Raw genomic sequence first — 144,179 nt, 5'->3', positions numbered from 1 at the left:
TTTGAACACTGTGGTTTCACCAGTCCTGCCCATTCCCGAACCCCCCCCAAGCCCCACCCCCTCACCAGTTAGGCTAAGTATTTGGCCTCGTTCAATCCAAAAAAACATTTCCGGAGACTGATACAGAAGCCTGCTTTTGCTAGCGTCAGGAGGACAGCATAAACCTGCAATACATGCTCCTGCCAGGTGCTGGAATAAATGACCACATCATTGAGGTAGGTGGCACAGTAGGACTGGTGTGGCTTTAGTACTCGGTTTACCAGATGCTGAAAGGTCGCTGGCGCCCCCCATTGCAGTCCAAATGGGAGAACCTGGTATTGCAAATGTCCGCTAGGGGTACTGAACGCTCTTTTCTCTTGCGGATGCCGTTAAGGGGAAATTAATATGGATTCCATGATCATCAGAAGTGACCTATAAATACCTGGGAGTGCAGCTGGATGATAAATTGGACTGGACTGCCAATACTGATGCTCTGTGCAAGAGAGGACAGAGCCGACTATGCTTCCTTAGAAGGCTGGCGTCCTTCAACATCTGCAATAAGATGCTGCAGATGTGCTATCAGACGGTTGTGGAGAGTACCCTCTTCTACGCGGTGGCGTGCTGGAAAGGCAGCATAAAGAAGAAGAATGCCTCACGCCTGGAGAAACTGGTGAGGAAGGCAGGCTCTATTGTAGGCACGGAGCTGGACAGTTTGACATCCATGGTGACGGGCGCTGAGCAGGCTCCTGTCAATCATGGAGAATCCACTGCATCCACTAAACAGTATCATCACCAGACAGAGGAGCAGCTTCAGCGACAGACTGCTATCACTGCCCTGCTCCACTGACAGACTGAGGAGATTGTTCCTCCCCCACACTATGCGACTCTTCAATTTCACCGGGGGGGTGGGGTAGGGGGGTTAAACGTTAACATTATACAAAGTTATTGTCTGATATACCTGCATTTTTATCAATCTTTAATTTAATATTGTTTTTTTATCAGTATGCTGCTGCTAGAGTATGTGAATGTCCCCTTGGGATTAATAAAGTATCTATCTATCTATCTATCTATCTATCTATCTATCTATCTATCTATCTATCTATCTATCTATCTATCTATCTATCTATCTATCTATCTATCTATCTATCTATCTATCTATCTATCTATCTATCGAGTAGTCAAATAACGTGCCTTCCCCAGGCACTCAAGAAGCTCTTCCACACAGGGCATTGGGTAGGCATCATATTTGGAGACTTGATTAAGATGCCAAACGTCATTACAAAATCTCAAAGAGCCATCTGGCTTAGAAACGAGGACGATGGGATTGGACCACGGGCTGTGACTCTCTTACATAATGTCCTTGTTCAACATCCTTTGGACTTCCAGCTCCACCTCTGCACGTTTTGCTTCCGGGAGGCGATAGGGCTGTTCCCTGACTACCACACCGGGGTCCATCATGATGTCGTGCTCAATCAGCGAGATGCGGCCTGGTGCCTCACTGACCACTTCCGGGATAGACAGGATCACACTTTCCAGCACCTGTCGCTGGTGGGAAGTCAAATTGGGGCCCAAGGTTAAGGTCTGATTTTTTCAAGAAAAGGGAGAGGGTTGGGCCGGTGAGAGGGCAGTCTTCCCTATCCCTTCACGGTTTCAACAAGTTAACGTGATATACCCTCTCGCTCGGTCGATGGTTCGGTTGTTTCACCAAATAGTCGACGAGTCCTTTTCTCTGTTTAACCTTGTAAGGACCCTGCCAATCCTTCTATATAAAAGCAGTCGGGATTGTCCTTCCGTCCCATGAGTGCTACGCAGGTGTGGAGTTTCAGTCCATTTTGTGTGGGGAGTATTCCAGGTAAAGATGATTTTCACAGACTGTGCGAGTAGCATGGAGTTTCACACGCCCGTCCATTTTGCAATGCACGATGGGATTTGTAGTTTCGTTATTCCAGGTAAAAGATGATTTTCTACTCCAGACTGTGCGATATCTTCTTCTTCTTTCTTATTATATAAAAGCGGTCGGGATTGTCCTTCCGTCCCGTGAGTGGAAAGCGTAGCGGTATTCCATTTATCACAGACTTCCTACTTGCAGCTTGCGGTACGAAGCGACATGATGTGAGCAGAATTCTGGTGCTCCCATCGTTCCCTTGCTTTTGTGCGTGATGCGCTGGAAAAATAGACAAAATTATGTCTCTGGAAATAATTAATGTTGATGGAGTACAAATGCCTCACCGTGTAGTAAATATCAGGGGGGTTCAAAAGGGCGACCAATTAATTTTGAATGGGAAGTGGGCACAAGTACTTTCACTTGGATCCCCGGCTGGACCTCCCAGGGAGAGGTGATCCTATTATAATTCTGTGCCTGTGCCACTTGAGCTTGGAACATGTGTTCCTTTAGGAGGGGTCAGATTTTATCCAATCTATCGCGGAATTGTGCGATGTATTCCAAAACGTTGGTGGAGGGAAGAGCCTCCCCTTCCCAACCTTCTTTGAGGATATCCAAAATACCCCAGGGTTAGCGCCCATATAAGAGTTCAAAAGGGGAGAAACCTGTGGAGGCTTGTGGCACCCCCGATAAGCAAAAAGCATTAAGGCTAAAAGTTGGTCCCAGTTAAATCTTTCTACCAACCCATCTGTCTGAGGATGGTAAACAGATGTTTTAAGATGCTTAATACGGAGAAACTTGGCAACCTCCCTGAACATATCCGTAGTAAAGGGTGTACCTTGATCCATAAAGACTTCTTTACGTATACCCACTCGAGAAAAAATCCCTACCAATTCCCGTGCAATATTTTTTGTATTAGTGGAGCACAGGGGAACTGCTTCTGGGTATCAAGTCGTGTAATCAACCATACCTAAAATATATTTATGGCCGTGAGTTGAGGGTTCTAGAGGGCCTAGAAGATCGACTCCGATCCTTTCAAAGGAAACATCGATGAGCGGAATCGTAACGAGAGGAGCACGGTCCTTCCTAGGAATCTGACGTAGCTGACACTCCGGGCAGGATTGACAGAAATGTCGGACCTCCTCGTTAATTCTGGGCCAATAGAAACAAAGTTTTATTCTCTCCAGGGTTTTCTCTGCCCCGAGATGAGGTAGGTGTGAGCCAGTTCGCAGACCTCCCGCCGGTAGGTCCGTGGTACTAGCAACAACTTCCATACCTCACCTTCGTGTTCCGCCACTCAATACAACAGATCATCCTCTAAAACAAATTAGGGTCCTAGGAACTGTCTGGCGAATTGCTGTCAAAGGAAATGATGGCATTCCTGGCAAACTTCAGTGAATCATCATTCCACTTTTCTGTTTTAAAAGAAGCCAGCGTAGATCGAAACTGAGAATCTATGCCAACGAGAGGATCTTGTAGTGGCACCAGGTTAGCGGCTATCTGACCCAGATCCTCATCCGTTTGTACTTCCGGGTCAAGGTCTGTCGCCAGAGAGTCTTCCTCCAGGTTGTCCACGTCATCACTAGTCACCGAGGTGCACGCCGTGGAAGCCGCTGGGATGGTGCCTTGTCCATCAATAATCAGACCCAATTTAGCTTTAGGAGAGGTACTTCAGCTACCACATTTACTTTCCGACCAGTCTTGTCCTAAAATAACCGGAAAGGGGGGCTCAGGCAGTACAGCGACAAGCAGTTGGTTTGGTTTACCCTTCCAGGTTAAAAAACATTACGCAGACCTATATGATCTGGTCTTCCCATGCACACAGGTTACGCTCATTTGTTGAGCTACCCACTGTCGTGGTAGGACATAACGGCGAGCAAAAATAGTAATGTTACTCCAGGAGTCAAATAACACCATAACTGAGTGCCCATTTACCAACACCACTCCCATATTTGGGACAGCCAGAGGATTAGACAGAGCACAGTACCTCTCTCCTTTTGTCCACGTGCAGTCTATTGGCTCCAGGTTTAAGGGACAGGCGGTGAGGATATGCCTGACCTCGCCGCACTTAAAACAGCGTGGTGGGGCCGGCACTTTCTCCTTACATTTAACCGGAGCCTCTGCAGTGCGACACATCCCTGTCGGACCTCGCAGCAGACTTCTCCGACTCTTCGACTCAGTTCACTGCTAGTTGGTGCTCCAGAACCTCCAGAAGGCCTCTTATGTTTTTATGAGGATGCCTCTGGACCTGCTGGGCGAGGTATTCTGGCATGGCGTTTACGAACCCCTCACATACCACCTGCTCCACCACCTAGCGTGCCTGGTTGATGTCCGGCCTTAGTCAGCACCCCATTTTGCCCCAGAATTCGAATGCCTGGGCCCTAGCAGGGTGATCGGGTCAAATTTCCAATGCCGGCATTCCCTCGTCTGCTGGCCTGATGTTACGCCATAGCAATTTAAAATTTTGACCCTCAGGAGGTCATAATCAGGGGCTTCCTCCTCGGGGAGGTCATGATAGGCCCGCTGTGCTATGCCCTTCAAGTACGGCGCCAGTATGGTTGCCCGTTCCTCCCTCGGCCACTGATTCAGAGTGGCAGTCCTCTCAAAGAGCATTAAATAAGACTCTATATTATCCGGCTCAGAGAGTAGAACAATTAGAGGAGTTGGAGGCTGTGCAGGCTCCGGTTTTACCACATCTGCTGCCGCCAGCCGCGTCTTGGTCTCCGCCAGCTTCCGTTTCATGGCTGTCTGCTCCAGCTTCATAGCCTGGCTATGCCACTGTAAAATAAAGCACAGACAAGCATAAAGGTTTGTGGTTTTCCGGCTCTGTATACTGCAAGGTTCAAGGTCAGTGTTCACTTGGAAGAGTTACAACAGACAATGATGGTACGTGTAGTGGAACAATTTATGGGGTGAGACCGGAAACAGGCAGAGAGAACGCTGGGAAGGAACCATGGTGGTGGATGGGATTCATAACATCATCAAAAAGGGACCAGAGGGAAGGAAGGAATGCGGTAGGGTCTGCGTGCTGTTATGGAATCCGGGTGAATTCAAGGCAGTGGTGCTTCGTTCTTTCTGTGGAAATAAAGAAAAAGAGGTTTGTCCCCTGGCATGGTATTCTATATTGCTCTTTGGGTCCTTAAGCGGCTCCCTATGCGCATTTGCGTGACAAGTGGCAGACTGAAAGCCAGCTAGTGGACAGAGTTTGGATGGTGTCACAGTATTTTTTTTTTAATCTGGGTAGGCAGATTTTGTACTATGGAGGACACAGACACTAACCCATGTAGCATCCATAACCATGTCTTCCTGTATTTCCTCTACTTTAATTCCTGTAATAATTCCTGTAGAGCAGAATGGTTCATACACATCACATAATAATGTTCATGCTGCCAATCATCTTCATAATGTAAAAGAATGCTCTCTTTCACCTGTATTATGCCAGTGAAGCACAGAGAGTGTATGCAAGCCCTTCACCCCAGTCGCCATGGATGATATTATAGGGTGAATGAAACATACAGTACAACTTGGCACAGGTTGGGTGGTCTAGCATACTGCTGGGGGAAGGAGCGGACAGCAGAAGTTACAAAGATATAGAAACCAACTGGCATAGAGAAAGAACTAGAGAGTGTGAGAGAGGTAAGATACAGGGACAGCCAGCTCATTTAGGAGAGCAGACCCAGGGATCATGTACGCTTGTGGCAGTGCCTTGTGTGATCCTTACTGTAGAAGTGGTTTAGATAATGGAAAGGAACTTTTAAAAAATGCTTATTTACCTTCCTGTCAAAATACAACATTCATGACCTTCATTATTTTGCTTGCCACAGTATTATTCATATTTCCCTGGAATGATATCTGTTGTGAAAGGCACTATGTACATGAGATATTAAGTTACACTATTTAAAGTCTAACTCTACTTTATAAGGCACACTTATCTTGATCTGTAAATATATACAAAAAAATCTCCTTAATTGATATTATATTACGTCATAACTCATGTATTTATGATATTGCATGAACCCAGGACGGAATTGTGGCCAGAAGTAATAAATAAAACAGCAGAGTTTCGTTATGCATATAGTTTGCAAGATTACCGCTAAAATGTGTTTAGTTTGCAATTTTGCAATTGAAAAACTAAAATGGTTTGTGGATGTTTCAAGTTTGAGGTGGAAAGCAAAGAATATTGCATAAATATCCCACACCAAAGACAGTATATACTGTAAATATTGTATGGTTTAGAAATTACAAAAATTAAAACAAAGTGACAGAAGAAGTGGAGGAGTCCATACCTATAAAGGCAGCTATTGAAACTTGTGTGTTTAGTGGTTAGAGGGTGGGTGTACATGATGGACAATACTTAGTTTGCTGCAATACATAGCTACAGATGAAAATAGGCTTATGTTTTGCAATCATATTGATGTAAATGTTTTTTTCTTGTGCTGCTAGCTTACCATTTTGTAAGTATGCAATGTCTGCTGGGAAATGTGTGTCACTGATAAAAGGAGAACACAGCAAGAAAAATAAAACATTCGGTACATTGTGGCTTGAGTCCATTAAAGTCTGTATGTTGTGAGGAACTGAGCTAAAACCCCCAGGGTTGCACTGAGACATCACACTCCTGATATCCAATCTATATGCCATGTAATGTGTTTGACTGTACACATCACCCTCGCCCCAGCTTTGATTTTATGTAGTGAGGGATGATAATCTTGGCAAATTCACAGAGTATGTCAGGAATCGAAGTTATAGTTGTAGTTTCCATTGAGAACCCTTATTCAGAATTAAATATACAGTATATCAAACATTTTCTTTCTTACATTTACTTATTAGGCTGATGCCTTTATCTAAGGTGATTTACAACATTTATTATACAATTGGTTATATTTCTTTTGGTTTCCCAGTTGGAGCACAGGCAGGTCAAGTGACTTGCTCATGGTCACACAGTGCCAGTAGTCTGCGACGGGCACTAAGCAAACTCCTGTCAATCATGAAGAATCCACTGCATCCACTTAACAGTGTCATCTCCAGACAGAGGAGTAGCTTCAGTGACAGACTTTTGTTACCATCCTGCTCCACTGACAGACTAAAGAGATCGTTCCTCCCCCACACTATGCGACTCTTCAATTCCACCCGGGGGAGTAAATGCGAACATTAATTTTATTTTAATTCTTTTCATTTTTATTACTATTTAATTTAATATTGTTTCTTTGTATCAGTATACTGCTGCTGGATTATGTGAATTTCCCCTTGGGATTAATAAAGTATCTATCTATCTATCTATCTATCTATCTATCTATCTATCTATCTATCTATCTATCTATCTATCTATCTATCTATCTATCTATCTATCTATCTATCTATCTATCTATCTAGTGGGATTTGAACCCACATTTATCTGATGGTTGGTAACGAGGACTTAACACTTCCCTTTATCTTCTACCTTTCCTTCTGCTTCTCCCCATTTTTTCAATGCTGACCATTGTTTTATACCATCAACCCAAATTCTTCTTTGTTTTCCTTTATCTCTGGTTGTATGTATTTTTCATTCTATTATCAATTGCCCCATTTTCTCACTTGACCCCCTCAACATATATCCCATGAATCTCATCTTTCTTCTCAGCATTTCTACTGTTCTCTTTTCTATATTAATAATAATAATAATAATACATTTTATTTATAGGCGCCTTTCAAACACTCAAGGACACCGTACATTATACACAGCAACCGACAAACAATACAGTACAATGTTTACATAGAGAAGGCATGATTAAAAGATGAGTTTTAACTGAAGACTTAAACAGAGAAAGTGAATTAATGTTTCTAATCTCAGGAGGCAGTGCATTCCAAAGTCGGGGGGCAGAACGACTGAAAGCTCTGTTCCCCATTGTAGAAAGACGAGCAGAAGGAACAGTCAATTTAATTGAGGATGATGATCTAAGAGTACAGGAAGGGGTGACAATGTGGAGAAGGTCAGACAGATATGGAGGGGCTAAATCATGAATAGCTTTAAAGGTTAGCAGAAGGACTTTAAACTCAATGCGGAACTTGATAGGGAGCCAGTGAAGATAATGCAGAACAGAAGTGATCTGGTGAGTGGAAGGAGATCGCGTAATAATACGGGCAGCTGAGTTCTGGACTAGTTGAAGTTTGTGAAGAGTTTTTTGAGGGAGACCAAAAAGAAGAGAGTTACAATAGTCCAAGCGAGAGGTGACAAGGCAGAGTGTGGGGTGAGAGAGGAACGGAGACGGTTGATATTGCATAGGTGGAAGTAAGCAGATTGTGTAATAGTATTGATGTGTGAAAGAAAGGAGAGATTATTATCCAAGATGACACCAAGATTTTTGGCCTGAGAGGATGGAGATAGCGTACAGTTATCAATTATAAAGGGGAAGTTGTGGAATTTGGATAATGTGGATTTTGTACCAATGAGAAGGATCTCTGTTTTATCAGTGTTGAGTTTAAGAAAATTAAATGTAAACCAGTTTTTGATTTCGGCCAAACAGTCAGTAAGGGCGGTAGGTGGGAGGGTAATTGTAGGTGAAGTTGAAAAGTAAAGCTGGGTGTCATCTGCATAACAGTGAAAATGAATATTATATTTCCTGAAGATATTGCCCAGAGGAAGGAGATAGATAGTGAACAGAAGGGGGCCCAGGACAGAGCCTTGAGGCACGCCTGTAGTAACGGATACAGAGTGAGATGAAAATGATTTGAGCTGTATGAATTGAGAGCGGCCAGAAAGGTAGGATACGAACCAATTATAGACATTATGGGTGACACCAATGGAAGATAGTCTATTGAGAAGAATGGAATGAGAAATGGAGTCAAAAGCCGCACTCAAATCAAGTAAAATGAGAATAGAGAGTAAGCCGCAGTCTGCTGCCATTAGAAGATCATTAGTTATTTTGATTAATGCAGTTTCAGTACTATGGAGGGGGCGGAAACCAGACTGGAATTGTCACTCTGCTGATATTCATCCTCTTCATCACTCATTTGTCCCCTACTCTTTCCAGATAATTTTTCAGTGTCCTTTAATAGCACCACATCTCCAAGCCTCTTTGTAGTTGTTATCTCATACAGTGAATTCAGAAAGTATTCAGACCCCTTCATTTTCTACACACTTTATTGTGCTGTAAATTTAATTTTAAATGGATACATTTGCCATTTTTGTCCATCAACGTTTTAAACCTCAATAACCTATAATGGAAAAGAGAAAACATATTTTTAGAAGGATATGCAAATTTATTTAAATTTCAAAAACTGAAATTTCTTCTTCATGTAAATATTCAGGCCCTTAATTCAGCAGAGCAGAAATTACAACTTCAAGTTTCTTGGCTAAGTCTTTACATGCTTTGCACACCTCGATTTGAACAGTTTATCCCGTTCTCCTCTCAAGCTCAGTCAGACTGGATGGGGAGCATCTGTAAACTGCCATCTCAAAGTCTCTCCACAGATGTCCTAAGGGGTTTAAGTCTGGGCTTTGGCTCAGATCACCCCAGGGTAATCTGTTGTCATTAAGACACTCCAGCATTGTCTTGGCTATATGTTTTAGGCCATTGAAATGCTGAAAGTTGAACCGTCACACCAGTCTGAGGTTGCATACACTCTGGAGCAGGTCTTCTCCAAGGACCTATCTGTATTTATTTGTATTCATCATTCCCCCAGTTCTGGCCAGTCTCCCTGTATAGTCACTGAGAAGCACCCTAATAGCATGATGCTGCCACCACCATGCAGGGATGGTATTAGGTAGGTGATGAGTGGTATCTGGTCTTCACCAGACATAGTGATTGGAGTTCTGTCCAGAGATTTCAGTTTTTGTCTAATCAGGCCAGATAATCTTTTTCCTTATGTTCTCAGAGACCTTTAACTGTCATATATATGCCTTTTACACAAGAGCAGCTTCCATCGGGCCACTCTACTATAAACACCTCATTAATGGAATGCTGCTGAGATGGTTGGCCTTCTAACAGGCTCTTCCATCTAAGCAGAGGTCATCTGAAACTCTGTTAGAATGACCATTGGGTTCTTTGTCACCACCCTTACCAAGTTTCTTCTTGCCCAGTTACTTACTTTGGCCCAACTCTTGGGAAAGTCTTCCATTTCACAATTATTGAGGCTACTGAGCTCATGGGAACACTTGAACCTTTAAAAATGGCTTTATACTCTTGCCCTGATCTACACTACAGTTTTACCATGGATGTCTGCAGAGAGTTCCTTAGACTTCATGGCTTAGTTTTGTCCTAACAAATATTTAAAGTAGATAACAAAATTAAAAACCACAAACAACACACTGAAGGAGATGTACAAAAGTACATTGATCATAATTCAATAAAGTTAACATAGGTGAACGTAGTAGGTGGAAAAGTAAACAAAATAATAATAATAAATACTTTTATTCTAACATAAAGTGTAAATGGGTGGCACGGTGGCACAGTGGGTAGAGCTGCTACCTCGCAGTTAGGAGACCTGGGTTTGCTTCCCGGGTCCTCCCTGCGTGGAGTTTGCATGTTCTCCCTGTGTCTGCGTGGGTGTACACCGGTTTCCTCCCACAGTCCAAAGACATGCAGGTTAGGTGCATTGGTGCTTCTAAATTGTCCCTAGTGTGTGCTTGGTGGGTGTGTGCGCCCTGCGGTGGGCTGGAGCCCTGCCCGGGGTTTGTTTCCTGTCTTGTGTTGGCTGGGAATGGCTCCAGCAGACCCCCGTGAACACTGTAGTTAGGATATAGCGGGTTGGCTGATGGATGGATGGATGAAGTGTAAATTGTGTGACCTAATATACACATGTGTGTGCCAATCTAAACGATGTTCAATCAATTCAGTTTGCCACAGGTACAATCAAGTTCTAGACACATCTCAAGGAGCAGGATTCACCTGACCACAAATTAGTGTGCCACAGAAAAGGGTCTGAACACCTACATGAACAGGGGATTTCAGTTTTAGATTTTTACAAAATATGCAAACCTTTCTCATCATTATGGGTTATAAAGTGTAGATTGATGGACAAATGAAGCAATAGTATATATTTAAACTTAAATCTACAACACAATTGAGTGTGCAGAAAGTAAAGGATTCTGAATACTTTCCAAATCCACTGCATGTCCATCTATCACTACCATAACCTAACACTGGGAAGTTGTATGTTCTTAGTAATTTCAAGTAAGGTCAATGCCCAGACTCCTTTTCAGTCCCAAAAGATTTCATTTGCTTTAACTTTTCTTCTTTTTATCTTCCTCAAGCAATCCCCTTGCTTAGTTTTTGCTTTGTGTTTAAAAATTTAAATAATACTCAAAACCTTCATCTGACACTTAGTTTCCTGATAAGGAAATGATGTAGTAAATGTTAATCTTAATTTATCTTGCACTTACTTTCCTAATATGGAAATAATTTAGTAAATTTTGAACTTCGTTTTTCTGGCTCTTAGTTGTCAGATATGGAAATGATACAGTAGATTTTATTATGTAAAGAACTCTAACTAACACGGAAGCAATCGGAGTAACAGTAACCCAAAAAATAGCCACCTGGCCATAATCCATCACATTAGTTCTCAGGGCAAATGTTAGTATTATTAAGTTACGAGGTGTGACAATTAAATTCCCAAATTGAACCTGAAGAAAAGAATGTATGCACTAGTGGATACTGCCACTTTCAAAGTAATCTTCAGCATTTAGTTAGACAATGTAACCATGGCTGGAAACATACTCTGGAATTGTTTTTGGAATACCCTTGAGTTCCTTTGTCATGTTACACTGGATGTCAGAAAGGTCTGAAAATGTTCATCCTTTCATGATAGTTTTTATTTTTGGGAAAAGCTAGAAAGCCCAATGGGCTAATTCAGATTAATAGGGTAGTTGATCGATCTGGCAATTGATTTCTTAGCCAGGATGTCACAAACACTGGGCACATTATGGCTTGGGGCACTGACATGATGGATGATCCATTTCTAGCATTCTCATCTCATCATTCTTGAACCTCTTATGCCACTCAAAGACATTTGATTTCTTCATAGAATCCTAGCCATATACCACTTTTAACAGCTCCAACGTTTTGGTAGCGCTTTTACCAAGCTTCACACAAAATTTGATGTTAATGCCATGCTCTAAATTTCTGTCACTCATTTTTATGACAAAGCTCACACACAGACTTAAACTGCTTGTATTGCTTTCACAACTGCTTATTCAACAAATGACGCTACTGGTCTGGGGTTTACATATACATTACAAGAAACATGTTCAGACACACATCAGCACGTAAGTCTGCATGCATCACCACATAGGTGACACTACATGGCTGTCCCACAAATTAAATTGTCACACCTCATAATTATTATTATTAGTAATAATAGTATTTCAAAGTTTTTTCATAATATTTAAAGATATTATAAATAAAAATATTAAAAAAGAAACCAACATGAATAAAAGAAATAAATAGATTGGTTTTGATAAAACAAACTACTACAAATATTACAACCAATGCAAAAGGATCTGTGTAAAAAGAGAACTGATTAAGCCAGTTTTAAAAGCAGCAATTGTAGAATATTATCCAATGTAAAGACAGAGAAACTTTGATAACCTGGGAGAAGTGAAACTAAATTATTGGGGTTCTAATCAATGGATGTTCATGTGGGGAACAGCAATTAATTGGTCATTAAAACACTATAGATTGTGACAAGGAGTGCATTGAGTTAACATGGAAGGACAGAAAGAACTAGTAGAGAGAACTTAATATGTTCAGATCAGGTCAGGTCAAGTTAGGGAGCATGCATTGGTACAGCACGTTGCTGTACCCATCACATGAAGAAACAGCTCAGGATCCTGATTGGCAACCCCTTAGGCAAACAGGCGCTCCAGTCCCACCCTCTGGAAATAATCATCTATCTGCCGCTGCCAAATGTTACTTGGCTGTTCTCTTGGTCTGGTCCAGTTGCTTAGGTCTTCAACAACGAGGATCCTGCAAGCCGGATCACCAATGGGATTCGTGCCACATGGTGCAGTGAAGTAACTGACACTCCTTTACAATGCAATTAATATGCCTCAAGAACAAACGAGCAGTATCCAAGCATGCTCCGAAGAGACACAGTATTGAAGGAGCCCAGTCTTCATCTCAGGTCACTGGATAGCGTCTATGTCTTATATAGCAAAACAGGAAGCATTAGGACTTTAAAGAGTCCTAGTCTTTGTCCTTTCACATAGATACTAGGAGCACCACACATCCCTTTCCAGTAACCTCATGATCTCCCATACTCTCCTAATAGTTTATTTGCAGCCTTTGTCAATTTTCGTAAAGAGATCGAGCTGCCCTGTGGGACATCCTGAGACTTCACAGGATCGCCCTGAAGTTGCTGGATATCATGGCCACCCTGTACACTGATACTGTGAGTGCTGTGCAGAGTGGAGGCAGAACCTCTTTATTTTTCCCAGTTGATTAATATGAAGAGTAAATGAAAAAGTCTTTAAGAGATATGATATATAACTGGAAATCGATGTAAGTGTAAAGCAGTGATAAATTCCCAAAGTTTTGAGTTGATTCAACCTGGCTTTACAGTTTTGAAATAGTGTATTCCGTTTAGTACTTTGCTTGACTCACCAAAAATTGAATTACAATAATCTGGACGGGAAGTGACAAAAGCCTGAATGAGTGCTTCAGCAGTATGAGGTCTGAGTTGCGAAATAGCTAGCTAGATAGATAGATAGATAGATAGATAGATAGATAGATAGATAGATAGATAGATAGATAGATAGATAGATAAAAAACAATTAAATATATATAAATGGTACTATATATAAAAGAAAGAAATATAGATGAAAGGACCTATATTAAAACAGAATAAGTGAGAGGGAGAAGGAAAGGGACTATATAAGATAAATGGATAAAGTGTAGCAAATATATACTGTAAGATAGATAGTCCAAGTTGCAAGCACTAATGGCTTCTGAGCAGTTCCAAAGAGCTGCAGCTTTTTATTTTATTATTTTATTGGACATGCTTCATTGTATAGTTCTTTGTAGTATTCATTGTATAATTGTCATAGCTGAGGCTATCAACTTCTTTTCAGGAAACATTTCAAAACCTGGGTGGCATGGTGGCTCCGAGGTAGTGCTGCTGTCTTGCGGTAAGAAGGCCAGGGTTTGTGTCCCGGGTCCTCCCTGCTTGGAGTCTGCATTTTCTCCCGGTGTCTGCATGGGTTTCTTCCAGGTGCTCCAGTTTTCTCCCAAAGACATGCAGGTTATGTGAGCTGGTAATCTTAAATTGGCCCTAGTGTGTGGGGGTGTGTGTATGTTTGTCCTGTAATGGACTGGAACCCCGTCCAGGGCTTGTTCCTGCCTTATGCCCTCTTCTGGACTAAGCAGGTTAGCAAATGAGTGACTCATTTCAAAACCTTATATAATTTAAGAAGTTAAAATTGCTTAATAGTCTCTTCATTTTATGTCACAGTTGCATCTTAATGAGACATGCTACCCTCACTGGGTAACAAGAGGTCGGAAAACAAAATGTTGGGAAGTTTTGACAACACTTCCTCTTTTGTTGCACTGAAACTGAAAGTTCCTAAGGTCTGTCATGCCTTTGGATTGCATGAGTCTTGGGCAAAGTTGTAATGTGGGCAATTCAAATACCCTTATGAAGCTGTCTGTTTTTTTAATAATGAAAAAATAATAAGAATTTTAAAACAGCTTTAAAACCTCTTTTTGTGGCTTTTTTTTCCTATGGTGTTTTCAGTATAAGAATTTTGTATTTCTGGTTACATAAGTATTTATCTCGTATTCCTACTCTCTAGCACCAGTCCATTTTTTATCAAATCTTTGCTGATATATGTAGGAAAGCAAGTTGTTTTAGAAGAACCAAAAACAAGTTTTACAACAAATAAGATAACAACCATAAACATGAAGCCAACAACCTAACTCAAAATCAGCTCTCTAGAGATCAGAACTGGTCAGAGTAAAAAAAAAAGGGAATGTGCTTCCCTCGACTTTCTCGTATACTGAGATAGTGGAAAAGGTCACTTCCAGTTGTGCAATATTTCTCAAGTATCATATCTCTTTGTTTCTCATCATAACTAATTGATAATATCGATACACAATCATTTATCTCTATTTATAATCAAAGCTTTATTTTAAAATAATATTTTCGCACTTAGAGAGGTTGAAAACTGTGGTGGAATTTTTTCATGATTACATAGATTACATGGAAAGTAAAAAGAGTTAAAGTCATCTAAGAACATAGAAAAAGTGTTAGTATTATACAGTATTTGTTGCAATAAATTGCTATAGGTAAAACTGCGTCTAACTACATTCAATTGTGATAATGATGGCAAAAATTAAAGAATATATAAAATTAAATGTAATACCAGGAACATGACAGGGACATAGCAGCTTATTGTTCCCATTACATCTTTATATTTACATATTCAATATTTACATGTTATTGTTAAACTGATGATGTATAACTTAAAATAAAATTAATAACAGTTATTGAAAGAATATGTGTTACATTGAATACAGTTATATTTCCATGATACAAAAAAATTCATATCTATTTGCTTTTTATCATTATAAATATCTATACAAAATTTGAATAATCTATTTGTAATTAAAACCATAATTTATTTGAAAAATTGTGAAAATATTCAGTTAAATGACCATTTCTGGTTGCTGGAAGTGGCTCAAAAGTTGCCAGGATTCCTTATTTCAAAACGTTTTTGAGTTATTGTGTTTACACACAGACAGACATAATGTCAACAGTGGTATGTTTGGACTCAGGAAGGTCTAAAATGTCAAGATTCATCAAAACCTCAAGGTCGAATTTTTTCACGATAACTGTATTTTCTCTATACTATGTATACAAGAAAGTAGAAATGGTGCCTAAGTGGGCCAACAAATGAGGAGCAGCACAGCACCATCCCAGTCAAGGAGGTAAAATGTTAAGAACCAGGACTGTATTCAAGACCACCAGAACCCCCATGGGAGTTAAATATATCATATTTGACCAACAATCAATTCAGCGACTAGAAGCTCCATTGATCCTCAGACACTAGTCATTGAAACATTTTCTGATTTGGTTTTAAAATATGGGGAATCTGACTGCACCTTCATTTTTTAAAAATAACTAATTGTGAAATAGGAAGAATAGAAGAGAAAAGGGCTGGGCTCCAGGTGACTCACAGTTTAACGTTCAAGTAGAAAAGAAAAAAACAAAGTTGGTGCTAAACCACATTCAGGGTAGGTCTATAGCTCCTCACGCTATCAGGTTGCTCCACTGTGGAAAAAGTCATGTTTTCTTCGGAAACAACATCTAAAATGAATGGCCACTTTCTGTATGGAGACTAATGTTATAGCAGAGGAAGCAGGAGTGGAACTACATCCAGACTGCAAATGACACCAGAAATCCTCCACTCTAAAAGAAATGGAAACTATGTTAGTAGTGTCACATCCAAACCCTTCCCTCTATTCTAACCCAAATCAACACCTGTGAGACACCCCCAATGCTCACATGCGTGAGATTATGTTTATATCTATTGCTTCATTTTAGTGTTATGCTTCGGAATTTCTGTGACGCCTTTTTGGGTAGCAGTTGCCAGAACATGGGTCCTGGTTGCTAGGTCATAAGCCAGAAGTTGCAACAGTAGTGCGATGCTTTTTAAGCAGACGTCACGCTAGTCTGTCCAACATTACATCTCACACCCTACACTTTGCTTGTGCCTTGTATTGAATCTATGCTTTACGAATATTACACACTAGTTTCTGACTTTAAATTGTGTTTAGTGGCCGATCTTAGATTCATATTGCAAATGATTTCCTGGTTTTGAACCTTGCTTTGTTCCTTGTCTTTGTCTTTGTCACCTGATCTATCTCTTCATTTGAAACTACTTTCAGGATAGGAAGAACATTTGTCAGAGTTTAATGACTGACAGACAGTTTTATTAAATAAACAATATTTTGGGTTAATCTCTCAAATATTGTATCCTAAATAAATTACTTCAACTCATTGCATTAATTGCTGTAATTATTGTTTTTTTCCCAGTTTTTAATGTAGTAATATTACTTTTGGGACCATTTGACCACATTGTGATTAGTTTGAGACATGAAATTACTTTGGTGAATCAGTTATATTTTTTTGCCATCATTTTTGTTTTACTACAGTTGCAACCATTTTGAGAAGCTACAGACAGCCATTTTGTTGTTGGCAATGCATTCTCATTGCTATCACCTGATCTTAGGAGGAAGAAAAACAAGACTAGCAGGAGATTTAAGATGACAACATGCTCCTCCTGGCATTGAATTTTATGGATTCTCTAAAAATACAAATTTGTTGTTTGGTTCATTTTTTTTTTAAGTATTTTCAAGGCAGAGGAGTTTTCTCTTGTTCGTTTAGACTGTGTTTTGGGGGTATTCTGATTACCCGGTATTTCTAACCCTTGCTCTGTCCTTTGACCATTTGACCACAATGTTCGCCTCTGCCTTTTCTATCTGAGGTAGAACAATTGTACCAAGTGTGCAAATCTGTGGGCATCTTCCTATCTTCAGTTCAACAGCTTAGATTAAATACAGTAAAAGTTATTAATCCCATTGGGAAATAACAAGGCATACAGCAGCTGAAACATAAAAAAAGCAAGGATAGACTCACAGGACAAATAATACAGCTAATCAATCAATCACTAAATAGTGTTTAGATATTTAAAAATTAACTTAATTGGGAGAAGGATTAGGAAGTATTGAATTGCCTGATAGCAGTGAGAAGAAAAGATCCCCAGAGGTGGTTCTTAGCATACTGTGGTGGAATAAGCCTGTGGCTAAAAGTGCTGAAAGAGATATTTTCATGATGGCATCCATAATGGCAGGTAGACTGGGAAAAGCTGATAAAAACTAGCAGAAGGTTAATTATTATTGTGTGAGAAAAATACAGGAGAAAAAACAGTATGGGTTGTTTCACTGAAATTGTCACAGAATAAATTTGGTTCTACATGCTTGTATTATAATAATGATGAAGATGATGATGCACGTGTTATGGTACTGCTCAGGAAATGCTGTATCGTATGAGAAATCTTTGATTGAAAGTACTTAACTTGATTTTTGTTAAACGATTGCATTTCCATGTAGGTTGTAAAGTCAAAAAGTTGAGTCTACCTGGAAATAGATCTAAATCAGTCATCCTGTCACCGTTTAATGAGGAGAATAAAAATGCCTTTCATCTTCATTTGGGTTGCAAGAAGAAACTTAGCCACAATTACTGAAGACAGATGCAAGGAATTTTAACTGTAGTTGATATTCAAATCATGAGAAAGATAATGAGAAATCCCTCCCATCCTTTTAGCACACTGAGACTCACCCTTTCTAGTCCAGTTGTTATGCCTATTTATTTATCTCCTTGGTAATGGCACTGTATATATTTGCATACCAGTTGTGTTATCCAATCATTTTTATTATTTGAATTAAGTTAATGATTTTACAGAAAAGCAACATTTATCAGTTGTGGACTGGCACCTATTTGTATTTGGCCAACTAAAAACTTAAAATAGCTTGTTTATGCTTTTCTGTCACATTACAATAAGTAATAGAGGAAATGTGATAAACGCCATGCATGAGTGTAGGCTTGATCACTACCTATGTGGAGTTTGCATGTTCTCAACATTTTACAATGAATGGGCCACTAGAATGCACCCTGATAGATAGATAGATAGATAGATAGATTATATGGTTTCATTGTTAATAGGTGCATAAAATCAAGCACATAGCCATGCAATCTACTTTGACAGACATTGACAATACAGTTGTACTGAAGAATTCAGTGACTTTAAATCTGGCACTGTCATAGGATGCCACCTTTGCCACAAATCACTAAGTGAAACTTCTGCTCTGCTAGATCTGCACTGGTCAACTGTTAAGTGCAATTTTCACAAAGAAGAAGTATCTCGGAGCAACAACAGCTCCACCTCAAAGTGGCAGACCAGTAGATGACACAAACTAACACAGTAGGGCTGCTAAGTGTTAAAGCGCATAAAGTGTAAAAATCACATGTCCACTGTTGCATTACTCATGCCGGAGTTCCAAACTTTCTATACAAGCAACATTAGAATAAGAGTTATCTGTCAGAGCAGCGGCACACAAGTCCAAGATCACTGTGTGCAATTATGTGCTGCATAGAATGTTGCAAAGCACACTGCCATTGGACTCAAGAGCAGTGGAAACGTTCTCTGTAGTGAAGAGTCTTGCTTCACTATCTGCCAGGAGAACTCTACGTTCTGAGCTTCATAATGCCTACAATAATGATTGGCAGTGGATGGATAATGGTCTGGGACTGTTTCTGAGAGTTTGGGCATGGTTCCAGTGAAGAGTATTGTTAATTCTACAGCATTCAATGCACTTCCAACTCTATGGCAACAGTTTGAGTAAGACCTTTTTCTGCTCCAGCATGACTATGTCCCTCTGCACAAAGGCAGATCCATAATGAAATGGAGGAACTCAAGTGGCCTAAACTGAGTCCTGACTTCAACCCTACTAAAGACCACTGAGATGAAAAAAAAAAAAGTCAATTGTGAGCAATGTATTCTTGTACAATATTAATACCTGACCTCACAGATAGTCTTCTGTTTCATAGGGAACAAATTCCCATAAACACACTTTTAAATCTTATGGAAAACCTTCCCAAAATAAAGCACATTACAGCTGCAACATGGGAGCCAACACCATATTAATGCCCATTTCAGAATGAGATGTCTGTTCCTATTGGTGTGATAAACAAGTGTCAACAAACCTTTGGCCACATAGATAGATAGATAGATAGATAGATAGATAGATAGATAGATAGATAGATAGATAGATAGATAGATAGATAGATAGATAGATGGTCTTCATCATGTATAGTGCTTGGAGTTCTACCCGAAGAGTTCAATATTTCTCAGCAGACGAAAGAATATTTTTCCTTGTTCGCTCAGAGTCATACGCCGTTTACTTGAGAAAGGTTTCCACCTAGCCACACTACCATAAACGTCTAATTCATGGAGTGCTTCTGAGAGGTTTGTCCTTCTGATAGACTCTCCTATCTCAGCAGAGGACTTCTGCAGCTCTGTTTGAGTGACCACTGAGTTCTTGGTCACCTCCCTGAACAAGGCCCTTCTTGATGGGTTACTCAGTTTGTTAGCCAACTTTATGAAGAGACCTGGTGGTTTCAAACTTCTTCCATTTCACAGTTATTGAGACCACTGTGCTCCAAGGAACACTAAAAGGTTTAGAAATTGTTGAATACCTTTGCTCTGATCTATGCCTCACACAAGTGTAGTTTGTATATAAAGCAGTGGTTCTCAACCTGTGGGGCGGGCCCCCCTATCGGGAAGCGAAGTAACAAAAAGGGGGGCGCGAAGATGTGAAAAAAAGAAAACCAGAATCAAAAATATGAAAAAACATCTGTTGAAACCAAAACAAATTAACTTAAACTACATTCTGATACTAGAACAATAAATATAGAGTTAGATAAATGTTGATAAAAGTTAAGTAGGTTTAATAAAATATGCATCTACATTTCAAAAAAATGTTAGGTGGGGGCGCGATTAAAACTGTTATGAAAACTCGGGTCACAATTACTTAAAGGTTGAGAAATGCTGATACAGTGCATCCAGAAAGTATTCACAGCGCATCACTTTTTCCACATTTTGTTATGTTACAGCTTTATTCCAAAATGGATTAAATTCATTTTTTTCCTCAGAATTCTACACACAACACCTCATAATGACAACATGAAAAAAGTTTACTTGAGGTTTTTGCAAATTTATTAAAAATAAAAAAATTGAGAAATCACATGTACATAAGTATTCACAGCCTTTGCCATGAAGCTCAAAATTGAGCTTCAGTGCATCCTGTTTCCCCTGATCATCCTAGAGATGTTTCTGCAGCTTAATTGGAGTCCACCTGTGGTAAATTCAGTTGATTGGCCATGATTTGGAAAGGCACACACCTGTCTATATAAGGTCCCACAGTTGACAGTTCATGTCAGAGCACAAACCAAGCATGAAGTCAAAGGAATTGTCTGCAGACCTCCGAGACAGGATTGTCTCGAGGCACAAATCTGGGGAAGGTTACAGAAAAAATTCTGCTGCTTTGAAGGTCCCAATGAGCACAGTGGCCTCCATCATCCGTAAGTGGAAGTGGTGGTGGCAGCATCATGCTGTGGGGATGTTTTTCAGCGGCAGGAACTGGGAGACTAGTCAGGATAAAGAAAAAGATGACTGCAGCAATGTACAGAGACATCCTGGATGAAAACCTGCTCCAGAGCGCTCTTGACCTCAGACTGGGGCGACGGTTCATCTTTCAGCAGGACAACAACCCTAAGTACACAGCCAAGATATCAAAGGAGTGGCTTCAGGACAACTCTGTGAATGTCCTTGAGTGGCCCAGCCAGAGCCCAGACTTGAATCTGATTGAACAGCTCTGGAGAGATCTTAAAATGGCTGTGCACCGACGCTTCCCATCCAACCTGATGGAGCTTGAGAGGTGCTGCAAAGAGGAATGGGCTAAACTGGCCAAGGATAGGTGTGCCAAGCTTGTGGCATCATATTCAAAAAGACTTGAGGCTGTAATTGCTGCCAAAGGTGCATCAACAAAGTATTAAGAAAAGCCTGTGAATACTTATGTACATGTGCTTTCTCACTTTTTTTATTTTTAATAAATTTGCAAAAACCTCAAGTAAACTTTTTTCACGTTGTCATTATGGGGTGTTGTGTGTAGAATTCTGAGGAAAAAAATGAATTTAATCCATTTTGGAATAAGGCTGTAACATATCAAAATGTGGAAAAAGTGATGCGCTGTGAATACTATCCGGATGCACTGTATAAAGGGTTTCTTGGACTTCATGGTTCGGTTTCTGTCCTGACACACACTTGGTGTATGCCTGGACCTTGTATACACCAAGTGTATGCCTTTCTAAATGTCCAGTGAATTCAGTTTGACACAGTTGGTCTCCAGTCAATTTCTACACACATTTCAAGGATATTTAAAGCAAAAAGAATGCATCTGAGCACAGTTTGGAGTGCCACAAGCACCAGGTCTGAATGCTAATTATTGATGTCAGGTTTTGATTTTTGATATATTTGCAAATCTTTCTGAAAACATATTTTCACTTTGCTATTATGGGTTATTGAGTGTAGACTGATGGGCAAAAAATGATACATATCAAAGTATTTAAAAGTAAATCTGCAACACAATACAGTGTGCTGGAAGTGAAAGGTTCTGAATACATTCTGAATCCACTGAAATTTATTTTACTAAATGTTGGCACTTAAAAATAATCTTAATAGTTAGCCAGAAATAATATTCAGGCGCTATAAGCATGATACATTCTGCATCAAGCGCAAGACCTCGTTTAGGTCTAATTTGTTAGTTTGAAGAATATTTGTAAAGGGCTTTTTTTGTTGACTGTCAGACGTTAAATTAGGTTATGTGAGGTGTTGGCATGGTAAGGCAAAAATATGCACCGAAACCTAATTGAATGTCCGGCGGATGCGTGGTTCAGTTAACAACAGGGTAGCAGGCGAAAGAAAATGCCTGACAAAACTTGTCTTGCAACAGGCAGTGCAACGACTATATTTATTTTGATGTAAAGTCTCTGTAAAGCTGCATGCTTGGAGCCAGGCTCTGATACTGCAAACACAGTATCTCCCGAGTGCGCCCGCGCTGCTCAAGGAGTTGAAAAGACACCACAGATTGTCAGATGTCTCAAATGCTTCGATGACAGAGTTTAATCATAAACGTTTTCATAAGTTGACTACAACACAAATACAAAAGAGCGACGCTTTCTTATAATGCGTTTTTCTTTCTTTCTTTTTAAAAACATGTCATGTTGTATGTAAAAATGTGTTACGGCGCAGTGGTGGGCGGGGCGTGTTTTTTTTTAACTTGAAATAATCCCTGTAGGAACAAATTGGGACTAAAACTGCGGCAGTGGAAAATGCGAATGCGACCGCACTTTCAAACACTTTTAACAATTACTCTACCTCACGATTTTCGGTGAATTTTTTAAATGAACAATGGATGCTATTGGTGCAGGTGGATGATATTGATGATATTAAGAGTCCACCATTCGCCGCATAGATGCAGAATTTTCAAAGTATACAGATGTCAATTTAAGATCGCCATCGTATTCAGGTAGATGATTTAAAACCCTTCTTGTCTGACACTCACGGCAAAATGGCGCAGCTCGGAAGAACAAATCGTCTATACCTCATTTTTTTGCATGGTACACAAACCTTCACAAAACCGGCATACTAACACAGTTGGTAAAACTTCGCAAAATCAGTGGATGTTACAGTATGGGTTGCGAGGAGTGGAAGCAGACAGAAGCAGACATTCTGGATGACAGGCCTCAGCTAATTTTTCACCACGATAAGTGCATTTAACTTTGACACTGTCTTCCGTGAGAAAAATGTCCACTCACATTCCGGCTTGAAATATCGAGGAGAAGCTGATTACTATACAACGCCCCAATTGGTGTGAATGGGCGTTTTTCTAACTAGGGAACCTGTCTCGGGTTGGTCCACGATAAACTCTTTAAAATAAAGGTGCCAGAGTGGTTCTTCAGAAGGATGCGTAGAACTATTACTGGTTCCCAAAAGACCCATCCACATTAAGGTTCCGGAAAGAACCATTTATTTATTTAGATCGCAACAGGCTCTATACAGTGAATAACCATGAAGAGTGGGTCAAAGATTTGTGAAATACCAATAGCTCATTATTTTAAAATGGCTTTTGATAAATATGTCCATGCAGTAACAAGGGCTAAATTCGGGTTTTTTTAATCTGTTAGTGTCCTGCGGCCCACCATAGACGATTCGTTTTTTTCCACACACATTAGGAAGTTTTTCAAAGCACAAAGAACCAACATCACAAGTAAAGAACCCTTCCCAGGATGGAAATCTGCTTTGTCAAGCAATAGTTCTATGAGGAACCACACAATCTAGTAAAGAACCATTGCTATTAAATAACCATTATTTTAAGAGTGCATGTGTCCACTGCAGTCTGACCCAAAAATAACAAAATTTTGAATATATCGTCTGGGACATATATATATTGTAATGACCCGGCAGTCAGCGCTGGCGGCATGGTGCATTGTGGGTATTTCTGTAACGTTACTGTTTGTACTGGGCAAGCAAGGCAACTGATTTCCTGTTGTACTATAAATGTTATATGTGTTTGTGTTGCAGTTGCTTGGGTGGGCTTGGGTCATTTGCAGCCCAGGAGTGGTAAGTGGAACAGTTACCATCATGGAGAAGGATGTCTTTCTGAATGACCTTGGCAATGGCCTTGCAAGATGTTGAGCTTTGTTTCTGACTATCTGCTCTAATAAAAAGATACAAAAGGACAGAGTTGTGTGTTGCTAGATTCCATCTATGCAATTATGTACGGAGACACTCGGGGTCGTGCGGTGTATTGGACACGAGTGCTCGCTTGCTTAATGAGCTGGGTACAGCTGCGTGCATGGCGCTGGCATTCCGCTGGCCGACCAGCTTGGGGGAAGTGCGAGTGCGCAGTAGAGTTCGGCTCCGAGAACTTCAATACTCAATCACCGGTTGTTACGATATATAAGGGGATGCAAACGTGCGTACACCTGTTTGGCAGATACTGTATCATACACACATACATTATATATATATATATATATGTAATATTTGAATATTACAATGGTATATGTCTTAATCAAATAAATAATATCAGCAGATACTGCAGAACCATTTACTTCAAAATCAACAGAGAAAACAGAAGAAAAGTAAAAATACAAAAATACAAAGGATGAAAGAGTAAATCAAGGTTCAACCCAAACAATACAATGTGTCAATCATAGGCCCGGTATTCTAAAATGATATTAACCAATGTTTCAGAAACGATTTGGGCGTCTACTCTAAGACAATGAGTTTTTTTTTTCGTTTCTTTTTTGGGAAACCATAAAACATCTTCTACACACTGAGTTAAAGAAGGTGTATGGGGAATATTCAATTTAAACGAGAAAAGGTCTGCGTGATAGCGGTGTGGTATAGGATGTTATAATCGATTTATCCTATCTTAATATAATTCAACATTCTTTCAATATCTCCAAGCTTATTGCGGCGTATTAAAAAAAAAAAAATCTTCGGCTGACCCACTGAACTGAACTCTGTAAGGTGAGCTTTCTTTGTTGTTACATTCCTATACAGTACCTAGAATTCTTAGCTTCACAAATCGACAACTTGTGAAAACAGAAATACCATTTAAAACAATTTGGAGTGCTAGCGATACTTTATAGTTCGTCCCGCTCTGTTTGCGGGTGTGGGATTTACCAATGCATTTGACTGGTGTGTTCGTGAGGGACAGGGCAATATCATTTGGGATTTAACCAAGTGATCATACGCACGTGAAAATTAAAGCAGGCCAAGGATTAAACTCGTTCGTGTTCCAGTTAAATAGCGTAAATATAATATAACGGTGAATATAACTACAGTTGTGTACCGGCGTTAGCCCAGAGAAATGAAAAGTTAAGATAAAATCTGGAATGTTTTATTGAACATTAATTCGATTTAACTCTTGCAATATTTGACAAGTGTTCTTACTTAGTTCGGTGAAACTTGTTTGTCAGATGCAATGTAACATAGCAGTCTTTTTTGTTTCGAGCATTTTGAAATGTGTTCCAAACCGATTTAAACTTTCCAGTTTAACATCGTTTGTGCTATAATATAGTAGATGAGTTGGTTGCCTTCCAAAAATGTGAACATAAAAGTGACCCAATGCGAATTAGCTGTTTAATTGCCCCTTAAACATTGGTGTTAGTTGTTTACTGCTGAGTTGTGTGGTAACTTTGAAAATAAATCTGATTAGTATACCTGCATTGGGCGGGCAAAATCTTTATTTTTTTTTATTACTGGTCAATTTTTAAAGATACGAACCGATGTATGAACGCTTTCGACCTGTTTTCGTGTGATAAGCACAGATAATTTATGCTGATTGTAGGACTACTATTTTTTCTGCATGGAGTACAAACTTGCGATCTCGAGAGCTATAGCTTAAACAGACGGTAAAGAAAGCTTCAGGCTGGGTTTCTGTTTCATTACTGTTATAATCACTTGTCATTCCGATTTTGGGGCGAGGAAGTGCATTATAACAATGTCGAGCGCAGGGCAGGAAACTACCCCATAAAGGACACTCGTCAGTCTTAGGGCAAGCAACCAAACTGACACCTGTTTGTCTAAGTTAGACTCAACAAACCATGTAAATTATAGGTGTTTTCCTCGTGTGTCTGCTACACAAACTACATAGCTTTCTAGAATACCGGTAGAATAACAGAAGCTCACACATGTTCGGAGATTGGGGCTGATGTTGAACCATGGCAAACTCCTTTACCTAAGGTATCCGAATAGCACTTCTTATGATAATGACCGGCGCACACTAGCGTCTTTTCTGTAAAACTTGTGTTAAAAATATATAGAAAGCTGGGGGCTCGCTGGAGCAACCCGAAGTCAAACATGATGCATCATGGGAAATGTAGTCGCTACCGCGACACCACCTGTGATTTTTTGCAAAGCCGTATTTCTAAATGACTTGGCTCTTTTTTATATCATTTTTTTTTTTACCAGGTCTCAGTTGTACCGGGAGAGACCACCGCTACCGACAGTGCCTCGTCAGCTTTCTCTGTTTAACTTTTTGTGAAAGGGGAAATTGCTTTTAGTAGTTCCCGTTTGAAGACAGGAAATCCTAATGAAGCAATCCGCTTTTGTGCTCGCGCACACGTCATGGAATCTGGCGGTTCAGCTGAACGATAATAAGCCTTCAGCAACTGCAAAAAAAAAAAAAATGCCAGCATGTGGTTCTGTGGTAAGCGCCGATGGGTTCAAATCCCTTCCATGGAACTGCATTGACTTTGCACGTTCTCCCTGTGTATGTGTGTGGGTGGACATTACCGGATGTAACCTTACAACTCCAAACGCATGCGGGCTACGTTTAGGTAGACTGGCAGCCAAGGTCTGCCAGGTCATGCAAAAATTATAAGAAATAACCCAAATAACAAATGAAATGAAAGCAATAGAAGAAAACAAAGACGTACATAAAAATATATTCGATGAGTATATAAACACATTCAGAGTTCATTTAACACTGGGAACTTTATTAAATTGCATGGTGGACTGGGCAAAAGCCCCTGTCAACAACTTGCTCACTGCACATACACATTAAAATGTTATTCATTAAGCATAGCTGGAAACAATACGCGCCTAGAAGATTTTTTTTCCTGTATTCGATTTTTTTTAATGAACAATATAAAATACAGTCTGATGTTGGCAATTAGTCCTCCTTCTTTCTTATGTTCTTTCGTTTCCTTCTTTCTGATTTGGTCAGCTCTCGTACCTATCAGTATCACATCTAAACTGTTTCACGTTTTCTTTCTTGTGCGCTTGGTCGAACACGCATTATATTTTCTGCAGCATCTCGCCCCGCCCCCTCGCCTCTTTATCTAATTTGACCGCGCGCGCCAAACACACTCCGGCACAAGAGCAGGGCAGGCCGAAAGCCACGCCCACCCAGCGTTCTGTCTCCGCCGCAAGCCTTCACTCTGTTCTCCCAAATCCAAACTCAATTGCTAAAGCAGTCGACTTTGACATTTCATTTATTTGACATTGCATTTGTTTTAAATTTAACCGGCTGTGAACTATATTTATCATAGGGCAAAAATAAAGGAAAACCGCCTTTACCCGCCTACGTGTTTTCTAATTAGCCCAATCTGGATGAAAACCCACACATCAGGCAACCGTGCTGCCAGCTGCTGTGACGCGCATGGAGGAGCGTGCTATGGATAGATTGGCATCCCACCCAGAGATGGTTCCTGCCTTGCATTGGATACTGCTTACGATAGACTCCGGCTCCCAGTCACTGTTTGGGTTTCGAAAATGCATGGATTCCATGGCTTGGGTTATTACAGTAGAAAGTTCAATTAATATAACCATTAAAAGTCTAAACTGGTGCCATAAAGAAGCAGGATTCTTCTAATTTTGTAGATGGTAAACTGCTTTTCATTCCAGCCAAGCCTTCACTTATTGAAGACTACGCAGACAGCTTATTTAATTACATATTTTGTTTAGATTTTAGTCATGCCACAACACTGTACTCCGTACATGTAACAATAAACCAATTTTTTCACCATAGCTATGCACAACAACACACGCTTTGTTTCATGCATTTATTCATTTTCTTTTCTTGCCTGTCTCAAAACTAGCATTATGAAGATGTCAATATTATTGTAGCAAATCAGAAATCATTGGATGCCAGTCTATCAGAAAGCTCATTCACTCAGTGGCAGAGGTCGGTTTAGTCTAAACCAGAGAGACATGGCGAGGCCCTAAATTATGGGAAAAGTTAGAGGCTCTGTTTGTCAAAGCGCTAATAGAGAATAGGGCTACATAATAATGTAACTTAACAGGAATGCATAAGAAACCTGTCTAGGGATGGGGAGAACTTAACAATATTAAAGCAAACCTATAACAATTTGGATATACTTTTAGCCCCGGAGCAGCTTTAAATAAACAAATCTCATGAAACTACCAATTGTGGTACCAAAAGTGACGGCGCTGAGACAAGGGATCTGCATTTGCAATCGGAAGGTTGCCGGTTCGAATCCTGTAAACGTCAGAAGTGACTCTACTCTGTTAGGCCCCTAACCTGCAATTGCTTTGTCCTGGGTGTTACGTTACCGTGCACCAAGGTCCTCCAACTTACAGGGAAAACATGGGGGTTGGTGGCAGGACTGGTGCTCCAGCCACTGTTGAAATCCTTACACAGTTCCAGTGTGGTGCTGAGGTGTCACCTGCTGCACTCGGGTCCTAATCTAGGTGGTCTGTCATATGGTGGGTGTGGCAAAATGTTATCAGCCCATGCTCCCAACCTCCCTCTCTCTCTCTCCCAATTAATGCATTCAATTTTTATATTTAATGACATCCTCAAACCTGCTTAATCCAGTTTTGGGTCACTCGAGGTCAGTTCCTGGACACAAGGCAGAAACCAAACTTGGACTTTGCACCAGTTCATCACAAGACCACAAATGGACACAGTGTCTCACACAGAATCTCACACAGTGCCTAACTGAACCCTGCACGTCTCTGGGGATGAAGGAGTAAAACTGGAATATCTGGACAAAATCCATGTGGATGCAAGGACAACAAGGAAGCTTTAGACTATATGAAGCTCTAGTGTTTGCATTTAAACATGGGACAAAACTTAATGACAAATAAAATAATATTACATTTCAGAAGTTTAAATCAAAAATCTATTTGCTGTCCATTTGATTGATAGTCGGTGCCAATCACCTTATTAACCCGATGTCATCCAAGTCCATTTAAACAGATGACACTGCTTGTACACACTAGCTGGGCAATGTCAGCCATTTGTTTGCCTGTTATAAATAAGATAACAAATAGTAATAAGGTTAATAAATAACACACAGTTTGGTCATGCAGTAGGTAGTGCTACTACATCACTACAGCTTCTTCACAGCTTTTAAGACGTGGGTTTGATTTCTGGCCCAGCCACTATCTGTTAAAAGTTTCCATTATCTCCCTGTACCTTTTCTGGCTTCTCTAGTTTGCGCATCAAACCAAAGACATAACAGTTGAATTGTGCTGCAGTGAGTGTGGTTGGACGACTGCACATAACATTGGCATGTGATGGACGGTCATCCTGTCCAGGGCTGGTTCTGGTGTTTATGGCTGATTTATCTAAAGACTGGCTCCAGCATCTTGCATTTCCAGATTGGAGAATTCATTACATGGATATTTGTTATATTTATGGGAGTGAAGGACAAAGCAGAAGGCAGTTAAAGCTTACCACTTATCATCGGTCGGTCACCTTTATAACAACATCAGGCACAGTCATTATATGAGTGTTGGCACAAATAAAAGAGGAAGTTGCAGGCTTGCAGCACAAGGGACAGCTGTGAAAAAAAGCCCACATTTCCTTTCTTTCATACTTCAGACTGGACTGACATAGCAGTGTCAAAACAATGAGAAGTTTAATCAAGCAGCAAAATACAAATTGTTTTCAGTTTGCTGAGAAACAGTGAGCAAAAAGCTGCACTTTTTGTTGCTCTATAATTTACTGCCAGTTGTTTGTGAACTAAATGTATATGGAGTTGACTGAACTGGTCTGCAAAGCCTCAGGGTGCTACTGTTATTTCCACTTAAAAAGGAAAGAGAACAGAGAATAAAGTGTTTGGGAAAACATGATTTATATCACAATATGCTTTCCAAGTGCATTTATTCCTCATTTAATTAGTAAGTGCATGGGGAAGCAAATAAAGTAATAACTATTCAGATGAGATCTTAAAGTACACCTCACACAAACCTGTGCACAATTGTGGACTTGTCTCTAACTCGTTACTCATTTATTTTACATTTCCCTCTTAGGACAAATAAAGAACTGCCTGCCTGTCTATCTACGACGTACTTGTACTGGTTTGTGTAGTAAATGTGAAGTTAATGAGTCTTTGAATAGTCAAAATAGCCTTTTACCTATTCTGGCTGGGTTTGTAATAAAAAGTATCCTTTTTTGTCAGTTCTCCTCAGAACAGACCGTGCAAAGAGTGTAATACTCCTTACTGAGGAAATTTTGAAAACCCCAAGCAACTTGAGCACACAGACACTGCTTCATTGTGTGAGGGTGGTCTGTTAAAATTTATGGATCATTATTCCATGCTAGTGTCCTATCCAGAGCTGGTTCCTGTCTTGCATCCATTGCTGCTTGTAACTGTAATCAGAAATCTGATACCGACCTAGAGGGGAGGATACTCCTTCTAAAGGGTGTCACTTGTTACTTTTTCATAAGTAGGAGAAGAAACAACAGAGAAGACAGTAACCTCTATCACAATAAAGTCTACCAGCTGCTAGCACTCAATCCCAATTTTATTTTACTTACAAGAATATTCAACAGCAAGGCATAAGACAATACTGCTCGTCATAGGCTTGGGGTCCGCATTACTGGTTTAAATCATTTAGGGCTGATTTATTAGAGTGTCTGCAGACAGCAAGTTACAATGCAACATAATCAGCATTTTGAACTGTTAAAAAATAACAATCTATTATACAAAAAAATCCTGGGATAAGACGTGACTTTTTATCCTGGGACGAGAAGAGACATTTTCAGAGAGATTATTTCATGTCCCGCGAGACGAGTATTTGTGCCAAGAGATTTAACCACCGGAATTTAACCGGAGCCAGAAATAAAAGACAAAGAGTAGAAGACAAAGCAGAACATTGTAAAGAGGTTCAAAAACGGCACAATACACAGGCAGAGCAGGTTAGAGATAATGAAAATATTAAAATTCGAAAAGTTTCAAAAATCATAATAAAGGTCACATTAGCGCTAACAAACAGAGAAATAACGGAACAATGAAAAGAGATTGAATATATGGACATAGGTGATATGACAGAGGTAAGTAGGTATTGTTCGGCTTTAAACTTTAAGTCGCAGACTGGTAGAGTGTCTAATTCATGTTGCCATCAGGGAAATGTAGTGTTTCTTCTCAATGAAGAGGCCGTATCCACAAGAAATAAAAGTTTTGTTATTTGGTGAAAGTGAAATCCACAAACACTACAGGCAAAACATCTGAATCTACAATAATCTGCTCGCGTTCACATTATTCAAAGCTCAAAACATAGGATTTACAAGATTCAGAACCATATGCTATGAGAATTTGTGGTCCCACAACAATTAAAGCTACTACAAGTTTAATTTCAAAGAAACCACAATTTGGTCAGGTTTATCTATGATCACAGAGAAGTGATGCAACATAGAATCGAAAGAGTTAAACAATCGGACATACAGTATTAGAAATTCTACAGCCAATAATGGATACAAATCCATACGTCCAAAAGTATCGCACTTTACACAAAATTTATCTGAAAAACACAAAAGACGTTTTCTTGGATTTCAATATGAATCCGAAAGATCACACTTGCATGTATAATAAACCAACATGTGACGAATTGTCAGCAATAATAGTTTCAAAAGACGGACATATCAAAGACAGAGTAGATATTCGTGTTTATCCAAAGGCACAGCATGATTTGTCGCAAGCGGCAGATCCGGGAAATGACTAGCGTGTAGGTTGGCGAATGAAGTGAGCAGGGGGCAGAGCCCCCTAGTTTCATTCACTTTTGAAAAACAAATCCATACTCTTTAGACTGGCACAGTTTGACATTATTTATGCCTAGAGGAACATGCTGAAGTGCATACAGATCAGATTCATTATTCGAGCATTGTGAATGATAGATCAATTGTCTCACTCCTACCCATTTCAAGAAGCCTAAAAAAGGAGTTTTATAAACCTGTTTTATGAGTCTTTGGGCCTTGAAATCACCGTGATCTTACTCATTCTAAGGTTCTACATGACTCACTACATCATATGATGACCAACATGAACATTTATGTTATTCTCTCAACTAAGGGCAATCATTGCACATTTTTTTGTAGTCATACCATACAAGCAAGTACAGTCTTACAAACTACACAATCTTTCCATGAGCAAAAGTGTCTGATCCTGAAACTTTGCTATCTCAATAAATCACACGAGGGATACATGGTTCTTTTCACAAGACTTAGCTAAAATGGAGCCAGAACAGTCTGTTGTGATAATTTTTGGATAACATAGAACTGACATTTGTGCTGTTATCGGAGTTCCGTTACATTCTGCTCCATTTGCTAGGTCTGTGCAGGTTGTGAGGAGGCATACGTTAAAGTCATTTTCCATTTGTTCCTGCCTTATCCTTTTGGTTTCCTCTAACGTTCATCTCTACTCTCCACTTCTTGTAATGCTTACGTTATAAAAATTTGTACCAAATATTGTAAACATTCTTGAAATTGTCTGTGAGAAGTCAAATACTGGAGTTAGGATAGGACAGTGAACTGTTCATACTTCACAAACATTGCCGTGGACATCACAAACAACTTGGCTTTGATCTGGGGATTCTGTAACCCTATTACATTATGACAGGGTTAAATTTATGTAGCGTGAACCTACCTTAAAACTACTAATCATACTTGTCATTCTGACAACATGAGCCAACTGCTTTTATACTGTACTGATGTTTTGTGATTTAAACACTTTAATATTTCTATGGTGTTTAGTCACATTTTATAGCATTGTCCTGAAGTCTATTTTGACCATGCTAAATCAAAGCTTAGAGTCTGTACCAGTGAGGGGTGAAATGGCAAAATCTCTGTGCAGCATATTAAAAGTCAGGTTTTTCAGCAACACAAACTTCCTAGAAAGCCACGCCTGCTCACACTTCCATTGCTAGTGACAGTAATTATATTACAATTTTTTTTTTTCAAAAGCAGAGGTTATTTTGAAGATGGAGAACTTGAGACTTTGAAATCACCATTACACCACTGAGGGTGTGATCTAAAATTGTAAAATATGTTAACAAGGAAATGTCCAATTATGAGAAAGGAGAGATTTGTCAAGCACCGTTGCACTAATTTAAGAAGAATTTATGAATGTAAGAAGGATGGAGGTGGTGGCAAGTGCTGCTACTTCAATGCTTCAGTTCCCCACATCAATCCTGTGTTTGCATATGGTATTCTCCGGGCACACTCATTTTCTTTCCAAGCTAGCAGTGGTCCTGTGTTACTGTGGATAGTGGTGTATGAGGGGACATGACCTGCAGCAAGCTGGTGCCAGGGTGCCTGCATTTTATCCGAAGATGCTGAGATAGAGTAGAGTAAGTGGGTTTGATACATAGGTCTACAAAAAAATAAAAAAATAAAAATTTTCAGGTGCCAAGGTTTTTTGAATGGATTTAGGGTATTTTGAGGGTGCTGAATTCAAATATCCCATTACTTTTGCTGAATTGGTTCTAATTTTTGAGATGATGGACATCCATGAAAATAATGCATTCCCCCAATGCGACTTGTGTGTGATAACAAATGCAATAGCTTTTGGTCTGTCTTTTGACTCTTTAACAGCGTCTTACGTAATGAAATATCCCATATAATTATTTTGTATTTCAATTTGTAGGCATACAATGCTATAAAAGCGACTTTTTGAAGCCAGAATTCAACTGTAAATTTACAGAGGAAAGAAGTTGTCTAAAGTATAAGTTTGTCAACCCAGTCTTGGTTTATATTTGCTTCAAGTACATTTGTAGATCATTCCCAGGAATGAGCATGGAAAAAAGCTTTGATGGTCCTCAGATTCGTAAACTCATGAACGATTCCAATTTTACCAAATGCATGTATGACACTTAGACTTCAGCCTGGAAGAGTTTTGTCTCTGTTGTGAAGAACTACTTGGGTAATCACAGAGCAGACAATTATGAAGAACTGGTGCAAGATATGCTTGCTAACTTCAGAAATTTGGGAGTTAATATGAGCATAAAGATGCACTATCTCCATAGCCATTTAAACAGATTTCCAGATAACCTTGGAGACTTCAGCGAGGAACAAGGCGAGAGGTTCCACCAGGATATGAAGGTGATGGAGGAGAGATATCAAGGCATGGGACATACACATGATGGCAGACTACTGTTGGAATCTCCAACATGATTAACCTGATGAATCGCATAAACAGCGTTTTTTTGAAGCATTGACATTAATAACAATTAATAACTAATTAATATTGTATTAATTAATCAAATCATACATAACTTTTTTCCTGTCACTGTTAGATATTTTTCATTTCTTTTTTGTATGATGTTAGACTGTTTACTTACTAGTTGTAACTAAAATAAAAATATTCTTGCAATTCTGAACGCTTTTCAAACGTGTTGAGTTAATCAATTAATTAATTAATTAACTATTAAATATCTCAGAAACCAGAGCCAATCTGGCAAAACCAAAGTCATATTCTTAATCAGCACCATAAACTTAACAAAACCGTTCAGACATCGTTGGCACCAAAATCACTGTATACCAGTGATAAGTGGATGGAAGGATTTTAAAGTTGATGAGAAAAAAAAAATCACCCTTGAGGTGCTGTTATAAAACTGAAAATAACATTCCACATTATTTTTGCTTTGTGTTGTCCATTTTTATAACTTTGAAAGCTGTACTATACAAATACTCACGTTTTGTTTTCTGGATACACATTTGTAAACTGCTCTGGCACTGTAATTATGACAGACAATGGGAAACAAAGAATAATGAAAAAAAAATCACAGAAAAAAATTAAATTAGGCAGTAAGTACCAGGAAACAATGAAATCAATGAGATTTCAACAACTTTTAAAAACTACCAACTAAAAGATATTGGCAAAAACTGATATTGTATCGAAATTAGCCGCTGTGCAAGGGTCATTTCAGCATTTATAAAAAAAAAAAAGTGTTTAATCAAGTACAGTCAATGAGTTTAAAATAGGCACTTGGTAATATTTTTATGAGATACTATTTGATAAAAGCATTACAGGTTTATAAGACTAGACTTGAAATCATTTCTGAATTTTGATAAATGATCCACAAAGATGCACTATTTTTTGAATAGGGGTTTGATTCATAAACAGTTTTGTGAAATTGACACTAAAATTTGTTTTACAGGTAATGTTACAATTGCAAAACATGAAGCTGGCTAAAAATAGTTTTTTTGAAGGTTTTAAAGGTTTACTTGGAGTGGAAAACAAGGAAAACTATTCTATAAAGCCCCATTTACCTTCTGTGTTTACCTGTGTTATTTTCTGCAGCTCTTTAATGCGTATACTCGGTCTCATACCAGTAAAACTAATTCAACTTACTGTATGCTTGTCATTCACATCACCACAGAGGAGTGCAGTGCATTTAAGAAAATGTTTTTGCATATTTCCCACACAAAGACTCACCACATTTTCTCCAGAGGAAAATCTCGCTACATGGGATGTTGCTCCCCTCACTCCAGGTCTACCACACCACAGGCCAGAAATCTCCCTTTACTGTTTCCTGAAGAAGAGGATGATGATATGCACCTTCCAAGCAATGTGGAGCTTCTCTGATGCATTTTTAAGATTGTAATCACCAGGACTGCCATCATAATTAAAAAGGAAGCGAGGATTGTACTACCAGAACACATCTGGTGGCTCAACAAAATGTTTACACTTGACAGGAAATATGATGATTTTTTTTTCCTCACTAGAGATCTAAATATTAATTGCCAGGCAGAGATGTTCAGAATTAATGCATATATATATTTCCAGGCAGGAACTAAACATCTTTCATATTTTGTCAACGGCACAAATTTCTCTGGAGGCTAAACAACTATTTGTTTTGTGATTTTTGTTGTGAAATGAAACACCAAGTTTTGCTAAAAATGTAATTTGCATGCATCGTATCATTCATCAGTAATTACTAGGAACGTGTTACTAATTCATTTTTGACATTTTGTCTTGTTTTGATACTTGGTTAATTTTTTACTCTCATCGTTTCAAATTTTCATGTAGCTATTTTGAGTCTGAGTTTTTCTATGGACTTTTGTCAGAACTACACTATTAACTCTTTACACTTGCTACAAACGCTGTCCAACTAAATGTTTAGTTCATCCTTTTAATCACGTTAGATACGCAAGAAGTCGCTTTATATGGTACATGATGTCCCTGTTGTTCTGTGGTGTATTGCTGAAATACCTTCTCTTAAAAACTGTTGCTAAATCTTAATGGCTAATTGCTATAGGATTTGCCAATATCTGAGAATAAAAAACAACAAAAAAAAAAACGCTAACACTTTATTTATACTTGGTAGACTGTGCAGCCTACAGAATTAAAACTATTAAAGTACACACAGATGAAAATCGTAGTGGGCATCAGAACCAACTTGGCTTTGATCATGTTCGTGTTAAACTTTACATTTACAAGTACACAATTAATTAATTTACCACTGCATTGTGGAGCATTATGTTGCTGAATGACTTCACTTTAGAAGAGATGACTGCAGATTTTACCATTCTATTCAGTGTGTGGAGAAATATTTTGAAAGTTTGCAGGATTGCCCAGATAAAAAACAAAAACAAAACAAAACAAAAACAAATGACAAACAATGAACCATTTCCAGAAGTGGTAAACTATAACTCTGTCCTCTGATATCCTCCATTTCCAAACCAATGTTGTTGTCCAGCCTGTGTGTCATCCGGTGCACTTGTTGAACGCTCACTGGTTTTGTTTTAGTTTTATTGTCCATTTATAGTCAGTGAGTGATTTTGAAGCCTCTTTCCTTAAAAACCTCCCCACATTTAAAAGAGAGCACACTGAGACTGGCTAGACTACAGATCAACTGGAACAGTACTGCTGTGTCAAACAGCTTCATTTGCAACTATAAAACTTAACCATCTAATAACTATTTCTATCTTTCTTTCAATACTGTACACATGTGGCACAAATTTGTGTCCATTCAGCTATCCATCCAAGAAATTACGTGTTAAAAGTTCAACTGTAGCCGCTTAAATCAATGTGATACATAAATTCATCCAGCATTTAATCAGCTTTAATCATAACTGCTCAGAATTGTTCTCTCCCAGCCCAGCCTAAATACTTCCAAGATCTTCATATATAGAATCTGTACTCAAAGACCCGTCCATGGAGTTCTCAGACTCCTTTTTGGGTGGCTTGACTTTAATCACCTGGCCATAAATGTGAATGTTATTGGAATTGTTCAAGTTGGCGTGTGCCAATGGTTTTGGTAACTCCTTCTTAGGGATTGCAATTTTCTGAGGTTTTGGTGCTGGTAATGGTTTTGGTCCCTTTGGACGAGGTTGCTGCTTCCCACTTGATGGTACTGGGTAGTCATTGGTGCTGGAATTGTATGTAATCTCACTGCCTGTCTGCTCCTCCAAACCTTGCTTGATCCATGCATTACCTGTTATCCTTGCCTCATCGTATAGTGTGGATTCATGTGGGGTTGGAAGCTTGGCTCTACCTTCTGGTTCATCATAAATATGCTCTTCTGGATTAACAGTCACATTTCTGGGTATCACTTCAATTCTCAGCGCAGCTATCTTGCTTTCAACATCTACACTGACATTATCATAAATATCTGAGTAGAGAGGTTCACCTTTAGATGATGGTTTTCGTGGTTCCTCCTCTGTGGTGGGGATAACTTTAGTCCAAGTATTGATGCTGTCCACAGGAACTGAGTAGAAGGAATCTTCAAGATGCAGACACGGTTTCACAGAATCAACAGGTTCAGAGTATAAATTGGAATTGTCATTTGTTGATGGTTCAGCTGGAAGGTTTATGGATCTGGGCAATTTATTCTTGATCACAGGTTTTGATGACATGCCTGGAGGTTCAGGCAAAATTCGATTTTTTAACATTTTCTCCTTGTCCTCTGACTGAGAGCTGTCTTTCTTTATGAAGATACCGTCTGCTGAATTAGGCCTACTTCCTGATCCTGGGTTTCTGACTGAGTCTGCCTCAGGTTCTATGATCTGAGGTGCTCGCCCTGTTGCCCCTGCTCCTGTCATGGACTCTGCAATAGCATTGCGAATCTGCTGGATTGCAGATGAATCAGAATCCAAAGAGGAACACTGCCCATTGTCATCATACTGTGCTTTCTGCTGTTGGATCGCTTCATCCACAATTTGAAATATCTCACTGCCTTGCTTCGTCTCAAAGTTGAAGTTTCCTGGCCCTGAGTCACAACGCCGTCCTGCTTCAATGGAGAACATCACCTGAGATAAATGTAGAAGGGTGTTAGAAGTTAGTGCATGGTAAACTCTGGAAACAATAACAATGGTATTAAAATTTAAATACAAAAAAATTAGCAATTATCAGTATTAAATATTTTTATATTTATCATCAAATATGGATAATGATGCAGAATGTATAATAAATACATGGCAGTTAGCTCTAGTCTTAATATAATGCATTAAATCATAATTGAAAGACCTGAAACAATCAGCTGCTGAAGTCTAAAATCTTGACTCTTCATTAGCATCTAAAATTGTTACTGCCTCAGTACACAGTGGGTTTGAATAAAAGAAAAAGAAATTACTCGCTCAAAAACACCATCCTGTTCTCCCCTTATTACAATCTGAAAAACAACACCTCTATCAGCTTTAAAAAAATTGTGCTTTATTCTGTTTAGTTATGCCTAGATTCATTGGCTAATTTGTGGTGGTTTTTTCCTATTTGTTTTTTCACTTTAAAAAGATCTTAATGCTGATCGTTGATTGGTATTGTGAATTTAATGATGATACGAAGGTGGACAATAGTATTGGATTTTTAAAAAAATGCAAAGCTATGCACTGATAAAAAAATGTAATGTACAGTATTTAGTTTATCTCAGAGTTGTTTTCATGTGACACAATCCCGGCCCATTCTAGCAATCTACAATATTTTTCCCTGTTTCTTGTAGTGTTCGTTTCACCAAGGGGAGCTCTCCCACCCAATTCACGAAAGGGGAAATCCCCCTCTTTCAAATGCTTTCAATAAATTTAGAAATGTAAAACAGGGTCGCAAGGCCACAAAGTTTGAGAAACACTACACTAAGATAAACGCTGTAATGCAGCCCGGAAATTAAATTGTTATCCCAAACTAGTTAAGGAAGAATAAACAGCAGTTGTTACCTTCGTTCAAATGGTACACTTGTCGATGCTCTTATTCAAAGTTTGTGACAGCTGATGAAATCGTCTGGAATAGTGCACTGACTGATGGGACTTGTAGTCCCACTTCCGGCATTTGCACAAGGTTACACATAACACAAAGAGGATTGGGGTGGAGGGGGTTGTGTAATTTATATTAGATACTTTTGTTACTGTATCAGTTGTGCAAAATAATGTATGCTCACAACCATAGGCCTGGCTAGCACTTGCTAAACACGTCTATTTTAAACTTCGCTGAACTGCAGATGGCCATCATTTACATAAACCAGCACTCCCCATTTCTCTCTGCGATCGCTGTTGGCAATGTAGCAAAATGGCAGATGTGGTGCATTAGAATATCCCATTTGCTACAGCATTATAACAACAAATATCAATAAACAAAAAATACTATGTCAGCTAATTTTGTTTTTTCTACAATGTCACCAAATTTTTATCAAATCCATCAAGACATTTTTGAGGTTTTGGATTATTTCATTTTTCTATTTTGAAATATTGTTATATAGATTCATCCTTTCTTAGTGGAAACCTGCTACCCTACCACGTATCATACTTCCAAACTTCAGCTTTTTAACTAAAAGGGAAATAGTGTTTTTGTTAATGAGTGCGTCAGTGAGTATATTTTACATATATATATGCTTCACTGAGATACTCAAACCACATACCTCTGCAATTCTGCTTGAATTTAGCTCCTATCAAGCCGTAAAATATTACAGTAGAGAAAAAGTCAGACTATGTCCAAAAAGTGAACAAAAATTCTAAAAATTAAATCACATGGACACTTGTAACAGAAACCAGAATTGCTGATGATCTTTAAAAGGGGTAATGACCACAGTGGTGCAGCATGCCGATACACATAACTATTCATGTTAGTGATCTGAGGTCATCATAGATCCAAGAAGACAATTGAAGATCATCAGATATGCCAATTCACCAGAAGCGAAATGAGAAAAAAACAACAAACAGTATGAAAATAAACTTAACTGGCCATAGAACTAGACAAAGTATGACAGAATGAAAGTGACACCTCACTGAGAAGTTGTGACAGAGCCTGTAAAAAGTGTATTATGCTTGAAAATACACAAATACCGTGAAGCTGAAAAATTCTGGAAGAATTAGTGAGTCAAAATTCCTCCAAGGCACTGTGAGAGACTGTTAACCAGAAATCTGTGGCTTTCTTTAATCAGTACTTTTTATTATTTTTATATTTTACTTTGATAAATGTATATTTGATCAATGTTTAAGACATGGTTGACAATTTTTACTGTGAAATACAATACTTTAGAAAATCAAAGGAGGCAAATCTGTTTTCCTGGCACTATATACGTACTGTATGTTGTTAAATCCATCCATCCATCCATTTTCCAACCCGCTGAATCCGAATACAGGGTCACGGGGGTCTGCTGGAGCCAAACCCAGCCAACACAGGGCACAAGGCAGGAACCAATCCTGGGCAGGGTGCCAACCCACCGCAGGACACACACAAACACACCCACACACCAAGCACACACTAGGGCCAATTTAGAATCGCCAATTCACCTAACCTGCATGTCTTTGGTTTGTGGGAGGAAACCGGAGTGACCAGAGGAAACCCACGCAGACACGGGGAGAACATGCAAACTCCATGCAGGGAGGACCCGGGAAGCGCTACCACTGCGCCACCGTGCCACCTATGTTGTTAAATAATTAATAATAAATAATATATTACTGCTTTTAGTGAAAAATATAACCACTTATGAAATATTCCTATACTGAAATATGGAGTGGTAGTACAGTACATACTACATAGCATCTCACATAATTCGTTGGTTATACAGGTGTACTGCATATGAAAATCATACATTATAGGCCTCCTAATGTAAAATAAAATTCAGTGAGTGGGGCACCCTTTATCTACATGCACATTAAGACCTGGGTTGCTCTAGATGTAACATTAATACTACACTCTTGCATCTTGTAATTTTCACACAATCTTTATGAATTTTATGCAAATCTAAAACTGTACAACTTCAAAAAATGTATGTAAATATTTAACTCTTAGACCACACAGACAAAAACTTATCACATTACTGTAAAATATTAACTTTTGGTGGGTTATGGCATTTTTGAATAATGGAGAAGTGGACTCTCTAAAAATAGCATTTCAGACCACAGTTATAATAATTTTACAAACAACTTTCATGTTTGTTTGTTCACATTCAAATGATACAATTAAAAAAAGAAAGAATTTTACAAAGACGCAGCATTTATATTAGTAATAGCCCTAGGACTCTAGTGCTAAGCATTCAACATAAATTGATATATTAAAAAAACTAATTAGGTATAGGCTTTAATAACAACAGATCTATTTTCATTTTTGAAAAAATATTTTAGCAAGAATTAAATAAATGAGGGAGGCACAGTGGTAGCGCTGCTGCCTCGCAGTTAGGAGACCCGGGTTCGCTTCCCGGGTCCTCCCTGCGTGGAGTTTGCATGTTCTCCCCGTGTCTGTGTGGGTTTCCTCCGGGCGCTCCAGTTTCCTCCCACAGTCCAAAGACATGCAGGTTAGGTGGACTGGCGATTCTAAATTGGCCCTAGTGTGTGCTTGGTGTGTGGGTGTGTTTGTGTGTGTCCTGGGGTGGGTTGGCACCCTGCCCAGGATTGGTTCCTGCCCTGTGTTGGCTGGGACTGGCTCCAGCAGACCCCTGTGACCCTGTGTTCAGATTCAGCAGGTTAGAAAATGGATGGATAAATAAATGAGAATGTAATATACAAGAATCTAGGCGAATGTTATTTTTTAGGATGATACTATAAGACAGCAGTCTGTTGAGTGTTACTGACATTTTTAACAATTCTTTAAGCAGGTGCTGAAGGATCTGTGCCTTGTAAGTTTAGAAGAGAAAAGCTTAAGCTCAAAATAATAGTCACCTAATTTAATAGCTTTTATATTGCCCTGCTGTGGGCTGGCGCCCTGCCCAGGGTTTGTTTCCTGTCTTGCGCCCAGTGTTGGCTGGGATTGGCTCCAGCAGACCCCTGAGACCCTGTAGTTAGGATATAGTGGGTTGGATAATGGATGGATAGTTTTTATATTACTAGTTATAAAAAGAACAGATATGAGAAATCATTTTACAAACCTATTGGAAGGCAATGGAAGGAGACTGTAAAGCAACCCATAGTTTATATTTAGAACTTAAACAGAAAACAGGAGATTCTTGTAGAAAGAATTTAAAAGATGAAATATAAAAAATTTTAAACGACATGTGGGATTGCAGACTTTTATCAGACACCAAACCCACTGAGAAAATAATGACAAAACCCAGTAATTTTTCTTTAGCTTAGATTACCTTTTAGCAGCTCCATACTTCAGGAATGTACAGTCTTGCCATTCCATGTTTAAAATGTAAAGTGCATTCTTACTTCTTAAACCCCATGTTGACTTGAATATACCTTTAATACAACTCTCCTGCATCTTGTAAAGTGGATTGCTGTTTTATTTTACACATACATTGTGTGTTGATATCATTGTTTTGCCTTTCTTCAAGAGTAAACATGACTACCTATACTAAAGTGTTAATGATGACGCATCAGACCATACTGCTTTTTCAATTGAGGGTTTGACCTTTGGTGTTTCTTACACATGATTGTGCACTGTCCTTAGATGCAAGCAGTTTATTTATGGCAGGTTTGTGAAGTTCAGAATGTACTTTTTTTTTTGTTGCGACTGATTCACAGAGAAGCTGATTTAATTCAGTGGTAATCTATGAGAATGTGCCTTTGTGCCATTTAGCACTTATCTTTGAAGTGTCCATCTATCCTAGTCAGTGAGCTTCAACTTATGACCATTGTTTCCCTTCGTTGATGCAGTATGCCCATATTTGGTAATATAATGTTATTTTTGTGGCAGTTTCCCTTGACACATGAAATAAATTAGCAGTTTTGGAGATGCTCATGCAATTATGAATGTTTAGCTGCTTTGGGGATTTCTTACCCTGTGATGCACTGGTACCATGTCCCGGTGTTGTTCCAGTTTTACACCCAGGGCTTGCTGGGATAGGCTCTAGCTTCCCCACCCTTGGTTAGAAACATGGATGGATGGAACTCGCTTAGTTGCCTTTGTTGCTTTTAAAACTCTAATATCAATGTGTTAATTGTCAGATCTCATTTATAGCTAACATAAACTGCTAATCAGAAATTAACCAAATGTAAGTGACATTTGTAGCTGCATTTGTAATTGTGATTTATGTAATTCAAATCTAAACTCCTTTTTCATGTGCTCTTTCTGTTATACAGTCCAACTCTTCTACATATGTCTCATTGCATAAAGCATGGTTGCAGCATTCATGTGGCAGTTACCAAGCCTATATGGTCTTGCATCTTTATTCTATTTTTAATTTAGAATCTGTCTTAATTGGAGGCTGATTTGTGTAGCTTCAATAAGAAGCAAACAATATCTCAAGAGAAAAATAAATTTTTTGTAAAATAATAATACCTTTATTTTTATTTTATTCACAATATTCATTACAATGTGTCATCCATAAAGTCCAAAAAAAGCAGTTTGCTGTTATTTTAGTTAACAAAGCAGCAAAATAAAACTAGGTGTTATTTTTAGAATTGTGGCTAGCAGCTTCAATGTCTGAAAATAACTTCAAAAACATAAGTGCTTAAAAAGTCAGTATAGTAACTTTCAGGTTAAAAACTAAACCACAGTAACATCTACTGAATTCTGTACAGTTCACTTTTCTAGTTTAGCTAATCTGGACAAGCCAAGTATAAAGAAAGATGTCTGGTAGTATAGAATGCAAAATGATCACCCAAAAATGCCTAGAATGCACATTAACAATTAAGGTTTCTCCTTTCTTCTTGTCAACTTTACCAAGAAATAATTTTATTCAACACATTATTTTGATAACTCATTGAAAAAAGCTAACAGTGGTAGTTAGAAAGACAACTAGCTTCCTATGTTAGGCAAATGAACATTTTGCTAATTGTACTCCTCAAAGTGAGTCAGTTCACAGCCTCATTATTTTCACATATCCTAACCCTATAAATTATTTTATATTTTTGTGATATTTAGGAAATAAAAGGGTGGAAGTACTGTTTAGTAAGTGTCTGAATGCTAATGATTTTATTTAATTTGTTTCTTGCTTGTTGCATTCCCGAACTGAAGTACAGCTTTTAGAAATGCAGAAAGTTATTTTTTTAGATCACAATGATTTGCAAGCACCACATAAGAATAACTGATTTGATTTTTAGGTTATGATCATGCCAATAACATAAAACAATTACGGTAATCTGAAATGACCAAAATGCACCGTCTGTGTAACCTACTTGTTATTTATTTATTTTTTTACAGAAATACATAAAACCATGAAGCACACTTCAAATGCTCTTATTGCACCGAAGTTCACTACTATAAAGGGATTAAAAAGCATCATTTTGCAGGTATGCACTTTTCTTTTTGGACAATTTATTTTGAATCAGCACCTAAGAAATAAGGCGTAACTATGGTACACTACATAATCAACAGCATACTTGCTTGCTCATCTTTCAGTGGGCAATGCCTTTTGTTCCCAATATTTGGAGGGTTATGTTCTTGCATTTTTTAACATCTAGATTTATAATGACAACGGCAGTCATTCTTATTTTGGACTTTGGCAATTAATTTTATTAACCTACCTCTACATAATTTGCTGCTGAAGTGAAATGAATTACAGTTATTCTAAATTTCCTTGTTAGTTTTCTTCATATAACTTAATTACTGTATTTTTTGCTCCTTAAGATGCACCTGACCATTAGATGCACCTAGGTTTAGAGGAGGAAAACAAGAAAAACATATTCTGATCCAAATGGTGTACTAATATATTTAATAAAATATAGCAGAATAATATTTCAACCATGTAAAGTCAAAAGCAGTATTAAGAACCATCATCACTGTCATTAACAAATGAGGAGAGACTTTAAGGTTCAAGCATTCTTCTAGTTTTTTGGAAACCCCAAGAACTCCTCATCGCTAGTGTCAGAATTTATGAAGCTCAGTTGCTCACAATGACTTTGCAGGAGCACATACCTATCATCACGTGGCCTAACCTGTCCAAAGCCACCAGGGGAAAAAGCACGTTTGGGCCAATGCTCCCTGAAATTATATTGCCAGTCTCATCACATCTCTATTTGTAATGCCAAAAAGCCCTTTGCCAATCTCGTCTTTTTTTGTTGGTTTCCACTTTGAAAAATGAGAATGCGGTGCAAGCGCAGCCCATAATTCAGAAAATTGCTCTGCATACCTGTTTGTCTCATCTGATAGTAGCTGAAAGACAACTTCAGGAAAGAACGGCTGGTAATCTGTTGTGTCCAACAGCAAGCCATGCTGTCTTGTGAAGTCCGATAGTCAGTTTGGCTCCCACCGAACAATGTCTGGGTAGTCCTCCCACACGGACCTTGCCATAGGTGCATCGGCTGCACAAATGCGCTCAGCTGGGGCGGCATCGGCTAGTGTTCAATCAGCTGATGCTTGTTTCTCACTCTCTTGCTCGATCTCCTGTTCACTCACAACAAAATCAGATTCTGAAAAATCAGAGTCCAACTCAGCGATAATGTGCAAAACATCATTTGCTGAGTATTTTGTTTGCTTCAGTCCCTCATGAGATGTCAATGCCATCTTGCCTTCGTTTACCTTTGTTTATATTTCGTAACTCATTCACACAAAAGGATTAGATGCCGAGTCAATGAGTCTAACATTTCTCCAAGCAGAGAGGGAATGCCTGTAATGTAACGGTGAGTTTTGCCGCCATTAACAGCTGATTGCCACCCTCTACCCCTGGATGTCAACTTTTGTCAGGTAATACACATCATGGTCTGTGACGCAATATTCGCTCCGTAAGACGCACAGACATTTCCACCCTTCTTTTGGGGAAAAAAGTGCATCTTATGGAGCGAAAAATACGGTAAATAGCAAATGCTACAAATGTACTACTCCACATGACTCAGGTGATCTTTCACTTTATCATAAGCATTTCCAGCATACATATGTTTTTTACACTTTACAATGCTCATACAGATTATTTTTAACAGACCTGAGAGAGGGATTTTACCTGAAACATAGTAAATCATTATTTCCATTGCAATTATTATTTTAATTCAGGGTCATTTTAATGCCTACAATCAGTGTTTAACAAGTGAACTTAGAGAAAACTTTCACAAGATCTTTGTGTTTGGAATGGTGGGAGTTTAGATATTTGTCCACTGTGGCTTCTTCACTTTATTTATCTCTTTTAAAGTTAGTTGTATTTAAGTTTTACTATAACATGCTGGTGAGGTGGCTAATGCGACATTAAAGTCCAAGAGTGCTGGTTCAATTCCGGCCTTGCTTGCTTTTTGTGGCTCTGAGTTGAAGTCACTCAGCCTGATTCTGTACAAAACAGTTAAAAAAATAACACTGTATGCAAACAGTATGGTATCCCAATCTTGTACAGATCTTTTCTAGACATGCAGGATACTCTACTGTGTCCATATATATTTGTGTTAATTTTGGTATAAAAGGTGGCAAAATCACATTGAGATTATGGAGGATAGTTTTCTTTTTTACTCATAAGTCTCTTTAAAGTAGTGTAACAAGAAAAGCTGTAAAGCACTCTATGAATTTTCATACTGAAATTTAGTGAGACTTCTCATTGCCACAACGACATTCATTCTGGATACAAATTTGCTTGACATTTTGCCCTCACCTTGTCCCGACCATATCTCCTCAATAACTTGTAGGGCCAAATAAACAGAGTTTTTGTAGTTTCTGGGTCTTTCAGAATTAAACCTTCTTTGTCAGCTCTCATTATATATGATCCAGAGAGGGAACACCGCTCTGAGGCTTCTGTTTTCTGTACTGTCACCTTGAAATCCCTCACTGTGGGGGAAAAAAAAAAACAAAGAAGTTATGAGATGTGAAATATCAATGCAAGAATTATACACTGATTTTAAATTAATTATAAAAGTACAGAGGTGAATCAATGTTTGTATGGCGTGGCATTCTTCCATAAAATGGGAAAAATTGCCTGCACTAAAGAAAAAATAAAATAAACACACACATGAACAATGTGATGGCATATATGAGGAATTAATATAAGGGAAATCAATTTTTTCAACTATTCATTTTCCTAACCCACTTATCCACGGCAGTGTCGCTGAGCAGCTGGAGTCTATCCCAGCAGTAACTAGGTGTGAAATTCTATTCGTCATAATTCTATTTATTAAAGCCCCACTACACTTAACATTCCAGTGCAGTATACGGTAACTACAAATACAGCATATTTACAAAACACTATTACATGCAGCTAAAGTATGAAACAATGTTAAAACATCAAAACAAATAGATAATGATATCCATACAGATACACATAAAGAGAAGTTATATTATTTTTGCCTGATTCAGGGTTGGTTCCCACCTTGTGTCCAATGCTGCTAGTATTTGTAATGCAACCCTTAACTGGGAAGATTGGTTGAAAAATGGATGGGTTGAAAATATTTATTTTTTATGATAAACAATGAGCAGTGTGAAACAACAGTACAAAATGTATCACAATGTTAAAAAAGGACATGTTGTGATTCACTGTACTGTACCTTTAACGAATTAAAAAAAATAGATAATAGTGGTCCTTTAGTGTCCAATATAAATAAAAAAACACTTTTCAAAACATAAATATTTTTATTATAAGGCAGTTTCCATTACCAATAAAGAACACTGTCTCAAATGAAAGCTTTCAGAAATAAGACATGAAGTTGAAGTATGCATAATCTATCATAATTTGAGGTGATTCAAATCCATCCAACCAGGCTGACTACTGAAAAACCACAGTACTCTCAAATAATGTTGTATACTTGTACAATCTACTGTAGGTACTAATGAAGAAAAACAAAATGAACTACATTAGGTCTTCTCACCTCTCTCAAACACGTATTTGGTTTATTGGGAATGCTAAATTAGACCTGTGTGAGTGTGTGTGTTAATAGGCCCTACGAATGACTGAGGTGAGATCCTGGGCTGGTTTCTGCCTTGAATGTTCTGCTCCCAGGAGAGACTCTGGCCCATCTGATTGTGTACTGGATTAAGCAAGATTAGAAATCAAATAAAAGATTAAAATGGCTTTTGAGTAAATAAATGTAAAAACAGTGAAATACATTTTACTAACTATGGGATCATGACATAGGAAGAATTATAAATGAAAACCTGTTCTCTTATTCATGTACTTTACTTAAGGAATACAGACATTGTCAAAATGTGTATAAAAGAAGCACATGTAAAAAATCAGAAGCACTAATGCTGATTGCTCTAGTATAGCGTTCCAGACATAAACTTTTTTAAAATTCTCTGGCAGGCTGATTTTAACTGAGCAAAGGAAACAACAACAGAGGTAAAATGTGGCATTTGGGATTTTTGCTGACTAATCCCATTCAAAACAAAACAGGAAACTCATGGCAAACAGAACCTCAACTCTCTGTAGCATAGCCCACATTGGGACTGCCCATGGGGAAAATCATAAAAAGTCAAAGAATCTTGAAAATCAAACATTAAAAATGACAAGCAGTCTCTGCTAATTTGTAAATGTATACAGCTAACTTGTAAAATAGTGGTGAGGTTTCAAGAACAGTTCTAAAAACAGAAGGTCTTTTGAAAACCGTGATGCAATGCTAGTATTTCAGTGATATCTTTTTTCATCTAAAGTTGTACAAGAGTAATTTTTTTACATTTGCCAGTTTTCATTAGAGAAGTCTTATTTCTGCTTTCTTTTAATGTATGCCTGTGATTACACAGAAGTACAGACAAAATGTTGCATTTTTAATATAAGCATCTTTTTACAGTATAGTTTGGTTAACATTTGATTTTATATGTATGTCTCTGTTTGAAAAGGGTTTGAAATTCTGAATATTTTACTCTATAACCTGAAACCTGACAACACTGCCCATTATCACCTAAGCAATATCCGATTGCTTTGAACCCAAAGCTGTTGTGATATACAGACCGACAGCTCAAAAAAGTTCTCAAACTTCGGAATCAGAAGAGCTACTTGCATGCCTGGACAATACTGACTGGGATGTTTTCAGGACTGCTACCAGTAGCCTTGATGAGTACGATCATGCTTCATGCTAGCTTTTGTGAGGAGAGCTGTGTATCAGCTTGAACCAGGGTATGTAACAATAATGACAAACCCTTGTTTACAGCTAAACTCTCACTATAGTACACCACTTGAAGATGCATGGGTCCTGTTGAGTTGTTATCCAGTTACAGAGTTTCAGGGATATCTATTCTTCTGTATCAACTTAAATTCATAGTACATCTAAGTGTATATGGCAAATAAAATTAAATTCAACTCAATTCAATTCAGGCAAAACTCCAGGAAGGCCTTTAACTACCAAATAGGCCTGGCCCTAGAACTTCTAAACAGGCTTGTGACCTGCACTTTACAAAAGGCCAAGCCTATACATTGGGGAAATGTAAAACCCCTGGCCCAGAAAACGTTTTTAGTAATAATAATGTTTATTCAAAATGATAAACAACAAAAGCAGGAGCTAAGGCATCTCTGGTCTTTAATAGATCAACTGTACTCACAGCCTTTGGCTAAACATAGAAAGAACAAGGAAGAAATGTAAGAGAATTAACATAAATTACAATAACATAACATGAATATCAAAACACACTTTACGAAAGCAGCAAATAACAGAGATTAACAAAACCATTAACATAGAAAAATAACCAGAAACAATGAACAAATAATAACAAAACAAATAAATTTAATTAAAAGAAAACAAGAATGGAACCCTGGTTGAACCATAACACAAGCCTATCTGAATCTGTACACAGCAGAGAGATTTAGTGGGTTGCAAGGGAAGGAATTAAACACTGACATCCATATTTCACATTCTATGATGCACAAACTGATCCATAATAAGGTTACATACATTTAACTGGGATAAGATTTAAATTGTGAATAATATAATAAAGTGCCAACCTCACTATGTCAAATATTTTGGAGTGACACACACTTAAATAAAATTGGGAACCAATCTTGCTTAGTTGTCAGGTAGTGTTTAATTTCCAATTAGTCCTAATCCTGTAACAGAATTATTTTGAGTAACAGCAGATGGGACATTATACTACAAAAATCAATTGTGAGAGCTTATGCTACATCTAATGCTTGTTGCCTTATTTTACTCATTTGGAAGAATCATATGTTACTCTCAGTATCTCAATCATAAAGGTACAGTGCATCCGGAAAGTATTCACAGCGCATCACTTTCTCCACTTTTTGTTATGTTCCAGCCTTATTCCAAAATGGATTACATTTATTTTTTTCCTCAGAATTCTACACACAACACCCGATAATGACAACGTGAAAAAAGTTTACTTGAGGTTTTTGCAAATGTATTAAAAATAAAAAAGTGAGAAAGCACATGTACATAAGTATTCACAGCCTTTGCTCAATACTTTGTCGATGCACCTTTGGCAGCAATTACAGCCTCAAGTCTTTGAGAATATGATGCCACAAGCTTGGCACACCTATCCTTGTCCAGTTTCACCCATTCCTCTTTGCAGCACCTCTCAAGCTCCATCAGGTTGGATGGGAAGCGTCAGTGCACAGCCATTTTAAGATCTCTCCAGAGATGTTCAATCGGATTCAAGTCTGGGCTCTGGCTGGGCCACTCAAGGACATTCACAGAGTTGTCCTGAAGCCACTCCTTTGATATTTTGGCTGTGTGCTTAGGGTCGTTGTCTAGCTGAAAGATGAACCGTCGCCCCAGTCTGAGGTCAAGAGCGCTCTGGAGCAGGTTTTCATCCAGGATGTCTCTGTACATTGCTGCAGTCATCTTTCCCATTATCCTGACTAGTCTCCCAGTTCCTGCCGCTGAAAAACATCCCCACAGCATGATGCTGCCACCACCATGCTTCACTGTAGGGATGATATTGGCCTGGTGATGAGCGGTGCCTGGTTTCCTCCAAACGTGACGTGTGGAATTCACACCAAAGAGTTCAATCTTTGTCTTATCAGACCAAAGAATTTTGTTTCTCATGGTCTGAGAGTCTTTCAGGTGCAAACTCTAGGTGGGCTGCCATGTGCCTTTTACTAAGGAGTGGCTTCCGTCTGGCCACTCTACCATACAGGCCTGATTGGTGGATTGCTGCAGAGATGGTTGTCTTTCTGGAAGGTTCTCCTCTCTCCACAGAGGATCTCTGGAGCACTGACAGAGTGACCATCGGGTTCTTGGTCACCACCCTGACTAAGGCCCTTCTCCCCTGATCGCTCAGTTTAGATGGCCGGCCAGCTCTAGGAAGAGTCCTGGTAGTTTCGAACTTCTTCCACTTACGGATGATGGAGGCCACTGTGCTCATTGGGACCTTCAAAGCAGCAGAAATTTTTCTGTAACCTTCCCCAGATTTGTGCTTCGAGACAATCCTGTCTCGGAGGTCTACAGACAATTCCTTTGACTTCATGCTTGGTTTGTGCTCTGACATGAACTGTCAACTGTGGGACCTTATATAGACAGGTGTGTGCCTTTCCAAATCATGTCCAATCAACTGAATTTACCACAGGTGGACTCCAATTAAGCTGCAGAAACATCTCAAGGATGATCAGGGGAAACAGGATGCACCTGAGCTCAATTTTGAGCTTCATGGCAAAGGCTGTGAATACTTATGTACATGTGCTTTCTCAATTTTTTTATTTTTAATAAATTTGCAAAAATCTCAAGTAAACTTTTTTCACGTTGTCATTATGGGGTGTTGTGTGTAGAATTCTGAGGAAAAAAAATGAATTTAATCCATTTTGGAATAAGGCTGTAACATAACAAAATGTGGAAAAAATGATGCGCTGTGAATACTTTCCAGATGCTCTGTATCTAATTTTATCTAAATCGTTTTTTTCTACAGTACGTTTTTTCAGAATATGACAAAAAAAAAAAAGAATAAATAATATTCTAACACTAACAAGCTTGGCCTCTGCTTAATCACTCTGATATCTTAGAATATACAAAACAGACTTCTTTAAAGCATTTTCTGTTTACATAACTTTCCAAACTGGGCAGATGTGCAGCATTGAGTCTGATTTAACATTAAGTATAAATGTTTATAATGTAGTACTAATTGTTTGTTTTATCATGCATACATACAGTATTTTATACTAATCTACTTCAACAAGAACCATAGTCAGCAAATGATATTCCAGTAGACTTATTTGCAACATAAGTCACCTCTGAGTTAGTGCTGGGCGATATGGAAAAATCATATATCACGATATGGATTATTTTATATCACAATAACGATATATATCACGATATACCACCCACAATAAAGTACGTTTCCAGTTATTCTCTGAAAAGTTTGACAAAAATATCATTGCATACTTTTTTTTGCAACTTTATTTTGAAGTGACATTTAACTGAACTATCACAAAACCACAAGACGGAGCTTCTTTGCGAAAAAGTTCATTTTTATTCTTGATTATCACTTATATAAAGGGTAGAGTATGCATTGCCTAGCGACAAGACATCATCATTCATTTGTCATAGCCTATTTAATGCAATATTTTCTTTAGTAATTGATAAAATTAGGTTAGAAACGATAGAAATGCTAGAAGAGAAATAGGACGATAGACACTTTTCTATCGTCCCCACGATATATATCGTCATATCGCCCAGCACCACTCTGAGTCATTATTTGTTTCAGGCTAAATGTATGAATATATTTTCAAAATTAACCAAATTACAACAGCTGCAGGTCTATTCCTCAAATACTTACATGGCTTCCACCCTCACGGAAGAATCTGTAAGGTTTAACACATTTGCTTACCTTCCTGCCTGGATTCATAGATGCTGTTGTCTGCCATCTCAAACACTTGCTCTATATCAGACAGTTTGGGTGTTTTGCCTCCTACACGTTTCGTTTCATTCATCATATCTCCAACTGGCTTCTGCAAGCAGAAAGGGAAGCAGAATGTGCCAGTCACAAATAAGCTTCTTCTTTGAAAATAAAAATACAATGAAGATACCACTTGAAGTATGTGTGCACTTACCTAATCTTCTTCAGTCTGACTGACTGTGGCAGTTTGCCATTAAAAATATGTTTGTTTGTCAGTCTAATAGTACTGACCAAAGAAAAAACAGTCCCAAACTTGGCCTACCTGCAATGATGATCTTAGAGTGTTTTGATTGAATGGTAGCATAATGGCACAGATACTACCTAATACTAGCTCCCACTGCCTACAGATATTGATTGGGCACTGATTCTGTGGAGGTTGCAGTCTCTTTGTATGTCTGAATGCGTTTACTGCTCAGGGATTCTAGGTTTTCACCTAATAGCATTTGGAACAAGGCAGAAACCAACCTTAGACTGGGCACCGGTCCACTGCAAGGCACATCAAATGCACTTTCACTCATACTGTATTTGTTTATTTAGCCAATTAACAAATTAATTCAATTTAGCAAGGGGTAAATGCAAAAAGGTGCCAAAGTGCTTTTATTAAAACAATTCAAAAACAAAAGGTGTTCAAAACAAAGTGCAGTGCTCAAAACTCTTCAATAAATAACCCTTTAAAACCATTACAATCCGTGAGTTAAAAATCCAGAATTAAAACAAAAGTAAAACCAACAGCCATCGGGTCCTTCATGGTCTGTCTGACAAACCCAGCCTAACTCCATCTTTGTGTCCCCAGCTCTCTCATTGCTTGCTAAGTCAGCTGAGACCCTAGCAGCATTGGTCCTCTCCCACCTGACTGCTTGGGGTTGGTTATCCTTCCGTTATCCATCTTGCACCCCGGCGTACCTTGGATCCCTGGGGTAGGATGCCACCTCATTCGCACACGGTCCTCTAGAATAATCAGTGGGGATGATACACCCCTAGAGCACCAATCCTAAAATTTTTGGGATAAGTTGCATTTGTATCTCAAATTATGTGATCTGTTCAGGATTTTCTTGTACTATTTGTAGTTTTATATTTCATTCTGGTTTATTGTCAGTTATTCTGATTCAGAGCCTTGTGTTAATTCAGAACTTTGAGTTTTCTGCCTTTATCTTTATTTAGCATGTTATGCTCATATTATTGTATCCTATGTTGTGTATTCGATCTTTTCTTTTTTTGCTTTTTCCCTGTTGTTAATTTTGAAACTCTTCGACCTGCTTTAGACATTAGAAAGGTGCTACATACATAAACAAAATTTATTATTATTATTACTTTATTTAATTATAATGGTCCGTATAAAAAGAAGCATCACCGTAGAACTACCCACTATTAACCTATGGAATTGAGCCAACAGAGGCAACTAAATTGGATTCAGTCTGAAAGTACTGTATTTGCACACAGATTATACTGTGATCATTTTTAATTATATTATGACCAGTAACGGCATACTGCACGATAACGTGCAGTGAATACACTTGACTTGAGCATTCCTAGTTTTCATTCTTTTTCTCTGCCTCTGTTTAACATTCGTTTGCTCAGAGGTTGATGCGACTTGCTGCTTCCTGAGCAGCTCTTCCTTTCTCCACCCTAGCGGCCTGCTGCTTCTCTTCTTTCGTCTGCATATTTTCGTGATAAAACTGATTAAGTTAGTTTTTGTGTTGCAATTATTTAGTACGTTCTCTTTAATTTTTCACTTAAGCTGGCACTTAAGTCTTCAATCTGCCTCAGGAATGATTAGCTTAGGGAATGAGAACATCGCCCATACGCATGCACCGCACGGCCACCATGCTGCACGCTGCGGAGAGTTGATCCTACAATACAATAAAATAAAAATAAAAAGAGTAATAAAAATCATCACTCCGAAATCGGATAGTAGACGTCACGTAGTATATGTGTACCAAATTTCAAGTCAATATGTGAAATGGTTTGCGAGCTACAGGTGATTTAAAATCCTGGACAAACGAACAGCCATGGTAGAGTATTATATAAGAAGATATACATTTTTGGCCATACCACCCACCACTAGCTGTGTATGATATTGTAATTATTAACCTCCTTTTAATTAATCAAATAAAAAAATGAATGATTTGTGAAAAAAAGCAAAAAAGTTTCTAAGTTACTCAGAAACTGCAAAATGCTACAAAATACTTAGTAGGAGGTGTCATCTGTTCTCTGTTTTCCTTTTATTCTTGATGATAAGATGTTGGATTTGAATTCATGTTGCTAGAACCTTAAGTGAATGTCCCCGCTTTATTTTACTGATATATCTATTGAGACACTTCTAGCTGAAGTTAACAGCTGGCAGTTGTACAGTGGAAATGGAGGCATAGACTTTACCGTGAAGGTGCATTCACACAACTTGTTGATCCACTCTTTGCTGGATTCCTGCTCACTTGCAAAGATGTAGATCTTCTCATCAGTCTCCACACTGAATGCCAGCATGTTCTCTTTGGGGCATGTTTCAGTATGCAGGGGCACAATGCTAATGCACTCTGCCAATCGAATGATTTTCTTGTCAAGCTTCTTGGTGCTAGGCTTCTCAATGGGGTTGCTGCAGTCAAAGAACTCAATCCGTGCGATTCCATGCAGGCTGGCAGCGTACAAGACAAACCAACTCTTTTTCCACTTCTGAAAGAAAAAACAAAAAAGACATAAGAAATTATCAAAAGAAAATTTTTTACCACCCTGACAGGCATCCATAATCAAGCTCACAAATCACAGGTTAAATATATGCAGTTCTGCCAGTACTGATTGTGTAAATAATTGCAACTGCTTTCATAGCTAGTTAAAACATAAAAACATAGAAAAGGATCCAATCAGTGGGCTATATAGAAGAGATGAGTACTAGTTCCTCATTTTAAGCTGGGAGTATCAAACTCAGAAGGGCCACTATGACTGCAGGTTTTCCGGCCATTCTCCAGCCATTTTGTCAATTATTAATCAATTACTGCTGCTAATGAGACATGCCTCTTTTGCCTTAAATTTAACTGATTTATATTTTCATACTCAGTCCCTGAATAATTGAATCTCTGTTCCTCAACCAGCAGACAAAGAACAAGTTTAAAAGCAAGCCACCAGGTAACCTAACTTCATCCTATTTGTGCCTTTTTAATCATATCCGACTTAAAATATTTAAAACAATGTAGAAGATCTGAGAATTACTGATCTATTCTGGTCAAAAAACATTTTGATGGTACTCTCAGAATAAGGAAAATCAGCAGTTTATAAATTTCTGGTGTGGCAAAATGAGAGCACTAGTAACCCATTAAAATAAAAAAAATGTGTTCCATTAACAGCAAGAATTTGCTTCCAATTAAGAAAGAAACTGGAGTAAAAATGGTGGTTCTAAATTTTAAACTGCAAGCCAATTAAAATGAAGACAAAAGATATATATTCCATTAGCAGCAGTAATAAACTTCTAATTGAGAAAAAAAACCTGCACCCACTGCAGCCTTGTAGAATCTGAATATGATGCCCTTCTTTTAAGCTTTTGATTAGAAATAAATTCTTGTCCAATTTCAAACATTCTAAAGTCAGAATACAACTGAAAGAATTATGATTAGTTTTATACTGAAGGACACCTTTGCTAGAGACAAAAATGGCATATCAAAAAAGGCATTTAGCAGTGCTTAATTAGATTTTGATCTACTAATGCATTTTTCACTTCACCTAAAACACATTTAAAATCATGGGGAATCACACACTATCGCTGGATGGTAATGCCAGAGCATCAATGGGTGCACTTATGCACACAATTATATAAACTAAATATGTGCAACAAACTAACCAAACATAGAAGTGTTTGAGATGTGGGAGGAAAAGAGTACCCAGATGAAAAACCCACACTGAAACAGGAAGAATAGGCAAACTCCACACAGAGTGACACACGGGTAACATTGAAACAAAATCTACTGAAGCTCTGAGGCATTAGTGCTAACCTCTGTACCACTTGTGGGTGGATTTTCTACATTTTTTTTTTCAACTAAAACAAACTGGCAGACAAACATATTTTACTTCAGAGCAACATAAAACACTACTATTCTCCACTTATGAATTGTGCTCATGAAACTGAGTATGAACTTCGAAGCTCTGAAATTCAGGTATATGTGGAATTTAGGATGATAATCAGAGCATTATTGAGATGACTTGGGTCAAAATCTAGGTTTTAAATATTATACATTGCTGATTATTTTGAATAATATTAAAGTTAATCTGTTTCATTTTAAGTTGGTTGCCAAGAATTTGATCTTATCACATAATATTACTCAGTAATTATTATTATAATCAAAAACGTCATTTAGTACATAGTGCTCTGAAAAAAGGTTTGCACAAAAGAAAGTGCAATTGCAGCTTTTTTTAGATTACTTGCCAGCTATTGCTTGACTTTAAATTGCAAGTACAGCACAATCCTCGGAGACCGCAAAAAAAGTACAGCAGGCTTCCAGTTTTGCAATAGGTTTACACAATTTTGCGCTTGAACATGAAATAAAGGACACAATTGAGCAAAGATATACCTCCAGATCGACAGATAATGCCTTTCACATCTAACTACCTATCTAATAGACAGACAGGCAAACTGACTTCACAGAAGTTTCTAATCAGTTTATTAAGGCTTCCAGTATCCCCTGAGGTTGTGTCAGGAGCAGAAGACAGTAAAGAACAGTAAACTGACTTTACACCTTAAGTAATTCATGCTAAAATTAGAAGACTGAAGAAGGCTTATTTTTTTTACTAATAAATGTGCCTTTTTATCTGTTTTCTAAAGTTTTCATCCAACCCCTATCTATTCCTGCTCGCAACTAACCACAGCCCGTCTTGCTCTCACAGCACTAAAATGATGTCCTGTGATATAACATAATGGACCAGGCTAGGCAACTCCTGCTAATGCATACCGCTAAATAAGGCATCATACATTTTATATGATACATGTGTACAACAAGAACAAATAAGCTCTAGGGGAAGTATAAATTAAAGCTATCAAACATATCTTAAGGCTGTATGGTCTGAGCTACAATCAGATATTACAGGAGCCAAATCTTTTTCAGCTACCATGAACATATAGATAATTAAAACATAGCTAAATTTATAGCTAAAATTCTTAATTCACAGCTACTTTGTCTTAATAATCTGCAGATGATACTGTTCAATTAATTTAGTCTTATATATTCTTACATAATTTCTTTCCCCTTCCATTTCGGGAGAAGTGACTTTTTGTACTTTGTTAGTTACCTACAGTAGCAGAAAAGGAGAAGGGCACTGTGCCTGGCATTTGACTCACTTGTACTGGGTATCCAAGCAGCTGTCAGGTGATTAAAAGTGGAAAATATGCAAAATAAAGCTACCACTTTCAAGATAAAATTGATACAGTAAACTAATTTCTAGTTGAAGTTGCATAAAATGTTTCTCAATTTAAAATATGTAAGTTTGCTAATGCTTTTCAATGAGAAGTTTTAAAGTTTTAAATCTTTGTACAGTGCAATCTGTTCAAGATATTGGAACGAAAATTGAACTATCTCACCAAATTTCTTTGAAGAATAACTGTGCTACATCTGATCAAAACTGGTCCACAGGGGGGCCAAGTTGTTACATGTGGACATACAAAACAAACAGACATGGGCTTTTGCAATAGGTGCTTTGAACGTTTTATGAGAGAGCACCTTAAAAGAGCAGTCACAGTCATAGTCACCACAAGATATTATAATGGTGTATTGCCTTTGGTAAAAAGGAGGTGTTTCTTGACACATTTCTGCTGAATAATTTAATGGCTGATAGTACTCAGAGAGAGGATGTGAAGCTTTCTTCATAACTGTCACCAGTTTTATCTTTATCTATATTCTCTATCTACCTTACTACTAAGTGTCCAGTAACTGAGCCATCCTCATTAATCAGCTTGCTGATTTGGTGGGCAACTTTTGAAGTAATGTTACTGGCTCAGCACACCACAGGATAGAAAACTGCACTAGCTCTCTCAAAGTTACAGAATATATAAATTATATAGAGTATGTCACAATCCACATTAAAAGAACTCTGCCTCCTCTAAGAAAGAAGTGTCTGCTCTGCCTTTTCTTTTATACGTCCTCTGTGTTACAAGACCAGTCCAGCCTATCATTCATGTGGATTCCCAAGTACTTGTACTGGTGAATCACCTCCACATCCACTACCTGAATAGTGACCAGGCATAGAGGTTCTTTGTTGTAGACAAAGCCAATAATCAGTTCCTTAGTTTTGTTGAAGTTACACTGCAAATAATTCTCTTAGCACAAAGTTCTCCACCTGAGTCATGTACCCTGTCTTATCCCCCTTATCAATAAACTTCACTAATGCAGAATCATCTGAGAATTTCTGCAAGTAACATGAATTGGTGTTATATTATTGTCCAAGGTTTACAAGAGTAAGAGGCAAGGACAGGACTGTCCTTGTGGTACTTGCATCCACATTAATACAATTTATTTTTGTATAGCCCAAATCACACAAGAAGTGCCGCAATGGGCTTCAATAGGCCCTGCTTTTTGACAGCCCAAAAGCATTGATTCTAAGAAGAAAAGAAAAAAATCTAACCCCCCCAAAAAAACCCTTGTAGGGAAAAAAATGGAACAAACTTTGGGAAAGGAAGTTCAATAAGAGACTCCTTTCCAGGATTGTTGGGCATGTAGTTAGGGTAGGGGTGGGCGGTATGACCAAAATTCTATATCACGGTATTTTTCTAAATTATCCCGGTTTCACGGTATTCAACGGTATTGTTTTCCCCATGCATGAGTGGATGTTAACCACATTTTCCACTGCAATTACTGGCTAAGAATAACCTATTCCACTGTCAAGAGTGTTGTACATTGTACAAAAAAAAAACATTTTAATGTGCACACAAGTATCAATACAGTTTTGCATTGCCCCATAAAGTGATAGTTTTCAAGGGGGTGGCACTAAAGGAGAAGGTATCACATTGCATGACAGATGCAGTCAAAATATAGAACCTTTTTATTGAACAAATTTTGCAAAAACAAACAATAATTTTGACAACATATTTTCAATCATACAAAGAGACATTTAGACTTAGTAAAATATCCAGAAGTGCTTGTCAAAAATTGTATTGCACCGAATATGTCTTAGAAAAGGAATAAATAGTAAATGTTTTTGTAAACCAACTACACTTTCTGTTAATGTTAACAATCTCTGTCCACTGACACGTTAAAGTGACTTTTTAAACAACTTTATCATCATTAAACTGCATAATATTTAAACTAATAAATAATAACAATAAAATAAATAATAGTATTATTACTGATAGTTGAACTGTTACTTCAAGACTTCAAGCCCAGGTGCATTACACAGTATTCACCAAATTAAAATAAAATAAAACAAGTGCAACTTGGTGATGACATCTTTACCAACTGAACCATCATTTAGGCAAACTGCATTAATATGGACCTTGCTTCAAGCTAAGCTATACTGGGAAGAAAAAAACAAACTATATGTCGAGAACAAAGTCAACATTTCCACTTTATTCTCACGTTTATGTTGAGATTAAAGTCGACATTTCCACTTTATTCTCATAGTTTACTTCATAATTAAAGTAGAATGTCGTAAACTAAACTTCTTCCTAAAATCAATGTTTAATCAATTACTTAATTTACCCCGGCATAAATTAATGCAGCACATTAAATGCTTTGTGTTACGTTTCCCGACCTAGTGGTTAATCACTACGTTTCTTAAACTGACTTCCTCCACACTAAGAGAAGACAGCAATCACCATACAGAATCCATTCACTTCATGATATTCCTGCTTTCTGAAAATTTAGAATGCTAAGATAAATACTTGATATCATTTTCATGATGAAATGCATTAAAGCAGGTATTACACATGCACGGTAGTGAGGCGGTAGTGCTGCTCCCTCGCAGTAAGGGGTCCCCAGGTGTATGTTCAGTGTAGAGAACTTTATGGCAGGTGTGACGAGGCTCCAAAAAACTGGATGTATGAATAGCTATCGCACAGGTTTAACTTAAATATTGTGCAAATGTTGGGTTTCTGATCTGCTGGTCGGAGACACAAACACAGAATTCAATGCATGTTCTTCTGAGCGGGCTATCTTTATTGCATGCATGCTGTCTCTATCTGACGTACCAAAACCCCAGTTCCTTTTTCCTTCCTTCCTTTTTCTTTCACCACATAACCAATCACCACACGATAAACGTCTTTGTGAAATTAAAACTAGTTATAAACTTAGCCCACAGGGTGTTCAGAACTTTAAAAATACAGTATCTTCGTTATACATGTCTAATTATGCTGTCTATTCAGAGTTGAGCCCATCTCTGAACGAGTCACCAGCACATCGCAGGATGAATACAAGCAAAACATACACTAGCAGGGTCAATATAGCACAACAAAACCCCACATCCTACATGACTTTGAAAGGAAACTGAAGCACGCCGAGTAAACCCACCAGAAAAACATGCAAATGCAAGGCAGGCACGCCGCCCCATATGATTAATGCATGCTTTAATGCATTTCACCATGGAAATTATATTAAGTATTTATCTTAGCATTCTAAATGTTCAGAGAGCAGGAAGATCATGAAGTGAATGTATTCTGTGCGGCGATCGCTGCCAGCACCTCCTCTTAGTGCAAGAAGAAGTCAGTTTAAGAATCACTTAACACAAAGTATTTAATGTGCTATATAACTTATGATGGGTTTTGAGAAAATCTAGTAAATTAAATATTCATTTTACGAAGAAGTTTAGTTTACGATAGTCTACTTTAATGACAAATTACGAGAATAAAGTCAACATGTCGTCACACTATTACACAGTACCCAGGTACATTACACTGTATTGAAAACAAATAAAACAATTACAACTTGGCTTGCAGTATTATCCAGTAGTATAGAAACAGTATTTACACATCCGAAGCCTCATGTATAAATGGTGCGTACGCACAGAAATGTTGCGTAAGAACTTTTCCACGTTCAAATTGCGATGTATAAAACCTACACTTGGCGTAAAAGCCACGCGACTTTTCCACGGTACCTCATACCTTGTCGTACGCAAGTTCTCCGCTCGGTTTTGCAGATTGGCGGCACCCAGCGTCAAAGCAGTGCTACTGTTCCTGTGTGGTTACACCTTATTTTCCTGACGCGGCTTTATAAATACACTGAAACTAACTGCATATTGTTTATTAGTGTAACGCATCTGATTATAATTAACTTGTAACAATATAATGGTCCAGGGAATAGCCATAGTATTCTAAATACCATAACTGCTTTAGCGTTGTTACTCTAACTGCACCTTCTTTTTTCAGCTGCTCCCGTTAGGAGTTGCCACAGCGGATCATCTTTTTCCATATTACTCTCACTGCACCACTCGGAGTATTTATATCACTGTATCTGAGTGTGAATCACAGCAGCAGCTGAATGGAAAGAGAATTATCAGTATACAGCTTCAAGTACACACTGTCTCAGCCACAGCAAAACGTTTCAAAGCCTTTCTTGTATGAACCTCGCGGTTCAGAAACAGTTTCATCCCAAGCACTATAAACGCACTCAATCAATTGTTCCTTGTAGAACTGTTTGTACTTGTAAGTACAATCACCCCACTGTAAACTTGCACTACAGTTATAATATCGCACAACCTGAGCCACTTTATAAAGCGCGTATTTACATATGATGACGATATCATTTTTAAGGTGAAATGCAGCAAAATACTGTATGTTTATTATATTATACAGATAAAACTTTAACTTCATTTAAATAATCTATATTCTTCACTGGGAGTATCGTGATGGATAGAATAATTAAACATGTACTACGAAGATATTTCAATGTTCCTTAAACGTTTTGAAAAATTGGCGCTCCCCAATTCTGATTGGGTATTTGGGGAAAGAAAAGCAAGGACTGCAGTGGGCTACGTAATATATATTGAACATAAAACAGAAAGAGAAAATAACAACACAGCTAAAAACGCAGCGACAAATTTTGGCAAAAGTTAAATGCTTGTATCATGAGCACAAGGCGGCTATGCAGTGTCCGCAACGGACGTGGCCATCCACCGTGCATAAACTACATTACTTACATTGGCGGGTGAAGGAGCCACCGATTCTTCCTCTGCCCAGTGCCACCACAAGCCTAGAGCCGCCCCTGAGTACTGCTGCAATAAATTATTTCATCAAAGGTCGTACACAATCACTACGGCGTGAAAGCCATGTTTAATAACGTGCTTTAACTCCTATCATCATAAAAATTATATCACGTATACATCTCAGTATTTTAGTTATTCAGAGGGCTGTAATATCACGAATGTAATGGATTCTGTGTCCAGTTGGAGGAAGAGAGCCGGTTTAAGAAGCAAGTAGTAATTCACACACATAGAGCACATAGAAAATCAAATACAAAACAAAGCATTTAACGTGCTACTTTAATTACGATGTCATTTGAGAAACTGGTTGATTAAACGATTTTAAGATGACTTTAGTGACAAAATAAACTACGTGATTAAAGTGGAAATACAATACACAGAACACAAGTAATCCTCAAACTTTAAACTGTCCAATAGATGGTCCATTATCCAGGACACCAGAGGCTCACCCACCTGTATAGCTCTGTGTTTACCCCTTATGAACGATGACTGCATGGTACTGAAGGCACAAGAGAAATCAAAAACCATAATCCTCACAGTGCTGACAGTTTTTCCAGATAGAAATAAGCCTTGTGGAACAGATAAAGAATGGCAACTTTTACTCCAATCTTTGTCCAATATGCAAACAGCTGTGGGTCCAAGTAGTGTTTAACAAGAGAACTAATACAGTCCAGGATCAGCCTCCCTAAAAGCCATCATAACGTGGGATGTAAAGGCCACTGATCTAATGTCATCTGCAACATGTTACAGCCCTAGCAACTGTAACAAGGGAACACTGTTTTTAGGTCCCAAAATTTCACATTACAATTAATTTAAATGGGTGTAAACTATTACATTAATATACTGGTATACATTAATTTGGATGCTAGGGTTTAGATTTAATGAATGAGTAAACTGATTAATGATGTTAGAGCAACCAGCAGCATATAATTGGCTCTCAACATCAGTGATTCAACTGAGGAGTACATTTTGGATTCGAACACTGGAAACATTCCTACCTTGTGTCAAATTATCTTAACTATGTTGCATTACTAATATACAGAGAGCTGTACATGAAGTATGGGGTGTCTGTTGCTTTTTCTGTTTATCTATTTTTTTCTTGTTCCCACTTAAAAAATTAGCAAATATACATCAATACATTTTGGGCTATTAGACTTGCCAGTAATTAAAAACAACGGCAGACTAGAAAAACAACATTTTCATTTTGCTTTCTGCTTAAATGCAAGGAACAGAAGGGAGGTATAACTAGTTTTCTTGGTGAAACTAAAGAAAATTGCATGCTCTTTGAACTTTTGATAGCTTAATGATTTCACAAGACCCTCTTCTTCTCCTAAACACAGCTAGAGTGCTTGTTGGCAGACTACTACTTGTTAAATAGATAAAATGAAGAAAGTGCACAATTTTATTTACAGTAGCTACAAGCTTAGCCAACAGTCTTCTACTTTCACAGAGTGCACACTGAAGCCCACAAGATACACAGCCTTCCTGATTAAATTATGAACTCGCATCACATATGCAGAAATGTTCCACACATGCCAAAGGACTTGGGCCTAAAGAAATACAGCTGGCCTTGGTCCATTTTGTTTTGGTTTAGTGTTTGCAGTCCAATCTAGATTTCAGTCTAGATGCACCTGGTACCTGGGCTATGTCAGCTTCTACTCTTAGGATGAAGGAAAACCTAACTCTGCCTGAAGTCAACCACCATCTCCTTAGTTGTGTTAATATCAAGTTGCAGGTAATTCATCCTGTACTGCTCAACAAAGTCATTCTCTTAATACCCTTTTCTGTCCACCACTAACACATCCCATCATTGAAGTGAAATTTAAAATTTGGTCATATTTCAGAATTTCACTAGAAGTCTAACATATTTAGGCTATACAGGAAGGGTGCGAGGACATCTTTGGAAGTGCCTTGTGTTGTTAGCCTCCTGTTTACCACACAGCTCTGTAGCCTAATACATTGTGGTCTGTCTGTCAAGTACTATAGTCAGTACTACAAGAAACTAAGGGGACATCCACTTCAACTGACCATAGCTTATCTCAAACCTGCAAGGGTTCTAGAGTGTTAAACATGCTGTGGAGGTAATAGACACTGATGATCATGCAGATACAGTATGCATCCTGTCCACAAGGAAGTAAGCCCCGAGTAGTAGACAGATGATTGCTGTGTTCTGTCTTTGGGATGACTCTTGTAGCCTACTGTGTAGAGTATATGCAGCCATCAAAACTTTGAAAAGTCTTCTTCTTCTTCTTTCGGCTGCTCCTGTTAGGGGTTGCCATAGCGGATCATCCAAAATTGTTGTCCGCAGATTGATTTGGCAAAATTTTATACTGGATGGCCTTCCTGACGTAACCCTCCCCATTTATCTGGGCTTGGGACAGGCACAAAGAACACAAGATATAGCAAGAACATTTCTTTAAATATGTGACTGTAATATGATTGAATCAGTAATGTCAGTTTTACAACTCATCTAGAACAAAATTATTGTTGTTACCTTTTTCAAACAAAACTTTTTATTAGGAAATAAATGCTGAAAATGAGAAAATTAGCAATATTTGGTTCAATTATTTTAATCAACAGCCAATATGTCAAAAAAACAAAAGGAAAAAAGTATAAAGACACATGTATTTACCATGTGCTTCATGTTTGGAATCTTTATTCTTCCTGTGGTTCAATAAAGTGTTAATTTCTTTCAGATTCCCTCTGTTTCTTACCTGTTTATCGGGAAGTAACACTTTCTGAGTCTTGTGTGAAAACATGCACTATTTTACTTGTTATTGGCTAAAAGTATAGATTAAACATGTAGCTTTCCGGGATTTTAAAGTTTGAGATTCTCATGTTGTAAATAAACACAATGTAAATATTTATGTTTGCTATAAGCTGTAAAGACTACTTTATATTATTAAAAAACCGCTTATACCCTAACAGCATTTTTCAGCAGTCTTCACCTATGGCACCCCAAAATAAAGCATTATTATTTAAAACTAGGGGGCTTTGCTCGCCAACCCCCGTTTTTGTTTTTTCAGATACACACTTTTAATTTTTTTTTCTTTGAATTGTTGCTATTTCATTAGTTTCACTTTTATTTCAGAACTTCTATAAAAACAATATTTGGAATCTTTTGAGTCCCAACGTGTTGAATCTTTTTAATGAGGTCAGTGAGACGTGTGTTTAATGACTTTGTACCATAATTCAGGGTATGTTTCTCTGTTTGGAATTTCAGCACAGACAAAACGATCTACAGCATTAGCAGTTAATAATTTTTTTGCAAAGTAACCAATAAATGCATGTGAGGTAAACTCCGTTTTTGAAATTCTCTTGACTTAAACTTCAAAGCCTTACAATATTTACATACTTCTGACATATCACCTATGTCCATATATTCGATCTCTATTTGACTTTTCGTTATTTCTCTGAGTAATAATTTCTCTTTCTTTGCGCTAATGCAATGTTTACTTTGTTTTGACACTGTCATTTTTTTCTGCTTCATCTTCTGTATCTTGCTCTGCATGTGTTTTGTGCCTACGTTTTTTTTTGATCTTTAGAATTCCAGTTTTCATTATCTCTAACCTGCTCTGCATGTGTTTGCCCCCCCTTGTTTTTTAACCTCTTTATGACGTTTTACTTTGTTTTCTACTTTTATGTCTTTTATTTCTGACCTCGCTTTATTATTTTTTTCAATGACACCTGTTCTGTGGTGATTATTTTCCCTATTTTGAGTAATAATTTCCATTTGTTTGCGCTATTGCGATCTTTAATTTCTTTTTTTTTATACTTTCTAATTTTCCTACTTTCATATTCTTTAACTTTCTCCACGTGTATTGCGCCAACATTTTTTTTTTTTGAGCCTTTCGAATTCCACTGTTTTCATAATCTCTAACCTGCTCTGCACGTGTATAGCGCCAACGTCCGGATTGGACGTGCTTTTTTTCCAATTCCACTTGTTCTGGGCTGATAATTACTTTCCTTATTTTCTGAATATGCACCTAGATTATTCTTTTTCTTTTATGTCTCTCCAACGCTTTTGAGTTTCTTTTCTCCGTGCTGCTTTCTTCTTCGCTTAGTCGTCTACGTTTCATGTATAACGTATTGTCCATATACGTTTTATATGCGCTGAAAGCCCTGGATCTGTGTGTGCTCAAAGCTAAAACATGACTTGAGTGTGTTGCTGCCTGTGCTCTTATTTGGTTGTAAGTAGGGCATGTCCTGCAAGAAACTCATGTTCTACGTCATCGTCTCTTGGCACAAAGTCACATGTTTAGGGTCCCCGTGAGACGCTTCGTAGCCAATCTCTTTAGTCTCGTGGGTCTTTTAAGTGTCTTCCGTGATCTTAACGTGAAGATCACGTCTCGTTGCCCTACTGTTTCTCTCCAGGATTTTTTTAGAATAGATATAAAGGTAGGACAATCAATTTTTCATTAAAATCTGACAGATAACTTCTCAAATGTGATATAATCTGTGTCAAATTTAAACATTGTTTTACATAGAAACTGCTGCTAAATTAGGAAAGAAAATAGGCGCTCACAGTAATATTTTCAAATTTTTGTATACTAATACAGTGTATCTCATGGACAAGTAATGCCAGGCAGTTTATTCACCTCTGAGGTGTTCCCAGACATTTCAACTATACCACTCTATAGTTTCATCAACTCAAAAGTAATAGTTACAGCGTTTGGTACCAAATTTTGCATTTTGGTCCCCTCCCCTATCCAAAACCTCTCCAAACATGGATCCAGGATCAGAACAATTTTATTGCAAATAAAACAGTGAATCATATAAAATCTCTTACACCCAAGTACCCCCCCACTAGCCCAACTACACATTTAAATTAAACTACTTACATTGTTTGCTCCTGCTTCAAATTGTGTATTTTTTCAATACATATGCTTTCAGAGGTATCTCATTAGGTTCATATATGGACATCTAGACACATCAAGGACATCACAGTTGCTGCCATCCAACAGTATGAAGTTTGCAAATGTGTGACCTATTGAGTCAGAACTAATGACCCGGAAATGCGAGGTGATATTTGCCAAAGGTTACCTCACAGATCCTCTTTTTGCATGATGATGCATTATACAATAATATGCTTGGACTTGTTTTGAACAGGAAAATCAATAGTAAGTACTGATGTATCACTTATAGATAGAGAGGTGTAACACTGTTTGTGGTTTTCAGCCTACAGTTTAGCTCAGTCGATGGGAGGGTTCATCACATTGGTTGAAATCATAATGGTTGGGTCTTTTTGATTGATACATAACACTTTGGAATTGCTTATACAGAATAATTACTATGATTTTTTCAAATATTTTTTCTACCAGTTTATGAAATGCCACATATATGATTTCATATGGAGACCATTGATTCATTTCCTAGGTTCTCCCTGTGTGGAGAATGCTTTGAGTAGTGAGAAAAGTACTATATAAATGTAAAGGAAGAATTATTGAATATTGTAACAATTTGATTACTTAAAATGTGAAGTTGACACTGTCACTTGCAAACGAGGTATTGTTTGTGTCGTAGTGTGGCATACTTCACCTGCATGACATAGTGATATTTTTAAATGATTACTCAGCCCAGTACTGGGCAACTCTGGGTGTAAGATTATATCTATGCACTGTATTCTTTCTTAAAATTCAGATTACACCTCCTGCCACATAAAGCACATGTTACATTAGACAACTTATCCACCAATTTTCAATCGTAACCTTCATTTACATAATTTTAGCACATCTGAGGCAGCTGGCGGTGCGCTCTCATGAAAACATACCTAACAACTGAGACCAACTAGTCTGTCTAATAAAATGAAACAGGTTTGATTTTGTTGTTAGTTGTTGGAACAGGCTGTGTACACAGGAGAAATGGCAGCGGAGAAATGGCAGCTAAGAAATGGTTATCCTAAGGTATAATGCACAGAATGTAATGATGAAGGATTAGGAACAAGCAAGTTTTGAACCTCACAAATAAAAAAACATGCTTGTCTGATGTCTAATGTTTTATGTGCTAATACAAAATGGAAAAAAGAAAAAAGGGCGGAGTCTGAGGCTCAACTCACCACAGCTATTGACAGTGCAGGTCTGTCAGGCAGCAAGCTATTGGCTGTCAGAAAAAGGGGTAAGCAAGACTGTGCTGGAAGATTCTCACATGAATGGTAAATGTGTCATGGTCTAAGACTTTCAGTTGTTACGTTTGACATGGTTCATCGACTATATCAGCGATTGCAATCAGCAAATCTGACATACCCTACAACAAAATTGTGTGTAATGTGACATTTACAAAGGAAGTTGAGGCTGTAGTGAGCAACAAAATTCAACTCCTAAAGACTAGGAAAGCATCATACAGACGCTAGTGTAAAAATTCAGTGTATATAGCCTGAATCCATTATGCCTTGTGTTAATGGTACAATCTGGCAGTGGTAGTGTGATGGTGTGGGGTAAGTTTTTCTTGGCACATATTGGGCAGCTTAATAACAACTATAATATACAATAAATGCCACCATGTACCTAAGCATTTATGCTCACCATGTGTATCTTTTTATGGCCACCATCTACTGTTTATCAAATTGATGCTTCCTGCAGGAAGTAAAGCAGACACTATTTTAAACTGGTTCCAAAAACAGCCGCTGTAAAAAAAAACTCACATGAACATTGTGGTGCTGAGGTGTCACCAGTTGCACAGCTACACTCGGAACTCAATTCTGTGGTTTGCCGTGAGGTGGGTGTGCCAAAGCGCTGTAATCAGCACATGCTCCCAACCTTTCTACACAAACATGACTGTGACTTTAATTTGCTCCAGAAACCAGTACAGTCCATAGATCTTAATACAAAAGAGATGCCTTGAGATGAGGCAGAACATGAGATTCATAGCACAAATCTGTGCCCAAAAAATGTATGTGATGCTATCAGACCAAAACCCATAAATAATGTTTCCAACACCTTGCCAAATTAAGGTTGTTTAGAAGGTAAATAGAGGCCCTACCTAGTATTAGATAAATGTACCTAGGAAAATATGACTACAATGCATATTTTAGCATTATGTTATGTGAGATATGTGTATAGGTTAAATTATGTAAAATGTTACAATTATGGCTGTTAATTTATTAAAAAACAGAGAAACTTTACTTCAAGAGATACAATTTCTTTTACTAGTGAAGAGTGAAAAAAATAATTATTACCCCTACACTAGATATTAAACCAAATTTCTTTAAAGTACATTTTTTAAATGTTCTTATTCTTTGTTATTTGTACATTAGAAGATTAGTAATATTTTCAGAAGAATCTGCCACTCAGCACAAGAAAGCCTGCTGATAGTACCCACCTAATTTCTCCAAAACAACATCAAGTTTAGATCTGAAGGACCCTGAAGTCCTACTGTTTACCACACTACTTGGTAATTTATTCCATGTGTTTGTGGTTCTTTGGGTAAAAAAACACTTTCTAATGTTTGTGCAGAATTTACCATTAAACTGTGTCCAACTGTGCCTCATGTTCTTGTTAAACTCATTTCAAAGCAACGGCCTGGTTTTACTGTAGTAATTACTTTCTTAATTTTAAAAATTTCAGTCAAGTCACTTTTTTATCTTTTTTACTTTGTCAGGGATGCCAGGGGTAACGACCCGGCCGGGACACCTTGAGGGACCGGAGGAGGGTCTATGCCCACCCTGGATCACGTGGGGGCCGCCATCCTGGTTGTTTTGGGGGCCACGGGTACGGGCTTGGAAGCCCAACCCTGTAGGGACCCGTGGTCACCGCCAGGGGGCGCCCCAATGCCTTGGGGACCCTGGACCTCAGCACTTCCGCCACACCAGGAACTGCTGGGGGGAAGAGAAGGGACACCCGGAGAGCTTCCGGGAGAACAGCCGGCACTTCCGCCACACTGGGGCGTGTTCAGGGAGGAGTGCTGGGAAACACCTGGAGCTCATCTGGGGTGAAATAAAAGGGGCCGTCTCCCTTCATTCGAGGCTGGAGTCGAGTGGAAGCAGGAGAGAGTGTGGAGGCGGCCCGAAGAAGAAGGCATTGTGTGGCCAGGACTGTGTTTGGGGTTTGTGTGCACTTGAAACTTGTAAATAGTACTTTGTAAATAAACGTGTGGTGGTGGATTACAACATGTCTGCCTGTCTGTGTCCGGGCCGCGTTCACAACTTAAAGTGAAAAGGGCCAGCTCTTTCAATTTTTCACCCTAACTTTTCCTGCAGCCTAGTTGCCCTTCTCTTTTTCTAGCTATGCTATGTTTTTTTGATGCCCAGAGACCAAAACTGCACACAGTACTAAACCTGAGGCCTCACCAGTGCATTATACAGTAAAGCTTTAATAAAACCTTACTTGACTTTTAGTCTATAAACTTACTATATAATAGCTTAATATTCTGTTAGCTTTTGTAATGGCTTCTGTACACTGTCTAGATGTAAATAGCGACAAGTCTACTGCAACTCCTAGGTCCTTTTCATAAGTGGCACTCTAAAGTTTCAGCTTCCCATTGTGTTCCATTGAATCTAGTATTGTAACAAATCATATAGACTCCACTTAACTTGTTTGCAAGTATCTAGATACATTTTGCACCACTAAATAAGAAAATGAGAAGTTCATTCTTCTACTCTTAATATTTTTCCTTAGGTTACAATGGACGCTAGACTGGAGTTAGCATTAAATGTAATAGTAGGGATCCAACACACTTAGACAAATCAGATTAAAAAAGAGATGCCAAAAACTGCACTCTCTTCAGATGCCAGTTATTCACACAGAAACTGCCAAGCTGATTAGCAGTAAGTTGGGCATTTTCAAAATTATTTGGTCATGAGTATTCCAGCAATCATAGGGGACAGAAGAAATTTAACTGGAAATGACGTAATATACAAATAAATTGCAAACTGAAAATATTATCAGAATAAGGCAGGAGCCTTCACAGAAGCTCTCTCTTACTATTTTGTTTTTTTACAATTATTTTTAGAATCATTAATGTTGGCAATGTTATTAATTATTAACATTATGATTTGGCCTCTGGCTTGTTACTATTAATTTAAGAATGGGTTTTTAAATTGAATAAAAGCGATACTGTTGTTGTTACAGACCCATGCTTGTCTCAACTGCCTTTTGGACAAGCTGTGAACTTGAGAGATGTCACAGGATAAACTTAAAGGATCTAATGGCTACCTAATATTGAATATCTGAGAATGAAAGATACTCTGAGGAATATAAAGTGGGATATATTAAATATTCCTCTATTCACCTGGTAGCACCTTATCAAAGGCTTAGCCTGACTCCATGTAATTAGAAATGTTCAATTACTTTTATATAAGTTGTATAAATGATTACATCTCATAGTGAGACATGGTCAGTTCAGGTACTTTGACATTATGGGCAATGCAAAGAACTGGCTTACACCACTTATTTCAGACACTATTTTTTTATTTAACAGGTTCCATCAGACGAAGTAGAACAAGCAGGGGTTTTGGGGGACTGAAGATTTATGTGAATATACTGTTTATCTCTATTTTACACATATTGTACATTTTTATTTCCAAATGGGGACATCCCTAACTCTAATCTAATCTAAAATAATGCAAGCACTGTCACACACGTGTGAATGGAAGGCAGTTTAAGGGCATAACTGGGACTAAGATGCAGAGCCAGTGGTTGATGAACAGTACTAATGCCTTTTCTCCCTTTTCCACAGACCACCAGAAGGAAAGACCAGTTAAGACTCCACCCACTTCTGCTGTTCCTCCACACTCACCTGCAGACTACATTTCTGCCTGAGATCCCACCCTTTACTGTTCTCCACCTATAAAAATCCAACTCTTCACTCTGCAAGTCAGTCACAATCTGACTCAGTCTTATGGTATTACTCACTTTATTCATGCAGTGTACTTTACTAGCATTATACGAGGTGGACTCCACAACACTTTATTTTGTTTCTTGTATTTTCTTTACAACACTTATATGCTAATAAGCCATATACGGAAAACTGTATATACTAAAAGAATAATCCTGAATCTATAATTCATTGGCAGAAATATTACAATAACAAAACTGGGTTTCAGGTTTGTTAATGAACAGGAAACACAGAATATACATAAAAGGTAAATGTACCAGAAAGGGTTGCAAATAGCCGTGGTGCCTATCAAATATATGTGCTAGGAAAGTTATTTTTTTACTAAAACATATGCAAGCAAAAATCACTGTCAACAGGTTTTACCTGCTACACACAGGTAAATGGAACATCACTTATAAATACAACAAATGAAGATATCACATACAAGAATTCTTAAAAGCTGGAGGTGTTTAGATTGACATATTAATGAGAAAAAACTATTAAAAAGCTGATACAAGTTTATTTGCTATAAACCAAGGGATAATATGCTGAAACTTCATGATGCACAAGCGAGATAGCATAAGGACTGTTGTGTGCAGTTCTAGTAGCCATGCTACAAGAAGTGCATAGCAGCTTTTGAAACTGTGCACTGACAAGTAACCCTGGACTAAACTGCACACCCTGTGTTGATTGGTTAAGTGAAATAAACAAAGAAGGTTATATGAGGACCTAATCTAGATGTTCAAAATTCTCAAAATCACTTTTTTGCAATTCTTTCAGTCAAAAATGATATCACGTACTCAAGGATACCAAGTACTTTTTCAAATAAAAGAAGAAAACCTGGAACAAACTGTGGAGTCACATTGTTAAATCAAAGGCCCTGTTAAATTTTTACAACCATCTAGATGTGATACTGAGATAATGTAGCTAGCTATTAGCTAATTAAAATAAAAATAGACTAACTGTAATATGGTCTTATCTCATTTGTAAACAAGTTTAAATTAAAAACTACCACGGTACAACAGTGTTCTCTTATTACTGGAATAGAATCCGGTAACTGGGGACAAATAAATTAGCGGAAGCTACCACTAAAAAACATGTGATAGTATAATTATGGAATTAAACATGTAAAAAAACATGTGATTGTATAATTATGGAATTAAACATGTATCTTAAAAGATAGATGGTCACTATTCTATCTCAGGTGCAAGTTTTACATTATAGATCCCTGTTTAATTAAAAACATTTTTTTCAAAGAAATCTGTGAAGAAACAAAAATAATTTCATAATATTGGCATGATGATCTGTGTCAGGTAAATATGCCTCACATCCCTCTGCTGAAGAGGCAGGCCTATATTTCTGCAGTCACCATACCAGTCACCAATCAACCCTGGTTAATGTTTTCAAGTGTCTTCTGATACCCAGATGACACAGGAAAGAGAGCATGTGATGGGGCAACCCACTGAAACACGTCTATACATCCTGGTTAGGAATCAATTCTACAAAAGCAAGCTCTGTAAACCATGGCAACCAGGATGCATACAGAACAAAAAGATGTTCAGGCCTTGCAGACTTCCTGTATTTACTTTGAATCATCTGTTGGCTTCCTTTGAAACCATCTAACAATCCGAACATTCTAGCCGAGTGGGAAGAGAAAAAAAATGCACTTGCTTTATCTTTTGTTAGTTCCATGAATTGCTCAATAAAAGACACCTTGCTAAATTGGTTGTAGAATTTGAGGGATTAGAATGCTCTGCACATATTAGAGGGCAAAATAAAACAGTGTATGCAAAATATTTGTTATTTTAAATACAATAGAAAATGATGCATAATTTGCTTTGCATTTAAATATTCAGAAAGCATTTTTTTCAAATAGGTTTAATTAATGCTTCTAAACAGAAATTTGTTTAATGAAGATAAATTATCAATTCAATTCAAGGTTTACAGGGGCACTGGGACAGAATGGCATAAGGGATAAGGGGAAACAAAACTGGACAGGAAGCCACAGAACTCTAAAAGTTAAACCATGTGGGTTTTTTAAATCGTTGTAGCGATTCTCACAATCCCATACAGAAATTCAAACGTGGACTATTAGTCCCTTCATGCAGTATTTATTAGGTTAACTGGTCACAGGACTGCAACATCCATCCATCCATTTTCCAACCCGCTGAATCCGAACACAGGGTCACGGGGGTCTGCTGGAGCCAATCCTAGCCAACACAGGGCAAAAGGGAGGAACCAATCCTGGGCAGGGTGCCAACCCACCGCAGGAAAAACACAAACACACCCACACACCAAGCACACACTAGGGCCAATTTAGAATCGCCAATCCACCTAACCTGCATGTCTGTGGATTGTGGGAGGAAATCCGAGTACCCGGAGGAAACCCACACAGACACAGGGAGAGCATGCAAACTCCAAGCAGGGAGGACCCGGGAAGCGAACCCGGGTCTGCAACATACCTCTAAGAATGATCAAATCTAAAAAAATGGTACTAGGCCTTAGTTGTCTATATAGTTGGCAGCTTTATGGAACTCATTACCCATTGTCGCAGTTCATGCCACTTTTATGTGATGTCCAAGATGGAGGCAAAAGGAAAACCCCAGTGATAATGATGAAGAACCCTGGATGCCTCAAAATATATGAAAAGAACAGACCATTAGTAATTCACTTTCTACATTCTTTTGTGGATGACCTCCTCCAAGAACTGTTACAGGCATCACTAATGAATGGGGGACCTCTAGCTCAGTGAACCAGAGAGCAAAAAAATTTAGATTTCTTTATATTTACTCCTGCTTTGTAAAATTAGCATGTACTTGCCTTAAAGAAGGGAACTTTAACCAGGACAGAGATTTGTTGGTTTCCCCTTGCCTATTGCCTTACTGCAGAATGAATAAACATGTCCCAATGTCTTGGGATGTATCCTTTCATAAACTGTGGTTGTTTTGGGTCAGTGACGGCCCACTGTTGGTGATTCTCTCTCTCTCTCTCTCTATCTATCTATCTATACCATATGAATAAACATGTGAATCTCTTAAAGACACAAAAAGCAATTCAGGAAAACAAAAAATATTCTTTTCAGTATATTTTTGTCTGCAGTTGTAAATACCTCTGCAAGGTTAAAACTGATGTTTCAAAATGCCTTGATGGAAATAGCACAAAAAAAAACTGTAAAATAAAAAGTGGTGATAGCAAACACATTTCTATCTCTTTGTGTAAATCACACTAGAGATTTGTCTATACATCCATTTTCCATTCAAAGTGTCATAAGAGGCTGCAGCCTATCCTGGCAGCATAAGCAGTAAAATCAAACAAGCAACTGTGAACAAGGAGCAAAACGGGAATCAGTCCAGTCCAGGACATTTGGGTAAACACACTCTCTCATGCATGGTTAATTGGCAGTCATCAATCAACCTTATTTCAAATTTCTTTCAGAAGTGGGAAGAAGCTTTGAAACACAGAGAGTGCTTACTCAGTGAAAGTAGTGGCTAGGATTCAAACCCAAGTTTGTGGAACTGCACCCAGGTGTACAACAAATTGTGCTACAGTGTTGCTCAATGTAACATAAGAGATAACATGACTTATTAAACCTGATAAATGCAAATATAATGAGTTGCAGAAGCCTATCAAGACAAAAAGCCTTGAAGGTGAACCAGTCCATCACAAGTCCTACTGCCACATATACCCACAGTCACTCTTACACAGGAGCAATGCAGTTATCACCTATTAACTAAACATGAATGTCATTGGGATGTAGGAGGAAAACCAGAATACATGGATAAAATCACACCCAAACATGGAATGTAACAGATGAGATGCAAAAAAAAAAAAAAAAATAGAGGAAAGAAAAATCAAATATATGAGGTAAACTGAAGAACAATAAATTAGACAGAAGGTAACGGAAAGAAGCAAAAGCAAGACATGCAGAAGAGCAATTCAAATCAAACTAAAAAAATAAAAAATACATTTAGAAAATCAGAGGCAGAGAAAACAGGAAAGACCATACAAACCCTCAAATCTACAAATGCATTAAACAAAATCAAGACAAGGAAAAGAGGAGTCAAGGTAGACGTAGGTGCCTGGTGAAAGTATCTACATACAGCAAATCCTCCATCTAACTCGACTAAAGTCTGCTGCCTTGGTGTCACTGAAATGTCATGACAAATAACAAAGCTTAAATAAATGTAACCAATGTAACCAGAAGGCAGCATTTAAAAGCCACACTTACAAGCTCCAGTACCTTGAAGCAAAAAGGTGAAAAAGGCATAAAAAGGGTGTGGAAAGTAGTCAAAAACAAAGGCAAAAAAAAAAAAATCAAACGGGTAACCACAAGTAAGACAGAATTCTTTAGTTCATTCTCTCTTAAGAGAGATCAAGTTACACAATGAGGTATATATTTGTGTAGACAAAAGCAGCGTTGGAAAATTGTTTTAACATGGTATGAATTTACTTATCACTTTCATACAAATATTACCATTTACTGTATATTCACTTCACCTTATGACCATAGACCATGCAGTTTGCATATCAGACAAAGACTGGAGTGGAGGATACAATTATTTATTTCTTATTCTCACCTGGACAAAGCTTGCCGCACTGTGAGGATTATGTTTTTTGATTTCCCCAGTGCCTTCTCTGAGATATGTAGGTGGATATGCCTGTGGTGTCCTAGATAATGGACTATCTGTCATGCAGACTGCAGTTTCTGAGACTCAAGGACTGAGTTTCTGATATGGATGTAAGCTACACTGGAGCAACACAAGGAACAGTTCTGTCTCCTTTTCTCTTCACTCTGTACACCTCCAACTACAAATAGCATGTCACTTGAAGAATATCTCAGATGATTCTGCACGTATGGGATGTATTGATAAAGGGGGTGAGACAGAGTATAGGAGTCAGGTGGAGAACATTGTTTCTTGGTGCATAGAGAATTGTCTGCACTTCAACATCAGTAAAATCAAGGAACTGATTACTGACTTTCACTGCACCAAAGGGCCTCTATGTCTGGTCACAATTCAGGGATTAGATGCAGAGGTAGTCCACTCCTACAAGTACTTGGGGATCTACAGTACATAAATGACAAGTTGACTAGTCTTGGAACATAGAGGAACTTTATAAGAAAGGGCAGCAGAGGAGGCTAATTTTTTTAAGGATACTGTTTGCCTTTAATGTAGAAAGTGACATCATTCACATCTTCTATAACTCTGTGGTGGCCAATGTAATTTTCTATGCTGTTGTCTACTGGGCTGGTAAAATCACTTCAAGAGAGGCCCACCGAATCAACAAGATAATTAAAAGGGCAAACTCTGTTATAGGACTACTCTGGACACTTTGAGGTAGTAGCAAAGCAGACAGCTAAAACAAAACTTGAGTGTCATTATGAACAATGCTGAACATCCTCTCTGAAACACTAGCACTTTTAGCGAACAAATTATTCAGCAAAAGTTTGTCAAGAAACACTATTGGGGCTCCAAAATTACCAACAGCAATAATGCCTCACTGGGGTTGTGACAGCCAAGTCGGAAGTTTTCTTTCTTTTTAATTTTCTTGATTAACAGTCATTTGGTTGTGTGTTCAGACCAACTTGTGTGTATATATTTATTTATTTACTTACTTATTTATCCACCTATGTATTTATTTACTTAAACAGTTTCTGTAAAAGGCCAAATTTCTCCCTGGGAAAAATAAAGCTCTATCTATCTATTAGTCCACTGAAAAAGTTAGCACTGCTAACTCAAAGCTTCAGAGTCCTGGGATTAAATCATAGCCTTGGCACACCTCTGTGGAGTATGTACATTCACTTATGTCAGTCTGACCTTCCTCTCACATCCTAAGAGAGGTAAATTAGGTTATTATTATTAGGTTACATTACTGCTGAAGGCAACTCTAAACCGGCTTGTCGTGAGTAATATTGATTGTTAGTGTACCTGCAGTAAACTGGCACCCCATCTAGGGTTGGTTCCTACCTTATACCCAGTTTTCCTAAGATAGCTACTGGCTCACTGTAACCATGAAATGGATGAAGAGGATTTGAAAATATGTATACTGTACAGTGTAAATAGATAAATAAGGCATGACAAAAGTATAATCCTGCATTAAAGTACAGTATCATCTTAAACACTTATCATGCTACACTTCCAACCTGAGTTGTAACACTATGTATTCTAAAAGTATCAAGTTGGGCTGGAAGAAGAATAATGTAGATTAGAGTCAACCCATTTAATAGATTTGATTGGTTCAAAAGAAATATGTGAAAATTAGCATAAATTATTAACTTCCAAACAAATGACAATGTTAATTTATTTATGAGTAACAACATATATATATAAATACCAGTAACGGCATACACTTGACCTGAGCATTCCTAGTTTTCCTACTCTTTCTCTGTAAGTTTAGCATTTGGTTTGCTCAGGGATTGATGCACTTGCTGCTTCCTGAGCAGCTGTTCTTTTCTCCACCCTAGCAGCTCACTTCTTCTCTTTTGTATTCTGCATCTTTTCGCGTTAAAACTGATTAAGTCAGTTTTTGTGTTGCAATTACTTAGTACGTATTCTTAAATTTTTGACTTAACCTTGGACTTAAGTCTTTAATCTGCCTCAAAAATTATTTAAGATATGAAAAGGTAGGGGAAGTGACGGAGAAGGTGGTAGGGATGAGAACGGGGCCCGTACACATGCGCCACACGGCTGCCCTGCTGAAAGTTGATTCTACAATCAAATAAAATAAAAATAAAAAGAGGAATAACCTTGGAGGTCAATCATCACCCGGAAAGTGAATAGTAGATGTCATGTAGTATATGTATACCAAATTTCAGGTCAATAAGTCAAATGGTTTGAGAGCTACAGGTGATTTAAAATCCTGGACAGACAAAAGAACAGCCACGGTAGTGTATTATATATATATATTATTATATATATATATATATATATATATATATATATATATATATATATATATATGGGATATGCCAGGTGGAGCCCTTCTTACAACATAGAGGTGCCCCGAGTTCCAGTAGGGCATCATGGACAGTGGAGTTTTTCATGCTGGATACCATGGGGACCTCCAGGGGACGCTGCAGGAAGGAGCAGAGACTACTATTTTCCCTATAATCTGGAAGTACGTCTTAGGCACAGCGATAGAGGTAATGACGTACTTCCGGGATGAAAAAGAAGAGTTTTGATCTGACCCGGAAGTGATAAGAATCACATGGACTTAGAGGATCAAAAACACTTCCGGATCAGGGACTGTAAAAGGACTATGGAAAATCCCAGACAGACGAGCTGAGTCGGGTGGCAGGGTGGCAACGCATATGGGAGAGGAGGATTGGTATTTGTAGTAATTATTGATTAGATTATTGTTTATTGTATGAGTATTGTGGAGTCGAGGGTGCTTTGTGCACATTTAAATAATTGGACTTTTATCTGGTGTCTGATCCGAGGGTTCAAGGGGACAACAACGCCCCTATCTGTCACAATATATATACAGTATATATATGTATGTTATTACTGCCAATTTACAAATTCTGTGAGTGTGCATGTTTGTGTGTGTATGAATGTTAATGTGGGTGTGTGAAGGAATGGACTTGTGATGGCCTATGTCCTGTTCTGAGGTGTGTCCTACTTTAAATCTAGTGGTCCCAGGATACGCTTTGTTCCCACTCAATTAAACAGACCTCAGAATGTTATGGTATACCTATATATACATTCTCATATTTGCGTAGTCCAATTCAATATCAACCTTTAATTATATAAACAATATTTCATTTTAGATCTACATAGTATAATTTTAGATCTACATAGTATAATTCTTTACATTTATTTGTATACATTGAGAATGCACAGGTTAATTGATTTGCTCAGAATAGCACATTAGGTCATATGAGTCAACTGACACTTTTTACATATCAGTATTGTGCTATCTTATGCATCTTTTGCAGTTTTTGCATTCGTTGCTATCACTTATCAGCAGGCAACCCTCTTTTGTAAAATGTAGTGTGAAATGAAATGCATACCTGGGTAAGTAACATCGCTGAAAATAGGCAAGTTAAAACCTGGGTTACGGGACTAGTGTGATATCATTTTTAAGAAAAGTAACTTTAAAGATAACAGAACATTGACATTTATTGTATGTTTGTGTTGTTATTTCTGAAGTTGCTGAAAGCAAAAGCAGGAAATGCTTGAAGAAGAAGGTAAGTGATTGAAGAAACATAGTAGCAAGATCAAAAAACAATAATGTGCCTCAGCATTTTTGTTTTTCAGTTAAGCTATGTTATATGTGATTCCTGTTATTTCTAGCATATATGCTTCCAAGGGGTAGTCATAGTAGCAATATGTTATCCATGACCATCTTTTAAACATCCATTCCCACTTTTTCCACTATAGAATTATGGGGAATCATGAGGTGTGGAGGTTCAAACACTACTTTTCCATAACATTTTAAAGGAAACTCATGTGTTCATTTATCCCTTAGAAAAGGAAGGAGACAGATAGTATTGAGCAGACAGTAAGGAGCTAGACTGCAAGCCACACACAGTAGTTGCAAAATTAATTCCAATTAGTGGATCATTGTGTTGTACTGACCCAGCTATTGTTAAGTGCACAGTGAGGGTAAAGTGTGCCCAATTAAAAAAAAAGAGTAAAAGACTGTTCAATGAAAATGTTAAAACTGACAAAAACTGTGGTCAATAGTCAAGCATGGATACTGGATGCCATCTTTTTTTATAGACAAAATCACATGTTATGACGATGATGTAACATACTGATGTGGGACTAGTAATGGTCCTGAAAACCATAAAAAAAAATGGTAGTCTCCGTCATAATGATAACATGAAAAAAAATAACAGAAAAAAGATTTATTAATGTTTATGAATGATCAGAAATTTCTACAAGTAGAAAAATATAAAAAGTCATGGCAGTTATTAATTAAAATAGAAGCTACTATATTGCTATACATGCATTTTCTACCAACCTGAGAACAGTGTTTACAACATCTACAAAATTTATTTATATAGCACAATTTCATACAAATGGTGTACCTCAAAGTGCTTTACCAGATGAAGAAAGACAAGTTTATATGAAGCGAAAATAAGATTAGGCAATAGTAAGTAATAAAGAATAAAGCAATGTCAGATGGCCAGGAGGACAGAAAAAAAATCCATATGGGGTGGAGAAATATCTGCAGAGGATGTGTAGTGATTAAACTTGAGCTGATGTCTTGGCATTAACACTGCCACAACAGCTCCAGACACCTTGGTTTAAATTTCACCCTATTGATTTTCTACATGGCATGTACACTTTCGCTTCATGCCTATATCAACTTTCGCCAGGTACTATGGTCTAATCCCACATCTTACATCCTCAAGATACACAAGTTAAGTTGACTAGTGGCTCTTCTTGGTCTTATTTGTTTAATTAAGTGGTGTAGCTAGCTATCCATATTTCACTTCTGACTTGTGCCTGAAGCTGTCCAAATAAGATCTTATCCTCTGTGTTATGAAATGGAAGAAGCAACCATTCATCATCAGACTCTCTTAATCCACAGGGCTAAGCAAAAAGTGCAGGTGGAAATCAAGACCAAATAGGGACCCTGTCCATGCCCAAAGCTGGAACTGATACAGTAATAGACACACAGAAAGAAATTGCTTGCAATATTTAATTTAAAGATAGTTAAAAATGCATAAGTAGTGTGCTACCTGAGAATAAGACCAATCAGAACAATGCTCCACACTCTAAGAGGCCCAATTTTATGCAAAGCAGCTGGTTTCTTACTCTTAGTATTATTGGGTTAGTGTGTGTAAGTCAACTGTATATGCTATATATAAATATCCTTCTACCATTATGGGGAATAAAAGAAAGGGAACAGAGAAAAACGTCTTATCTAAAAATGTATGCATGTTTGTCTTTCGACATACAAAATTTACTTTTCGATTTCGAGATTTTGATAAATCTTGACGTTTTAGACCTCCCTAAGTACGAAAATACCATTTTTGGAATTCTGTCTGCCTGTGTGTGTATTTAAACATGATAACCTGAGTACACTTTCAGTTAGTTCAACCAAATTTTGCATATATGTATTAGGTACAAAATGTAGATTTCTATCAACTTTTGAGCTATTTCCACTAACTGGAAGTAGTACTCTTTAATTCATGAAGCTGCAGAGTGAGATTTATTCAACACTTCTTTTATATTAATTGTTCAATATATTATTAATTTGATTTAATTTGTTGTTGATGGTTCTTTAATGTACATAATATAAAAATATAATCATTGTCTTGTGGTTTACTCTTCAAATATCCATCCCCATATCTAAGTATACGAGAGAGTCCAGGGGAGACCATTCCCGATTTTTCTTTTGTCACTGAGAACATGATGAACTAGTCACACAGAACCAAGGAATCTACTGTAAATACTACAAGGAAACCTAACAGAAGTTCAAAGCAGCAACAAAGACTACTGAGGGCAGAAATAATCACAGGACCTTGTGGACCAAAAGTTTGTTATTCTTTGAATCAGTGCAAAGCCAGTAAAATAATCTGAAACAAACAAGTTCTGACAATATAGTGGACAACACAAAAATGCAAACAGTGACCTAATATTCTATATAATATAAACTCAAAATAGTCCCAGGATAGTTCCTGTCCTGCTCTTTGACCTTTATGACTCTGGTTTAAGTGGGTTTGAGAATATGAAGTTATGTAGATAGCTTTATTATCTCAGAATGCCAAGTGAAGATGGGCGTCCGTCTTCCAGACACACAGGGAGCTGAAATACAACCACTCTTTACATGTGTAAATTAATGTTTCAACTTGTGCATGGGAAAGGTGCTATATACATAAAAAATATTTTTATTATTACTATTATTTTTATTATTATTACATTGCTAGAACTGATGACTGCCCTAGAAAGTATATAACAGACCCCACTGTCATACCAAACTATCTTTGCTACTTAATGTTTTACTTCTCTTATTTGTATAGCTACTACTCTATGCCAATCCTTCACATCCTCTACAGATCAGAGACTGCCAGCCCGTGTGATTTTCTATGTTGTGGTGTGCTGGGCTGGTAACATCATTTCAAGAGACACCCACCAAATCAACAAACTAATTAAAAGAGCAATCTCGGTTATAGGATGCACTATGGGCACCCGTGAGGTAGTAGCAAAGGAGAGAATTAAAACAAAACTGAGTGCCATTATGCATAATGCCTCACAGGAACTGCTAAGTAAGATCTTTCTCTTTCTTTCTTTCTTTCTTTCTTTCTTTCTTTCTTTCTTTCTTTCTTTCTTTCTTTCTTCTATCCATCCAGAAACTCTTATTTTCTTTAATTCTGAAATGTTTCTGTTGCTATATGCTGCTTCTAACCTCAAACAATTTTTTAATTGTAAGACTTCCATTAAAAACATACATATTTTATACTAAACGTTTTTTGCAAATCTTTTTCTGTAAATGGGTATTTTTATTTTCAACTTTATTTTTCTGCATAATTGTTAATTAGTATTAAGAGTCCAAATGAAAGTTGGTGGGACAAGAATCACAAAATGATTTCCAATATTTCAATAAAGCTATGTCCTCCTTCGGCACAGAAAGATCTCAGACACAGGACTGATCTCCTTTTCTATATTTTTTTGGACTACTGTAAGCCACAAGGAGCACCTTGGACTAACCCACCTTCTAAGACACTCTTAATCTTAATCTTAATTAATTCATTTTAATCTTCTGTTTCTTTTTCCGGTTTCTTTGTGGTGGCGACCTGCGCCACCTACTCAAAGCATCATGATGCTCCAACATTGATGGATTAAAAGCCAGAAGTCTACATGGCCACCATCATCAAGTCCTTCCATGAGAACCCTAAATACAAAGAGGACTGTTTCATTTATGTTAAGTAGATTGCCCAGAGGGGACTGGGCGGTCTTGTGGCCTGGAACCCCTGCAGATTTTATTTTTTTCTCCAGCCGTCTGGAGTTTTTTTTGGTCCACCCTGGCCATCAGACCTTACTTATTCTATGTTAATTAATGTTGATTTATTTTTATTTTTTATTGTGTCTTCTATTTTTCTATTCTTCATTTTGTAAAGCACTTTGAGTTACATTTTTTTTTGTATGAAAATGTGCTATATAAATAAATGTTGTTGTTATAGTTCTTTGAAATACTCCTAAAAATGCTGTTTTTTGTGATGTGGAAACTGGATTTGGCCCTACACACACACACAGATGTGTACTACCTGCGTGCCAGACAGGCAGCATGCCGAGTGCAATTTGTGGCCAGAGGTGCACATCCACATATTTGTTTCTCCTTTTAACTGAGTCACCTACTACAATGATTTTATCTTTCTCTTGTGTGAGAGTAAATGTACTCTGATACGATTTTTGAATTTTTCCCAAAACTCCATACATATCAAGTTAGTTGTTCAGCTCTACTAGAGACAGTAATGGATAAAGACCTTGTAGCAAAGATGAACATGGACTTGTTCACCTACCTATTAATCAAACAATAGTAAACATTTTGTTCTTGCACTGTAAAGAGATAGAAGGACATCTCTGGAAATCTTTGGTAGTATATTTTCTAACTTCGTTTACACTTTAAGTGCTTATACTTTAACATGAACTTGAAAGCCTTTGTATTTATTGTTGATTTGGAAATGTATTGTTTTCTACATAAAGTTCCTTGTGATGATGCACTTTATGAATGGCACAAGAAAAAACAAAAACTGACTGACTGAATTACAGAGTGCAGTTGAGGCAAGTTACCTTGTCCTAGATAAGACACTTAAGTTCTGATGACTTATGGATGTATACTACATGGAACAGTACAGTGACTCCATTTCTATTTCTTTTATAGAAACTTGTTGCATTGCCGATTCTAAATTGTCCCTAGTGTGTGCTTGGTGTGTGGGTGAGTGTGTGCATGCCCTGCAGTGGGCTGGGGCCCAGCCCAGGGTTTGTTTCCTGCCTTGTGCAATGTGTTGGCTGGGATTGGCTCCAGCAGACCCCTGTGACCCTGTAGTTCGGATATAGTGGGTTGGATAATGGACGGATGGATGTCTCTGAAAGAAAGAAGATAAATTTTAGCCACACATGTGGCTAAAACAAGAAAGAAAGGGATTACTCACAATTTCCCTGCTTCCCATTAAACTACGTCATCTACTGTAAGACTAGGAGCAAATGTATTTAACAAAAAGAAAAATGTATACAGGTTAATAAAAAAGAAGTCAGGCATCAAGCAAAATAAATTTTTAGCGCTGTAAAGTGACACCATAACTGAACTGGATTAAGCAGTTAAGTAATGAATGGGTGAATAGAAAACAAATTACAGAATTAATAGCCACCCCCGAGCAATATTGGTCACAATGCAAGAACCTAATCTGCATGGAGCATCAGTGCATCACAAACATAACAATACTCTTAAGCCACTTAAACCAATTACTGCAGGAGTCTAGAGCCTATCCTGGCAGGGTTGGGCTAGATGCTAATTCATCACAGGGCCCACTCATGCACACATCCACAATAACACTTACACTGAATCAAACTGGGACTGTGAATCAGGACCTACATGTCTTTTGCTACATGGATGAAAAACCAGAGTCAAAAAAAGAGAAAAAAGTCAATTCAGAGGTCACAAAAATTATCAAGAGCACAACAAAAATCGACTTCAGAGGTCTAGCCGCTAGGCTTTAGAACAATCATGCCCTTTCATTAGGGCATAGTCTAAATCACTTGAGAATAATATTTCATCTTCCACAACAGACAAACTACATAGAATGAAGACCAACACACAGCCAGATTTCAAATGAAGGGTTCTTGTTCCTATAAGATAATAAGATTCAGAAGAAAGGGGAAAACACCAAAAAGAGTAAATTATCAGGAAGAATGGGTAACTATAGTATAACAAAGATGATGCAAAGAGCACCTCCTATAAATAGCACGAGGAACCATTTTAACAGTTTATTAAGAAAGCACATATATACTTCCATAAAGCCATCCAACACAGCCTTCTCTCCAGTTTCTGAACCACATATTCTATCTCAGAATCACTAAAGTTACACTGTGCATAAATTAATGTGAACTAGCTTACATGTCCTCAAATCAATAGCAAAAACAATGTCACTTAAAATTAGATTACTTCAGTTCTGACATATAAGACAGCAAGGTATCTTTTCCAGTATTGTCCACAAACTCTGTCTCACCTTTGGCTCTGCAAAACTGGGAACATTCACACTAACTCTCACCATCCTCTCAGTACACACCATTAACCCAAGATTACATGTGCAACACTGACACTGTTGTGATTGGCTGCTATGGTTTTCAGCTGCACCTTTCAATTGCATAATCTTAAGAAAAAATCACAGTGAGTCTTATAGCTGTGGTGTGTCATCCCTCAATGACTCAATCATAGCACTCAACAACTCTCTGCAACTCCCTTTGGCAAAAATCAGCTGGTTGCAAGTAGTAGGGGTACACATTAGACAATGTCACAAACATTGAAAAACAGTGGTGTGTGTGCAAATTGGAGAGGCTTGTCAAACATTGGATCCGGGACAGATACGTGCTTGGTTTTTGATATTTGTTGTACCACACAACATACTGGAAGAAGAAAAATTATGGAATTATAATGTGATTTCTAGTTCTATAATGTGACACCCTCAGATGCAATGAGATTCACCAGGAGAATTCAGTTTTTGTGACTTTTCAGTGTGAACTCTAATGAAACCCAGAAGGATAAGGGGTCAGTACATGGCATGCTCTGATAGACAATTGTGATTTAGTGGCTAAATCTCAAGGCTGCAGGTTCAATTCCTGCCTCCAATTTACTGTGTGATCCTAAGCAAGTCACTTGACCTGACTATACTGCAATATAAAAAAATGAAAGAAAAACTAAGTACATGTCAATAATAATAATAATACATTGTGAAATAACTAGCTGTCCACATCTTTGGAAATTGATTTTTAAAACCGCTTTGGTAAGTTGTGATGAAATCAAAACAGAATCCCTTTAATCCCGGCATGCTATGCATGTCTCCCTGTAAACACAGACTAGTAAAAATCTCCAGTACTGCCTGAACTGACATTTAGTTGTTGCTTTTGACTCCTCTTCATTATTAAGCAATAGCAAGATGATCAAAATTTTTGGAAGCTGCACCTACACAACAAAATGTTTAAACCAACGTTTAATTTTTTTAAGGCATTTATGCAGAAACAGGGTGGTCTGTTGCAAAGTAGTTAGCACTGCTGCACAGTCACAAGATCCTCTGTCCTGAGTTTGAATGCTGTGTCCCCTCATTGTGTTTACTCTAATGCATGTTAGGATGACTGGCAACTCTTAATTTCCTCCATGGTAGTAAGTTTATGGGTGAATGGAATCTGTGATGGAATGGCACCCTTTACTAGATGCTGTTCATGCTCGATCCCCTACAACCCTGTACTGCATTAAGTGGATTTTAGAATGTTTTTCTATGTATGTTAGGTTACACAGAAACATAACTGAACCAGTCAAAATATATATTTTTATAATATAATTTACTGATTACTGTATTTCAATTTTCATTACATTATTTAGACTTTCACATTATGTTCACTAATAAATTAAGTCCTCTAAACAATTAAATGGAAAACAGTATTCTAGACTTACTCTGCCTGAAAAGACTGTTAGGTACTAGGTGTTGCATCAAACCATAAATAGTAACATACTGCCTATATCAAGTAATATCAAAAGAAAAGAGAAGTTGTTGTGGACAGTGACGTCTACAGTACACAGTTTGAATGAAAAAAAGTATACTTTCTATATTTAGCTACAATAACCACCAAGCTTATCTCCACCAACAGACCATAGGTACTGTAACACGTTTTACTTCCCTTGTGTTAACAAACTGAATAATAAGAAAAGAAAATATGAACTGTTGTTTCCTCTTTCTTCATATGTTCTGTTTTCTTAAGATGAACTCAAGCTCCCATTGCACACCATCTGTTATAAGCAGTAACTTCCTGGTTCAAAGACATATTTAGACATCTCAGCTAGTTACAAAAGGACTTATTATTGAGCTACAAGCTGCTCATTCTGCTCACAAAGTGCTGCTCTAGAGCACCTTCAATAATCAATACTTCCCTTAGGGAGCTCAAAACCGCTGTGTCTCATCCACTCTGAGACAGTGGCAGTGGTTAAAGGTGGGTATGTGAAATGCCACTATGAAACTAAGCACAAAATTACATTTGAGAAAAGTTACCCACTAAATTCGCCAGTAAGCGCATGCTGCAGCAGACGCTCCTGCTACACAAGTGTTGTACTGTTTAGAATTACGCACGTACTTTACGTAAATCTGGAGGAATCCACCAGGTGGCAGTGCGAGATATTATCATGCTGAGAACAGGTTCGGCTTTGTTGTGTTGTGAATTGCCTGGAACACCCATTAAATTCCGATGACACCTTACCGCAATATCTCTGAAAAAGATGTGATTTGTCCATTTCAGCTAGCATTGGGCACGAGGCAGAAACAATCCCTGAATGACGCATCAGCTCATCGCAAGGTGAATACAAGTACTCACATACACCAGTGTCATTTTAGTGTAACCAAATCTACGTATCTTGGGAAGGAAATCGAAGCACACTAAGGAAACCCAGCAGGAAAACATGTAATCTCCAGGCAGGGAATGTCAGCGACGTGACTCCTTGCGAGACAGCCGCACTAACACTCCGTCACTGTGTGAGGATGGCAGTGACACTATTCCAGCCCAGATTTAAAATCCTGGCAGACCAAGCAAGAGTTCAAGTCTCTCACTGAACAAGAGAAAGTAGACAGTGGGATACGAGGGAAGGAAAGAGGGGAAGATACGTTCAGTTATTTAAAGATGTTTAGATTTATTATGAAACTGGTTAAACCTTTTCAGTTGTGCACATATTAAAAACTCATATATTTTATTTTTATATGAGGCCAAGTCTTTTTTTTGTTGAAATGTTAAAACTTGTTATTATTATTATTTTGAAAGTAATTATTTATAATTCTCAGTTGAATGTCAAATTGACCTTTTTTTCTTATTTATTTTATTTATTATTTATTATTGTACTAGCAGGAGTACTCGGCGTTGCCTGGGAATCTATAACCGGTGAATTTCCGAAATGAAAGAAACAGAACACAGAAATAGAACAAACATTTTTCTAATTGACATTTTATTGTAAGTTCCTACACTCTGGATTCTGTGTGCTGTGGCGTTTCAGACGCCCTTGAAATACACTTTGTTGTGGCATCTGAAGTGGACCTTCCAATTATACGTCTTTTTTTCGGTGGCATGGGCAAAAAGCAGGACAATTATAACTTGTTACATGGTATTACATACGGAATAAGCACCACAGTGAGATGAATTTACGTTATTTACAATATATCGTAAAGCAAATAAAAAGCACCAGTCAGTCAGAAAGAGCAACACTGAAATCGTACTGTCAGTCATTATGGTAACTACAGAGAGAAGTGACATACAACTGGTGCTGTGTTTGGGGAAAATAGTGGGGGAAGAGTGGTGTCTTAAGGTGAGTCTCTGTTCAAACGTGCTTGAATATAACGGACATTGGCGAATTAAATACAGCAGTATCAGTGCATGTGGGACTGTGATGTGCGGAAACGCGGGTGGTGTACATCCATATGGCAGTTCGTCTTCACTCGATCAGTCGGCCTTCTCATACTTAGACACTTCCGCCATCTGTTGGCATTTCAAAGAAGCATGGGTAAAGAGCAACGCACAGAGACCAAAGCTGGTGCTAGATGGCGCAGCGGTAAACTTCTGTTGCAACGTGCGGCCATCTTAAGTACTGAAACGTGTGCCGAGCGTTGTGTCTGTGAAAAGGTGCCCTGCGGTTTACCACAAACATTTTTCCAAACCAAACATACCCCATGACCTTCTCCTGGTAACAAAGGAGCCCCATCCCCAGTTTGGCACTGATCGGATGCCCGGTGCAGATTTGTATGGCGGACAAACATACATACACACATACATACATTGACTCTGCTTTATATATTAGATATAGCTCTCCAGAGTCCAGAATTGCACTGAAAATAAATATTGTTGAAATGGCATTAAATTATAGCTTTCTTCATTTGATTTGAGTCATTGACTTCACACAGTGCAAATGCTGATACAATGGCAATGCTACTTCAGCATATATAAATGAATTGTAATGTGCAACTAAACTATAATGCAACTTAAATGATGATGCTACGGACTGTACATGAGGAAATTTTCTTTATCCGGACCTCTTTAAATCATAATTGACTACTCCTGCTTTATATTGATTCACTCATCCAAAATCTTCGTTGTAAGGAGGTTAGGCATCACTGAGCACAAGGAAAGAAACAAAAGTAGAAGAGGTGCCACTCCAGTGCCATTCACCACTCCCTCACAAAATAAGAATAACATATACCAGAATAACGTTTGGGAAATGGTAAGAAACCTAAGTGTCTATCAAGAATGACTTCAAACAAAGGACAGGTCTTTAGCGGTGTAAGTCTGTAATGTGGGATGCTGGGGCCAGCCAACCCTCTAAATATTTTAAAAACTCTACTTAAATTAATTAGGTAATGTTAAATAATCATGAAATGTAAATGTGCTTATTTGCACAGTGTACCTGGTGTAAGTGCATGACCCATTAAAAACTGGTTCTGACCTGTATTTGCTTAATTTCTGTGCGAATATCTATATTTCCGGACCAACCTGATGTCACACAAATACAGAATGATACAGACATAAGTAACAATTCGTCTGGGACCTTATTTCTGCAGGTGGTTGACTTCATTTAAATGGAACCGTCAAAGCAGAAATGGACATGACAGCTCAAAAATATTTGGCTTTGCTGGTACATGAATATAGTGGCTATGTCCAGCAATTAAGCAATAACATACAAAGATGTACAGGTATTATTGACACATTATATCCTTTTCACAGTAATACTGAGCCCTCTGGATTTTATCATTCAGAGGCACTAATTACATGAAATGGCCAGTTTGTTTATGTACAGGTATTATTGACACATTATATCCTTTTTCACAGTAATACTGAGCCCTCTGGATTTTATCATTCAGAACTAATTAACAAACATGAAATTTCCATACTAATGCAATGAAACACTTGAGATGTTTCTGCAGCTTAATTGGAGTCCACCTGTGGTAAAGTCAGTTGATTGGACATGATTTGGAAAGGCACACACTTGTCTATATAAGGTCCCACAGTTGACAGTTAATGTCAGAGCACAAACCAAACATGAAGTAAAAGAAATTGTCTGTAGACCTCCGAGACAGGATTGCCTCGAAGCACAAATCTGGGAAAGGTTACAGAAAAATTTCTGCTGCTCTGAAGGTCCCAATGAGCACAGTGGCATCCATCATCCATAAGTGGAAGAAGTTTGAAACCACCAGGACTCTTCCTAGAGCTGGCCGGCCATCTAAACTGAGCAATCGGGGGAGAAGGGCCTTAGTCAGGGTGGTGACCAAGAACCCGATGGTCACTCTGTCAGAGCTCCAGAGGTTCTCTCTGGAGAGAGGAGAACCTTCCAGAAGGACAACCATCTCTGCAGCAATCCATCAATCAGGCCTGTATGGTAGAGCGGCCAGACGGAAGCCACTCCTTAGTAAAAGGCACATGGTAGCCCGCCTAGAGTTTGTCAAAAGGCACCTGAAGGACTCCCTGACCATGAGAAACAAAATTCTCTGGCCTGATGAGACAAAGATTGAATCTTTGGTGTGAATTGCCAGGCGTCACGTTTGGAGGAAACCAGGCACCGCTCATCACCAGGCCAATACCATCCCTACAGTGAAGCATGGTGGTGGCAGATTCATGCTGTGGGGATGTTTTTCAGCCGCAGGAACTGGGAGACTAGTCATGATAAAGAGAAAGATGACTGCAGCAATGTACAGAGACATCCTGGATGAAAACCTGCTCCAGAGCGCTCTTGACCTCAGACTGGGGCGACGGTTCATCTTTCAGCAGGACAACGACCCTAAGCACACAGCCAAGATATCAAAGGAGTGGCTTCAGGACAACTCTGTGAATGTCCTTGAGTGGCCCAGCCAGAGCCCAGACTTGAATCCGATTGAACAGCTCTGAAGAGATCTTAAAATGGCTGTGCACCGACGCTTCCCATCCAACCTGATGGAGCTTGAGAGGTGCTGCAAAGAGGAATGGGCGAAACTGGCCAAAAGCTTGAGAGGTGCTGCAAAGAGGAATGGGCGAAACTGGCCAAGAATAGGTGTGCCAAGCTTGTGGCATCATATTCAAAAAGACTTGAGGCTGTAATTGCTGCCAAAGGTGCATCGAAAAAAGTATTGAGCAAAGGCTGTGAATACTTATGTACACGTGATTTCTCAGTTTTTTTATTTTTAATAAATTTGCAAAAACTTCAAGTAAACTTTTTTCACGTTGTCATTATGGGGTGTTGTGTGTAGAATTCTGAGGAAAAAAATGAATTTAATCCATTTTGGAATAAGGCTGTAACATAACAAAATGTGGAAAAAGTGATGTGCTGTGAATACTTTCCGGATGCACTGTAGTTAAAAAATGGCACAAATAGGCTTGTGGTGGCTCAACAGCTTTCATGGACTGCACCAGTTCAAGTGATGTAAAAATGTATGGGATTGATTTGCTATTGTTAGTTGTTGGTTTTGGAGTGTCTAACTAATTGTGGTTCAAATTTCTTAATCTCAAGGTAAAATTGCTGTTTCCTTTGAACCATGATGGACAGCAGGTCGGGAGTGTTGCCAGTAAATTATAGTTTTGGAGAAATGTTGCACAGTACAGATAATGCAGTTATGGTTATTTTTAGTGTAACAAAAATACTATATGCAGATTTGTTCACTTTATGAATACAGAGTTAACAAGTCAAGTCAAGTCAAGTTGGGGAGCATGCACTGGTACAGTGCGTGCCTGCACCCACTACACGTTGAAACAGCTCGGGATCCCGGTTGGCAACCCCCCAGGCAGACACGCGGTCCAGTCCTACCCTCCGGAAATAACCCTCTACCTGCCGCAGCCAGGTGTTACGTGGGCAACCCCTTGGCCTGGTCCAGCCACTTGGGTCCCCAACAATGAGGATCTTATGAGCTGGATCACCCACGGGGGAAACGCGCCACATGGCCATAGTGCCGTAACTGACGTTCCCTCACAATGCAGGTAATGTGCCTCATTTAGGACTCCATGAGCAACCGCTCATTCGACACAAAGTCAAACCAACAGTACCCAACCAACAGTACCCAAGGATTTTCCGGAGAGACACAGTACCAAAGAAGTCCAGTCTTCGTCTCGGGTCACTGGATAGCATCCATGTCTCACAACCATATAGTAAGAAAGGAAGCACCAGGACTCTAAAGACTTGGACCTTCGTCCTTTTGCATAGATATTGGGAATGCCACACACCCCTTTCCAGCAACCTCATGACTCCCCATGCTCTCCCAACCTGTCTACTGACTTCACAGGAAGAGTCACCAGAGACATGAATGTCACTGCCAAGGTAAGTAAACCTCTCGACAAGGTCAACACACTCGTTGCAAACAGACACACTGCTGATGGCTGTGCCCAAGAGGTCATTAGAGGCGTGGATCTTGGTTTTTATCCAGGACACTCGCAAGTCCAGATACTAAGACTCCTCACTCAGTCTCTCGAGCGCCACGATCAGAGCCTCCATTGACTCCGCGAAGATCACAACATCGTTAGCAAAGCCAAGATCCGTGAATCTTTCCTCACCAACAGATGCACCACAGCTGCTGGACCCCGTGACCTTGCTCAATACTTAGTCCATACAAGCATTAAACAGAGTAGGAGCAAGAACTTTATGAATACACAGTTAATACTAACATGATTACTTTTCACTTACATTCATTTCTTGATCTTTTTCACTTTAGTTAAATTAATTCAAGTAGCAGTAGAAGCGAGCTGGTGTAAAGACAGCTTGCATGGAAGAATGCCTCTTTTGGCTTTTACTAACTTGGACTGACATTCTGTTTTGTTGTCATCACTGATTATCAGATAGTAAAAAAAGGAAAACAAACCCAGAAAATACCTCTCACCAGGTAAATTTGAAATGGTAAACTACTCTATAATTGAAGTTTCACAAGTTTGCAAATTCGCCAATGTTTTTCAGTAGAAATATTGATATATTATTTACCCTATACAACTCCAGGCACCTCACACCCAGATAAACAGACTTGAACTGGGAGAACTTCAGCTGCGTCAGTTGGCGGGGAATGGGATTGCAAGCTGTTTGCTGCTTGACACATTTGCAAAACAAAGACGCTGATGAGAATGGGATTGCAAGCTGTTTGCTGCTTGACACATTTGCAAAACAAAGACGCTGATGGAGAGGTGCAAAAGGAATTTAAGGTGGCCCGGAATTGCAAATTTTTTTGTAGGCTTAAGGGATTCTAGTGTTAAACCTTTAATACAATGAAATTCACATTTTAAACTATGGTAAAGATCCACAACTACTCATCTACTGCTGGTGCCATCAGTATCTATCCTCCATTGTTCAACAAATATGCAGAGCAGAATCATTCTGGAGCTAAATTGGTTACATGGAAACACAGAAGCTGCTGTATAGCCTCTATAAGCTTTTAACATTGGCTAACAAGTATATCAATACCACAACACCTCGGTGAAATCTGTCTATTTATGACTGCTGGTAAAACATGAAACTTCCACTTTTCTGACAGATCAGATAAATAAGCATTTGTTCTTCTTTGTAACTGAGCCAAATGGCTCTTTTCACATGCCATGGACAATATATGGAACCTTTGCATACCAAGTTTGTTAAAGATCATAAAAAAACTATAGCCGTATCACCTCAGCGTACATACAATGATCTCTGTCTTTGCTGGTATGTGATCCGGGATCACTAACAGGTGGAGCAACTTGAAAGTTAATTTGCATTATATTCACAAAGAACCCAATGAAGGCTACCTACTCATGAAGGATATGTAATATATTATCCAAAAGAGGAAATAAATTATTACAAAGGACCTTTAATGACCTAAAAAAGCAGTGTACAAACAAATAACTGCTATGGGTGACAAGCCCATGTTTCACCAGCTCCAATAAAAATATTTACCAAGCCTAAAAAGACACTAGATAAAAAGCAAGACAAGGAATGTCCTATTAGAAATTTAAATGTAGGCCAAAAACAATGTCCATATACAGTTATAAAGTTTAATTAAAACATTAAAATGAAGAATAATCATAAATAGATGAGTTTAAAGGAGAATTTACAATCTACGGATGGCATGGTAGCACAATTCATCATGCCGCTGTTTCACAGATCCATAAACACCTCACTTGGTTGTTTTCGTCCAACATCCCCAACTGCTGATTTCAAATATGCTCCATATGATTGTGTAGTTGTGGGCGTGAGTGGTTCCTGTAAAGTGCTAACACACTCTCCAGGAATGGCTCTGCCTTGCAACTGATGATTCCAGTATGAACTCTCTGGCCCCAAGTACCTCTCAACTGGATTAAGCAGGTTTAAGAATTCTGTGCATGTTTACAAGACTTTCTAACTACTGTAGTTAGTTGTGGTTCCCAGAAAGCTAAGATAGACCAAGACGTAGTAAAGCATTATCAAGGAAGGAAGGACTTTTTTTGAAAACAACTCAACAATTATTAATTGATTAAAGATACAAAAACAATGTACATTGTCCAATCTTGGTATATCTGGCAAAGGGAGGGATATTTTTGAGTGGACATAAGAAGAGACCAAGGATTCTAGATATTGAAAAGCAGAGCCATTCAGAGAATTGTAGGCCAAGACAAGAGTTTTGAACTGGATCTTTGCAGCAACAGGAAGCCAACGGAGAGTCCAAAGGAGAAGAGCAATATGAGTGAAATAAAGAACAGAGAACTCCAGCTGAATAACTGCATTCTAGAGGAGATGGAGAGATCTAATGGCAGCTAAAGGAAGTCCTGCAAGGAGAGAATTGCAATAGTCCAGTCAAAGGTGAATCAGTGCCTGAATATGGAGTTGCATGGCATAATTAGTGAGGAAGGGTTGAATCTTCCAAATATTGTGAAGAAAGAAACAATAGGACTAGGTCATTGAAAATGTTTGATAAATGAAAGCAAGGATTCCAGAGACACACCAAGATTCCTAACCATGACCGATGATGAAGTGTGACACCTTCAATGATGAAGCTTAGACACAAATCTGAGGAAGGAGAATCAGAGGTCAAATACAAGATATCTGACATTTGATCATTCATCCATGATGAGATGGAAGAGACAGCAGGAGATCTGTCCTGGAATCTTTGAGTTGTATGAGGGAAAGAAGAGAAAAATCTACTGTATACATGATCAGTAACAAGGTGGTAGGAGAAGCCATAAGATAAACTGACATTGCTTAAGGAAGGAATGTAGAGGGAAAATAGAAGTGGACCAAATACTGATCATTAAGGCGCAATGGTAGAAAGTTTGTGCGGAGAAGACAAAGAGTTACACCAGGAGACATAAAAGGATCAGTCTGAGAGACAGGATTACAACCAGTCCAAAGCAGAACTGCTAATTCTTAATTTATTAAGGGAGGAAATAACTCTTTTGAAAGTTGATGAAAAGTCAAGGAGGATAAGGACAGAGAAGAGAAAAGGAGCTTGAGCAGATATAAGGGTATTAGCGACTGAAAGCAGTGCAGTCTCCATGAAGTGACCCCCACAGAATTCAGACTAAAGTGCATCTAGTAGATTTTGTCAGAGAGAAATAAAGACAGTTTTATTTGTGGGCTATGTGCTCTAGAGTCTTGTACTGGTATGGTAGAAAAGAGACAGGACAGTAGTTCAGATGAGTTGAGAGAAGGTTTCTTGAGAATATGGTATGGTCTTTGGCCGGCTTGTCATCCCGGCCAATACTCCCAGGCCGCCAGATGGAGCCTTCCCTGTAGTATGGAGGTACCCCGAAGACCAGCAGGGAGTCATGGACTATGTAGTTTTTATACACGACCCTGCTGGATACCACAGGGGCCGCTAGAGGAGCTGTACGGAGGACCGAAGAATCATTTGTGCCCTATAACCCGGAAGTGCGTCACAGGAAAAGTGACAACAGGAGTGAAGTGCTTCCGGGGTGAGAATAAGGACTTGTACCTGACCCAGAAGTGATAGAGAATCATATGGACTGGGGATTGGGAACACTTCCGGGTCAGGGTATATAAAAGGACAGTGGGAGCTCCCAGACGGCGAGCTGAGCTGTGTGGAAGGGTGGCAACGCGTCTCGGAGTTGGGGGATTGGTTTATTGTATTGTTATTGATTTGTTTATGAGTATAGTGGAGGAGAGGGTGCTTTGTGCACTGTGGCATTTAAATAAAGTCAACATTTGGACTTTAAGCTGGTGTCTGGAGTCGTGGACAGGGGTTCAAGGGAGCGATACAGCTCTAATCTGTCACAATGGATTTTGTGAGATTTCTTGAAATCAGTAGAGAAGACACCAAAGGTCAGAGAAGCACTGAAAAGAGAAAAAATGTAGGAGATCAAAGAAGGAGAGATAGACTGAAGAATGTGAAGGAATGGGGTCCAGAGTGCAGGTGATGGGTCTGTGGTTACAGAGCAGGACAGAAATGTGAGAGTTATTTACAGTAGAGAAGAAGGAAAGATAAGAATGAAAGCAAAATTATTATGAAAGAAGGCCAAAGGTTTTGGAACAACAGGTGGACTTAAGAGAGACTTTAAGGTGGGAAGTATTTCTTTCAGAGGATGCAATTAAGTTTTGAAAAGGTGAATTCTTTGCCGATAGCAGAGATGCAGAAAAGCACGACAGGAGGGACCTGTACTCCTCCTGGAAGACAGAGAGAGACTGGAAGAATGCACTGATATCATGTTGCTGCACTCACCACAGAATGAGCTACCTGGATTGGGACCTGAGTGCAGCAGGCGACACCTCAGCAATACACTGGAACAATGTGAGGTTTTTTTATTGTGGCTGGAGTGCCAATCCTGCCACAAAGCACCACATTTTCCCTGTAAATTGGATGACCTGCTTGCAGGGCTGCATGCAGATTAACGTCATACCCTGGACAAAGCAATTTCAGGTTAAGGGTCTTGCTCAAGGGCCCAACGGAGAAGAGTCACTTTTGGCATTTAAAGGATTTGGACTGACTGACCTTGTGATTGCTGGTGCAGATGCCTAGCCTCAGAGCCACTGAAGAATGATTCTTTTTTCTAATGCCAAGCACTAAATGCAGATCCTGTGGGTGGAACGGAGAGTGGAGGAGAGGTACGGGCAGGGTGACCAATTAGTGGATGGTGAGAATAAAGAAAAGAAGAGATGAAAGAGAACAGTGATTGTTGTGGAGCCTACCGAGAGCTGGGCACAGTAATTGACAGAAAGGATTGCAGACAGAACAAAAGTAGAAAAGATGGTAGGATGTACAGAAGAAAGATTTCTTTGCATAGTGACAGCTGGATGTAACATTGGAGAAGAGGGAGAAGTTAGGAAATTAACAGAAAAGGAAATGAAAAGGTGATTTGAGTTATGCAAAGGAGTGATGGATGGGGAAGGAGGAGAGAATAGGTTGCATGTGAAAATGAGATCAAGCTAATGATCAGCTGAATGAGTAGGAGACGATGGAGACAGTAAGAAGAAGAAGGAAAAGGTGAGGGTAAGGAAATCAGGTAAACTGGGAGAGTCAAGGGTGAAGTTGCAGTCTCCTTTAAGGATAATGGGAACTGAGTATAAGGATACAGAAGAGAGAAAAAAATCAAATTCTTTCAGAAAATTCACATGTGAACCTGGAGGACGATAGATCACAAAGCAGGTTGTAGAGGAAGATTAATTGAACAGCATGAAATTCAAAAGAAGGAAATAAAAAGGTGCTAAAGTGATCAGGAGCACTAAATATTCAGTTAGGAGACATGAGAAGAACAGTGCCACCTTCTTCTCAAGAGGCACATGGACCTTGAGAAAACCTGTAAGGGGCGGAAAGTGCAACAGGAGTTGGAGTTGCATGACGTGATCTATGTTTCTGTCAGAGCTAGGAATTCAAGAGAAAGATGAGAGGTGTAGGTGATGATGAAATCGGCCTGGTTACAAGTTGAGTGACAGTTCCACAGCCTGCCAGAAATCAAAGACCTTAAGAGAGGAGGAAGAGAGATCAGGTTAGAAGGAATGGCATCAGCATGAGAGGAAACTAGAGTAGTGGGAACAAATAGCAGGAATAGGGAATGAAAGGGAGAAAGACATACAGTGGATGGAAAAACAAATGACAAATGACAGTGGTATGAAAGAAAAGGAAATAAGATGAATTTATAGGTTTATCACTACTTCACTTGAATGATCATTCTGTAACTGAGACCTACTTACATCAAAACGTTATTGACTACCTGACACAAAACGACTAAGGAACCTCTCGATGAACACAGATTTTAGTAGGCAAGAAAAAGCGAAGCTGCAAAAACTAGAACTAATACCACCACCACCGCAACAAAAGGCTGTCATTTAGACTTTTGAGTTTACTTTTGCCCTGATAGTGTCTCTTCATTAATAATCACACCATTGTGATTTAGGTTAGCATCTTTCAGCCTCAGCTACTTGATTAAATTCCAAAGTATTCATAGTTGGGGAGATGATCATACCTTATGGGCTACAGGATAGAAACAGTATGTTTTCCTGGATATAACTCTTGAAAGATTAACAAGGTCGAATTTCTCCCAACTTAAGACCATCATAAGGTATTCAGATCTTTTCCAACTCTCTGTGTTCTCTCTCTCTTTGACTTAGTTGTGAGTAAAATGTCAGGCATCCATATTATCCACTAAGCCACCTCCTCTCTCTAATATCCTAATTTAAACTCAGTAGCTTTCTTTCAGGGTACCACATTTACTGTTTAACTCTTGTGAAGGGTAATTTACTTCCACAGTATAGATGAAGGGCTCACCACCACCAGAGGTAGTTCTCTTCAACCTAGTGGCACGTCAGTTTACATTCCTTATATCATATCATATATATTATATACATTATCATATACATCATATTTATCATATGTGTGTTTTCCTCTCTCTCTCTAGAACTTTCTTGGCCCTAACCCCATCCTTTGCCATAACAGTGTCAGCACATCACAATGGCTACCTGAAAAATATGATAATGTTGCCAGTGTAACATGAAGCTGGGTGTAGAAATATAAACCTCCATCCATCCATCCATCCTCTTCCGCTTATCCGAGGTCGGGTCAGCGAGGGCAGCAGCTTAAGCAGAGAGGCCCAGACTTCCCTCTCCCGGCCACTTCTTCCAGCTCTCCGGGAGAATCCCAAGGCGTTCCCAGGCCAGCCGGGAGACATAGTTCCTCCAGCGTGTCCTGGGTCTTCCCGGGCCTCCTCCCAGTTGGACATGCCGGAACACCTCACCAGGGAGGCGTCCAGGAGGCATCCTGATCAGATGCCCGAGCCACCTCATCTGACTCCTCTCGATGCGAAGGAGCAGCGGCTCTACTCTGAGCCCCTCCCAGATGACAGAGCTTCTCACCCTATATTTAAGGGAAAGCCCAGACACCCTGCGGAGAAAACTCATTTCAGCCGCTTGTATTGCGATCTCGTTCTTTCGGTCACTACCCATAGCTCATGAACATAGGTGAGGGTAGGAGCGTGATCGACTAGTAAATTGAGAGCTTTGCCTTACGACTCAGCTCCTTCTTCACCACGACAGACTGATGCAGAGCCCGCATCACTGCGGATGCCGCACCGATCCGCCTGTCGATCTCACGCTCCATTCTTCCCTCACTCGTGAACAAGACCCGAGATACTTGAACTCCTCCACTTGGGGCAGGATCTCTCCCCCAACCCTGAGAGGGCACTCCACCCTTTTCCGGCTGAGGACCATGCTCTCGATTTGGAGGTGCTGATTCTCATCCCAGCCGCTTCACACTCAGCTGCGAACTGAACCAGAGAGAGCTAAAGATCACGGCCTGATGAAGCAAACAGGACAACATCATCTGCAAAAAGCAGTGACCCAATCCTGAGTCCACCAAACCGGACCCCTTCAACACCCTGTCTGAGCCTAGAAATTCTTTCCATAAAAGTTATGAACAGAATCGGTGACAAAGGGCAGCCCTGGCGGAGTCCAACTCTCACTGGAAACGGGCTCGACTTACTGCATATAATATAAACCTGCAACTTCAATTCTGAATATTCACAACAAAAAAATATTAATTTAATTCAAATGTATTCAATATTTGGGTATGAGTGAGACACTTACTATAAAACCAAAAAAAAGAAACAAGTAGGTAATGTTGGCAGTGTGGCTTATTGGCTGAGGGTCGGAACTCATATAACTACAAAGACCTAATTCAGTTCCCATGTCTGACTCCCTGTGGGATTACAAGCAAGCGCTTTGTCTTGACTGTGCTGCAACTACAATGAAAATATATTTATATGTAAACAATTGTAAAGTATCCTGATACTCAGTAAAGGCACACCAACGAAATACAAAAAAATAGTTACAAGCATCAGCTTTGCTTCTACTTACATGACTGGATGTTACAAAAAATTGTAGTAACTCTAGTTGCCTTTCCATCAATTAAAAATGAAACCAAGGAAGCTGCAACTTGTCAAACTCAATGAGTCAGACTTTTTCAATATGAATCTACCTAATGTCTTGCATTTGGAACAAGGATTATCTCAATGTGCCAACCTCAGCATAAATATGAAGAATGCACCTCAGTCTCTTTTCTGACTAATGCATTTAAAATGTCAGAAATATCTTGAATTTTTCATTGAGTATATTTATTTGTTAAATCTGCACAATGTTTACTGTTCATTGCTGGCTTTAATTCATTTAAAATAACAATTTTTTTACATTCTGCCTAAACTGCACTGTATAATATATTATAAACAAATACACGAAGAACTGTATAAATAAATATTTTCAAATGGTTTGGGTCATGTTGATGAAGGTAATGTTTTAGGTGCCTCAGCAGAAGGTCAATGTAATAGGGGGCAACTTGAATGGACCTGTTGGTGTCAGTGACATTGTTTATGATTTCACGGGGGGGTTTATACTTTGGTACCATTAATACTGAGGGTGCAAGGATTCTGGAGTTTTGTGATTTAATGGACATTTATTTGTACAATGACATATTTAAGAAAGTGGAAAATAAGTTAGTGACACATGAATCAAAAGGTGTAAGGAGCTTGCTAGACTACTTGTCGATGAGAAGCATTGATTGGGTCATGGTAAAATAAAACAAAGGCGAGCCACAGAGAAGGTTACATATCACAACTTGGCTTGGTTGTAAGAGATATTTTACAAAGAGACATCTAACAATATAAGAGGAGATGTGTATTGAAGCTGAATGTTTGGAAGTTGTGTCAGGAGAGTTTGAGAAGTAAACTTGCTGAAACACTGGTAACAAGAGAGAACAAGGTTTCTGAAATGACAAGTAGGAAATGATGAAGAATATCTAACAGAAAACTGCAAAAGAAGTCTGCGGTTGGACAAAAAGATCAAAGAGACAAATGGAGATATGTTTGTGGAATGCCGAGGTACGGATAATAGATAGCAATTAAGGAAAAGATAACATGTTATAAGAAATATGACAGTTAAATCAGTGAATGCAGTGTAAAAATTACTTCCAACGCTCAAAACCTAATCAAATTGAAGAAACAAAACAAACTAGTAGGCCACCCTGCAACTACCTTTAGCACAACAGAGCCTGTCTCAACTACATCTTCTCAAGACATATCACACAAATAGAGGTATTCATTAGATATCATGGCTTTAAGTAACATAAAAATAAATAAATCACCAATAAAATGTGAACTTTAAGCCACCACCTGAATATTACTGCCCAACCCCCACCAGAACTTACCAATTAAGCAAAACATGCTAACATGGAACACCTTGCTCCGCCTTCTCTGCATTGTTTTTTTTCGCAGATGCTGCAAGTAAATCTGCACCTTCTTTAGCAGGAAATGTGGAGGGAGTCAGTGGTTTTCTGTTTCTGCTAAGCCACTATATTAGAAAGTTGTCTTAATTTGGTCTTTGTCATTTATTTTTTGTTAGTGGCGCAGTGGTAGCGCTGCTGCCTTGCAGTTAGGAGACCTGGGTTCATTTCTCGGGTCCTCCCTGTGTGGAGTTTGCATGTTCTCCCCGTGTCTGCGTGGGTTTCCTCCGGGCGCTCTGGTTTCCTCCCACAGTCCAAAGACATGCAGGTTAGGTGGACTTGCGATTCTAAATTGGCCCATGGTTTGTGTGTGTCCTGTGGTGGGTTGGCACCCTGCCCGGGATTGGTTCCTGTGTTGGCTGGGATTGGCTCCAGCAGACCCCTGTGACCCTGTGTTTGGATTCAGCGTGTTGGGAAATGGATGGATGGATGGATGTTTATGTGATCTATAGAGATCTTAGCACAAGAAATAGACAAAGATCAAAAGGTCAACAGATAAAGTGTGGAATGTGAGGAATAAATTTATAGAAACGGTGCACTATTTGATACTGTAAAAGTAGAACTTGGTGGACACTGAGCAGGCAAACAAAATTAAACTTTTTATGTTGTACAATCTGATAAAATAATATTTATACAGTTTGTTCTTACACCGGAAGAAAGCTGCTGTTAACAATCTGAGAAATTGGTAAAAAAAAAAATCATGTAAAGTACATTGGATCACTGACAATACCTTATTGATGTAATCCTCATTTTACTAAACAATGAAATTCAAGGTCATCCTGTACATTGGTTTTGTCAAAAATTACTTCTAAATGTTTCCCAAAGCAATGGATAATGCTGCCACATACTGTGACATAAATTCATATTTTGAACTGTCATAAATTCCTTAATACGTTTATAGGTTTGAAAATATGGCATAAAGAGGGTGGGGTTTGTGAGCTTCATAAGTTCCTTATAACCATCTTGTCTGAAATCTTATGGCCTTGATGGAGCTACTTATGAGAGAATGGTCTAAGAACCAGACAAAGAACAAGCCACTAAGGACCTTCATTATAGTCTCATATAAATAACAGAGATTCTCACATAGAACAGGAGTACCTAGACCCACTCCTGGAGACCAGCTGGTGAGTAAGTACAGTTCACTGGTGACTGCCTAGTTGACGAGTGACTCAAGTTGCCTGGTCTGGCTCAGTCTCAGCCATATTTAGCTTCCTTGTGGGCTCACAACTCCTCAAAGTAACTTACTCTGGTTGAGTGAAATGGCAATTGGGCAACAGATGAGCATAAAAAGATCTAAGCATAGTAGACCTTAGTAACAGAAAATAGGTCTTGGGACACTGAACATAACTTCTCTGGTTTGGATGGAGCCAGAACTCATGCAAAAGGTTAAACAAACATTAGATATTGTATAATTGGTCTCACCTCTGTGCACACAACTGGCCTTAGAACCTTCTTTAACATGACCTCTTTATTATTTTGGAGCTGCCCCATAGGAGAAGCCCCAGGAGGGTGTGGGGATATATATAAGCTCCCGGCTACCATACAGTTGGAATTTATTCCAGTGGACAAGAAGGTTGCCTCAATGTGACTTTAACTTGCAGAGGGAAAAACCTTGGCTGTTGTTAACATTTATGTATCAAACAGGGATTCAGAGTACTCTGCCTGTTTAGTGACACTGAATTGGGTGCTTAAAAAGGTTCTAACTCTGTATTCCTACACCAAGACTTCCACACCCATGTAGGGAATGACAGGGAAACCTGAAAAGGCATGATGGGGAGGCACAGCTTGATTGGTCTGAACCCAAGTGGTGAATTCTTACTTCTAATTATGGACTGCTCATAATAAGGAACATTTCAAAAAGAAGCATGATTGTAAGAGTAGCTGGTATCAGACTAACTAACCAAAATGATTGGTTTTACAGGTATGTCATCTGAACTGAGGCCATATGCTGAGCTGTCAAATGAGCAGCACTTAGTGGTGAGTTGGCACAGACATATAGAGCACCCTCTGTTTCTTCTGTGTCTTGTAGAGTTTGAATGAAGTGTTTAAGAATTTGTGAACAGAAGGTTACTACTGATACCTTTCAGAGAGACAACACTAGGACTTGTTGGGGAACACTAGTGATATGGAAAGTTGCCACATTAAAGAAAGAGCCCTTCTATTCTATTTTAGCAGGATGGTCACCAGTTTTGACTGAGAGGTTACAGGAATGCCAAAAAAGCACCAGCGGCCCAGGGTGTGGGTGGAGTTTGGTAAGGCTATTGAGAATAACTTTCAGATGATGTCAAATATATCCTAGCAAACTAATCAACAGGTCATGAAAGGTAAAATTGATGTTAGCCTTGCTGTTCTCATTAAGAGTGAGGAAGTATTAACCAAAGCTGGCAGCAATACTTTGAGAAACTCTTAAAACCTGACTTCTCAGTGCCAGTGTGGCTGATGTTGCTGCAATTATTAATAATATATTGTGGAGGCGTTTAATCTAACACGTCCTTTCAATGATGTTTTAAAGGCAGAGACCGTGCAGAATGGCTCCAATGATATCTCAATGTTTTTTTTATATCATTTGTGTTTCAAGATATTCCACAAAATAATCAAGCTAATTTATACTTGCCTAACATTTCTGTAATTTCCAGCTTTCACATATTTTTTACACATTACCTAATGGATGTAACATTCTGAAAATGACTATAGCTAAATTTTTTTTTTCTAATGAAAATAAAAGGTTGGTTGAGATGTGGATTAGAAGACTGCTACAAATGTTTATGCTTTTAAAGTTAAATGGGAACCGAACTGTAAAGCAACAAGATCCTACATGCAAAGCTTACATTTTAGGAGTGGTCTGGGTAGCATGGAATTCTTTGCATACTTTAGGACAGTTTTGTCAAGCCCCAAAGCACATAGATGATGTAAGGTATATTTAAACAAATGGACCACATTTTTTGTATTAACTCTAAGAAAACAGATCAAAACAAATGGAAATACACAGAACTTTTTCACTGTTATAATTAATGTGTTACTAGGATATTGCATAGCATGCAAATAAAAATAAAATTTAATTTACAGATACAATGATTGCAGTCCCTCTCTTAGTAACATGATTGTAAGAAAGACATAAAAAAGCTCACAGTGGTTAATCAAGCATTGTCTAAGATGTCAAAAGACAAGAAAACAAAATAATATTTGTGTGTATTGGATTGCAGCAAGAAAATATACAGTATAAATAAATAAAGCAAGGCACTTAGGACTACTAGATTAATGCTGCTATCCATTAACCTAATAAATATTTAAAATGCACAAAGTTTTTTTTTGTTTCATAGTGTCCCTCCACTCATATCCAAGTGGTCTTCAAAAACCTGTGTGAAGCAATTCAGTTGGAATTCTGACTTGCATCAACTCTGAAAGGATTTTATAAGGATCGTATCACTTGCAAATGAGAAGAGACCATTCAGTCCATTAGTCTCTTTTGGTCAGCTAATAGCTAAGACAAGCCAAGACATCTTCTAAATTCTTTTTAACAGTTGTCAGGACAGTCAATTCATCTATTTAAAGTAGTTTGTTTCACATTCCCATGACCCTTTACGTTAAGATGTACTTCCTGGCTTCAGCCTTGAAAGCATTTTCTACTAGTGTTCCGATAGATGGATGGATGGATGGATGGATGGATAGATGGCCAGCAGTAGTGCTTATCTCTTGTACTCTAGAACTACTGTTCATATAATTAATTTCTTTAGAATTACATTTTTAGCACATGCTTTATAGTACAACTGTATATTAACTGTTAAAGTCAGCCAACTACATTTATTCACTTAAGTGTTTACTTACTGTATATTCTGGTCTGATGTGAGGACACCTGAAAGTTCTACCTAGTATCCTAACATTTATGTTTCATATATCTTTAATTAATGCCTTATCATGTAAAGCAACACAAGGGTTGATACTGAATGCCATGAAAAACTATATAGAATATTAAGTAATTGACTAATAGGAGTGTCAACAAATAATGTCTTACAACAATAGCTCCTTATTGCCATCCTGTAATGAAAAAAGATTCAGACAATGAAAGAACTGAGTACGGATTGAATGGGTCATGTGGTGATCAGAGCTACTGTCTTAGAGCTACAGAAATCTATATTTGGTTTTATGTGAAAATCATATACTCTATCAAGACATCAATTGATAATTCTCCAATTCCTCTGGTTTCCTATAAACTGTGAAGATATATGTATGTTAGATTAAATAATAGCACTAAATTAGCTCTGTAAAAAAGTGAGTGAGTGTGTATATGAGTGTTCTCTGGGAAAGACCGCAATTCCAATACTGTACTAAGTGTTGCCAGGATGAACCTTGGTTCCTCACCCTGAAACATGAAAAATGGTTTGAGAAAATAAATGTGCTGATTGAGTAAATGTGACCAAGTATCTATGAATATAAATGGCAAAGTTTTATGTTACAAATTCAACTGCCCTTAAGTAATTCCCTGCCTTGGCTTTCTTTGTTCACAAAATGTATAAAATATATTGTAAGATATGGCCGGCCATTCATCCCAGCCAATACCCCCAAGCCGCCAGGTGGAGCCCTCCTTGCAGCATGGAGGTCCCCAGAAGACCAGCAGGGCATCGTGGACAATGTGGTTTTATGCACAGCCCTGCTGTGATGCCATGGGGCCACAGGAGGGAGCTGCAGGGAGGACTGAGGGCTTCTTCGTGCCCTGTGACACGGAGGTTCGTCATAGGAAGAGCGACGGACTTCCGGGTTGAAGAAAAGGACTATTTACCCTGACACGGAAGGAATAAAGACTTGTGGACTGTTGGGCAGAAACACCTCCGGGTCAGGGAGTATAAAAGGACTGTGGGAGCTCCCAGACGGCGAGCTGAGTTGGGAGGCAGGGTGTCTAAGCGTCTAGGAGTTTGGAGGATTGGTTATTTGTTATTATTGTTGGTTTATTAGAGAATTGTGGATCGGAGCGTGCTTTGTGCACATAATTATTATAATAAATAATAATTGGATTTTTATCTGGTGTCTGACGTGTCGTCTGAGGGTACAAGGGTGCGAGAAAAGCCCTAATCTGTCACAGTTGGCGTAGTCGGCAGGATATCAAGGTGGTCATGTGTGCAGACAAGGTGCTGATAGACATGTTTCACCAAGATGAGGAGGACATCAGTGGATGGTTACTTCAAGATGAGGAGCCCTCAAACTCAGGAGAGCAAATGTACTACGAGTTAGTGAAAGCATTCATGGCTGATGTCCGCCAGTACTTGAGGGACCTCAACCTTATCATTAAGGTCTTCAGGGAACCGTTTGTCACCAGCAGTCAGCTTTTCTCACCTAATGATGTGGACAGCATATTCAGTTGCATCATAGATATCAACGAGCTGACTGTTAAACTTTTGGGCCTTATTGAAGATACTGTGGAAATGACAGATGAAGGGAGTCCACATCCTTTGGTAGGAAGTTGCTTTGAGGATTTGGCAGAGGAGTTGGTCATTGACCCTTATGAATGTATGCACAAGACATCCTTGACCGGGTTTTCAAGAACATTTTCTCAGCCAGCTGTCAAAGCCTGGAGCTGCTTTCTATTTACAGTCTATTTGTGAAGGTTTCAAGGAGGCAGTCCAGTATGTTCTCCCAGACTCCTTTTAACTCCAGTTTACCACTGTCTGCACTACTTTGAAATTCTAAAGCAACTCGAGGAAAAAGTGAAGTAGAAGAGGACAAGGAATGCCTAAAGCAAGCCATAACAGCCCTTCTGAACCTTCAGAGTAGCATGGAAAGGATATGCTCCAAAAACTTTGCCAAGCGCCCTGAGTGAATCAGCTTGTCGATTCTAAAGCCAAGAGATAAAGGGCAAACACTTGGCCGTCAAAAATGAATGAAATTCAGAAAATATCGACGGCTGAGAGGGCAAAGACATTGGACAGTGCTGTAACGAGTTCATCATGGAAGACCCTCTGGCGGGTAGGAGCCAAACATAAGCGGCACATCTTCCTTTTGACGGCCTCATGATCTGCTGCAAGTCCAACCACGGCCAGCCTCGGCTCCCAGGGGCAGCACCACTGAGTACCGTCTGAAGGAGAAGTTCTTAATGCGCAAGGTGCAGATCAACGACAAGGATGACACACAGGAATACCGACATGCTTTTAAAATCATTCTTAAGGATGGCAACAGCGTGGTGTTTGCTGCTAAGTCTGCTGAGGAGAAAAACAACTGGATGGCAGCATTCATCTCCTTGCAGTATCGCAGCACCTTGGGCGCATGTTGGACCTTACCTTGCTACAGGAGGAGAAAGAGCAGCAGATGAGGTTTCCCAGTGCTGAGCAGTACCGGTTTGCTGAGCCCGACTCAGAAGAAAATGTCATCTTTGAAGAGAATGTGCAGTCCAAGTCGGGCATTCCCATCATTAAGGCTGGCACTGTGGTCAAGCTTATTGAGAGGCTCACTTACCACATGTATGCAGATCCAAATTTTGTTAGGACCTTTCTGACGATCTATCGCTCATTTTGCAAGCCGCAGGAACTGCTCACCTTGCTAATGGAACGGTTTCACATCCCTGAATCTAAACCGGCAGAAACAGACGGCACAGAGAATGGCGACCAGCCCCTGAGTGCCGAGCTCAAACGGTTTCGAAAGGAGTATGTGCAGCCAGTCCAACTTAGAGTTTTGAATGTTTGCCGGAGCAGCTGGATGGTGCTGTCTCTCAGAGCGAGAGAAAGACCCCGACCTGTGTTATTAATAAATCAAAGGGCATGCAGACAGTAAAAGGACTCTCTTTCACTAATAGAGAGACCCAAACTGTGGACAAACCCCAGATTAAACAGGGGATCCCAAGAATAAAGAGGGGGGGTCCTGACAAAGTTGAACAGCCAGCTGAGAGCTCAGGGCGGCCGTGGAACCCTCCTCAGTGGACAAAGGGCAGAGCGGAAGTTTCCAGACTGTTTCCAGACTCGCAGAGGATACACACTGGAGGAAGGCGGCTGTGCTACAATGCCGACCGGACATGGATGGCGAAATTGTCCTGGGAGGACGTGGAATAGAAATCCTTTTTTATATAATATTCCCCCAAGGTTCTCCCAGAAGTTTTCTGGACTTCGCCAGAGCCCGAACAACTCCTCCTGGAGGAAGACATCCCTCGCTGGGGCTGGCCGCTCCGAATCATGATTCGTCGCTGGGGGGGGAATACTGTAAGATATGGCCGGCCATTTATCCCAGCCAATACCCCAAGCCGCCAGGTGGAGCCCTCCCTGCAGCATGGAGGTCCCCAGAAGACCAGCAGGGCATCATGGACAATGTGGTTTTATGCACAGCCCTGCTGGATGCCATGGGGCCACAGGGGAGCTGCAGGGAGGACCGAGGCTTCTTTGTGCCCTGTGACACGGAGGTTTGTCATAGGAAGAGCGACGGACTTCCGGGTTGAAGAAAAGGACTATTTACCCTGACACGGAAGGAATAAAGACTTGTGGACTGTTGGGCAGAAACACCTCCGGGTCAGGGAGTATAAAAGGACTGTGGGAGCTCCCAGACGGCGAGCTGAGTTGGGAGGCAGGGTGTCTAAGCGTCTAGGAGTTTGGAGGATTGGTTATTTGTTATTATTGTTGGTTTATTAGAGAATTGTGGATCGGAGCGTGCTTTGTGCACATAATTATTATAATAAATAATAATTGGATTTTTATCTGGTGTCTGACGTGTCGTCTGAGGGTACAAGGGTGCGAGAAAAGCCCTAATCTGTCACAATATAAACAATGTATAAAAATCAAGCACCTAACCATGTAGTCTCCATTTACAAACTTCTGTGAAACAAAATGGGTCGTTCTGCAGAGCTCAGTGACTTCAAGTGTAATACTGTGATAAGATGCCACCTTTGCAGTAACATGAAATTTCATCCCTGATTAATATTCCACGGTTAGCTAAACTGGTATTATTGGGAAGGGAAAGCATTTAGGAACAATAGCAACTCAACCACATAGCAGAAGATGACATAAATTCACATAGCGGGGTCAACGACTGCTAAGGTACATCAGCTCTGCTGATTCCATAGCTGAAGAGTTCCAAACTTCCACTGGCATTAATGTAAGCACACAAATTTAGTGGTGGGGGGTTCATGGAATGGGTTTCCATGACCAAGCAGCAGCATGGAAGCCTCATATTACCTAGTCCAATGCCAAGCGTCTTATGGAGTGGTGGAAACATGTTCTATGGAGTGACAAATCATGCTTCTCTGTTTGACAGTCAGATGGGTGAGTCTGGGTTTGGCAGATGCTTGGAGAATGTTACCTGCCTGACTGCACTGTGCCAGCTGTTGGTAGTTTGGGCTGTCATGGTTGGGTTAGGCCCCTTACTTGCAGTGAAGGGCGACCTTAATGTTTTAGCATACCAAGACATTTTGGACAATGGTATGGTTCCAACTTTGTGGAAACAGTTTGGGGAAGGTCCTTTTCAATTCCAGCATGATTATGTCCCAGTGCACAAAGCAAGGTCCATAAAGACATGATTAGAAGAGTATGGTGTGGAAGAACTTAATTGGCCTGCACAAAGCCCTGACTTAAACCCCATCAAACATCTTTGGAATGACCTGGAAAGGAGATTGCAAGCCAGGCCTTCTCGTCCCAAATCAGTGCCTGACCTCATACGTGCTCTACCAAATGAATGTGCACAAATTCCCACAAAAATACTCTAAACTCTTGTGGAAAGCCTTCCAAGAAGAGAGGACCTTTTATAGCTGCAAAGGGGGACCAACTTCATATTAGAGTCTATGTATTTAAATGCAATGTCATTAAAGTCCCTGTTGGTGTAATGGGCAGGCATCCAAATACTTCTGTCCGTATAGTGTATTAATATATCAGTGTTTATGTACATTATACAGTATATATACTATCATATGTGTATGGGTAAATGCATACTGTATATACTGTAGATACATATATACTGTAATTTGTCACACTGCCAAGACACACAGGGGAAAGAGTTGAGGGGGGCACAACAAGTAAACAATCTTTTGTTTTTACCTGAAACAGAGACAACTTTGACCAATCAGAAAAACTATCCTAAACTATCCCAACAACTCTTCAGAAGAAAGGCCATGCTTCTTTCTTTTACTTAAACTCTTCTCGGGACCTGGTTTGGCTTTGTTCTCCAGAGTCTCAATACAGGTACCGATTGTGTGTATATATATATATATATATATATATATATATATATATATATATATATATGCTGAAAAAAATTAAAGGAACACTTTTTAATCACAGTATAGCATACAGTCAATGATCTGGTCAGTTATGTAGCAGAGGGTGTTGTTAATCGGTTTCAGCTGCTGTGGTCTTAATGAAATTAACAATAGGTGCACTACGGAGGCAACAATGAGAAGACCCCCAAAACAGGAATGGTTTAACAGGTGGAGGCCACTGACATTTTTCCTCACCTTTTCTAACTGATTTTTCACTAGTATTGCATTTTGCTACGGTCAGTGTCACTACTGGTAACATGAGGCAATACCTGGACCCTACAGAGGTTTCACAGTTAGCCCAACTTCTCCAGGATGGCACATCAATATGTGCCATTGCCAGAAGGTATGCCTTTTCTCACAGCATAGTCTCAAGGGCATGGAGGAGATTCCAGGAGACAGACAGTTACTCTAGGAGAGCTGGACAGGGCCATAGAAGGTCCTTAACCCATTATCATGACTGGTACCTGCTCCTTTGGGCAAAGAGGAACAGGATGAGCACTGCCAGAGCCCTACAAAATGGCCACTGGTGTAAATGTCTCTGACCAAACAATCAGAAACAGACTTAATGAGGGTGGCTTGAGGGCCCCACATCCTCTAGTTGGCCCTGTGCTCACTGCCTGGCACTATAGAGCTGGTAGGATGCCAGAATTGGCAGATCCATCACTGGTGCCCTGTGCTTTTCACAGATGAGAGCAGGTTCACCCTGAGCACATGTGACAGACGTGAAAGGGTCTGGAGAAGCCATGGAGAATGTTATGCTGCCTGTAACATCGTTCAGTATGACCGGTTTGGTGGTGGGTCAGGGATGGTTTGGGGAGGGAGGGATGCACAGACCTCTACAGGCTAGACAACGGCACCTTGACTGCCATTAGGTATCAGGATGAAACAGTTGGACCCATTGTCAGACCATATGCTGGTGCTGTGGTCCTGGCCTTCTGGTGCACGACAATTCCCGGCCTCATGTGGCGATCGACAGATAGACAGATAGACAGATAGACAGACAGACAGACAGACAGACAGACAGACAGACAGACAGACAGACAGACAGAGATAGATAGATAGATAGACAGACAGATAGATAGATAGATAGATAGATAGATAGATAGATAGATAGATAGATAGATAGATAGATGCTTTATTCATACCAAGGGGAAATTCACATACTCCAGCAGCAGCATACTGATACAAGAACAATATTAAATTAAAGAGTAATAAAAATGCAGGTAAAAACAGACAATAATTTTGAATAATGTTAACGTTTACTCCCCCAGGTGGAACTGAAGAGTCGCATAGTTGTGGGGGAGGAACGATCTCCTCAGTCTGTCAGTGGAGCAGGACAGTGACAGTAGTCTGTCGCTGAAGCTGCTCCTCTGTCTGGAGGTAATGCTGTTTATTGGATGCAGTGGATTCTCCATAATTGATAGGAGCCTGCTGAGCGCCCGTCACTCTGCCACGGATGTTAAACTGTCCAGCTCTGTGCCTACAATAGAGCCTGCCTTCCTCACCAGTTTGTCCAGGCGTGAGGCGTCCCTCTTCTTAATGCTGCCTCCCCAGCACACCACCGAGTAGAAGAGGGCGCTCGCCACAACCGCCTGATAGAACATCTGCAGCATCTTATTGCAGATGTTGAAGGATGTCAGCCTTCTAAGAAGTATAGTCGGCTCTGTCCTTTCTTACACAGAGCATCAGTATTGGCAGACCAGTCCAATTTATCATCCAGCTGCACTCCCAGGTATTTATAGGTCTGCACCCTCTGCACACAGTCACCTCCGATGATCACGAGGTCCAGGAGGGGCCTGGGTCTCCTAAAATCCACCACCAGTTCCTTGGTTTTGCTGGTGTTCAGGTGTAAGTGGTTTGAGTCACACCATTTAACAAAGTCCTTGATTAGGTTCATATACTCCTCTTCCTACCCACTCCTGATGCAGCCCACGATAGCGTCAGCGAACTTTTGCACATGGCAGGACTCCAAGTTGTATTGGAAGTCCGATGTATATAGGCTGAACAGGACTGGAGAAAGTACAGTTCCCTGCGGCGCTCCTTTATTGCTGACCACAATGTCAGATCTGCAGTTCTCGAGACGCACATACTGAGGTCTGTCTGTAAGATAGTCCGCAATCCATGCCACCAGGTATGAATCTACTTCCATCTCTGTCAGCTTGTCCCTAAGGAATAGAGGTTGGATGGTGTTGAAGCCGCTAGAGAAGTCCAGAATCATAATTGTTACAGTACCACTGCCTCTGTCCAAGTGGGAGATTGATCAGTGTAGCATATAGATGATGGCATCATCCGCTCCCACCTTCTCTTGGTATGCAAACTGCAGAGGGTCGAGGGCGTGGCGGACCTGTGGCCTCAGGTGGTGAAGCAGCAGCTGCTCCATGGTCTTCATCACATGTGACGTCAGAGCGACAGGCCGGAAGTCATTCAGCTCACTAGGACTTGATACCTTTGGGACTAGGGTGATACAAGATGTTTTCCAAAGCCTCTGGACTCTCTCCAGTTCCAGGCTCAGGTTGAAGATGCGCTGTAGAGGACTCCCCAGGCCTTCAGCGGTAGTGGCGATACTCCATCTGGACCCGCTGCTTTGCTGGCACGAAGTCTCCTCAGCTCTCTGCTCACCTGGGCTGCAGTAATTGTGGGTGGGGATGTCTCTCCTATGCTGGTATCAGCAGAAGGATGGGTGGAGGGTGCAGTACTCCGAGGTGAGAGCGGCTTAGGATGGTCAAACCTGTTAAAGAAGTTGTTCATTTGGTTTGCTCTTTTCACGTCCTCTCGAAGGTGGCACCCCGCTTCAAGCTGCAGCCTGTGATGATGTTCATTGCATCCCACACTTCCTTCATGCTGTTATTCTGCAACTTCTGCTCCAGCTTTCTCCTGTACTGCTCCTTCACGCCCTGAGCTGGACTCGGAGTTCCTTCTGCATGCGCTTGAGCTCATGCTGATCACCGCCTTTAAAAGCCCTTTTCTTCTGGTTCAAAAGGCCCTTGATATGACTTGTAATCCATGGCTTGTTGTTAGCATAGCAGCGTACTGGAACTACAATATCAATATAAATGTTGATGTATTCAGTAGTGCAGTCAACAACCTCCTCAATGTTCTCACTATGTGACCCCTGCACGATATCCCAGTCTGTAGTTCCAAAGCAGTCTCTCAGAGCCTGCTCTGCCTCAGGGGACCACTTCCTGAATAAGAGTGGTGTTGTAGATAGTTCCCTCACTCTTGGTTTGTAGTGAGGCTGAAGCAGAACCAAGTTATGATCTGCTTTCCCAAGCGCAGGCAGCTGGGTAGAGCTGTATGCGTCTTTAACGTTTGCATGCAGTAGGTCAATTGTCCTATTTCCCTGGGTGTTACAATCCACATACAGGGAGAAAGCAGGTAATGTTTTGTCCAGAGTCGCATTGTTAAAGTCTCCAGTGATTAGCACAAGCGCCTCAGGGTGCTGCATTTGTAACTTAGCAACTGCGGAATGGATGATGTCACTTGCTATCTCCGTGTTTGCCCGAGGAGGGATGTAAACAATAACAACAAATACGTGTCCAAACTCTCTGGGAAAGTAATAGGGACTCAAACTTACAGCCAACAGTTCGATGTCCCTGCAGCAAGTAGAGATTTTGACGTTTACATGTCCAGAGTTACACCACCTTGTATTGACATAGAGAGCAAGCCCTCCTCCTTTCTGCTTCCTGCAGGTATTTGCATCTCTGTCCGCTGTGCTAAACCAGGGTAGCTCCATGTTAGCATCTGGGATGGTAGTTGTTAGCCACGTTCACTAAAACACAACAAACTGCATTCTCTGTAGTATGCAGGCTGTTCCTGGAGGATGAAGGAAATGATACCATTGACTGGCCCCCACGCTCGCCTGACCTAAATCCAAGAGAACACCTCTGGGACATTATCGGTCCATCCGACACTGCCAGTTTGCACCCTCAGACTGTCCAGGAGCTCAGTGATGCCCTGGTCCAGATCTGGGAGGAGATCCCCCAAAACACCATCCGTTGTCTCATTAAGAGCATGCGCCGACAGGCATGCATACAAGCACATGGGGGCCATACAAACCATTGAGCACAATTTTGAGTTGCTGAAATTAAATTTTGACAAAATGGACTAGCCTGCCGCATAATTTTTTAACTTTGGTTTTCGGGGGGTGTCTTTGAATTCAGCCCTGTGTAGGTTGATAATTTTCATTTCCATCAAACAATGTGGCATCCTTTCGTTCCTAACACATTACCTAGTCAATATCAGAATAGATATCTAGCATGATTTTTTTCCCATTAAGATCTGATGTGTTTTCAAAGTGTTCCTTTAATTTTTTTGAGCAGTACATACATACACACTCTCACCAGACTTTATTAGGTACACCTAGCTAGTACCGAGTTGGATCCCCTTTTGCCCTTATAACTGCCATAATTCTTCGTGGCATAAATTCGAGAAAGTACTACAAAAATTATTGAGGCATTTTGGTCCATATTGACATGATAGCATCACCTAGTTGCTGCATCCTTGTTGTGAACCTCGACCACATCTCAAAGGTGGTCTATTGGATTGAGATCTGGTGATTGTGGAGTCCATTTGAGTACAGTGAGCTCATTATCATGTTCAAGAAAATAGTCTTGAGATTTTTTTGAGCTTTGTGACATTGAGTGTTATCCTACTGAAAGTAGCCATCAGAAGATGGGTACACTGAGTTAATAAAAGGAATGGACCTGGTCAGCAACAATACTCAGGTAGGCTGTATCATTTAATCGATGCTCAACTGGTACTAAGGGGTCCAAAGTGTGCCCCTACACCATTACACCACCACCACCAGCCTGAACCGTTCATAAAACGCTGGATGGACACATGCTTTCATGCAATTGACGTTAAATTCTGACCCTACCATCTGAATGTCACAGTAGAAATCGAGACACCTCAGACCAGGCAACGTTTGCCCAATCTTCTATTGTCCAATTTTGGTCAGCCTGTGCGAATTGTAGCCTCAGTTGCATGCTCTTAGCTGAGTAATGGCAACCGGTGTGGTCTCCTGCTGCTGTAGCCCATCTACTTCAAGGTCGGACATGATGTGTGTTCAGAGATACTCTTCTGCATACCACAGTTGTAATGAGTGTTTATTTGACTTTACTGTTGCTCTTCTATCAGCTCGAACCAGTCTGGCCATTCTCCACTGACCTCTGTCATCGACAAGGCATTTTCGCCCAGAGAATTGTCACTCTCTGGATATTTTAACTTTTTCAGACCATTCCCTGTAAACCCTAGAGATGGATAAATATGTGTTAGTGATGTTGCCTTAAATTGGAGAAAGGTCGGCCGCATAAGTCCAGTGGCAGATCCCTCCCGTAGGATCCTGTGACATCAATCAAGGCCTGCAGCTGTAAGTACTAAATTAACAGTCTTGGTACAGGGCTATCTAAGTGCTCTTCACTGGGTTCCCAGGACTGAAAAATTATTTTAGTAGATAAACTTACGTGTGCATGTAAAGGCAGATATAAATTATGAACATAAAAAGTGAAACGCATAGCTGCATTGTGACACTGTGGCTAGGTTGAAAGGTTTCTACTCTGCTGGGCTATTGAGCAAGGTACTTAAGCTGAAATTTGCTCCAAAGGTCGTGCAAAAAGACAATTTCCCCTCAGCGATTAACAAAATGTATCAATTCAAAATACAGTAGATCCTAATATAATACAATTAATAATAAAAGTACAATTTCTACATTTTTACCAAAGTGGAAATTTTCTTAAAATGAATTAGACTGTATGTGCATTTAACTAGCTAATATCTAGAAATACAAAGTTAATATGCTATATCTTTTCCACAGGACAATTTCACCATTTATTATCTAAAAACACTGACTCTGCAAAATATATAAATACATACATATGAACATAAATAAAAAGTACAGCTGCATTTCACTAATAAAGCCTAATATCATAAATTAACAAGTGTATGACTTAAGTAACAAAAGATATTTTACTATTTCATCGTTTGTACCATAATGGAAATCTTAAATCTAGTAAGATTGTGTGAGCGTTTAAAATCTACAAAAATCTACAAATGTTCTCAGATTAAATATGCTACAATATTTGCATGAGACAATGTCACAATCTAATACTTATATATACTCTTATGTTAAATATGCTATGATTATTTCTGTGAGAGAAAGCTACAATTTAATATCTAAAAATACTCTTATGTTGAATATACTTAGATTATTTCTGTGAGCAATGCCACACTCCTAAAGCTGGAACAGCTAAAGAGGTGTCTGCCAGGGGATGTCTACAGTTAGACTTTTGTTAAAAATTAAGACCTCTGTATTTGAATGCTGGCCTGAGCATTGTCTTTATAAAATCTACAAGTTCTTACAGCGTGTATCTTCTTTTTCTTCTTCCAGCTACTCCTGTTAGATGTTGCCACTGCAGATCACCTTTTTCCATATCTTCCTGTCCTCTGCATTTTGATCTGTTACACCCACCACCTGCATGTCCTCTGTAGGTGTTAATTCTGGTATTGCTTTATTTCTTCATATGCTGTATATTTTATTAAATGGTGACATTAAACTAGCCAAAACTAACCAAAGAGTACCTTTTGATAGACTGACACTCCTAATGCCACTGGGACAGCAACCAGTTCCTTTTTACCCTGAACTGCATAAAGGGTCTAGAAATATTTTGTATTGCAGTAAACTTCCTTTAAAAAATGATTACATCATCAAGTAGAATAAAAAATTACAGAAGCCGCTAAACTGACCCAAACTGCTACTTTAATACAGAATATTTTGAGACAACAGATTATGAAAACTAATGCTCTAAAATAAATGAAGTGATATTTTGATGTGGATTCTAAATGCTTTTAATATGTAGAACCCAAAATAAAGTCAAGTCAACTGTCCATTTCTACTCATTCATATAATAAACTTACTAATTCAGTTTTAGGATTATGTATACCAAGCAAAAGAGAACAAGGCAAAATCCTACCCCGTGACATTAAAAACAGTTACCATAGGATAATAAATGAAGCCAGTTTACTTTTGCAATAATTTTAGGATGCTCGATCCCACTTCAAAATAGATTGAAGACAAATAAAATATATAGGTGCCGGTCATAAAATTATAATATCATGACAAAGTTGATTTATTTCAGTAATTCCATTCAAAAAGTGAAACTTGTATATTAGATTCATTCATTACACACAGACTGATGTATTTCAAATGTTTATTTCTTTTAATTTTGATGATTATAACTGACAACTAATGAAAGTCCCAAATTCAGTATCTCAGAAAATTAGAATATCAATTAAGACCAATGCAGAAAAAGGATTTTTAGAAATGTTGGCTAACTGAAAGGTATGAACATGAAAAGTATGAGCATGTACAGCACTCAATATTTAGTTGGGGCTCCTTTGGCCTGGATTACTGCAGCAATGTGGCGTGGCATGGAGTCGATCAGTCTGTGGCACTGCTCAGGTGTTATGAGAGCCCATGTTGCTCTGATAGTGGCCTTCAGCTCTTCTGAATTGTTGGGTCTGGTGTATTGCATCTTCCTCTTCACAATACCCCATAGATTTTCTATGGGGTTAAGGTCAGGTGAGTTTGCTGGCCAATCAAGAACAGGGATACCATGGTCCTTAAACCAGGTACTGGTAGTTTTGGCACTTTGTGCAGGTGCCAGGTCCTGTTGGAAAATGAAATCTGCATCTCCATAAAGTTCGTCAGCAGCAGGAAGCATGAAGTGCTCTAAAACTTCCTGGTAGATGGCTGCGTTGACCTTGGACCTCAGAAAACACAATGGACCAACACCAGCAGATGACATGGCACCCCAAACCATCACTGACTGTGGAAACTTTACACTGGACCTCAAACAATGTGGATTCTGTGCCTCTCCTCTCTTCCTCCAGACTCTGGGACCTTGATTTCCAAAGGAAATGCAAAATTTACTTTCATCAGAGAACATAACTTTGGACCACACAGCAGCAGTCCAGTCGAGACGCTTTTGATGCTGTCTCTTGTTCAAGAGTGGCTTGACACAAGGAATGCGACAGCTGAAACCCATGTCTTGCATACATCTGTGCGTGGTGGTTCTTGAAGCACTGACTCCAGCTGCAGTCCACTCTTTGTGAATCTCCCCCACAGTTTTGAATGGGTTTTGTTTCACAATCCTCTCCAGGGTGCGGTTATCCCTATTGCTTGTACACTTTTTACTACCACATCTTGTCCTTCCCTTGCCTCTCTATTAATGTGCTTGGACACAGAGCTCTGTGAACAGCCAGCCTCTTTAGCAATGACCTTTTGTGTCTTGCCCTCCTTATGCAAGGTGTCAATGGTCGTCTTTTGGACAACTGTCAAGTCAGCAGTCTTCCCCATGATTGTGTAGCCTACAGAACTAGACTGAGAGACCATTTAAAGGCTTTTGCAGGTGTTTTGAGTTAATTAGCTGATTAGAGTGTGGCACCAGGTGTCTTCAATATTGAACCTTTTCACAATATTCTAATTTTCCGAGATACTGAATTTGGGACTTTCATTAGTTGTCAGTTATAATCATCAAAATTAAAAGAAATAAACATTTGAAATACATCAGTCTGTGTGTAATGAATAAATCTAATATACAAGTTTCACTTTTTGAATGGAATTACTGAAATAAATCAACTTTGTCGTGATATTCTAATTTTATGACCGGCACCTGTACACTCTTCATCTCAAATATGGATTACTTGCCATGCTTTCAACTTTTAAAACAGAGCATTCACTAAGACAAACCCTTAACAAACTGCCTAAAGATGCAGTGTTCTAGGCTTGTTAAGGATATGAAGATCTGACTCTTCCCTTTTCTTACTTACTAGATGTTTTATAGCTCTGACTCAATTTGTACTTCTCTTTATAGAAAAATGCTTCACCATTTTAAAGGTTAAATTATTTGCCACGCACAATACTATCATTAAAATTAGCCACAGATACAAACAGAACTTAAGATACCTCTAAATAGGCATGCCCCTTTAAAGAGCTACTCACTTAAAAAAAACAATTTCTGCACTGAACAGACTCATATACATCTAGATATGGAATGGTCAGGATTACGGTAATTTAAGACAACTATTCATTTATGAATCAGCAAGAATCCGCTCATCTACTCTATAAGCATGTTTTTGCTTTCTTTTCGGTTTAGTTTACTGTGTAACTAAGAAGGAAATTTAACTTTTTACCATGTCATGCCATTCTGAAACTTGCTTAATCCAATTAAGAGTTGGGGTGGGGGGATGCATTCAGACCTCAGTTTTATCATTTTACACCTTCCTGCAGAATAGCTAACTGAAACTGCACGTGGCAGAAGGAATGTTTTGTCAATTGATTAGAAATAGGCTTTGTGTTGGAACTGTAATGTACAAGGACATTAATTTAATGCTTACCACTGAATCATTATGTGTTCCTTGCTTAGTTACTTCATCTGTCTAAACTCCATCCATCCATTCATTTTCAAATACATTCATGAGGAGCTGATGCCTGCCTTGACAGCACTGGGCACAAGGTGGAACTCATGCCTGAATGGATGCCTTCACCTACAGAGGGCTGGTTTAGAGCTGCCAATTAACCTAACACATGCATGTCTGAAATCCAGGAGACAGAATGTACAGTCACTGCACAGCATGAGATTCAAACTCATCACTTTAGAGCTGTGTGACAGCAGTGCTAGCCACTGTGACATCATGCCCAGAATCACAATGTCAATTCTGTATAGCAACTTTGCTATATGAAAGGTAGTAGGCATAAACATGTTATCTAAAAAATGAAATAACATTCTGAATGATTTCCTGAAGTCCACAACTAAAATAAAAATGTCAAAAGTCTTTGGATCTTGATGGTCCTCAAATTATGTATGGATGAACCTTAATAAGATACAACAAAACTTATGACAGTTATTATCATCACTAGCATCAACATTTTCATTCTGGTTTTCCAGGTAAGGTTGAGCAGGCTACCAAATTCTCAGCAACTTCTTCCAACCCCTGGGAAAATATCAAATGCTCCCAGGCCATTTTTTGAGATATAATCCTTCCAGTGTGTCCAGAGTATGCCCGTTTGTCTTCTCTCAGTGGGAAGTGCCTTAAATACACCAACTAGAAAGCATCAAGGGGGCATTTAAACTAAATGCACAAGACATTTGTGCTGACTCCCTCAATCTACATAAGCTGTGGGCCTACTCCAATGCCCTGACCCTATCATAGACAACAAGTCCATGTGGTAAGCTTGTTTTGGCTGTTTGTATTTACAATCTCCTCTATTCAGTCACAATCTAGATCTTGTGATCACGGGTGAGGACGTAGATGTTGACTGATCATTAAATTAAGCTTATGTTTCACCACCACAGTTCAGTATAATACTGCGGTGGGTTGGCCCCCTGCCCAGGATTGGTTCCTGCCTTGTGCCCTGTGTTGGCTGGGATTGGCTCCAGCAGACCCCCGTGACCCTGTGTTCGGATTCAGCGGGTTGGAAAATGGATGGATGGATGAGTTCAGTATAATATTTATAAAATGGCCACTGTTGCCCCAAGTCTCTGGCCAGTCTCACTATCATCTCTAATTACATTACTTAGAGATTAAGGATATCATAAAACATTGATAAATCATCAATTTGCACTTTGTTTTATCAATAAAGTCTACAGCTTTAATTAGTAAAATTAGATTAACATTAGTACATTTTAATTACCTTTTTTCATTCAACTTATTACTCATTTATAGAACTGGTATTTAGTCCCTAGGCCAACACCAAAGTTCCCTCTGACTGGCACATAATACTTTAAAGGGTAATAGGAGAGCTTGAATTGTTAAAAGTTGTTATGAAAACTGTTCCCTGTAATTCCTAGTGGTATAGTCTGACATCTTCAAATGTAACAAGATTCAAAAACTGCACTCATTCAAATCTCCAATTATAAATTGTAGAGTCGTAAAGTGTGAGGCCAGCTACCAAATGTGTGACAGATTTCATCATTTTAGAAATGGGACTACTTAGCACAGTGTACAGTCCTTCAAAAACTTTGTATTAGAATTCAAGCCAGAATATAAGATGCCCTGTTGCTCTCACATGACTAACGTTGTCTTGCAAAATACACATCTGGAATTTTTACATTATATGGTAGATTGCATCTGGAGATTCAAAGAAGTGCATCGTCCAGGTTCTGAACAATTCATTTTACCCTTATACAAGGACTGTCACTTTTCTTTCTCCAAAGTTAATACCAAACGTAGATGTTTAAACACTTCTCTTTTCTTACCACCTATTCTTGTACATAAATTCATAAATGTTTACACTTTGTGAACACAATTAGGATTCTGTGAACCTAAAGAATATCCCTGTAGTACTGTCAACAAGTTGGAGTCAACCCTACATGGTATACCAATAAATTACAGGTCACAGTCACTCACTAATCCATAATCATTAATTTAACATGATCAATCTGCCTAGCAGAAATGTCTTTGTAGGTAGATAAAGCACACAAACATGAAGAGAATGTGCTACCTTCATATAGTCAGTGGCCATTCAAGAATCAGTATCCACATGAGGAAGCAACATTAATATGTCTGTATGTTAAAGTAAACTTTTACTTTTTTTACATTTAAAAACCTGTTTATGTAGTAATATACAAATATTTATATGTTGCTTTTTGTAGATAGCATGTGACAGGGTTGCAAAATGTTGGTGTAGAAGATAATAATGCAGATATCAGCAATGGAAATGTGTTAGATAAAGTAAGAAAGTTCTCACACTTATGTTAATTATTTATTGCAGGGGGAGATGTGGGCACAGCAACAGTGAGATTTTCCCTCATTCTGACTTCTAAAGCATTTATCTGTCATTGAAGGGAAAGGTTATGAAAGCTAGGTGAGGAGTAGTACAGTATGCTCTATGGGAGTAAGACATGGCTGACAAAAGACGAACATGAAACAAAACTGGAAAGAACCGAGATAAGAATGATCAAATTGATGTTCTGAATGTCACAGAGTGACATGCTGATAAGAGAAACACTTAGTTTAGAGGTGATAAGTGTTGTGCTGAGGAGAAACAGACTAAAGTGGTTTGGGTAGAGGAAGTGTGAAATAAGAGGTGACATGGAGGTGTAGGGAATCACGCTCAGAGGGAGGCCAAAAGACGTAACTGGAAATGATGGGCAAAGTGAAAAGAATGACTCTCAACGCAAGGAGGCTCATGAATGTGGAAAGTGTAAGGAAATGATCGGAAAGCAACATAAAAACATGGGTGAACCCAGAAAAAATCCTCAAAGCTGATAATGGTATTAAAATGGTTCACAGAGTTTAGGATTCAGATCTTCCTTTTTTTACTAACAAACCTGTTCAGCAATCAGAAGGAATACACTGAAATGTGTTCTACGAAATACTACATTATATTAAACCAGCCAACGGCGCATAATTATCAACGTGAACAGTCAACATGGCTCACAGCTGCATGTGGACTGTAGCACAGACCAAAGCGAGTGAGGATGTGTTTGGTGACGTGTTGGGGGCGGGCACATGAGCAAGCAGTGCGCATGCCTCGAGTGTGAGGGTGGACATGGGAGGAGGGTGAGAGTTGGTGGGCGGGGCTCTGTCGTGCGTACCCCATGGTCAGGCGACTTGGTCAATTATATATACAGTGGAAAATTGGTTTACGACCAGAGTTTTGGAACGAATTATGGTCGTGAACCGAAGTAATTTCCCCCATAGGATTCTATGTAAATACAATTAATCCATTCCAAACCGTACGAACTGTAAGTTTTTAAGCACAAATATAGTTAATGATACCATAGAATGCACAGCGTAATAGTAAATTAAGTATAAAAACATTGAATAACACTGAGAAAACCTTGAACAACAGAAAAAACTAACACTGAGAGTTTGCGCTATAGCGCTACAAACCGCTCGCTAAAAACACTTTTTTTTTAATGAGTTTTAAGCACAGGGAAAAAAATGAATATTTGAAAAATCCATAATTTAATAAACAACCAAGAAAAGTAACATTGCAACAATGCATGCGTGCACCTGTGTGTGTGTGTGTGTCTCTCTCAAGCGCCTGTGTGTGTGTGTGTCTCTCTCTCTCTCTCGTGCACCTGTGTGTGTGCTTCTCTCTCTTGCGCACCTGTATGCGTGTGTGTGTGTGTGTCTCTCGCGCGCCTGTGTGTGTGTTTGTGTCTCTCTCGTGTGTGTGTCTGTCTGTCTGTCTGTCTCTCTCTCTCGTGTGCGTGTATGTGTCTCTGTGTGTGCGTGGTGCGCGCGCGCCTATGTGTGCGTCTCTCTCTCTCTCTCTGTCTCATGAGCGTCTCTCTCTCTGTCTCTTTCGTGTCTCTCTCTCTCTCTCTCTTGAGCGTTCCTGTGTGCACGTCTCTCTCTCTCTCACGCGCATGCGCACGCCTGTGTGTTTGTCTCTCTCATGTGGACTGTAGCACAAACGAAAGCGACTGAGGCTGTGTTTGGCGAGTTATTGCGTGCAGGCACATGATCAGGCAGTGCACATGCCTCGAGAGCGACGGTAGACGCAAGAGGAGGGTTACAGTTGGCGGGTGGGGCTTGTCGTGCGTATCCCATGATGCGGGAGGAGGGTTAGAGTTGGCGGGCAGGGCTCTGTCGAGCGTATCCCATGGTCTTAGAGTTGGCGGGCAGGGCTCTGTGAGTTGGTGGGCGTGGCTCTCTGGCTTGCTTGCGCTCACTGTCTTGCGTGCCCTTAGTGAATTATATATATAGATAATAACTTAACCTTTTATTATTATTGTGCTGCGTTGTGTATAAATATCTGTGCAGTGCTGTGAGACATTTTACTGTGATGGACATTTGTGAAAGAGCATTAAAATATGATTTTTTACTAATAGTCAAGATAGTGCAAGACACTAGGCATCATTCGCTTGACAGACTTTAATTGTTATTTGCAGCTGTTATTGAAATTTAAACTTTTTCCCTAGTGTTAAACCAAGGACTGTGTACATACAGATAAACCCTTGCAAGGACTATCATAAAGGTGATTGATATGACTCACTGAAAAACAAGGCATGTATGAAACAGATAATGCACCGATAAACAAGAACTGTCAATTGTAATTATTATGTCATTATAAAGTATCCGGTTTATTTTAATTTGGAGAATAACTAATCTGCATATTCATTATTCTGATGGGATAATATTCAGGTATCACCAATCTGATTTCTGAGTTAAACAGAAAGAACATCATGTTTTCTTCTCTACAAATTATAAAAAGCATTCAAATATCTTTTACTCATATAAGCTACGGTTAATTAATGGATGGAGGAGCAGATGGTTAGACTTGAATACACAGCAGCTAAAGATATCTTTGTATGTGCACAGTTAAATATGTGAGGCTACTTGAGTTCAGTTTACAAATTCAATGGAAAGAAGTTCCTCTTCTTTACTAATTCCTGAAAACTGACATTTTCATCCTTAATTTTCAATACTTTTTTTTTGGTGTTATGCTTGACAAGATCACCAATTGCCTGACTCACTATGAGTTTCAATGACTGGGTGGCCCCTGCTTGTTGCATTACATGTTTATGATGAAAATTGTGTGATTACTTCTATTTACCCATTCATTTTGTAACCTGCTTTCCCAGTTAAGGTTATAGGGAACCAGTGTGGGAAGTCATCCCATCGAAAAGTACATACACATACACCCACATTTACTCATACCTATGTGGTCAAATTAGAGTCACCAGTTAACCTTACTACTGCAAATTGTTGTGGCAACTACTTTGAAAAATTGCTCACTGCAAAAGGTGCAAGGTGTATTTATGGTGGTTGTATTCTTGGGAGTTGAAAGATTCAGAGACTGGGCAATATGGCAAACCTCCTCACTGGCATCAACATATACCCTTCCTGTGAGTGGTTTACTTCTTTATCCAACACCATAGGGAGATTAAGCCCTTTCTGACAGCAATATAAGGGTGTAAGATAGCCAGAATACCTCTCCTTCATATTAAAAATGCCTGGATTTCCAGATAGATTAGAAGTGGTGTTTTGGTATATCAACTTCAATATATTGTGCAGTACCATTAATAATGGCAAGCAGTGACCTATACTTGGTCATTTTGGCACGTTATCAGTTTTTCCTCATTCCTTAATGAAATATAGCAATGGCACTATGTTTTCAAACCTCCTGTAAGAAAAGCTATGTGCCATATGTTATGACCTGGGTAATGCAAACTTTGTTTCAAATACCTAAAAAACTGTCCATCTCTCATTTTGCATCACACAATGTTTGACCAAAAAGAGGAAACCACTCAGTCCTTGGGTGCATTTGGTTTTTGCTTCTGCCCAAAAAAGGCCAGTTTTTCCTCACTGAAAGACAATTTTCTTGTTGGAATGGGCCTTAACTTAATTTCTTTTGAAAAATACAACAAAATAACATAACATTATCAACCCCACTTAAATGCAATTGAGGGTCATGGAGGTCCAGGGCTGTGGAATCGCAGTCGGAGACAATTTTGGGTATCTGGAGTCAGAGTTGGCAAAAATGTATCGACTCTGACTCCTAATAAATTTAAATTGTAATGAAAAAAATACAGTAAGTTCAAATGTCTCATTTCACAAGCAATAATCATAATTAAGTACTTCTCTGATGCAAAAATAAAGCCCAGTACATAGTTGTGTTGCTACTAGTGTGAAGTTCAGCTGAGCTATCATACAAACTAACATTCACACATTGTAATCTGGATTATGGTACATTACGAAAAGTGTTTTCATTTTATTTCAGATATAATGTGTTAAACAAGTTCATTTGAGTGTAAACAAGTGTAATGATGTAGGTGGAGGTGTGTGCTATGGCCTGATGTGTGTTCAGGGGTTCTCTCTGCACTCTCCACATATGATCCCACCCAGCGCTGAACTTCAGCATAACTTTGCACCCCACCTGTTCTAGAAGATTTTGAAATTGAAAAGGAACAGATTCTATGTATGGTGGAAGATAATGCTTCTAATATGTTAAGCACAATTGAGAATATGAATAAAGTAGATGACAGATATTAGAGGAAGACAGTTCTGCAAGTATTGAAGAAAGTGAAACTGAAGAGAATAGTGAAATTTTGGATAACATTGCTGAAGAAGCATCTAAGCTTACTACTATTCAACATATGCATTACGCTGTTCATACTCTGCAACTTGCAATAAGAGTTGGATTAAAAGATCGTCATGCAGCTACTCTAACTGGCAAATTGAGGCAAATAACTGATGCAGCCAGGGCTCCTAAAACAGATGCCACTTTGAAAAGACGTGCAGGAAAAGGAGCCATTTTGGATCAAACAACACTCTGAGGCAGCACTTATTTGATGGTAAACTGTTTGCTTGAACTAAAAGACTTCCTTGAAGAACTGGGCAATGAAAATGTTTTATTAACTGAAAGCCAGTGGGCACAAGTAAAAGAACTGGAAAGTCTACTTTCTTACCCCTTTACTGTCACCAAGAGGTTGCAATATGAAAATTTAACACCCGGTAAATTTTTCTTGGAATGGAAGAGCTTGATATATTGCCTAAACAAAAGTGGAGGGTTAATAGCTGATGGCATCGTATCTTCAATGAAGAAAAGTGAGAGTCTCTTACTGGATAATCAAATCTTGTTAGCTGCTATTTATGTTGATCCAATGAGCCAAATTTTGTTGAGCAGTGACCAGATTGCTAATGGAAAAAAGGCACTCTATGATGTAGCAGTTCACATGAAGGGATTACTACTACCTGAAACACCACCACTGGATGAAGCTATAAGCACTGGTAACTCAGGATCATCCTCTTCAAACAAATGAAGAATTAGACTTTGATTCCTACTTGGACAAAATGGAAGTTCAAAAGCAAACCGACATCACCTATGCGTGAAACATAAACGACCAGTAAATGTCCAAATAAAGAGATTCCAGCAGGAGTTTTTTTAAAGAATTAAAAGTAGTTGAAATGTATGATCACTCATCGAAACTGACTGTAGAAGAAGCCATCCTTGTTAATCCAGAGATTATTAGTGATGTGGCTAGAACAGTAACAGCTATGCCACCCACCCAAGTCAGTGATAAAAGACTATTTTCAGCTCTAAAAATAATCAAGTCAGATTTAAGAGCTTCTATGAAAGTGGATCTGGCAGAAGCAATTCTGTTTCTTAGAACATTGCATTAAGTTAATTTTGGATTACATTTAACAGCTATTCTACTATACAACTGTATTCCAAGTTTAATAAATAAACTGTTTTTGTTCATGTAGTTAACTTTGTTTTTGTTTTAAAACTACCAAAGAATGTGGTTTATATTTTTTGAAATGGTAAAGATCCTGTTCCATATTTTTATGCATGCTACAACTTTATAGCCACTTGATAAACACAATAAAAACAATATTTTTTTTTTCATTTTTTTGTTTAACCAGCCAATACGGTAGTCAGCTTCCTAGCCAGTAGTTCTGTGGTTAAAAAAACGTGTATGTTGCCTTCCTTCACTCAACATGGAAAATACATTAGCATATTAAATACAGAGGAGTCGGAGTCGAAGAATTTATTTACCAACTCCACAGCCCTATGGAGCTCACAGCCTATCTTGGTAGCACTGGATACCCAAATCAACCCTGGATGGGCCAGCATTTCACTGAAATGAAGACTACAATGCTTTTCGTTAAATATTATGACTTGATGACTCCAGATTAATAATTTTATATTACTAACCTAGTGCATCTCAAATAAATGTCAAGGGTATTAATAAATATGATCCATCAGAATTCTGTTAGTCACAAAGTTAACTGCATAAAGTTAATGACATACAGTAAGTGAAAATTATGTCTACTGAGAATAGATGGCAGAACACACTTCTTTAAGCAAAGGGTCATGACAATTTGGAACAGACTATTGTGTTATGTGGTTGAAGTGGAAATCCTGACAGCTTTTTTTAATGTAACAACTAAGCTATTAGCTTTCCAATTAAGCTTGACTGGATAAATCATCTTCTCTTGTTTTACAAGTGTTTCACGTTGTCTTTATTACCTCATCTGGCAAATATTAATACACACCTACATTCACTCACACGTTCACTATAGCTGGCAGCCGAGTCTTTGAACTGCATAAGAAAACCAATGTGTCCTAAGAAAACAACCCTGAACAATGGGAGAAGACATAAACTCTACATGGACAACTGTATATATGTAGGCATTCTTATACCCGTATTGTAAGAAAAGTACTGTTTAAGCAGAGATAAAAAAAAATCAAGTGTTGTGGGGACAAAGCAGGAACCAGAACTTGACAGGAAACATTTAATTTGAGACATCACTCATGATAAATTGGCAATTACAAATTGCTAAGTGTAGCCTCTGCTCCGATAGGCTGGCAAACTGTCCAGGATTGCTCCTCATCTTGGGTGCTGTACAGCAGGGGCATCTTAACTTATGGGCACTGGCTGGGGGCCCCAGAAGCATAAGGACCCACAATGTTTCTGATGCCTATATATGTTTCTGTTTTGCTATCAAAAATAGGAACCCAGCGCTCTACTTTGCCCAGGGGCCTATGATGCTGGTAAGACAGCCCTGCTGTACTGCCAAGATAGGCATCAGCTTCCTGAAACACGATTATTATTAATCTAACCTTTAAGTCTTATTGACATGAGTGGAAACCAGTGTTTAAATACTGGCAGTGTCTGACTGTGGCAGGCACTTAACATTTTTCTGGGGGACATGAAGCACAGCTGCAAAGATAATTACACCACCATTCTGTGTACTAAAATTTTATTCAGTTTAATTGGATTGAAACAGCGTCAAGATGTTGTACTGTATTACTCTATGTGGCGCGATTCCCGTTAAAACGATCAGAGCGCTGAACACAATAACAAACTAACATCTATTTTCTAAACCTACACTTTTCACTGCATGGTCGCCTTTTTTCCAAATTTAAACTCAGGGAATAGCCTTGGCTGGGACACCAGTTCTTCGCGGAGCACACCCTAGCTGGCTCACCTTCCTTTGGCCAATTAATTAACGTCTTGGTAATGAGACGAACGAACCCAGCATCCGGATGAAACCTACTCTCACGCACGGTGACTGCTGAAAAGGAAACAACCAGCACGCTGAAACTTAGTGCGTTTGTGACGTGGAGGCAACACGATCACGGCTCCTGCTTTCGTACACATACACACACACATACACACCTGGTTACTGACTGACAACGCCCTCCCTGCACCTTGGCCACAGGCGCTCACGCACCTATCCCCCACTGTAATCTTAAGGTCACGGTGCACGCGAGATGTCCCGTGTGCACCTTCTGCCACGCGTTTATTAAATACAGCGATCTTCCGATGAATCATCGGGAAAAGTAGTATCGTTTATACGTAACTTAAATAATTTTGTAGGGTTTTTGTAACATTTTACTCGCAGCAGTACACCTTCACCAATTTGACACGTTAAACTGTGCAGATGAGGACCAAGGACGTAGCGCCCTCCTCCTCTTCCTGCACCGAGTACAGCAGGCAGCACTAACTCGTGTGAACGGAGCTGCAGTTTATACGCGCCTTCGCTTCTCTTCGTTTCATCCGAGAGAGTGTCTTCTGGTGTTATCACCAAAGCAGTTAAAAAGTGCCATTAACATCGTTCTTACCTTGCCGAACTTCTGGTACTGAGCAAAGAGCAGACCCTCTTTGACGGGTTTGTCCATGTCTGTGTGACAATACTATACAGTACTGAGGAGCAGAGCAGAAACTTTGCCGTCTTTCTCGCTCTGTCTCTCTCTCTCTCTCTCTCTTGCTCGCTCTCAGCGTTTCTGCTTTTCAGATTACAGTACTTCCTTAAACTCGAACTTCCGTTGAGCAGCGGAGCGAGCGCAATTCTTATCTGCGCACAAACGCAAAGTGTCCGTTATACAGTTTCGATTCTAGAATAACCATAACTTTCCCCGACACACTTAATGCAGTTCACGGGCAACGGGCGCAAGTCAGGAAGCATCCCTATAAATGGGTACCCAAAGGGGCCACTCAGGATCAAATAAGGGTTGTCATTTAGCCTAAACACCACGTCTTTGGGAATGTAGGAGGCAAACTGAAGCAGATCCAGGAAGAACATGCAAAGTCCACAAACTAAAAAAAAGTTTAGCTGTAGGATTCAAACCCAGGATATTTCTTCCATAAGCCAGTAATGCTAACTGCTGTGCCACTGTGTTGACCAATTTTCATCTCATTCATTCTTTATGTTACACTAATATACACTCACCAGCCATTTTATTAGGTACACCTTGCTAGTACTTGGTTGGAGCCCTTTTTGCCTTCAGAATAGCTGCAATTCATTGTGGCACAGATTCAACAAGGTGCTGGAAATATTCCTCAGGGATTTTGGTCCATATTGACATGACAGCATTGCACAGTTGCTGCAGATTTGTTGGCTGCACATCCATGATATGAATCTCCCGTTTTACCACATCCCAGGGGTGCTGTATTGGACTGAGATCTGGCGACTATGGAGGCCATTTGAGTACAGTGAACTCATTGTCATGTTCAATAAACCAGTTTGAGAAGATTTCAGTTTTGTGAAATTATCCTACTGGAAGTAGCCATCAGAAGGTTGGTCCATTGCAGTCATAAATGGATGGACATGGCCAGCAGCAATACTTGTGTAAGCTGTGGCATTTAGACAATGCTCTCTTGATACTAAGGAGCCCAAAGTGTGCCAAAAAATATCCCCCACACCATTACATCACCACCACTAGCCTGAACCATTAATATAGGGCAGGATGGATTCATATTTTCAGGTTGTTGACACCAAATTATGACCTTATCATCTGAATGTCTCAGCAGAAATCAAGACTCATCAGACCACTTATCGTTTTTCCAATCTTCTATTGTCCAGTTTTGGTGAGCCCATGCAAATTGTTGCCTGTTCTTAGCTAAAATGAGCACTTCAAGGTTTGATGTATTGTGCATTCAGAGATGCTGTTCTGCATGTCTCTTTTGTAACGAGTGGTTAGTTACTTTACTTTATCATTTTGAACCAATCTGGCCATTTTCTGGCATCAACAAGGCATTTTCGCCCAGAGAACTGCTGCTCACTGGATATTTTCCCTTTTTCTGACCATTTTATGTAAACCCTAGAGATGGTTCTGCATGAAAATCCTAGTAGATCAGAAGTTTCTGAAGTACTCATACCAGCCCATCTGGCACCAACAACAATGACATGTTCATCCATCCATCCATCCATCCTCTTCCGCTTATCCGAGGTTGGGTCGCGGGGGCAGCAGCTTAAGCAGAGAGGCCCAGACTTCCCTCTCCCTGGCCACTTCTTCCAGCTCTTCCGGGAGAATCCCAAGGTGTTCCCAGGCCAGCCGGGAGACATAGTCCCTCCAGCGTGTCCTGGGTCTTCCCCAGGGCCTCCTCCCGGTTGGACGTGCCGAACACCTCACCAGGAGGCGTCCAGGAGGCATCCTGATCAGATGCCCGAGCCACCTCATCTGACTCCTCTCGATGCGGAGGAGCAGCGGCTCTACTCTGAGCCCCTCCCGGATGACTGAGCTTCTCACCCTATCTTTAAGGGAAAGCCCAGACACCCTGTGGAGGAAACTCATTTCAGCCGCTTGTATTCGCGATCTTGTTCTTTTGGTCACTACCCATAGCTCATGACCATAGGTGAGGGTAGGAGCGTAGATCGACTGGTAAATTGAGAGCTTTGCCTTACGGCTCAGCTCCTTTTTCACCACGACAGACCGATGCAGAGCCCGCATCACTGCGGATGCCGCACCGATCCGCCTGTCGATCTCACGCTCCATTCTTCCCTCACTCGTGAACAAGACCCCGAGATACTTGAACTCCTCCACTTGGGGCAGGATCTCTCCCCCAACCCTGAGAGGGCACTCCACCCTTTTCCGGCTGAGGACCATGCTCTCGGATTTGGAGGTGGTGATTCTCATCCCAGCCGCTTCACACTCAGCTGCAAACCGATCCAGAGAGAGCTGAAGATCACGGCCTGATGAAGCAAACAGGACAACATCATCTGCAAAAAGCAGTGACCCAATCCTGAGTCCACCAAACCGGACCCCTTCAACACCCTGGCTGCGCCTAGGAATTCTGTCCATAAAAGTTATGAACAGAATCGGTGACAAAGGGCAGCCCTGGCGGAGTCCAACTCTCACTGGAAACGGGCTCGACATGTTCATGTACATGACATGTTCAGAGTCACTTAAATCACCTTTCTTCCCCATTCAGTTTGAACTTTAGCAGGTCACTTGATAATGTCTACATACCTAAATGCATTAAGTTGCTGCCATGTGATTGGCTGATTAGATATTATACCAAGCCGTTGAACAAGTGTACCTAATAAAGTGGCTGGAGATTTTATAGTCTTCATATAATGTCCATGAAACTAATGGAATGGACAAGAGGATCCTGCATCTGAATAATTATGTATTCTGCTTGTGTTTGGCAAAAACATTCTTGTACCACTTAGAAAGTAGTGATAATCAGCGATATTCGCCAAAATGTTTTTCACAGCAAATTTGCTGGTTCATAGGTGACCTTGTTTGCTAAAATTTTCCCTGAAAGTTCACCGTGTGGCAGGCTTAGGCAAAACTTTTATTTCCTAATGCTTTTTGATACTTTGCAAATCTAACATCACAGAGATGTAACAATAATAACACTTAACTAGTACAGTGACTTACAGTGCAAAGTATAATTCAATATGCTTTAGAAAAGGTAGTCAGTGGAAATAAAGAAAAACACTAATCAAGGTAATTACACCAATAGTCAGATTGTTAGTGGGGAAAAAACTCCAAACCACTGGGATTACGTGACCAAAAGACCACCTAGGCCCCACTGGGCATTGTGTCATATGTCTAAAATACAAAAAAGAATAAAAAAAGAGAGTCAGCCTGTGCTGACATCATTAAAGACAAGACTCCAGTATTCCTCCTTCCACCAGCCTCAGGGATTCTCTTCCAGATGTACTGGATAGCAGCCAATGTTAGGTGGGTCAAGACTGAGTATATAATGCTGATCCATTGCTCATCAATAGGTAAGTCTTCCCATACTTATAACATATGATTCAGTTCTGTACCAAGTGTGCCAAGTGCCTGATATGACAGTAAAGCTGTCAGTATATGAGGTGCACAACCAGCATCGGCTTTACATAGAGAAAGGAGAACATGCGAGATGGCATATCATGTGGACAAGGCGTGATTTGCATTTTCTAATACATTATTTTTTATCCTAGCATAGGTTGGCAGTGTTGCATAGTGATAAAAGCTTTGAACCTAGAACTTCATACCCAGAAGTTGTGGGTTCACATTCCACTACTGACACTGTGTGATCATAAGTAAGTCACGTAAATTGCCTGTGCTCCAATTGGAAAGATAAAACAAATGTAATCAAATGTATATCCGATGTTGTAAGTCGTCTTGGATACATGCTTCAGCCAAAGTAATAATAATGTGTTGCACGTTCATTGGGCATGCATGTAAGAATTTCACTCTTCTCTGTACATATAACAATACTTACTAGCACTATTAATACTATTACTCGTATAGGAACAACTTAGATTTGACACCAGAAATGCATGTGCAAGAATGCAGGCTCACTAAGTTGAATGCAGCCAGTTACAGTTTTGTATGGCTTTGTAGATTATTCATGTTTATACTATAAAGCTCCTTGTAGTGAACTCTGTGAAAGTCACTTTATAAAATAATGTTGCATTTATTAAATGATGTTGCATTAATTCTTCAAGAAATGACCTTGCATTTTTTATATTACTTTAACATATTATTTTTTGAATTTGTAAAGTTCTTTGTGATTCTGTGTGCTACAACTGGAGCTATATAAAATAGACATTGATCAATAATTTGGAAGGTATAGTGACTAAGTAGTTAGTGCTGTTGCCTCATGAGTGTAATATTCTGGGTCATCATCTGTGTGGAGTTTGTAAGAGTCTACCAGTGGGACAATATCCACTCATAAAGTATATATGTTGTGCTGGGATAGGCATTAAATCATACAATGACATTAATGAGGACCACATTTAAGCAGGAGTTATTTTTACTTGGCTCATGCTCATGGTGTTGGAAAATAAATTGATGAATATTGTTTTGTTTGAACACACTATCATCCAGAAAACAAAGATCATGGGCTTGCTTACTGTATATATGATAACAGTGCAAAGGGTTAGTGGAGGTACATAAAAGAAAACAAAGAATCCAACACTATCTATATCCATATTTTTTATTTTCATTTTTTACATTGACCTACAGTTTTTCCATAAACAGACCATTCTGAAAGATTCAAACTGCGCACTGAAAAACTGTTATTGTAAAGACCTAAGACTCTGGTTATGATATGCGAAATGATGGAGCAGGTTTAGGTTAGTTTATATAAACTTTATTAATCCTAAGGTGAAATTCAGATGTATACAGCAGCAGAAACATAAAAATCAAGGATACAGACTAACAGAACAAATAATACAGCCAACCAATCAATCAATTAATAAATAAATAAAGAAATATGTATTATGCAGATAGTTCAAAATGAACTTAAAAGAGTACATCGGGAGGAAGCATTGAATTGCCTGATAGCAGTGGGCAAAAAAGACCCCCAGAGGGGCTTCTGAACACACCATGGTAGAATGAGCCTGTGGCTAAAAGTGCTGCAAAAGAGTGCCTCCTGGAGGGGATTTTTCGTGATGGCATTCAATTTTGCCACCATCCTCTTTTCCACAACAGCTTCCAGTGTATCCATAGTTCACCCTGTGATGGAGCAGGCTTTCCTGATAAGTTTGTTCAGGCATCGTTATTCTTTGTTATTTCAGACACACAGTCCCTCACCCTCTAAAACTGTTGTCTGTTGGTCAGGTAGGCCATGATCCAGAAGACTGTGGGGTCATCAAGTTTCAAAGGCTTGAGCTTTTTCCCCAGTTGATGAGGCAGAATGGTGTTTAAGGCATTGGAAAAATCAAAGAACATTTTCCTTACTGTGGTGCCAGCTTTGTCCAAATGGGACATTCCTCCATGAATCATGTAGATCAGAGAGCATCTTCCACACCTATATGTGTCTGATAGGCAAACTGCAGGGAATCTGGAGAATATTCTGAAATCAGGGGTCATAGCTGTTTTAGGACCAGCCTGTAAAAGATCTTTATGATGTATGAAGTAAAAGCAACTGGTCTAAAGTCATTGTAATCACTGGAATGCCCTTTCTTTGGCACTGGGGCCACACATGATGTTTTCCACAGCGGAGGAACCTTCTGCAAATTCAGGGAAAGGGTGTTGAATGATCCCACAGAGCTAGTTGGCACATGTTTTCAGAACCCTGGCGCTTATTTTATCCAGCCCTGAAGCCTTGTTTATGCAGAGTTTTGCCAGCTCTCTCCTCACTTGATCAGCAGAGACACAAAGTTCAGGATATCAAGGTGGGCTCTAGACCACAGGTGGCATTTGGGATTTAGGAACCTCCTCAGCTTGCAGACAGAGGCTAGCAGTGGTTTTGGACAGCTGGACTGACATGAATGAGTCAAACCTGTTGAAAAACTGGTTTGGTTTATTAGTTCTCTTTTTAGTTCCCTTCCTCTGCTTGTTTTACAGCCTGATTGTACCCAGCAATAACCCTCATCATGTTCCACACTTCCTTCACTTTGTTCTGCTGTAACTTGAAGTTTGTCTCTGTAATAAGTTTTCACCTCACGGAGCTGCTTCCTAAGTTCTGACTGCCCCCACTTGATTTCATCCTTCTCTCCAGACCTGAACGTTCTCTTATTCATATTCAGTAGGGCTTTCAGGTCTTTTCTTATCCATTCACTCTGTTTGTGGGGACTGTGTTATCCACATAAAACATAGTTCCAAAGTCACTCAATATCCCTGCCATGTGACTCACAAAGCATATCAAAGTTAGTGTTCTCTCCAGCCTCCATTGTCCATTCCTGCGTGGTCCTGGCGGTGGCTGTCAGCCTCTGGACAGTGGGATTATATGGTCTGATTGACCTAAATATGGCAAAGCAACAGAGCTATATGACTCTTTAACACTGGCATATAATAAGTCCAGGGTCCTGTTTTCCCTTGTTGTACAATTCACAAACTGGTAAAAGTTGGTGAGGGTGAAGGAAAGCAAAACATGGTTGAAGTTCCTGGTAATTGTGATGAAAGCAATTGGGGTGGTTAGTAGTGAGTTTGCTTATTATAGAATACAGTAATCCCTCACTATATCGCGCTTCGACTTTCGCGGCTTCACTCCATCGCGGATTTTAAATGTAAGCATATCTAAATATATATCACAGATTTTTCGCTGGTTCAGATTTCTGCGGACAATGGGTCTTTTAATTTAAAGTACATGCTTCCTCAGTTTGTTGGCCCAGTTGATTTAATACAAGGGACGCTATTGGCGGATGGCTTAGAAGCTACCCAATCAGAGCATGTATTACATATTAACTAAAACTCCTCAATGATATACGATGTGCTTCCCCGAGCGGATTGTTTGCTTTTCTCGGGCTTTCTCTGACATTCTCTGCGCCTGACGGAGGGGTGTGAGCAGAGGGGCTGTTTGCCTAGAAGATATGGACGCTACTCTAAGAAATGCGTTCTCTGGAGGGGTGTGAGCAGAGGGGCTGTTTGCACAGAGGCTGTTTGTTTAGAAGATACAGAGGCTACTCTAAAAAATGCTGAAAGGCTTCTTTCACATTGCTCCCTTCTTTGCGGCTGCTTTATCGCGGTGCTCATACTCATACAGCACGTATTGATTTTTTGATTGTTTGTTTTTCTGTCACGATCTCTTTATCTCTCGGACATTCTCTGCTCCTGACGGCTCTCGTTTGAAGAGAAGATATGTTTGCATTCTTTTAATTGTGAAAAAGAACTGTCATCTCTGTCTTGTCATGGAGCACAGTTTAAACTTTTGACTAAAGGGTGTTATTTCATGTCTAGAGGGCTCTAATAATGTTAACAGGGTGGGAGAGTTTATAAGGGCTTAAAATATATAAAAATAACCATACAAACATATGGTTTCTACTTTGCGGATTTTCACCTATCGCGGGGGGATCTGGAACGCAACCCCCGCGATCGAGGAGGGATTACTGTACTAGCCAACCCACGGTGTACCATATGCCGCATAATCAGGCCAGTTTTTTAATGATTTTTAAGCACAGGGAGAAAAGTAACATTTGAAAAATCGGAAATGTAATAAGTCAGCAAGAAAAGCAACATTGTAACAATGCACGGAACGAACCAACACACAATCGTCCGTGACTGAAAACTGGCAAACCACCATCGCGCCCTGCCTGCTCATGTGCCCACCTCCAACTCATCACTTGAGTCGTTGTCGTCTTTGCACAGTCCACATGCACCTGTGACCCACGTAGACTTTTCATTGCTCTGTGCGGTTTTGGCTGCTTTTCTATATATAATCCACCAAGACACCCGACCCTGGTAGTAGCGCGAATTGCTGTATGTAGCGTGTAAAACAGTTTGCTATGGTGCACGCAATCGTGTGTCGTAACCGAAAACTCGGTTTTTAAAGACTGCTTACTTCATTGTGTTTTAACCTCAGTTGTAAAGAATTGTTTTAAGGATCACATGGGATACCCCTCGCAAACCATTTTACACACTGCATGTGGCCACCTCCGCAAGAAACATGCCTCTATGAACAGTCAACGTCGCTCGGAGGTGCATGTGGCCTCTACGACAGACGAATATAAATGACGCCGTTTTTTCTGTGTCGTCGTGTCCGAGTTGGTGTGCGTGGCTCTGCGAGTTGTCATTGTATCCAATGGTCTTGGAGGTGGTGGGCGTGGCCTTGCCTTAATGAATTATATATATAGATGCTGTACCTGCTGCAATTGCTGTGTCTTCCATGGGGGGATGTAAACTATCAGAACAATTGCATGTGAAAACTCTCTCAATACATATAATAAGATCTTATGCCCACATATGCATACATGTGATTTAATTGTAATGTGTTCTGGATTGTGCCATTTTTCATTGACAAAAACAGTACAGTTGTGCTTGAAAGTTTGTGAAACCTTTAGAATTTTCTATATTTCTAGATAAATATGACCTAAAACATTATCAGATTTTCACTCAAGTCCTAAAAGTAGATAAAGAGAAACCAGTTAAACAAATGAGACAAAAATATTATACTTGGTCATTTATTTATTGAGGAAAATGATTGAATATTACATATTTGTGAGATGACAATTTGTTGCATCTGCTGTTAATATTAATGAATGCTCTTATAACTTGAAACAACCATTAAGACAGTGACAAATTTTTTTTGCTTGACAGTAACACAATAATATAATAATAGGGAAACATTTAAATGGGATGCCAAAAGGGCAAGAAATATTGACTGTAGGACTCAATTGTGTGCTTATTTTTTAACTTAGTGAAGAAACATCCTTGGGAAAATAAACTGACCCCATGAGCAGCACATGAAAGCAGAGCCCAGTCTTTCTCAGGCATTGCTTCCAGCCTAGGCAAAAGCCCTTTCAATTTTGGTGATTTCTGTGTTTTTTGGATTCTTCCCTGATTTTTGGCTTTGTATGATCATATACGTTTTCTAGTACTTTTGCCTATTTCTGTATGCCAATTTTTTTGACCATTTTCATGATCATTCATTAGATTAAAAGCACTAGTTAAAAAAACAATGTCAGAAGTGACCTCAACAAAAAACACGTCTATTCCACAGCATTGTGTTTCTCAAAACACTGTGTGGTTCTACTCCCTTTTCCCATGGGACAGTCAGCTCAATGGTTGACCACACCACTACATCTGACCACAGATATGACGTGATGAGTTCCTGGGGGCAACTGAAGTTGTTGTCCAAGACCGACTTTCATCTTTCACTCAGTCAGGCACAAGGAGATGTTTTGGAACTCTTGAGGTAGTACTTTCAGCTCTCTCCCCCTTTCTAATGAACCGGACATACTGTCCTGATGACAGTAGCACACCTCTGTTTGCCTCCTATCTACTGATCCCCAACACCCTCCAACACATATTTATCCACCTAGATACTTCATCCAGATATACCATAACCATCAGAGCAGGTTATGTCACACTTAAAACAAATTAAATGGCTGGTTTAGGTCTTTATTCAGATTTTGTTTGTTTTGTTTTACACACATTTACTTACTATAAAGTCTCCTTGGTTATGAAGAAATAAGTACTAAACCTTGTCATTCAGTTAACTTTCTCCTTTCAATTTTGTCTCTAATCTAGCAATATTTTCACAGCTATAAATCTAGCAATTACTTGTTAAATATTTAAAAGTATCCCTGAATTACATACATTATGCATAAGCATTATGCATAGTTTACTAAAGGATGACACCATAATATTTCTTGGCAGCTTAAAAGTCATATTTCTTCCTTTAATAGAGTGTCTGAAATAAACTGCTTTTTATAGTTCAAATCAAGGTGCTTGTATCATTTATATATATACGTATAAGTTAAATGTTAATAAATATATAAATCATGCAAAATATCAGATACTGTATGTACCTAAAGCCAATTAAAGCTCAAATCACATAAACATATTCACTACTTACTGAGTACTTCTCATTGCTATTGTAATAGATTTCCCTGAACTGTACCTTCTGCGGTGGGTTGGCACCCTGCCCAGGATTGGTTCCTGCCTTGTGCCCTGTGTTGGCTGGGATTGGCTCCAGCAGACCCCCATGACCCTGTGTCTTGTGAGACTGATACAAAATGTATTTCATCCCTAATGGCTTCCAGTATTTAAAAAAATATGTTCTACTGGGTTGGCAGGTGTGGTAAAAGAGGGGTTTGTGGGATGTTTGTCATGTACCTTCAATAAAGTTAGGATATCTCCTTTCCAAACTTGCCATATTTCTTAAACGTATTAATAACTAGCCGTCCCCTATGGCTCCACGCACGTGGTAGTGAAATAGGATAGTGAAGAGGGCCCCTCCCAGCTCCCTACTCCTGATATCACACTTCCTTCTCTCCTTGGCCCGCTGCATGTCTCTCGGATTGGCACAAATAAATTGATACCGCAAGAGAACTATGATACATAGTGTAATGAGAGAAGTCACAAAATCAACCGGAATGTTCAAGCAAATTATAGAAAAAAAACCTGATCTAAATCCGTTAAGCAGTTCTCTCGTGAAAAGCGGACAGACATACAGACAGACGTTGGATTTTATATATATAGAGATTACTGAAACCTTGGTTTCATTGGTTGCAGTGGGATAATTATTAAAACCATATGGGTTTTACAGTGCCATGTTCTGCAATTTTAATTCTGAACACAAATTAGTTTCCACTTTTATCTCTGTGATTTTAATTTCATCGGACATTTGGATGTCACTTCAGGGTCATTATAATATTCACAAAACTTTGCAAATAAAAAAATGTTTATTCATGATTTGCCAATTATGTCTAATTATCAGAAAGCACAGTAAACCCACTCTACTGCACATGTACTTAATTTTCCTAATATAGCACAACTTAAGGCAAAAAAACAAATAAAAAAATGGCCATCTAGTTACATGAAAATATGAGATGGACAGCAAGAGTTCACATTATAGCACAGCACTAGAACTTAAATGCTATGAATAAACACTTTAATTTTATGCTGCATGATTTTTAACTTAAAGGCAGAATGAAGAAAATGTTATGGACACATTCGTTGAGTGATTCTATGCAGGGGTGTCCAGCTCATAGTCGCTGTAGGTTTTCATTCTAAACATTTTGTTAATTAGTGACTAGTTTCATTGACTTGTTATTTAAAAATCAGAACTGTTATTTTTTATTTTTCCTTTTGATCTAACCATCTAACCATTATTTACCATACAATATCTGAAAATAAAGAAAGGCGAAGGTCTCAGTAATGTTGATCTGCTCAGGTTCACAAAACGTTTTGATGGATCTCTTAGAAA

The 144,179-nt window shown here is 39.1% G+C and overlaps 1 protein-coding gene across 1 annotated transcript; it reads right to left on the bottom strand.

The window, feature by feature from the left end:
* Positions 1-36,504: 36,504 nt before the first annotated feature.
* Positions 36,505-133,081, bottom strand: dok1b (docking protein 1b). Its single transcript, XM_039751894.1, has 5 exons — positions 132,929-133,081; positions 55,649-55,939; positions 53,204-53,324; positions 47,097-47,269; positions 36,505-38,466 (listed from the first exon to the last, which is right to left on the bottom strand). Exons 1-5 carry the CDS (start codon positions 132,983-132,985, stop codon positions 37,321-37,323), a joined length of 1,788 nt encoding a protein of 595 aa, XP_039607828.1. The 5' UTR covers positions 132,986-133,081; the 3' UTR covers positions 36,505-37,320.
* Positions 133,082-144,179: the final 11,098 nt, after the last annotated feature.

The sequence above is a fragment of the Polypterus senegalus genome, chromosome 4, assembly GCF_016835505.1.
Source record: "Polypterus senegalus isolate Bchr_013 chromosome 4, ASM1683550v1, whole genome shotgun sequence".
Classification (NCBI taxonomy): Eukaryota; Metazoa; Chordata; class Cladistia; order Polypteriformes; family Polypteridae; genus Polypterus; species Polypterus senegalus.
Note: the sequence above shows the minus strand (reverse complement) of the source record. Positions and strands in the feature narration are given on the sequence as shown.

Excerpts from the sequence above, each read along its gene's own strand:
- dok1b (XM_039751894.1), bottom strand. The coding sequence starts at position 132,985 with ATGGACAAACCCGTCAAAGAGGGTCTGCTCTTTGCTCAGTACCAGAAG. Across the intron at positions 47,270-53,203 it reads CTATGAATCCAGGCAGGAAG|TGAGGGATTTCAAGGTGACA; the intron begins GTAAGCAAATGT and ends TTTCCCCCACAG. Across the intron at positions 38,467-47,096 it reads GGAGATATGGTCGGGACAAG|GTGATGTTCTCCATTGAAGC; the intron begins GTGAGGGCAAAA and ends CATTTATCTCAG.